Consider the following 144,179-nt stretch of genomic DNA (forward strand, 5'->3'; position numbering starts at 1 on the left):
CAGACTTTGCATGCTGGTCAAGATTTCATTTATTATTTTAATCAAATAAACATCTTCATGTGCCAGCTATAGTTTTATTTGCTGTATGTATGTACTCGTTAACAAACAAAACAAGAAAGCATTGGAGACTGAGCCCCACTCTTATGGTTTTAGCAAGCACGCTGTTGCTAGGACTCTACTGTGTCGTGTGAGCTGAGTTTGGAGTGGGTTTGGACTCAGGTGTGGACTAGTCGTCTTGTTTTGAAGTGCGCCCCCAACCGATAGATAGGTTGAGTCGTCGACGTCACATATTCACTTGTTAAACAGCGTCAACAGCATGTGAGCATCATGGCGGACTCAGAGGTAAGCTATCGATATCATAATGTCACTTTATGTTATCGTGTAGTCGATGGAGCATGTAGCTATTTTGAGTTTCGCCAGATTTTGTGTCAGAAATAAGCTTGGTAGTGTTGTTTTCGATTTCCAAAGTCGACGGTTATTATAGAGCTTTGGACGAAGTCGTGCCTGGCCGTGTAGTCGATCGTAATAGTGGGCGAACAGTGAACACAACCGTCTGTACGCCATGCATACGTAAACAGCGTTCCATGGACTAGGCTCACACTCAGCAAAGAAGCAAATCTTTATGGATTCTCGACGTTTTGATACACACCAGTCACCTTTATCAGTCCGGTGCTCTTGCGACTCATTGCAAGCAGTGCGTTTTCATGAAATGATGAAAGATGGTGAAGTTGATAAGCTGAACGTGAATGCTTTAATTTGCATAATTTATTCTGCTTGTGGCCGACTCTATTCCCTTTCTAACCTCCATGATTGTCAATAGTGGTAGTTGTATATATATAATTTTACCGCTAGGGAGAGTTTGAAGGTATTGGAAAGGCTATTTTGCACCAATTCTTTTCTCAGAGTTAATGTCAAGTTTCAAGTGTTAGAATCAAGATATTTAGTTTTCAGATAACTCCCTTAGTTAATATTATCTCCAAAGAATATAAAAATTGTATATTTGCAGCCATGATTTTGAAATATGACACCAGTAAATATTAAAATTTAATTTTTCATATTTTTTTTACATATTTGAATTTAATAATAATTGGATAGTATTAATATTACCAAATTAGTTATAAATATGTTGACACTATATATTGTAAGATTTGTACGGCAGGATTTGTAATAAAATTTGTTTTTATGATTTTACATGGGTTTATATATCAAAAATTATTAAAATTCTTTCAAATTTCAAAATGTGATTTTTCAAAAAGTACTTCAAATACAGGAAAATTGTGCCGTACAAATCTTATCTGTAACCTTGTTAATAGGCTGTAAAAATTCCATGTCCATATCTCATTTCAAAGTTGGATTAATTGGTATACAATTATGTAGGAAAACTGTTATTCTGTCAAAATGTTGAAAACAAGCCTATTTGCACCCCTCTTTTGAAGTCATAGAGCAGTTTTTTTGGTTAATCTCACTTTTGACACCTCTTTGACACTCAAAGAATCTAAAAATGCATTTACAATAGCAGTCACTCACTCTGAATGCTAGCACCACCCTTGTCAAACTTTCCTGAAAAACAGCAAATAATGACTTTCCCTTTTCAAACATTTTATTAACAGCTAGGGGACCTCTACCATAGTTAATACACTAAGGACTCCCCAACTTCTTCTTATTTGGTCAGTTTTTCAGAAGTTTTAACAGGCTATAACTCTGCAATGCCTTTGTGCCCAAATGTCTAGTTTTTTTTATTCCACAGAGAATGTTGACTACTTTTATATTTTAATAGTTTTGTTGAAATTTATACTGACGCTCTAGCCTTTCCAACCACCTTAATCAATCATGCCATTGAGTTACCGCAGTGACACTAGTCATTGACCTTAGTGGACCTCGTTGTACTACTGGTGGTTGAGAATTTCTCAATAGTGCCGATTACTTCTTTGCTGATTGTCATATTCCCAGAAGTAAACCATAGGCCCTCGAGGGTCTATGAGTAAACATTAAATTTTATTTGTAGCTCTGTGTATGTGCATGCTTCGTACGGTGCATCGTGACCCTCATCACCAGATCAAAGTCCCTCCATACACATGGGAGGGACTGCCGAGCCCGCTTGTATCATCACACAATCTACAAATGACACAACACCACTGCAACAGCAATAATAACAACAATGGCAGGAACCATAATATCCCATAAGGCACAGTGAAAGAGGATAACTGGTCGACCTGACCCTGCGTCAACTTGGTCTCTTTCAACGTGGAGGTTACCTTGTCTTCCATATTTCAAAAGGACCCTATGCCCCATCTATAAAACTGGAAGGCACCCCACACCCTTACAACTAGATCCATAAATATTTTTTTGCCAAGGGACTGCAGTATGATTAATTTTACTCAAGAGGTTTGCTTCTTGTGGTGATATTGTGGGACATCATACTTAAATTCTGGAAACATGGTAGAATGTGCTTTGTACTTACAAGGAGTTATCAAATATTGTGTAACTTTTGTGGAGTATTCATATTGGATGGTTGTACAGACTTGTGTATACATGATAGGGTGATTCAGTAACTGGTGCCAGTGCCTAGAAAAGCCAAGCGACTGGGCCAGTCTTTGAAGGTCTGTTTCTAAGAAGAACGGAATACCAACAACAAGTTGATATAAATCACAAATGATAATGAAAGGTAAATCTGTCTTGGGGTAAAGTTTTTATCAAGGATAAAGGTTGAGATGATGTGGGTAGAGTTGATGTAGGGTTCAGTCGACTGACGTCCAGTTGGATCAGGGTTGTGTTGTCCAGAAACCCATGAAAGAATGTCATTTGAAAGCCAGTTTCATCATGATTTTGGAAAGATTTGCAGTGTTGTCCACTGCTTGGAAAAACAGAGATGTAGCCAATTAACATAATAATTCATAATTTGCATACTCCATTGTGTGGAAAATGTTTTTTGTATATTCATGAACATATTGATTAGACTGCTCCAAACACAGTGGTGGTTCATCCCTAAATATCCCCTGGTGAAGAACCCTGATTTGCTTAGGCTCCTGAGTCCTCCCCTCATACTATAGATGTTTAGATGGACTAAATCCCTCTCTTGGTTGGTTTTGATATGATTCATGTGATATAATGTAGTGTAATCGGATTATCCTATATTAAAATCTCATTCCTATTTCATTTTTAATTCAATTTGTGTTGATGTATGTCACACCCAATGTTTTAATTTCACTTGATGTTGAAGGGAAAGAAACAAGAGAGTTTGAAGGACAGTGAAAAAGAAAAAGCAGAAAATAAAAAGGATGATAGTGAGGTTGATGGCCATGAAGACAGTGAAAATAAAGATGATGGAAAGAAGCAGAGTTGTAAACAATCAATGGATGAGAAATACTCTGTACGAGATAGAAAGGATAGTGGTAACAAGAACAGGAACAAAACCATGCTCCGACCTGGAATTAACTTCAAAGTCGGAACAAAGATTGAAGCAATGGATTATCTGAAAAAATGGTGAGAATATTTTGTTAGTGTTCTCAAGATGAACTACTGCTCCACCAAAGTGTTTCATTTCTTATAAGAAACACTTGTGAGATATTGTATCTGATCATTTGGTGTCTTCATAACTACCTCACAAATTTGTAGTAACACACTCATAATCCATCAAAGATATACCATACCCCCTTTGCCTGCCAAGCCTGTCCTCCCCATCTGCCAAATCTGTAAAAAACTGTATTTAGTCATACCTACATATCTTTTCACCTATTGGGCATATATGTCATAGTGGGTAAAGTCTGCAAAAAAATCAGAGTTACTTACACTCTGCATTTTTCCAAGGGCCTTCAAATGTTCAAGTCATGGTCATGACCATTGATTCATTTTCGCAATGGTTTTTGTTTATTGTCTCTAAAACTGGGGTCCAGGCTCGAAATTAGCGGTGGTCTTGCGTCAAATGACCACATTTTCCACGCTTGACCTCCAAATTCTGTAACTGATGGTCATTTTGACCACCATGAAAAGAATGTAGTATTTCAGCGCTTGCCGGTTTGTCTGATGGCTTGCCTACCACTCGCGCAAATCAATTCCGCTAGAGCGATTAGCCACTCGGCGGCGCCACGGCTGGGACCCAAGTTTTTGAGACCAAAGGCACACGTCACGTTGTATCCAAAATGTAACATACTCTAATCTCCTCCGATCGACGCCCGAGGCACAGTGTAGCGAATAAAATTATGCTTTCAATATTCAGTTCATTTAACATGAATTACGTTCTCGGCAAGCAATGGATTGATTTAGTGCAACAATGTGATACAGTATTACAATAGCACTGTACTTGTCTAGCGATAGCGTATCGGCATCGGGCCTGTACACTTCAATAGCACCACTACGGTTCGGAATTTACACGTATACAAACAAATGTACAAAGTACAGCCCTTCATTCTTACAAATTCAAACCAACTCCGTTTTCTTGGCTGCTATATTCTTTCTTAGTGTTCAAAACATAAACGGTTATCCTGCTGCAGCAAGATTTCATAGGAAAAATATTACGCTATCGAGATCGAACGTGGAGAAAATGTCTATGACATGATGAATGGCATTACACGTCGCAACTCGCGGAAACAAACGCGTAATCTCTGATTAAAGGGAAGTTCACCAAGGATGATTTTTACATATGTGGTAGCTCTGTGGTCATTTACCCCAGAAAAGCTATTTTCACCATTTATAACTCGCCCGATTTTCTACGAAAATGATAAAAATAGTACAGGAAAATGCCCATGTAATTTGAATCATGGGAAAAAGCCCCAAGCTTGGAGCTTGCATCATGTGATATGGAAGGGACCATCTTCGGATGGGTATGGCCCCCACATTGTCCACTCACAGTAATACAGTAGTAAACAGCAACAAAAATCTGACAGTGGACAGTTTATTATAAGTGATTCACCGTTTATGCAAGGATACTCAGTATAAACAAAAGTTATACGCACAGCCTGGTTTAAGCATGGGTGAGTGGACAATGCCATACCCATTGGAAAATGGTGCCTTCCATATCACATGATGCAAGCTCCAAGCTTGGCGCTTTTTTCCCATGATTCAAATTACATGGGCAACTTCCTGTACTATTTCTATCGGTTTCTGTAAAAATCGTGCAAGTTATAAATGGCGAAAATAGCTTTTCCGGGTTAAGTGACCACAAAGCTGGCACATATGTAAAAATCATCCTTGGTGAACTTCCCCTTTAAACAGTTTAGCCTGAGCGACTGCTAGGTCTCTTGGTCCTTTGAAAGCTTAAAATAATTAAATTGACTCTGAAAAGTTGGACAGATACCCGATAATTCTGAAAAAAAGATCGCGAAACGATCATGAGTTCATTCTACCGTAAAACTTTGAAAGACGTAAATTTTTGCGACATTTTGGCGCACAGTGCATAGGAGTTCTGTGTGACTGTCGTAAAATGGTACCTATTGAAACAAATGGCAGCCCTCGGCCCTCTTCGCCTTCGAGTGTACACACCACGGATCGTGTACCTCGACGTGCCGATAAATTCGTCTTGTTTTGTGGAATGTAAACTTGTGATCACTTCGATATATCGCGGTAACAATCGGCCAAGTTAACTTTGGTTGAAGACCAACGAGCATGCAGGATGTTTCAGCGGGCCGCAAACGTAAACAAATGAAATATAACTTGACTGTGGACTGCTGGTAGCACGATTCAGTGTAAAATCTAGTTCTGTACGCGTACTCGGCGTAGTTCAAACTATGGAGGTAAAAAAATACCTCCATGTTCAAAACCAAACATGTTTAATGACAGCACTGTTGTCTTGGTAGGTTTTTGTCTTAATGCCAATATATCTAATGTGCATACCATAAGTCTTATAGTATTTTTAAAAGGCTTGTAAGCTTATGAAAAAAATCATGAAAAAGTTACACGTCCTTTTAAAAAGTAGAACTTCATCTATTTGTCCGTGAATGCAACAGAGGCCACATTTCTGCATATTTATTGTTCGAAAAATGTTCAAAGTTAGCCAATATGCTATGAACATTTGGGTGGGAGAAAACTGCTTATCCCATTTAATAGGTATATTTTTTTTTATCCACTGTACAGACATGTACATTTTGGGTACAGCTACAGGGTTTTACATGACGCGCATTTCTGCGTCCTTTACGCATAAAACCGGACCCAGGACCCCTCAAAACTAACTACGCGTCCCTTCGGACGCAGAAATATCTGTTGCTGTGTATATCTCGCGAAGCTGCTGAACACGAAAACACATCCCAGTAAACCTTACCGACCCATACTTTAATAGAATGCTCCGTAGTGCATTGGCCTCCACTGTTTGATGACCAATGGTACCCGCGGAAACAAATTTTACTACTTTCAAATGTAAACTGATTCTTAATTGGTCGATTTCTTGTTTGCAGCGATCAATACATGTTTTATGCATCATGGCGGGTCGTGTCAAATACCCAAAACAAGCCGATCTGCGAAAGTTTTTCGACGGCTGCAGCAACCAGCACGATGTAGGTTCGGTCGAGGCCGAAACAGCAGCTACGCCATGCGATACTGATACATCAGATCCCCCGGCCAAGTCAGCAAAATTACGAACATTCAACAGAAGTTGGCTCGATAGATTTAATTTGCTTCGATATTCTGAAGAGCGAAACGTCATGGAATGCGATGTATGTTTGAAATCGAATGTTACATGCCCGTTCACGGAAGGTTGTTCTAATTTTCAACATTCAACTCTCACTCGTCATCAGGACTCGAAAAGTCATCTCACAAGTGTTAAAATCATAAGCTTGCGGCCGCAATTTACTACTGCTCGCAAATCTGCAGAGGACCGGCAGGTGCAGGGTATGAGTAACGAACTCGAGGCGTACGCTGCACAATTACGTACTGTTTATCTGATTGCTAAACGTGACCTTCCATGCGATGTATTCACTGACATCATGCATCTACAGAATCTGAACGGCTTAGACATTGAATATTACAAACGTCCGCAGATAGTAATGGAGTTTGAAGAGTGTATTCAACGTGTGATCGAGAAGTCCCCGATTGATAGCATAAATGCAAGTGATTTCATCGGTATAATGTTGGATGAGACTTGTGACATAACCGTTCATAAGAAACTTGCCATATATGTTCGATATATTCAGAATGGCGAGGCGAATGTTTCTTTCCTCGGTCACCAGCAAATTGCCACTGCTTCAGGGATCGAAAACGCCTTGATTGAATTTTTGACTAGGAAAGAAATCTGTGACGCGGCCGTAGACAAAATATATGGACTGGGAACAGACGGGGCGGCCGTAATGACCGGTCGTTTGAACGGGTTGGGTGCAAAATTAAAAGCCAGAAATCCCAACCTTGTTCAAGTGCATTGTGTTGCACATCGATTGAATCTTGCTGCTTCTCAAGCAGGCAGAGATATTGAATATTGCAAAGAATATCAAAATATAATCCATTCATTGTATAAATACTTTAATGACTCTTGTGTGAGATACATGTATGACAAACTTAGAGAAATTCAAACTCTGTTGAATGGGCAGGCAAAACAAATTACTGAGCCTACATCTGTTTGCTGGTTGTCGGTTGAATCAGCTGTCAAGATGATTTTCATCAGTTTTGAGCCAATTGCCTTGGCACTTACAAGTGAAAAAAAGGGGAAAGGCTGATGGGCTGTTGAAATTTGTCTCCAATTCATTGTTTCTGCTATTCACTGCCTTATTGATTGATGTCCTTACTGTGATTGGAATTTTGAGCCTTACATTTCAGAAAGATTCTGTCAACCTATCCCATATCAAAAAAGTGTTCAGTCTACTAGGGACACATTGAATACAATGACTAATGATTCACACACTGTCAGAGAAGTCTTTAATGATTTGGGTGATGTTCCTGGCAATGGTCAGAAAAACACATACAAAAACATTCAAATCACTTACAATCAGCCACTCAGACAGAGCTTCTGTAGTGTACGAGAAAATTATATCAACAAACTACTGCAGAATTTAGATTGCAGATTTCCAGATGATGAGATGAATATTCTGGAATGTTTTGATGTAATTCTAAACCCACACAGATATCCTGAAAATTTGGCCAACCTACCTGACTAGGGGTCAACCAGCTTGATCAACTGTTGAATCATCATAACAATACACCAGGTATTGATGCTGATAGAGCTAGGGCACACTTTCTTGTTTAAAAACACTTCACAAGATCTCATAGGGACGCACTGAATTTTGATATGTATATCAAGCTGTTGCTAACTGATTTTACAGAGGAGTATCCTGATCTTGCCATTCTTGCTAAAATTGCTCTTGTCATACCAGTGTCTTCTGCCCCATGTGAAAGGGGCTTTTCAGTACAAAATGCCATCAAACAGAGGGCACGAAATAGACTCAATCCTCAAAGGCTTGATAGACTAATGTTCATCAACTGGTTGGCCCCATCACAGATGATTTTGACTTCATAAACAATGCTAGGTTATTGCTGAAGGAGCTGCTGGCAGAGTGTGAACTCAACCTACTGGACTTGCTGGGTGAATGCCATTTCAGAGTATGAAATTACTTACCTTCTTGTCAATTTGACAAATTTGAATACTTGTTCAAATTTCACAACTTTATGAACTTGTCATTAAAGTTATGAGATCATTTCAATTATGAATAGTGTTCTTTGAATTGATCAATGAGGGACCTCAGTATGAACTAGAATTTTCATGTAAGAATAATTTTAAGAAATGCGCAACCATTTGACGTGTGTTTATAACACTAATTGAACACAGTGAAGACCATGGCATGGATAAACAATAAAATATTCTTTTGAAATAAATTGGGACCCCCATATTTTGATGTAGGACTCCCATTTTCTAACACCAGGGGTCCCAGGGACTCTCAAAAGTAAAAAGTGATGTAAAACCCTGCAACTATGTTCAAAGACTCCCACCATAACATTGACCTCTCTTTTCATGAATACAAAAAGCCTGATAATATGATTCAGTTAAAAAAATATTGACTACCAATGACCACCAAATTTAAAATGTGGTGGTCAAAATGACTACCAGGATAAAATTTAATTTCGAGCCCTGGGGTCGAATATATGCATGGTCACCCTTTCATTCAGTATCTTTCAACATGTCAAACAATATAAGTAGTATCTCGTATCAAACAAAATTCATGAAAATGGCAGACTTTGTCTCTTTAAATGTGCCATATGAGACATGGTATGATTCACTTGTGTATACCAACTTGACTTGATAGTGACATGTGAACTTGGCAGGATTACAGACATACTCAAGTTGATTGTAATTAGTTCCAGAGACCGCTCTGGAACTGTTAGTTTTTGCTCCCTTCCTCTCTTTCTTTTTTTTTTTTTTTTCTTTCTTTCTTTCTTTCTCTATTTCCGGTATTACTATCATAGAACATGCTATACACAAATTTTACCTTAATTACCCAGAATGCATTGTGACACGCTTATGACGTCATCGCTCAGCTCGGACGGGTTTTACGGGCATTTCTTGTGTGTTTATTTATTTATTTTTTATTCTGCATTGCTCGACTATCATATTGCGTTCAGCTATTAATAATTCTAGCTTTCTTTCGCTTTGTTTTTTGTTGCTTTTTGATTTTATTTTTCTCTAAATACTCGCCGTACGTGGCGCTATACTGTTTCGCCCGAATGTAACAATGGCGGCGCATAAGATGGCTTCGCTCGCATAGAGAGAGAAAATTAGGCTTTCCCTAAGTTTACAAGCGCGGCTGGGTACATCGTGTACCTAGGCGAGGTGGGTGTGCTCGAAAACGAAGGTCAATGCAAAATTTGGATTCAAAATCGGCTGTTTTGGCGGAGAAACTGCCCGCCGTATTTCTGAGGAGCCACCAGCGGTTTTTCCTATATCAGTCTGCGAGGCCGTTTAACGCCGGTAACACACAGCCCTGTCACCGCACCGGCGCCGGCATGCGTTGGCTGCACGTTAAAGCAGCTCAACTTTCCAAGATCAAACGGTCAGTATCTCATGAAAACAGCGACATTGCAATGAAAATTGTTTTAGTCTGTGCTTTTAATCAAATGAAAATGCATGTGGCCTCGGTTTTCAATTTCAACGGCCTAGGTCCGATGTTTCCTCTCGTCTGATCATCGTCGTAAACCACGCGCCTCTTTACGGCAACAACTCAGTGCTACCCGTCAAGCGATTGATTTTTGCGTAGGTCAGCGGAGCAAAAATTATTGCTCTGGCTCGCGAGAATGTCGTCTGATGTACATTTCCGTGCGTTGTCGCCCCCGTATGTATCTGTTTCGTTTTTACCGTACATGTAGGCATTTGTAATCTGTGGACTGCCTTGCTTTTAGTTGTATATCATCGTGTTTACTGCTAGCAGCCCTATAGGTACGTGCTTGAATATTAAAATCCAAAGCACTCTTTCATTCTGCACCTATCTTTGTCACACATTCTCTTGTTTCTTCCGCTGCTCTGGTCTCTGGAACTTCGCTTTTGCTTGCAAATGCTTTCTAGTTAGTTCCAGAGACCAGCTCTGGAACTGTTAGTTTTTGCTCACTTTCCTTCTTTCTTTCTTTCTTTCTTTCTTTCTTTCTTACTTTCTTTCTTTCTTTCTTTCTCTATTTCCGGTATTACTACCATAGAACATGCTATACACAAATTTTACCTTAATTACCCAGAATGCATTGCGACACGCTTATGACGTCATCGCTCAACTCGGACGGGTTTTACGGGCATTTCTTGTTTATTTATTTATTTATTTTTATTCTGCATTGCTAGACTATCATATTGCATTCAGCTATTAATAATTCTAGCTTTTTTTCGCTTTGTTTTTTGTTGCTTTTTGATTTTATTTTTCTCTAAATACTCGCCGTACGTGGCGCTATACTGTTTCGCCCGAATGTAACAATGGCGTCACATAAGATGGCTTCGCTCGCATAGACAGAGAAAATTAAGCTTTCCCTAAATTTACAAGCGCGGCTGGGTACATCGTGTACCTAGGCGAGGTGGGTGTGCTCGAAAACGAAGGTCAATGCAAAATTTGGATTCAAAATCGGCTGTTTTGGCGGAGAAACTGCCCGCCGTATTTCTGAGGAGCCACCAGCGGTTTTTCCCCGGTTTTTCCTATATCAGTCTGCGAGGCCGTTAACGCACAGGCCGGTAACACACAGCCGTCACCGCATCGGCGCCGGCATGCGTTGGCTGCACGTTAAAGCAGCTCAACTTTCCAAGATCAAAAGGTCAGTATCTCGTGAAAACAGCGACATTGCAATGAAAATTGTTTTAGTCTGTGCTTTTAATCAAATGAAAATGCATGTGCCTCGGTTTTCAATTTCAACGGCCTAGGTCCGATATGCGCGATGTTTCCTCTCGTCTGATCATCGTCGTAAACCACGCACCTCTTTACGGCAACAACTCAGCGCTACCCGTCAAGCGATTGATTTTTGCGTAGGTCAGGGGAGCAAAAATTATTGCTCTGGCTCGCGAGAATGTTGTCTGATATACATTTCCGTGCGTTGTCGCCCCCGTATGTATCTGTTTCGTTTTTACCGTACATGTAGGCATTTGTAATCTGTGGACTGCCTTGCTTTTAGTTGTATATCATTGTGTTTGCTGCTAGCAGCCCTATAGGTACGTGCTTGAATATTAAAATCCAAAGCACTCTTTCATTCTGCACCTATCTTTGTCACACATTCTCTTGTTTCTTCCGCTGCTCTGGTCTCTGGAACTTCGCTTTTGCTTGCAAATGCTTTCTAGTTTGTGTTTGTTTCTTTATTGATTTGTTAGACTAAGTTTGAACTTGAAGCAAGATCATTCCAGCTGACATGTGACCATTCATGTTTGACACATTGGATTTCAGAGTCTTTTGCATTTACTTATGTTACTGTTTTGGTATGATGTCATTTATTCTGTAAGTCAGCCATCATGTCTTGTCATGACAGGTATCCATCTAAAATTGTATGTGTTGATGAGGAAGATGGACAAGTGTTAATCCACTTTGAAGGCTGGAACCAGCGCTATGATGATGATGTCAATTTGACAAATTTGAATACTTGTTCAAATTTCACAACTTTATGAACTTGTCATTAAAGTTATGAGATCATTTCAATTATGAATAGTGTTCTTTGAATTGATCAATGAGGGACCTCAGTATGAACTAGAATTTTCATGTAAGAATAATTTTAAGAAATGCGCAACCATTTGACGTGTGTTATAACACTAATTGAACACAGTGAAGACCATGGCATGGATAAACAATAAAATATTCTTTTGAAATAAATTGGGACCCCCATATTTTGATGTAGGACTCCCATTTTCTAACACCAGGGGTCCCAGGGACTCTCAAAAGTAAAAAGTGATGTAAAACCCTGCAACTATGTTCAAAGACTCCCACCATAACATTGACCTCTCTTTTCATGAATACAAAAAGCCTGATAATATGATTCAGTTAAAAAAATATTGACTACCAATGACCACCAAATTTAAAATGTGGTGGTCAAAATGACTACCAGGATAAAATGTTAATTTCGAGCCCTGGGGTCGAATATATGCATGGTCACCCTTTCATTCAGTATCTTTCAACATGTCAAACATATAAGTAGTATCTCGTATCAAACAAAATTCATGAAAAATGGCAGACTTTGTCTCTTTAAAATGTGCCATATGAGACATGGTATGATTCACTTGTGTATACCAACTTGACTTGATAGTGACATGTGAACTTGGCAGGATTACAGACATACTCAAGTTGATTGTAATTAGTTCCAGAGACCAGCTCTGGAACTGTTAGTTTTTGCTCACTTTCCTTCTTTCTTTCTTTCTTTCTTTCTTTCTTTCTTTCTCTATTTCCGGTATTACTATCATAGAACATGCTATACACAAATTTTACCTTAATTACCCAGAATGCATTGTGACACGCTTATGACGTCATCGCTCAGCTCGGACGGGTTTTACGGGCATTTCTTGTGTGTTTATTTATTTATTTTTTATTCTGCATTGCTCGACTATCATATTGCGTTCAGCTATTAATAATTCTAGCTTTCTTTCGCTTTGTTTTTTGTTGCTTTTTGATTTTATTTTTCTCTAAATACTCGCCGTACGTGGCGCTATACTGTTTCGCCCGAATGTAACAATGGCGGCGCATAAGATGGCTTCGCTCGCATAGAGAGAGAAAATTAGGCTTTCCCTAAGTTTACAAGCGCGGCTGGGTACATCGTGTACCTAGGCGAGGTGGGTGTGCTCGAAAACGAAGGTCAATGCAAAATTTGGATTCAAAATCGGCTGTTTTGGCGGAGAAACTGCCCGCCGTATTTCTGAGGAGCCACCAGCAGTTTTTCCTATATCAGTCTGCGAGGCCGTTTAACGCCGGTAACACACAGCCCTGTCACCGCACCGGCGCCGGCATGCGTTGGCTGCACGTTAAAGCAGCTCAACTTTCCAAGATCAAAAGGTCAGTATCTCGTGAAAACAGCGACATTGCAATGAAAAATTGTTTTAGTCTGTGCTTTTAATCAAATGAAAATGCATGTGGCCTCGGTTTTCAATTTCAACGGCCTAGGTCCGATGTTTCCTCTCGTCTGATCATCGTCGTAAACCACACGCCTCTTTAACGGCAACAACTCAGTGCTACCCGTCAAGCGATTGATTTTTGCGTAGGTCAGGGGAGCCAAAATTATTGCTCTGGCTCGCGAGAATGTCGTCTGATATACATTTCCGTGCGTTGTCGCCCCCGTATGTATCTGTTGCGTTTTTACCGTACATGTAGGCATTTGTAATCTGTGGACTGCCTTGCTTTTAGTTGTATTATGGTTTTTACTGCTATCAACCCTAACTATAGGTACGTGCTTGAATATTAAAATCCAAAGCACTCTTTCATTCTGCACCTATCTTTGTCACACATTATCTTGTTTCTTCTGCTGCTCTGGTCTCTGGAACTTCGCTTTTGCTTGCAAATGCTTTCTAGTTAGTTCCAGAGACCAGCTCTGGAACTGTTAGTTTTTGCTCACTTTCCTTCTTTCTTTCTTTCTTTCTTTCTTTCTTTCTTTCTTTCTTTCTTTCTCTATTTCCGGTATTACTATCATAGAACATGCTATACACAAATTTTACCTTAATTACCCAGAATGCATTGCGACACGCTTATGACGTCATCGCTCAACTCGGACGGGTTTTACGGGCATTTCTTGTGTGTTTATTTATTTATTTTTTATTCTGCATTGCTCGACTATCATATTGCGTTCAGCTATTAATAATTCTAGCTTTTTTTCGCTTTGTTTTTTGTTGCTTTTTGATTTTATTTTTCTCTAAATACTCGCCGTACGTGGCGCTATACTGTTTCGCCCGAATGTAACAATGGCGTCACATAAGATGGCTTCGCTCGCATAGACAGAGAAAATTAAGCTTTCCCTAAATTTACAAGCGCGGCTGGGTACATCGTGTACCTAGGCGAGGTGGGTGTGCTCGAAAACGAAGGTCAATGCAAAATTTGGATTCAAAATCGGCTGTTTTGGCGGAGAAACTGCCCGCCGTATTTCTGAGGAGCCACCAGCGGTTTTTCCCCGGTTTTTCCTATATCAGTCTGCGAGGCCGTTAACGCACAGGCCGGTAACACACAGCCGTCACCGCACCGGCGCCGGCATGCGTTGGCTGCACGTTAAAGCAGCTCAACTTTCCAAGATCAAAAGGTCAGTATCTCATGAAAACAGCGACATTGCAATGAAAATTGTTTTAGTCTGTGCTTTTAATCAAATGAAAATGCATGTGCCTCGGTTTTCAATTTCAACGGCCTAGGTCCGATATGCGCGATGTTTCCTCTCGTCTGATCATCGTCGTAAACCACGCACCTCTTTACGGCAACAACTCAGCGCTACCCGTCAAGCGATTGATTTTTGCGTAGGTCAGGGGAGCAAAAATTATTGCTCTGGCTCGCGAGAATGTTGTCTGATATACATTTCCGTGCGTTGTCGCCCCCGTATGTATCTGTTTCGTTTTTACCGTACATGTAGGCATTTGTAATCTGTGGACTGCCTTGCTTTTAGTTGTATATCATTGTGTTTGCTGCTAGCAGCCCTATAGGTACGTGCTTGAATATTAAAATCCAAAGCACTCTTTCATTCTGCACCTATCTTTGTCACACATTCTCTTGTTTCTTCCGCTGCTCTGGTCTCTGGAACTTCGCTTTTGCTTGCAAATGCTTTCTAGTTTGTGTTTGTTTCTTTATTGGTTTGCTAACTAAATTTGAACTTGAAGCAAGATCATTCCAGCTGAAATGTGACCATTCATGTTTGACACATTGGATTTCAAAGAGTCTTTTGCATTTATTTATGTTACTGTGTTTTGGTATGGTGTCATTTATTCTATAAGTCAGCCATCATGTCTTGTCATGACAGGTATCCATCTAAAATTGTATGTGTTGATGAGGAAGACGGACAAGTGTTAATCCACTTTGAAGGCTGGAACCAGCGCTATGATGAGTGGGTACCATTCGACAGTGATCGTATACGACCCATTGTGCGTACATCGGCACGCAAGGAGAAATCAAAAGCAACACCTGTATTGGTATGTCAGTTTTACACACCATACTTTTGTAATTTTCTATATTCTGTATTAAATAGTGTTCGTGATACTCTCTTATTTATTGAAACCTTTGAAATTTAATTGTTAGTATACTATCTAGGTGTATTGCCAGAACCATATTTTCAAGGTGTCAATCTAAATGTAGATACTATAAGGAAGTTAATTTCAGTGTAATAATCTGCTAATGATTCTGGCTGGATCAGCTGAATCCTGTATTTGGTAGATTTTGAATCTGGTTTTCACAGCCGGTGGTGTAGGGTGATGGGATGAATGGCAATGGATACATTATGGCTTTTTTCACTCAAAGTACTTCCATAGGGTAACAAATGGAGTTGAACTCTTGGTATTTAAAGACATCAACACAACCTGCTCTGTGAATGAACTCACTACTCAGAACTCTACAAAACATCAGACAGTGGAGTACCATAAATATTAATTTGAACCATGGTCTGATAACCATAAATATTAATTTGAATCATGGTCTCATAAACATAAATATTTTTCATTTGTTGGTGTGACAACATGCATATTAGTACATACTACAATACAAAAAGGGAAAAGTAAAAGATAAAGTACGATAACATCAGAAAAAAATTAGGAATAATATTTGTGTCATTCTTTTTCTTGTGTTTTGTAATTACAGAAATACAAAGCTGGTGAAGAAGTGTATGCGAGGTGGACAGATTGTAAATATTATCCAGCTAAAGTATTGTCAGCAAATGCAAATGGCAGTTATGATGTGTACTTCTATGATGGTTTTAAGAAAACTGTACAACCTTCCAATTTGAAAGATCTCCCTGAACACCTTAAATCTCAGGTAGGCTTCTTCAGGTTTCATTTCCTTCTGTGAATTATAGATCTCTCAGAATGTTCCATTGTTAGACCCCTCTCACAGCCCTGGCTGGCCATGCATTATGGGTGATGTGGCCTGACTCAACACAACAGTCCGGGCCAGTGTAGCCAGCTTAGCGAGCTGGCACAGGGACTCTAGAGATGCTAGTTGTTATGTATACAGATAACCAGTCAACAAAATTGGTAGACAGCAGTAGTAGACTGGAAGATCTGTTGCTTGAGCAAGGACTGTCTTGAGCAACATATCCCTCTGTCTAATGGTAGTAGCTACACCACACACACTACATGTACACCTGTCAATAGCTATGTAATATTTTCATCTTTATCACATAGAACCCATTATTCCCATGGTATGATATTATGCTACAGTGATGTAGTTAGGTTTTCTATGTTGCCTTACTTCTGATGTCACAAGTACAGGAGTCAGTAATTTGACATGAAACTAATCCTAATAATCAAAGGTTACAAAGTTTCTGGGTCCTTGATACAGAAAGGTGGTACTTCAAAGTAAAGGTGGACCATCTTAAATTATACATAAATAACATATTTTGGTACTAGGTGCCCAGAATTGTACAAGGGAACCCTGCTAGCATGCAGCATATGTCAAGTTTGCCTAGATTGACAAAATCAATGATAAAGCCAAAAGCGACTGGACTTTTGTGGGAAGTCATAGTCAGGAATACTTTCACACTTCATTTGTGTGACAAAAGTTTAGTATTGAGAATTAAAAGTTTCCATATCTTCTATGGATGTTATAACTAGGTACCATAGATAACCACTGTCCTATTATGGACTCATACAGAGATATGTCAGTTGTACCATGTACACAAGACCACCGTGCACAAGCATATGTGTGTTTACTTTGTTTTTGATGTATACAGGAACTATTCAGTGATATGCCAATAGAAATTGAAAGTGAAATTGAAAGACCAAGAAGTGGCACTCCAAAGAAAAGACTTGGCAGCAAAGACTTCAATCAGGGTAAAAAATCCAAATTGTCTCCACCAGGTATTGTATACCAAATTCTAATGATATTGCTCACTACACAAAGCTAGGTTTGATTATTTTATTTTTTTTATTTTGTTGTTTCGTGTGCTTTTTTGTAGACATGTATAAGGCCTTAAATATATATTTTGTTTTATGGTTTGATAATTGCATAGCTGAGTGAGTTGTGCAGGCAGAAGGATGTGTGTGATAAATTCTGTGTAGTTACCGTAATAAACCTTATCCTGCCAAGTATTTATTTCACCATCAGGTCAGGTTGACTAAAACCAGTGAAGTACAACATCTTCCATTTAGTGCATTTTAACAAAAAAAAATTGAACATTTGAATGCCTCTGAAACCAGATACAGCAAAGATGATTAGCACAGACTAAAGTTGCTATAACAGACCAAGCTAAGTGGGTGAAAATACATATAGTTTTGCTCAATACTGCTTGTAACTGACTTGGCAGATGGGGAAGTGATACTGTCTGGCAAGTAAAAGGTTAGACCTGGTTCTCTACACCAAAAAAAACGTGCTTAGTCGTCAGAGGTAAAAAAATCTACTAAGCTGTCAGTAATGTCTGTAACTCTGCACATTGTACTCTTTGTAACTGAAAGATTTCATATTAGGATGCTGATGAAAAGACATATTCAGAATGTCGAAATATAATTTTTTTGTGTCAAGTTACCATGGTAACACAATGGACAGTATAGGGATAGCTGTCTGGTGTCTGTTGTCTGTATATTTGTATATCGTTCTGTCTATCCTTGTAGTTCTTATGGAAATAGTTGCACCTTATAAATAAAACATTCGGTGAACACATGTAATTTTGGTAAAGGATAAAATTCTTAGGTCTTAAATGTCGTTGCTCTAAATTATGCAATTGAGTTGAATGAATTCAAAAATGATAAAAAACCTTCACCACCAAAACTTTACAATTAATAAAGTAATGACCCTAGGAATTGGTTGAGAATTTTTTGTTTTCAACTTGGTTGGAGTATTTCTGGTTTGATGCAAATTTGAGATTATTGAAATCAAATTTATAAGATGAGTAATATGCAAGTGAGCAAAATAAATCATGAAAAGAGTTGAAATAGTCCAAATTCTACACTCAGACAGTTCTCACTGTTTGACTTCAGTGTTTGCTAAAGATGCCAATAATCTACAAGTTTGTAAAAACAAAGTTTCAGGAATGACTGATATGCAAATGAGCAAACAGATGGTCAAACAGTACAACCTCATGAACTAATTAATGGCCATACTACTAGCACTGTCAGAATGTTCTAATTCAAAGCTTTCCAAGGGTAGTACGCAGTGAAAATTTATGGAATTTCTCCTGAATATTTGTGGTACTTTCACCCATCGTTCAACTGGAAGCACACTGCCAGTAGTGGCGGTATTTTTAATACGTGTAAGCATTGACACATACAAAACTATTTACCTTGTAAATTAAACTTAGGATCTTTTCTTCATACATCAAAAACAATTCAACCTTGTTAAGAGACAAGTGTCTACATTTGATTGCTGATGTTCCTCATTTAACTTGATGTAATTTTGATGTACTTTCTTCCTTGTACTATGAATAGAACCAAAACAGGAGGTTGAAAGTCGTAAACGAGGTGCTGCACCAGTATCCTTCCAGGCTAAGAAAGCCAGGCTTGATCAGATTACTGGAAAGTTAGCTTCTAAAATGTCAACAACAACATCATCGTCATCGTCAGCATCGTCGTCATCACCACCATCAACACCGTCATCCGCGACGTCTCTTTCAACGAGTTCACCGCCAGCGCAGAAAAGTGAAAACAAAACGGCGTTTAAGAACAAGAGTGAAAGACTGGATCACATCACTGGAAAACTCGCACACAAAGTAAGTTCATTTTGTCGTTGTGTTGTTTATGTTTTGAGTTTTGCAGTGTTTTACTTAACCAATTGAAAAATATGCCAGAAATTGCAAAATATCAACCAGTGTGAGAATATACATTTAAATGTATAAACAGGTTTCTTTTTGAAAATTGTAAGCGCATCCAGCTCAAGAACATCTTCTATGGATCAGTCGGTTCCTAAATATGGCATCCAAGTGTATGATTCTAAAAGTCATCATAGGACGTGTAAATGTCTTTGCTCAGAAAAGCGATGTACTCATTGTTTGATAAACTTTGTGAGCCATATGTGATAGCAAGTGTGTGTGTGTGTGTGTGTGTGTGTGTGTGTGTGTGTGTGTGCGTGTGTGCGTGTGTGAGTGCATGTGTGTGTATGCTTTGCTCTGGGAACTCGGGGTTTACATTCAGAAAAATTGTAACAACGATAGCTCGGTTATTGAACCACTTTCAAAGGGTGGGGATTTGGCTGAGCTGTTTTGACTGTGATGTCTTCACTCAGTGACTGGGTGCCATACGCTGTGACTTCAAATCCGATACAGATTTGCTGAACCGTACCTGCTAAAATGTGTGCATGGATAAGATAAGGCATTCTTGTTACTATTGTTGGCTTAGAAGTTTGCAACAGCTTTCTGTTGAGAGCATTTACCTTGAAGAGTGTGTACCAGATTTACCATTGAGCATCTGCTGGATTTGTTCAACCTAGCATCCATAAGTATCAGAATGTACTCTTTACACTGCAGGCTCAAGCCCAAGCCAAGCACACAGTACAAGAGGAAAAGTCAACAAGATCAGATAAGCAGTCAAAACTTGATAAACAAACAAAATCAGATAAGGTGGCGAAACCGGAGAAACCATCTAAGACAAGCAAAGTGGCAAAGACAACTGAAAAGCCAGAAACACAGGAAAAGATGGAAAATCAGGACACACATATATTCCGAGAGCAACCACCATATTGTGAGAACAGTCAACCACTGCTTCACCGTCTTTACCAAGAACAACAACAACAACAACAACAATACCAGCAGCAGCTTCATAGTCCAAAACACTCATCTGTTATAGCATCCCTTCTCACACAACGAACATATCCTCCCTCCTCTACGTCATCGTCAGTCAGTGGGGAAGGTTTGTACCCTCCAACACTCCCTCCTCTTCTACCAACACACCCTCCATACCATATTCCACATCCACCAGGGATGTATGGTCCACTAACGTCCACTGGTAGTATGTGTTTACAGTCTCCGCCACATTCCCCATACAGCTCACATTATCCAATGACACAGCCTTTATCACCGACTTCTAGTCTGGCTGGATATCACCATCATCTTCCCCCAGCAGGTATGATAAATTTTGTTTTGTTTTGATTTATTTCAGTTTCTTTTAATTTTTTTGTTATTTTGTTATTGTTGCCGTTTCTTTTCTTTATTGGTGTTCTGTTGAGTTTTCATCAGCGTAAAATCATGTGAACACTTTGAGATTCTAAAAGCTCTCTTTATTAGCCGGGACTCAAATAATAGAAGGGCATTGTAGACAAATCCCTTAATCGGCAACTATTAGACACAGCTGACATGAATGGTTGTCTGTCTGATTCTACAGGTGCAGGCTTCATTGACTACATTGCCAAGAATATTAACTTAATTTAATTAACATAATACTGTTATTTAAACATTTGAAGACTTCCTGAAGTGATGTGAGAATTCACAAACAAAAAAATAAGTCCACTTCCCCCCCCCCCCCCCCCACTCCCATTGTTAATTTTTAATATGAAAAATAATGCAGAGCTGTGTTAGCCGAGTTTGCTGTTTAACTTGTCATTTATTTGGTTTTATTCAATGCAGATAGTCTGGTATATTCTACAGAGAGTTTACCCCTGGCCCTCAAGAAATCTAGTACCATAACCCCATGCAACCTCTAAACTTAATTAAAAAAACAGTGATTACATTTCCCAACATCATTTCACGTAAGGGCTTTTAAAAGAGACAAGTGTGTTGGATGATTAGACTTCTGTTTGGAGCTTATTCTACTCAACAGCACCTTGTATCAACCATGAATCTTAAAAACATCAAGTTTGGCTCTGATGACATCTGACATCTAACTTATTTTAGAACTAGCTTTAGTCACATGGTCATGATGCTCATTAAAAAGTTGAAACATTTTTGTCATATATGTCCATCATAACATGCACGGCATGTTTAAATTTGCACTAGTTCCCCATGCCCTACAATAACAGTGCAAATGAGGAAGTATGCAGGCATTATAATATGCCCTCTAGTGCTCAATGCTTTACATGCCAAAGTAACACAATATGTGAATTTACCAGCTATGGCAGCTATTTTGAATTTCTGATATTGGTAAATCTTTGGTAATTTGTTTCTCTAGTACCAACATTTGCATGTTGACTCCCAATTTTTATTCGTGATTTTGAAAGAGGATAGCTGGAAGATTCATTGAGAAAAGTTTGAGCAAATGTTTAAGTGTTTCATTTCCAAGGCACTTACTACCTTAATATCATCATAGTCCAACCTAAAATACACTTCTCATTGACAAACAGGGGCTTCATAGAATCATTAAGTTGTTTTGGCCAACCCTGAGGTGCAATTTTCAATGATAACCAGATATTAAAAATTCAAGGTCAAACACAAATATTTGATGGGCTTAATAGTGATGTGTCTTAGATATGAAATGTTACAGCTTTAGAAACTCACCGAGAGCAAATCATGGCTCCTTCTTTTTCCACTTTCCCACAACTGTACTGAGTGACATCATCAGGAGCTCAGAAAACAACAACCTGTCTGCTCTCATGGAAATCAGTGATCAGAATGGAATACTTTCTTTCCCAATACTGCTGTTTGTAGTAGAATCTTCCAGTAACAAGTCTCCCAGTCCCTGCATTCATTGCCTTTCGTTTCTGATGCCATTGAAACCAGTTCTCCTGAGTTGTTTCAGTTCATGGGTGATATTTGAGGTGGATAGTCATTACAAGTTGTTGTGATATACAGTGAAAGCTGTCTAGTAAGGACACCTTCAGAAACAGAAAAAGCCTCCTTAACAGAGAGGTATCCCTGATAAACAGGTAAATTTCTGTTCAAAGTGTAACTTTTGGCCTGATACAGTAAATCTGTCCTAGTAAAGAGGTGTCTGTAAGGACAGGTTTCATTGTAGTTTGTTTTACACATGTTTGAACAGAGGCCTTCATGTACAGGTTTAGTTGACACTGTGTTTGTGATCTTGTAAAGATCTAGATTGTCAGTATTGGTTGATAGTCAAGGAACAACAGGTATTTGGTGAGAATTCTGACATGTTATCTTGGTTTAGCTCCATGAGCAGTATAGATCATTTTTTGTATCAGTCCATCATCCAACAGGCATTAGCCCAATTACAGGATAAGTAAAGGTACCCACTAACCCCCAATGGAGCAATGAGGAGTAAAGTGCCTTGCTCAAGGGCACAAATACCATGCTAGAGTCTTGAACTCACAGTCCCCTGACAGTGAATTTGTTAATCTAGCTCTACCGAGTCATTAACCGGGTCTATAACTCACCATCCTCTGATAGTGAGTCTGTTACCCTAACGTCTGGTCCATGGTGCCTCCACCATTGCAGTGCTCAGCCAAACACTGAGATATGGTGTAGTTAATGATGGATTGCCTGATGAGACATTGAGAAACCAAACACAACTGATGTGAGGCATCTCGGCAATTGTTTTATTTTTCATGTCATAATGGTCTGATCCACAGTCCCTCCACAAAACGGTCAAGAAACGCTAAGCTTTTTTTTGTTGTAGTGCGTGTTTCGCCAAATACGAATGTTTATTTTCCCGATTAGGATTATCACCGTTCTACTAACAGTTACGTTTACACATCGTCCGAAATTAGCATATGTAATGACGTCATTTCTCCCAGAATACTTTGTGTTTTCCTTCTACGCATGCTCAATGACACGGTCACTGAAAATTTCCACCGTGTTTATAAACAACGTCGTCCCCGTGTGAAGGACTTCAGCGACCCGTTCAGCGATCACCCCGGTAGAGTTAGTTGTTTTGGGGCGATGTCAAACTCAAACGATGTTGATTTTCTCGATTTTGATGATTCTGACATTGATTGGGATTCAATCATGGAGGAAGGTGGCATGGAACCCGAGAAGAGATCGGCGCAAGCAGTACAGCAAGTACCCCTCACAAACGAGCACTATCAAGCCAGCTGCTCATAGCTACGCGTGTTCCCTCTGTTCGAAGAAATATAAAAGTGTCAGTGGTTTTAGAGGTCACATGAAGAATGTGCACGAGATGCGAAACGTGAAAGGTAATTTCATATTTTATGTAATGTCTTTTTCGTTGTGGCTTCATGCGTTTTAGAGCAAGTTGTACATCTGGCGCCTTGAGCAGTCCACTATGAGTGATCGTCGATTCTGTCATGTCGAGCATCGAGATTCAAGTTCAACGAAAAATAGATTCGTAACATTGAGAATTTCTCTGTACGTTTTTAAAGCAAACTTCGGAGTATGTTTTTAATTCCATTTCTAAAGCAAACTTCGGAGTATGTTTTTAATTCCATTTCAAAAGGCGATTTCAGTTAAAAAGTAGGATACAAAACGGACTGTGCCAAGGTCACACGGATGTGTGTCAGCTGTCGACTGTCGCCTAATCACAGTGCCATTGTCAATGAATTCTGTGAATGGCAACAACTAAAATACATGTTTTGTTTCAGTTTCTCAATACAGGCAGCCGTTGGAAGAAGACTGTTCTTCATCAGGAAGCATTTCAAAACGTGGGTATTTCCCTGTGTTGTGAACAGATTCATTTCTGCTTTTAAACTTTTAATCTTTGCATAAACGTTTAACTTTTTATGACATGAGATTTATTACAAAACCCTTAAATTTTCGTCCTCGTGTGTGACACATCTGCTTTTACAAAACTATCAAGATGACATGTAATAATTGACAATCATTACTTTGTTCTTTGCATAAACTCTTCATGAAATTTTTTAGAAACATTACAAAATCTCTCTCTTCTCCTGTGCAAATAGTGTGTGACATTCATTCACTTTTTTCCATGTTTTGCTTTCTATTTTTGTCCGAGAAAGCTGAGCATGAAATCACGAGTGTGATTTTTGTTTTGAGGAGATTCATTCAATTTATGACAAGGTGGCCACATGTAGTTATTTACAATTCTTACTTTATTCTGTCAAACTTTTCAGACACTCCAGGGGATGGTCAAACAGTTTCCAGTGACCAGATTACTGCAGTTTCACATAAAAGAAAGCAACCAGGTGGGTTTTTAAACTTACTTCACCTCCATCGTTCATTTTTTTCAAGAACATGTAGACACAGTCACTCCACAAGACACAGTCACTCCACAAAAGTGACTGTGATGTTGATAACAATAATGCTGAACATGTGTAATGTAATCTTCAACTTGAGTAAAGTGTGGAGTTTCACTTTATAACTGTTGTCAAATTGATGCAACATTGAAATGAATGAAATATGATACTGATATAAAGCACTCCTTTCAAAAGAGCACGTCATCAATGGACCAACAGAGTCCACCACATTTTAACAGCTGATTATTTTCACAGTTGAGTAACAAACAGATGGTCCCAAACAGCCATTTTCTCAGAATTCTCACAGGTGATAATTGAACCAGTCACTTTTGTAGGACTGTGATTGAACAGATGGGCTCAGAATATTTTTTCTTTTCTTTAAAATGTTATCACAATTTAAATAGTGTAATCAGTGTATAACTAAAACCAGGGAGTTTAAAAAAAAGTAAGGCCCACACATTCTTGCAGATAATATACATATGTTGAATTTAATGTATTTTAGGTTAATTTTACCAAATCAGGCGATTTCAGACCCCAAAACAAAAATTCACTTTCGATGGTAGAAAGAAATAGAACTCATAGAAAAGGCTTTCTAGTAGTATACATGTCTTTGGTTTCAATGTACTATTTGTGAAGTTTTTGTGTAAAATTATGTTGTCACAAACCTATCATGCCACCTTGAGCAGTCACTCCATACAAGAAAACTACAGAAATAGTAACTGACAGCAAATATTTTATTCTTTATAGGCTCTTTCACCCGTCACATGAAGTACAGCAATCTAGAGGAGAAAATGCTAACGTATGTAACCAACGCATGTGAAGGGGTTGGACAAGACCCCAACCTGGCTTTTGAAGGCAGTGTCTTTGGCAATGAAATTGCAGCAATAGGGAATGTGATTGCAGCAAAATTGAAGGGTGACAAATTCATGGACAACTGCATTATGGAACTGCTGTGTCAGCAACTATGGAAGACGGCGACTGCTGGGGAAAGCATGAAACTATTTTCCAGCCATATGGAAGAGGTGTGGCACACATTTTTCAACTTCTGGGTGGATGAAGACATCACACAGCAACTTTCAAAGTACTTCAAGACATTCATCGATGGGAAATATGATGAAAAAAGCATATTTCTCTTTACCAGAATGTTTTTATTCAAACTTATGGCCATTGTTAAGACCGGACTTTGTGCATTTGACGGGTCCCAAACAACACATACGAAAGGCACGCATCTGACAGATGAAGAGAAGAAAGCACTCCGTTATTTTGCGGGTTACATCCCATACAAGTTGAAGCGTCGCTTGAAAAAGAAAACCACTGACTGTGATTACATTTCAGTACTAGATGATATGCAGGAAGAAGAGTCTTGTGGCAGTAGTGAAGATATGTCAAAGTCTAAGGAATGGTTGAATAAACAGGACCGCGGTGGACTTTTCCACGTCACTGATTTGGCTTTTACTTTTTTCGTAGAAGTTGAACTAATATGCAAACACCATCTCAATACTGACAACATTAGTCGTTCATCCCAGTACAAGAACATTTGTCAACCGGTAATCGATGACGTTCTCTCAGACACAAAAGTAAATTCACTATGGTCTAGCATTGCTAGAAATGCTGAAAGTGATGATGTATCAGCTTCACTTGTCACAATGCTGGTACACCTTTATGTGCAAGTTAGGTGCTTTTCTTTTAGTAGGAGCATTGTTGAGGTGTTTAAGTCAAAGAAAAAGATGCATATCAAGGGTTCTAAAGGATTGAGACAATCTTTGAAGTAGTCTCAATGCAACCTAGTTGAGTGATTGTCTGAGATGATTAGTGTGATTCATTTCTGCCAAGCAATCTATGTACACAGTCATATTCAGATAGGAAATTTCTTCTGGAAATAACTAATTGTATGCTTAAGTGTATCTCAAATGGTTTCTCTGCTTGATGGAAAAATAAAATGCTCAGAGGGGATATTTACAACTCATTGCGACATGACATTACATTTACAAGTAATTTTCTGCAGCTCTTACAACTCATTGCAACATTACATTTACAAGTAATTTTCTGCAGTTCCTACAGCTATAGTAAAGACAGCTTTACTACCATTTTCAACAAGCATCATTTACACTACATGAATGTACATATTTGTAAGTTATTTCAGTTTGTTTGTAAGTTATTTCAATGTTTTCAATAAATTACTATGATTTGAACTGTTGAAATGAAACATTCTGTCTATTCCTTTCTTTGGATATGTGGTCTTTCATTGATTACTTGTTCTCGGTCTCTTTGGTAGTGGTGTGTTGTCAATCACTTCCTCTCTCTGCCGCCTATAACGTCCAGTATTGCCAGTGATGCTCTGCAGATGATGTGATCGTTGTAACCGTATCGCATTTTCCTGGTACCCAAATGCCTGAACTGTGGGGTCATTATTGGCTCCGCCACGATGTCTGTGCTTACTGAAGTGGGCTTCCCATGGATCCCGGAGTTTCTCACTCAGCACATACTCAACTCCATGCCTTAGTAGATATTTCGTTATTTCAACAAAGGAATTTACTGCAAGAGAGAGAGAGAGAATGTAAAAAATTCAATAATGAGCCAAGTGTCAACCACCATTTCTCTTCTGTTGTCTGCAAAATATAGTGACTCAAATTTCCTGTTGAAGGTTGCCACAGACACTGCAATTCTGTAAAAGTGTGAGAATTTATACAGGAAGACATCCATTTGTGTACTTGACTCATAGTATATTGTGTTTGTAACTGACTGGGCTATTTTATAATGAGTTTTGAAATACCAATTGATATGCTTGTCAACACAGTCAGTGTATATAATAATGGTCTTTTCAGTGGAGTAACAATTGCAAAGTATGGAATTGCTGTTCACAACACAAGTCTTGTAAGACATGTCAATTGTAAGAAAATTACACATGCTAAATATTGTTGGCAAGCTGAATGATTGGTATTCCAATATGATTTTAAGGTGTGGAACAGCAGCCTAGTCAGTATAAATGTGCATATCAAACTAAATGTTTGAAGTTATAGAAGCTGTACATACCTGTCATCCTTAAACCTTCCAAAGTTTGCCAACTGAGCATCATTCGATCTCTCTGTGATTTGGTGTATTCTCCCGGCCTTGTCCTAACAGCTGCTTCCCAATTCGCAAAATAACCTAAAAAGTCATTTTGCAACCACTGTAATTAAAAAAGGGGGAGAGTTTGTTAGATGAAGGAACCAAAAAAAGTGATAATTTATCACACTGTCATTTACGCTAAAAACTAAACACACTACCAGAAAAGACACACTCCAATTTTAGACAAACTGAAGACAATGACTGTTGCTGTCCAGTAACAAAATCAACTTTCTTCTTATGACTTCTGTTGTGAATTGTACATGGTACAGTCAAACTTGAGAACAGTGAACCACGGTACACTAAATTTAACCATGATACATGGAGGTGGCCTTACAATTTCTATCAGGGTTGGTGTGACATTACTTATCGGATCAGCAAAACCAGAGGGGATCAGTGCACCAATAGACATCACAATTCTTTTACATCTTTCTAATGAAAACTTATATTCATAACTCACCTCAAGTCTTGGATCATTCACATCAGTGTAGGGTGCAAGGTTTGGCTTCCGTTTCTGTACATGTTCTCCCCTGTTCCGCACATTCAAGCAATCAAAAAATTTGTCCATATACCGAACAAATTTGGCAGTTTCTGTGGCTTCAGGGGGACCAAAGGCTTCAATAGCATTTGCCACAGTTTCACTCAAAACCTGCAATTTTAATAAAAGTAGAAATGTTACCAACAGCATGATGCAGATCTGTTTTACTGCCTTCCTGTTTCCACTATTGAGTCCATTGTCCAACATTGTATTGTGAAATACAACTGAGTTCATAAGTCACTATTAATGATGTTGTACAGTCACTCCACATTTTTGTGGAGTGACTGTGTGTTGCATTACAAATATTTCACATGGTAAGTAGTAAGTTCTGTTCCTATCAATTTTCCATACGTAACAGCACATCAACATGAAACATACCTGTGCAGCTAGGTTTACTCTCATAACTGAGAATGAAGTCAGGCTGATATGTTCGTATCCAAGTTTATGGAGTAAATGTATATCCCTGGCTCTGTCTTCCACCACCAAGTTAGTCAAATGTCTCCACAGGATCGGGTTACCATTCTAGTACAGAAACAAAAAAAATACATTAGTTGAAAATACAATCAGTAAACAGCGTAATGATCAATAAAAACACAAAACAATTAAAGTCATGAAATTGGTTAATACCAAGGATGTAAATGAATGTACACTAGGTACACATAAGCCAACATACACACAAAAACATTACAAGCACAATATATTTGTATGCATTGTACTGCAACCAACTGTTGGCAAAAGTATGGTTGGATTTGTATGCTCCACAGATTCTTTTCCTAACTAATATAATTGTTTTCTATTTGAATCCATTGCTGTTTTAAGAGAGTATAAGGATCCGTGATTTTTTTTACAAAGTATCAGCAAACTGTACAACAAAGATAATAAATCTTACCCATAAACTTCTTGTTTGCCTATGTGCTTCAGAGTGTGCCCAGCAGTTTCTGGCTGTTTTAACTAGGTGGGGAACGTCAGAGATGAAATAAATAAATCTCTCGTCTGCGCTGGCTGCATTTTTGGTCTTGAACACTAGGGTGTCTCTTGGTGCTCCATATACCCTGTGCATTCTGTAGAATTTGCGATTCCATGATGCACCATCGCTAGTTGATGCTAGGACCTTCAAACCGCATGACATCTCAAGATAGGCAATTGCACTCCAAATGATGGGGAAAAGGTGGTCTGATCTGCATCCATCAGTAGGAAAGTAGCATAAACTGCTCTCCAGTTTAAAAGCTAACCCTCTCACCATAAGAACAAGTATATGACTGGCAATGTCTGACGTTGTGTCATCAGTTCCGTTGCATCGCTTTTCAAGCTGTACAAGTTCTTCATTGATATCACCCAGGTTTATAAAACCAATAAGCTGCCCTGTATACTTATCATAAACCAGATCACGTTTTATTTTTATCTCATCATGCAGGAGGACTACATATCGCCTATCATCTGGAACACCTTGAGCATTTATTTCAGCAGTAATCTCTTTCATAACTGCATGGGTTATACCTGGTTGTGGCTTGATGTAGTTGGAATAATCGCAAAGTGTTCTCTGGCTGGGAAGTTTGATGAATCCAGATTCTCTCAGGGCATCATAGCCAGCAGAGGATTTAAATTTTAGAAACAAGCACCAACGTATGATTGTGGGGTGCCAGCGCATTTGTCTTGGATTGTCAGCACATCTCGCATATTTTAGTTGTTCTTCCCAGAACAATCTCTGGAAGCTGTCCTCGCCGTATCTTTTTGTCACTTCTTCTGCATTGTCTTCCATAAGATATTGTATGTCTCGTTCCAATTCTTTGTCAACCTTAATCCCATCTTCCACAATTGCACGTCTTGCCATCCTAGAGAGTGAGAGTTTAGTGGAAACCAACTCATTGTGTAAGTTTTTGGCCCTCTGTTGTAGTTGCTGGTTGGTGAGGTATCTGAGATTGGTCCTGCTGCTTGAGTGTGTTTTATTTTCATCTCCAAGATTGTCACTTTTTCGTCTGGATACGAGTGATCGCAGATTGTTCCGGTACTTGCAGCATTCAGTACATCTGTTTTTGTCTGTGATCAGGGAACACTTGCTTGTCCGGACTGTGTGGTGATATGAAGTTCCGTCAAGTGATGTAGCATTGAAGTCACCCTCAAGATATGCAGAAACTTCTTTTTCACCAGCGAATGATATTGCTTTGACAATTTCTCCACCCTTGCTTTGCAGTAACTCTACAAACGTTTGTTCAGGATTTCCACAGCATATGTTGCAATCACTTATTAAAGCCAACAGTTTCTCCAGCATTTCAAAGGAATCAATCACTGTTGAAGTATCATTAAAAGCTGGATGTGTGTTTGGAATGTCATGTCCGTGTATCTTGACCTTCCAATGCAAATCATCACTGATTGTCACAGTTCTTGATACTTTCATGTCTTCATCTGTACACTCAAGTTGGCTTATCATAAGCCTAGCTGGTGATGTACGGGGAGTCCAGCCTGAAGGCAGCTTTACTTGGCTTATATTCTGTTGCAGGTGGGCAAATGTGAAGTCTCCGTCATCAGCAATAGCCACATCAGTAACCTTTTTATGCAATACACACAAAAAAAATATTTTTCAGTACTTGATTGAAACGTATTATGATTTCAAAAAACCTGCTTGGTATTTTTTCTGAGAAATACAGTTTGCAAAAGTTCTGCAAAAGTTCTGCACTTAGACTTGGTTGCTGTTGGCTGACAAAATTGAAAAATAAAATGACAATTGAAAAAATTGCATATCATTCAAAATACAATGAAAGTCACTTTAGCTATAAGCTGGATACAAAGAATCAAACCACTATTAATTTATTTTAGCTGAACAGAAGAATTAAACAATTCCCTTTAATGTCAATTTTCATGAAATCAAGAAGTTCACTGGAATTTTATTACAGTATAGAGAGGAATCAGTGAAAATAGTAAAAAATTACGAACTAAAAATATATATATTTGATGCGGGTTGTGTGAATGACATAATGACAAAAAACACAAAGAAGGGTTCAATTATTACCAAAGAATTGTATATCTACATATATTTTTTTTATGTATCTGTAATATATCTTTACAAATTTGTCCATGTATATATACTTCTGTATAACCTTACCTGATTGCTGTCACTTCTTTCACTACAGACATTTAAAGCCGTATGACCTTGACGCTGCTTTTGCTTTTCTTTGGCCAAATTTTCACGATACCCCTTTGGTCGAAACCATTTATTCATGCGGTATGGCATAATGAATCAGCGTATTGTACCAACACCTGTAAGTCATTAATACATAAAAATGATCAGTAAAATGTGTGATCAAAACAAAACACACAAAAAGTATTTTTCCTATCTCGCCATGTTACAGAAATTGTCAATAAAGGGCATAATGAAATGAAATTGAACCCCTTCAAATGCCATCTACTCTCATAGACTGTCACAGAAAGTTATCAATTATTACAGACATGACGGTAACAGCTCTCTGTAATTGTTTTTTTTCCTTTTCCACGAGGGCTGCATTCAATTAAATATCCAGAGAAATCGTTCTGTATCCGCCGTTCTCACACTTGGAAGGGTATCCCCTGACGTGACTCTTTACCGTTTACAATCAGCTGTAGGGTGGTGAGAGCTGACATTCAAAGGTCAAAGGTCGGAGATCGTGTTGAAATCAAAACATAAAGTTTCGGCGTAAAAAATCTCAAATAAATGAGAAAATATAAGAAAACCAATGAAATTGCAAGTTTTTTACAATATCAACCTTGCAAGTGACACAAAGAATGCGACTTAAAAGCGGCTAGAAAGATTGGAAAAAGGTTCGGTAAGATAGGTCCCAACATAACGTCACGCCACATAAAATGCCGCTACTCGCCGTCAATCTGAATTTATTCACCGGTACGGTCATCACACAAATCCAGCGATTTTCCTGGTATACACGCGACTGGTGTCATATCTAACATTGCTTTAGATTTTTCAACACATTGCAACTATTTTACTATGATCATGTCGATGACAGAACAAAAAAACAATGCACAATTTCGATCTAATTTTCCAATACAGCGGAAGAACGCTCCACATTTACGACGCCATTTTGTTTGCGATCAAAAATTCTGACTCAGTAAAAAGAGGTCGATCTGCTGTCGATTTTGAAACCAAAAACCGTAAATAAGCAAAGTCACATATTTTTCAGCTCTCTATCTTGCAATAAATGTTATTGTCTCAAAACAGCTCAGGTAAAAATGTCTGATTCGGGGGTCGGTAAAAATCGAGACGCACCCGAAATAAAAGAAAGACGACACAACGGCGAGGCATGAGATGACTCCCGTGAGAAAAAAAGAGTTTTCACTAAAATGAATAAGGTAATTGATGAAAAACTGGTGTACTCACCTTCTATCGGAAACACAGAATTGTCCTAGTGTACAATAGATTCGACAACTTGCGGATGGAATGACGAAAATCAATAAAATTGCCAGCGTAATGGAGCGAGGGAGCTCACGAACTAGGGGGACGCTAACTGCTGTGACGTCATCAACTCCCAAGCGTTCCCGAAACTCGGATTATGCTAACGGAACCGGTGATTGACACCTTTTAACAACAGCGTTTCTTGACCGTTTTGTGGAGGGACTGTGTCTGATCCTGGCATATCTGATCACATTTCACAGTCTATCCGCAAAAGGGATCACTTCCATTTGTACCTAGAGATGCAGGATTTTAATGTTTAAAACAAATCATTCCATGATCTTTACTTATTGTAATTAATATAATTAGTTTCTGTAAATTTCTTCTTCCCATTTCCAACGCACATGGGGTGTTTGGTTTGGCTGTTCCATCAAAGTCTCAGATGGGGTGCTTGATTTGGCTGTTCCATCAACACACATTGACAGTTTCATCAGCACACATGGGGTGCTTGGTTTGGCTGTTCCATCAAAGTCTCAGATATACTCCAATACTCTCAATTCATTTGCAAGTTGCATAATCTGTGTCCCAGCATTTTGTATCTTGTTGAAGCAAGTTTTTCTTTCACTCAACAATCACTATGGTATTTATGAACATCCAAATATTAGATTGTTCATTCCACTTCCCATAGCAAATACTTTACAGTCTTCTTAGAGTGGATAGAGAGAGGCCTCACTTTTCAAAGCTTGCCAAGCTTGTTCAGCTAATGCTCCTTATGTAACAAATCAAAGATGTGAATTATAACAACTTATATCCATTGGTTCTGTTGTGAGTAAGTTGTTTGGTGATGGCGTCTATATTGTTGCACTTGTGTTTTTCTTGCTGGATGCTAGCTGTTTGAAGGCTTCTGTCCTCAATTAGAAAACTTTTGAAACTGAAAGTAGAAAATATTTGGTTTGTTTGGACATAACCATGTGAGGAAATCTTCATACATGTCCTAGATCTGTCTTAACAGCTGTTGAAAAATGTCTTATAATGTGAGATAAAATAGGTCAATAATAAAAATGGTGAGATGTAGACACCCAGTCACTGTTCAGGCATTCCATTCCATGTGCAAGCTCTTAGATTTTAATAAAGATCTTGTCATTGTGTAAATTCTTAGCACATTCACCTGACTCAAACGAAAATATCAGTAGTTGCTTATTTGCATGTAATCTTATGGTACATCAAAGACATTATGAAGTACATGTTATTAATTCAACATGATACTCCTAGATTTTACTTAGTGTAGGTCTGACCGTGTCTGAATCTGTGGCATTTGAAATAATTTTATTTAATTTGCAAATTAATGAGTTTCATTCATACCTTTTTTGGCATGTTATGAACAATGATACAGTAATATCACCACATCAGATCTCACCAATCCCACATCACATGGCGTTAGCTGTAGGACCACACCATTTCACCACAGGGATAGCAGGTAAGGTCAGATGGGTGTCTTAACACAGTGTGACATACAACTCTGTACCCCCATTATGATTAGATTTCCGTCTAACATTGTCATTTGCCAACTTTATAAGTGATGTGTGCTCAATTTGTGAATATCTCAATCCTAAAATACTTAGCTAACTTTCAAATTGGAAATAAAACTTCAGCATTCTTTTACTTCCTGGTTTTACAAGGCTGATTGGTGACTAGAATTCTGATATTAAATTGGTACTCTTTATCATGAACAATGAAAAGACCATGTGAATTTTAGACTTCCTTCTTGAGTGACAGAATTTGTAGGTTTAGTTTCTAAAAGAATCAGAATCAGAAAGGGGTCAAATGTTAAGTTTTGTGAGATTGCAGGCTTATTCAGCTTGTATTTTGAGTATTTTCTCTTATTTGCAATTATTGTCAATGTAATACTGTTTTGCACCATAGTTTATGTTGATTGAAAATTTCATTGGACTCTGTCATTTTCAAGTGAGACTGCTGCCAGCTGTTTGGCACTTAGATTGATGGGGGGTTTAGCATTCTATTGAATTTCAAAGGTAGAATAAAATTGTGCATGTAAATCTGTAAATGCAGTGACAGGTTACATGTCATTATGTCAAGGTTCGTACACTCTTGGAAAGTCGTTGAATTTTAAAGGCTCCTCGAAAGTCCTGGAAAAGTCCTTGAAAATGAAATTGAGTCCTGGAAAGTCTTTAAAAATTTATTATGCACCCTTTATTTACAAAATGACAAGACGATAAGTCATGACATAAAAATGACAAGCAAAATACATGTATTATAGAAAAGTGATGTATGCTAAAAATGATTCCTTGAAAATGGTATTTTGGGTCTTTGAAAATTGCATATTGGCTGTGAGTGTATGGGCCTTGTCATGTGCTGTGAGTGTATGGGCCTTGTCATGTGCTGTGAGTGTATGGGCCTTTTTATGTGCTGTGAGTGTATGGGCCTTGTCATGTGTTGTGAGTGTATGGGCCTTGTCATGTGCTGTGAGTGTATGGGCCTTGTCATGTGTTGTGAGTGTATGGGCCTTGTCATGTGCTGTGAGTGTATGGGCCTTGTCATGTGCTGTGAGTGTATGGGTGTGAGTGTATGGGCCTTGTCATGTGCTGTGAGTGTATGGGCCTTGTCATGTGTTGTGAGTGTATGGGCCTTGTCATGTGTTGTGAGTGTATGGGCCTTGTCATGTGTTGTGAGTGTATGGGCCTTGTCATGTGTTGTGAGTGTATGGGCCTTGTCATGTGCTGTGAGTGTATGGGCCTTGTCATGTGCTGTGAGTGTATGGGCCTTGTCATGTGCTGTGAGTGTATGGGCCTTGTCATGTGCTGTGAGTGTATGGGCCTTGTCATGTGCTGTGAGTGTATGGGCCTTGTCATGTGCTGTGAGTGTATGGGCCTTGTCATGTGCTGTGAGTGTATGGGCCTTGTCATGTGCTGTGAGTGTATGGGCCTTGTCATGTGCTTGAAAGTACATGAAAGTTACAGAATAAAGAGATCAAGTTGTACAAGCAACATACATTACCGGTAATCATCGTTGTTTTAGTCATTTTACTGTATTCAGTCGTAGCTTATTATGAAGATGAATTGTTTGACCTTGGATTCAGGAAGTCTTGGTATTGAAAGATACATAAATGAACTTGCTATTACTCGGCTCTTGTAAGCTTTGTTAAAAGCATCCTCATAGAGTAAATACTGTATATACCATGCAGAATCAGAGTTCATTGTGATTCAAAGCAAGGGTGTGTGGAGACAATAATTCTCTTGAATTGAAATTCATATACGGTCCTTGTTCTTGGTCATCCGGTATGTCTGCGTAGATGTTGGTACATAGAATTCATAAGGACTTAGCTCAACTTGATTGCAATTGGACAGTTTGTCGTGAAAGTTGAAAGGGACATGTCAGGGTCTTGGCGATTACTATCGATACTTGTAGACACTGTCCGGGTTTCCCAGTACTCTCCAGGGTTTCCCAGTGCTTTCCAAGGTTTCCCATTACATTCCAGGGTTTCTCAGTGTTGTCCAGGGTTTCCTCATTCACCCAGACATGGCTTTACCATCAACTTGTACTCTTATTTGACTGTTTTACAAAGTTTGCTTGTAGCATTATCCCTTATTTACTTGGCAAGGTTTTCCAGTTCACAGGTTCTTGTGAAATGATGATTTACCCACATATCCACATCCTGGTGAACTATCCCATGATAAACTTGAAGAAGAGTTTTAATGCTTTGATATCTTCTGGTTAAACTTAAATAATTGTATTCTAGTGTAACAAACTCATGTTGAATTTTTTCCACTGTTCATATGTTTCAGAATATCAACTCTTAAAAACAAGAGGCATTATATTGTTGCCATGTTTCTGTGATAGTGTTCTATGCATGTCAGAGAAATACCTGTTCTGTCACTCTGTGTCAGAGAAATACTGGCAGTGTCACTCTGATAGCAGAATAAATGTAACTGAATGTATTTAAAATGTTTGATAAATTTCTTTCAAATATTAAAATTTTGATGAAATCTGTGACTTTCTGCACAGGAATAATAAAACTGCTCATCTTTATTATGCCTGTATGATAAAAAAATTACGACATTGTACCATTTTGATCTTGTTTCTTATTTTGCCCATTCTCAAAATTTTGGTCAATGAATGATGCAATTTTTATGATTTCAGAATATGATGGTGCATAGATTATGTCATGAAAATTCTTAATTTGCACAAGAAATGCAATTTTTTAAACTCTTGTTGGTACACAGTATGTATGTTTCATCATACACTATATGAAATAATAACTTAGCGTTTTCATCCAAAGAAGTGGAGCAATATTTCTCCAGAGTTACTTTAAAAAATCCGGAAATGTTTCTATGTGTGCCAAGTGTTTTGAGAGTATTTTCTTTCACTGGATTACTATTTTTCAAGCCATATGTCTCTCCTGAAATCTAACTCTGCTGCAGAATAGATCATTGCATAGCAACCAGTGCATGTAAAATCCTACTTATGCGATGATTTGATGTTCCATGTTCACTTTCCTCTATTGATGTAAAGTGTACCTTTAGGACAGTAGACATCTTTTTCAAACAGTCCATATTTTACTACAGTTCCTTGTCTGCTGCTTGTATTGACTGACTTTAGAAACCTTGGACTATAAACTTTATAAAGTGTTCACTTTTTGCTTTGTCAAAAATTGAAAAATTCTCCACAGAGTTGATATTAGGTACTACTTGAAATTTCAAATAGCTGTAAATTTTAGGTAATTTGTTTCATGCAAAACTTTGCACAGTGTCCTGTGATTGTTTATAGTTGATTATTAGCAATAATTACTGTGAGCAGAATAATGTAGATGTTTATCACAAGCAAAGTAAGCAAAATATTCAAAAGTAAATCTCTCTCAATAAAATCTTTTCAATTCAGAAAACTTCATATCATCTTTTGAAAACAGATTGCAGAGCCAGAGATTTCAGAGCTACGTGATGCTAGATCGACTCATTTTCGTTGTAGATTTGCTTTGTAGATGAATGTTCCATCTAGTACAGCCAAGATATGTACAACTGATGTGGTCCTGCTATGGATGTATGGATCATTGACAAGGAAGTGTTGTTTACTGTTTGTTCACAGGAATGCATGATACTCCACCAGACACGCCGCAATATCAGAGTGCATTGATGCGTATGTTAAAAGCTACAAGTTCAAGTCACTCATCTACAACTAGCAGTGTCGGAGTACCAACACAGTCCCCTACCAAGTCTGACAGTGAGTGACAGAGTCTTGTCGAAATTGTCTTAGGCACAGGATTTTATTGCGCTAATCTCAAGTTTAATGTCTTTACTGTTTACATTATCTATCATACCCATGGTGCAAAATTTTCCTCTAATCAGTAAAGCCTTCATAGCTTGGCATTTGACTGATGACATGTGAACTTGGCAGTGATATTGTTATAAGAAGAAATACAGGCCAACGACATGGCTGCATGCTTTCCACATGGGCAACGTTCTTCTTTGTATTCTACACTATTGAATGACTTGTTTCTTCATGATGCTAGGATTTATCATACGCTGAACACGATGGTCGCCATTATTTCATGATAAGATTGACTTTGAATCCTGTGACTTGTCACAGACAAAATTTAATCATACGCTGATAAGGGGACATCTTTTCCCCCCAGATTTGTTGACAACATCACAAGCAGAAGCTGCAGCCAGCGCTGTGCCTTTACTTCCAATGACAAGGCCAACAAAGAGTGGACGTCAGAGATCAGCGTCGGCTTCACAGCTTCATGTTGCTGCAGAATTAGCATTGGAATTAGCAGAAGGCAGAATACGATCCAGGGACAAAGCTAAAGTGATTGCACACAAAGAAACAAGTTAGTATGCATGAAACTACTGGCAGTCTTTCCTCTTTATTTTGAATGTGAATTTTTACATATGATATACAAATAGTCAAAGAGTCACTGGCAGACAACCAAACAATTGATCAAATTGTGTATTTTTTGTGTAGTTCATTAATTTTGCTGTTTTCTATTACTGTACGTGACTGTACAGCATTACACAGTCCTTTTGACTGCTGATATTTGCATGGAGTTGAATGCAATTTGTAGCAAAATTGATTTTAAATCTAATCAATTGTCTGTGACTTGTATCAAACTAGTCTAAGATTTACATCAAATCAGATGTCTGTTGCATGTATCAAAATCAGTCATCTGGTGTTTGTGTCAAATCAGTCATCTGGTGTTTATGTCCAATTAGTTGTCTGTGATTTACATCAAATCAGATGTCTGTCACATGAATCAAATCAGACATCTGTGATCTGTATCAAATCTGTGATTTGTGTCAAATCAGATGTCTGTTGCTTGTACCAGTCATCTATGATATCTTGTCTGTGATTTGTATCAGATCAGTTATATGTCAACATGTATTACTACTTTCATGTCTAACATCAGATAAACTCTAGTAAGTTTCCATATTTCTGTTTGTTTCTATCATAGCCATTGCACCCAAAGAGTTAGTGATTGACCTTGACCATAAGAAGTTCAAGTGTGACATTCAAGGGTGTGACAAAGCGTTCCGAAAACAAAGCGGACTTGAGTATCATAAGAAGTATTACCACTCTAGCAAATCCAAAGCCAGACACCAGACTAGCAACGTAGTCAGTTCTAATCGACAGAGCCAACCCAGTAATAAGAACAGTAGAAGACTTTCAAAGACCAAGAAGAGATTACTGTCATGTAAGTTGCATCATTTGAGATCATTAGGGTGGAAATGGTTAAACTGGGTGAACTGTGGTGTTTACACTGCTGTCTATGCATGTAATCAGCCGTGAGTCAATTTACCACAGACTTGTCAAATTGGCACAAATTATGTTGATATTCAGTGGTATTATGACATCGAGACCAGGCCTTGCAAAACGTTGTCATTGCAGTGTTTTGTCGTCCTTTTATCACAACAAAGTTACCAGTTTTTCTTACAACTGTCTGTAATGGTATATGATGTATAGAATAGGCCAAACCCGGAATTCGAATCGACCACGGTACAAACAAAGCCATGTGCGCAAACGCGCTTAGACGTACATGTATTTCCATACGCGTTAGTACACATGTGGGCTTGTTTGTACCGGCATCACGTGATTATTTGGGCGTACTGAGTCTGTAGAACGCATCGTGTCCTTTTTATTCCGGAGTAGAACCATTCACACTGTATGAGCCATGGACGTCAGTCACACCACCAATATGTTCTGCTCATTTGCATAAATTGCTCCTGAAAAATCGGGGACATTTGTGCAGATTCAACCAGGCTGTTGTTTTATGATTGCGTCGCACACATGCTTGGTCAGGTGAAAGTGTATCTTGGATCTCCTGTCTTCAGTAAACTTGAACACTTTACCATAGATTCTTAGATGTTCATGAAACTGTATATTAAGACAAGCAGGTCACTTTGACAGCCTTTATGTTTACTGTACATATAACTTTCAAAATCAAACTAAAGTAACTCAGCTTGTCTGGTTTTGTTTACTGTTTATTAAATGTACAACTTACCACAGCTTGAGTGAGGTTCATCTTTTTTGACAAACCTCTGCCAGTCACTTTTAATTGGAAAAGATAAAGCTTATGGTTGTAATATGGCGCGTAATGCATGCCAAAATTAACATCCGTTTTCTTACACCACTGACCGAATTTTTCCACTAGTCATCCACATTCGGCTTGCCGATTTCTGAACCCACTCACTGAATTATTCAAGTGGTTAGCGATTTCTGAACCCACTTACTGCATCCTTCACGTGGTCAGCGATTTCTGAACCCACTCACTTACATTCAAGTGGTTAGCGATTTCTGAACCCACTCGCTGAATTCTTCATGTGGTCAGCGTTTTCTGAACCCACTCACTGAATTCTTCATGTGGTCAGCGTTTTCTGAACCCACTCACTGAATTCTTCATGTGGTCAGCGTTTTCTGAACCCACTCACTGAATTCTTCATGTGGTCAGCGTTTTCTGAACCCACTCACTGAATTCTTCATGTGGTCAGCGTTTTCTGAACCCACTCACTGAATCCTTCAACTGGTTAGCGATTTCTGAACCCACTCACTGAATCCTTCAACTAGTCAGCGATTTCTGAACCCACTCACTGAATCCTCCAAGTGGTTAGCGATTTCTGAACCCACTCGCTGAATTCTTCATGTGGTCAGCGATTTCTGAACCCACTCACTGAATTCTTCATGTGGTCAGCGTTTTCTGAACCCACTCACTGAATCCTTCAACTGGTTAGCGATTTCTGAACCCACTCACTGACATTCAAGTGGTTAGCGATTTCTGAACCCACTCGCTGAATCCTTTAACTAGTTAGCGATTTCTGAACCCACTGACCGAATCCTTCAAGTGGTCAGCGATTGCTGAACCAACTCACCGAATCCTTTGACTACTTGCCTACATTCCGCTAGGCACCCCAGCAGACTTGATATTTTTTTCTATCATAATCCGGTCACTCAAAAAGAGACCCGTCAAATTCACTCACGGATTCTGAAGGTGGCTGACCATTACGCTAGGGGGTCTTTATCAAAGCTTGTAAGATGTGACCCGGAAATGAATCTTTACTGAGTAAGTAGCCTAATAGATACTGAATCGCGTGGTTCGCATGCCCAGCCCGCCTCACAAACGTGTACAATGAACAGTAAAGGAGTGAAAAATGACTTCTTGTCCGGACCAGAAGTCAGGCTTTCTTGACACACAAGACGAAACGTAATGACACCACCGTCAATCTACCCAAGCACAGTCCCTCTATGGATAGAGGGACTGTGACGCAAGTTTTGTTTTACTGTGGCGTCCATAGAAACCTATGCTCTTCGAAAAGGTCTGGTCAATCGAAACTGGAGACTCAGCCAAAGACGCGCAAAAGTTCGGCGAAATACTGGAAAGATATAAATATGTAAGTGTTAACAGATTTTCCGACTATAATGAGCCGTGCAAACAAACGTCTTGAACAGCTAAAGTAACGTTGGAGGCAGTCGATTGTAAGCTTCATGCAAGGCATTGCACGTTGTGACCGACGGTACGGAGATCAAGTTTGCTGAATGAATTGAGAGAGAAAAACATATATAAATAAAAATTCAATATTTCACCATCGTAATCATTGAACTAGTCGTTTCTTCCATTATGCAGTATTATGAAAATTTCGTTGAAAATAAATGACGGCACTGCTTCTGCTCTGTCTACTCAAACGAAGTTTGGTGTACGGCCGGCGGGCTACGCTGTATGTACAGGATAGGCAATACATCTAGGCCTACAGCCCATCAACTTCGCATATCGTTGCCGTAATTGAAAATGCATAGAAAGGAACAAATTATATCTTAAATACAGTATAAAAGTCTTACTTAGTAAATTTAAAAGTATTTCCAAATAATATCAAACGTAACGGGTATCTAATCCTCATAAGGACTACCGTAGTACAATTACCGGCTAGATGCGAGCACAACATTAATGGCGCTCCAGGCATGGTAGAAGTTCGAACACAAGAGAGATTCCGGCCGACCTCACTGCAAAGTCGTCCCCGTGCACACCCGGCCCAACAGCAAACTAACCTCTTGGTTTGATTCTGTTGTTTACTTATTTTTTAAAGAATTCATGACACATATATCTGCACAATTTGCTTAGGCTGACATGTAGTCTAGAGACGTTCGGAGTGAGCTATGGCATACCGCTAAGCATGAACGTAGCCTAATGAGAGCCTGATGAGAGCCTCTTATTATACGACACTTAACTATTCTAAGGTCTTAAAATACGTTAAGAACATTTCCTTTTATCGTTTCCTAGGAACGTTCCTTGTTTAACTTAGTTATACCACTCTCCGCCTCGTGCCCATTGTTCTAACCATGCTTTCTAATTTCCATAACCGAATATTTTATTATTACCACCTGGCTTTCTTTTGTTTAAAAAATGTCCGATTTACAAGTTCTTTTGTTTAAAAGTGTCCGATTTGCTAATAAATCGGACAGTTCTTTTGTTAAAAACTGCGGCTGACTCGCAGCGTGTTTGCAAGGTTATATCTGATTGGTCGATTGTCACTATTCACAGCAACTTAGGGAGTTTATTTGTATTGTTTTAATTATATTGGTAAGATTCAGCCAACCAATAGGATAACAGCTTCGAAATCGCTGCAAGTCGCCCCAAAAACTGTCCGGTTTACTAGTAAATCGGACACTTTTAAACAAAAGAACTTGTAAAATGGACACTTTTTCAACAAAAGAAAGTCACGTGGCGACGAGTTAAAAAAAACAAATGCGAGACATTATACCAGAAGAAATTTATTTCACCATCAAGTACAGAGTAAAGACACTTTAAAAGAATCACCGGACTGAATTAATTTTGCACGACTGTACATCTCAAAATCAATAGGCCAAACCCGGAATTCGAATCGACCACGGTACAAACAAAGCCATGTGCGCAAACGCGCACAGACGTACGTGTATTTCCATACGCGTTCAGTACACATGTGGGTTTGTTTGTACCGGCATCACGTGATTATTTGGGCGTACTGAGTATGTAGAACGGCGTACGCATCGCGTCCTTTTTATTCCGGAGTAGAACCATTACAGGTCACCGTGAAATAACGGTATTGATTGCAAATATCACTTCTGTGTTAAGGCTATTGTCATCACGATCATTCGAAGCTGAAATTTAAGACTTCAAAGTCAGTTATCAACACTGAATGTAGAGGTTTCTGTCGCCTTTGGTAAAGTTAAATCTAGCTACAGGCAGTTAAATTACGATATTCAATTACCATATTGTCGTTTTTCTGAAACCGTACGATGACGAGAGCTGTACTTCCATGCGAGCGATCCTTCCTGCGAGGCATGCTGCAAGACGTATACATGTGCGTGTCAACAAACCCGCGCGGCAATCCAACTCGATCGGGCAGTATTTAGCGTTTGTATGTCACTATATACAGAAGCACAAATTTGGCTTATTTCTTCACTGAACAAGATTTCAAGATGGATGAAAGGGAATAACATGTAATTTCGAACAAAAAAGGATAAAAGTTAAAAAACAATGGGGCTTTAAGAAAAAATAAAATAAAAATAATCCACTGACAGAGTGTGTTAGTTGACGTAAACGCACTTGTTGTCGACGTAAAACTCAGAGGTCAAAGTAAATTTCGACCCCTTAGCATTCTAGTAAAAATTGACACCACAATTTTTGTGACGACATTTGACGTAGGCATGACGCTGTGTGACGTAGGGGTCTTGTTTCGTGTCATAAGTAGAAACTAATGAAGTTGAGCTTAGGGAGTTCAGTACTTGAAGAATTCAGTGACTTGGTTCAGAAATCGCTAACCAGTTGAAGGATTCAGTGAGTGGGTTCAGAAATCGCTGACCACATGAAGAATTCAGCGAGTGGGTTCAGAAATCGCTAACCACTTGGAGGATTCAGTGAGTGGGTTCAGAAATCGCTGACTAGTTGAAGGATTCAGTGAGTGGGTTCAGAAATCGCTAACCAGTTGAAGGATTCAGTGAGTGGGTTCAGAAAACGCTGACCACATGAAGAATTCAGTGAGTGGGTTCAGAAAACGCTGACCACATGAAGAATTCAGTGAGTGGGTTCAGAAAACGCTGACCACATGAAGAATTCAGTGAGTGGGTTCAGAAAACGCTGACCACATGAAGAATTCAGTGAGTGGGTTCAGAAAACGCTGACCACATGAAGAATTCAGCGAGTGGGTTCAGAAATCGCTAACCACTTGAATGTAAGTGAGTGGGTTCAGAAATCGCTGACCACGTGAAGGATGCAGTAAGTGGGTTCAGAAATCGCTAACCACTTGAATAATTCAGTGAGTGGGTTCAGAAATCGGCAAGCCGAATGTGGATGACTAGTGGAAAAATTCGGTCAGTGGTGTAAGAAAACGGATGTTAATTTTGGCATGCATTACGCGCCATAGTTGTAATCTTGATTATTTTCCAAGTTCCTAATTTGTACGACTCATGGAAGAGGTATATCAATTTCCTACATGAGTTCAATGAAACAAGTATGTTTGCGTTCATCGTATCATTGACTGCTGAAAGAATGAGTGTGATTTCTACTATGGTAAAGTTCAGAAAGCAAAATTCATAAGTTGTTAAAATCAATCTATTTTAATATATGGTGTTTTTAATCAGGTTCAAACTCACAACATACGGCATCAAGTCACCTAGTAGAGAAGCAACAGACAGAACCGCTCGGTTAAATCCCCATTCTCAAAAAAGAGTGGTTCAATAACCGTGCTAATGTTACAAAATGATATAACCCACATTAAGTATCGTGCTACAATAGAAGTGTACACTACATTAATAGACAGAATATGAAGTTTCTGTGCTGCTCTTGATGGCAAACAGCTCATAGTGCTTTCAGAGAAATTTTTCAAAATCCATCTTCAACAAAAAGGTAGATAGATATTGAAAGAAGTTTATTGTAATTGGGGTAAAGATTAGTTTAGCATTGCTTACAAAGTTTTTAAGTGATCTGTAGAACTTGAAAAGGACAACTACCAGATGTTGTAAGTGAACTATAAAAATTGTCCACAATCATATTTTGGAAATCTTTTGCTTGAGTGTTATATTTCGATAAGTAATATCATCATAATTATTGCTTCATCAATGAAAGTAAGCAATTATGTCAACACTTTTCATGAAATGACAAAATGTTGTGCATATACATTTGTACTTTCTGAATACTTGTTACGATGATAATATTTTCAGACAGACTTTCAGTTTTGCTGATCAGGATGTCTGATGTCAACATCAGACAAAAAACCCAGGGTATTGCCACTGTACCAAACCCAAAACTGGACAAATTTCTTTAAAATGCTTTTCCTATTAGGCAAAATTGCCTTGTTTATTTTCCTGCATCTATTTTCAGAACTGTGAGAAACTGCTAAAATTTACCAAAAATAAATGATGATTACCTTTGTGTAAATACAGTTTATAATTCTGTTTGATCTGTGTGATCATAAAACTATCTTCTCCACCGACAATCTTGTCTTTAAAGTTGGCCATTCTTTCCTGTGGATGCTGTCCTGCAGATCACATCAGAATTGTTGAGGGTGTGCCAAGTCTTTTGAATATTGAAATCCATTCAGAACAAGATGAACAGGAAGACAGATATCATGACAGGGTCCCTTGGTCTCTGGTTTCTATATGTATAATTGATTTGCCAGATCTGTCCGTAATGAATTTAGTGTTACATTAAAAATGATAAAGCAGGGTAAATAGGATGATGACGTCTGTTCTCAAAGGTTTTCAAAGAGAAATATTCAATGATAATATCTACCACCTCTCGAAGGTTTTTATCAATTCATACAAATGTGTAGGTACAGTGCATCTAGAGGGCAGATATTAAGACTTTCAAATTTCTATCATTATTTCTTTCTACTTTGTGCCTACTATTGCTGGGGGCTCTTATATATTGGAGCTCTTTGATTGATTAAGTTTTTGCCAGCTTAATTTTGTGAAAGTAAAACATTTCATTTTTCTCGATAGAATTAAGAAGGGATGGCAGCCATTTTGAGTTTCAATATCAGTAATGTAATTTGTTTCTGTAGTGCAAAACTGCATGGTAAGCCCCTGATTTTCATTCTTGAGTTGCTAAGAGGATGGTTTATTAAAATTTCATTGAGGAAAGTTTGAGCATCATTTGTAAGTCTTTCAATTTCAAGGTATGTACTACCCTAAAATAATTGTAATACATAGAGACGGAAAAACACAGGTATTCTGTATCAGTCAGTTAGTGACTACCTTCAGTGTACTAATATTCCTCATTTGTTTCTATCAACAGCATCTGTATCTTCCAAACCATCAAGTTCCTCTTCTATTCCTTCTTCTCCATCTGTTACCACAACAACCGATACTGTTTCTATAGCAACAGCTACTACTACTACTATTTCAGCTGCCGCTTTAATTTCCACTGCTACAGACACTGTTCCCACAACTACTCTTAGCAGCAAATCAGGTAATTTGAAAAATGAAAGCAATAATTCAATTGTTTAAGAATGCTGTTGCAGTTTATATCATGTCTGTGCGCTTTAAAGTTCCAAAGCATCAAATAGTTCTGGTATGTGAAGGAGCTATCCGTTCTCTTTCAATCTAGACAATTATTTAATTTTAAAGTAAATTCCATCGTTTGAACTGCTGAATGTAATAAATATCAGTGTACACTGATTAATGAATGGCGAGTCATTGTGCCTATAAAATCTAATCAGTGTTCTTAACAGAAATTTTATATTTAGCATATTGGCTAATTTGCATAAATTCCATGAACTATAACCATGACAACAATAAAGTCAAAAGAGTTCACAAAAAATTAAACTATATGTTTTAAAAACACATTTTCTTTTAATACAATCTGGTAAAAACAGTATACAGTTATAAGTCAAACCTGTGTATAGTGGTCACCAAAGGGACATTGAAGGGACCATTGTTTGGAGGTGGCCTTTTTATAGAGGATGGGTTTGGCATTACCGGTACTTTTAGTGTAGGTGGTGTGCTGAGTGGTGAATTTAGGAACAGATAACAGCAGTAATAAAGTTCAATGTTAAAATCTCTTGTGAGACTTGTGAGCCGTATCAGGGCTATATCTATTGTACTGCAGTATCAGGGCTGTACTGCAGTATCAGGGTCATATCCATTATACTGCATACTGCAGTACGAGGGCCCTATCCATTGAACTGCAGTATCAGGGCCATATTGTACTGCAGTATCAGGGTCATAGCCATTGTCCTGCAGTATTAGGGTCATGTCAATTGTATTGCAGTATCAGGGTCATATCATTGTACTGCAGTATGAGGGCCCTATCCACTGAACTGCAGTATCAGGTTTATATCTATTGTACTGCAGTATCAGGGTCATACCCATTGTACTGCAGTATCAGGGTCATATCTATTGTACTGCAGTATCAGGGCCATATCAATTATACTGCAGTATCAGAGCCATATCAATTGTACTGCAGTATCAGGGCCATATCTATTGTACTGCAGTGTCTGGGCCATATCCATTGTACTCCAGTACGAGGATCATATCCATTGTACTGCAGTATCAGGGCCATAGCCATTGTCCTGCAGTATTAGGGTCATGTCAATTGTATTGCAGTATCAGGGTCATACTATAGTCACTGAACTTCAGTATCAGAGCAATATCAATTGTACTGTAGTATCAGGTCATATCCATTGTTCTGCAGTATCAGAGAAATATCAATTGTACTGCAGTATTAGGGCAATATCAATTGTACTGCAGTACCAGGGCCATATCAATTATACTGCAGTATCAGAGCCATATCAATTGTACTGCAGTATCAGGGCCATATCAATTGTACTGCAGTATCAGGGCCATATCCATTGTTCTGCAGTACAAGGACCCTATCTATCGTACTGCAGTATCAGGGTCATAGCCATTGTCCTGCAGTATTAGGGTCATGTCAATTGTATTGCAGTATCAGGGTCATAGTCACTGAACTTCAGTATCAGAGCAATATCCATTGTTCTGCAGTACAAGGGCCCTATCCATTGTTCTGCAGTACAAGGGTCCTATCTATCGTACTGCAGTATCAGGGCCATATCAATTGTACTGCAGTATCAGGGCCATATCCATTGTACTGCAGTATCAGGGCCATATCCATTGTACTGCAGTATCAGGGCCATATCTATTGTACTGCAGTATCAGGGCCCTATCCATTGTACTGCAGTACCAGGGCCATATCTATTGTACTGCAGTATCAGGGTCATAGCCATTGTCCTGCAGTATTAGGGTCATGTCAATTGTATTGCAGTATCAGGGTCATAGTCACTGAACTTCAGTATCAGAGCAATTCAGAGCCATTGTTCTGCAGTACAAGGGCCCTATCCATTGTTCTGCAGTACAAGGGTCCTATCTATCGTACTGCAGTATCAGGGCCATATCAATTGTACTGTAGTATCAGGGCCACATCCATTGTTCAGCAGTATCAGAGCAATATCAATTGTACTGCAGTATCAGGGCCATATCAATTGTACTGCAGTATCAGGGCCATATCAATTGTACTGCAGTATCAGGGCCATATCAATTGTACTGCAGTATTAGGGCAATATCAATTGTACTGCAGTATCAGGTCACATCCATTGTACTGCAGTATCTGAGCAATATCAATTACACTGCAGTATTAGGGCAATATCAATTGTGCTGCAGTATTAGGGCCATATCAATTGTACTGCAATATCAGGGCCATATCTATTGAACTGCAGTTTTCAGGGCCATATCAATTGTACTGCAGTATTATGGTCATATCCATTGTATTGCAGTATCTGGGTCATAGCCATTGATCTTCAGCATCAGAGCAATATCAATTAAACTGCAGTATTAGGGCCATATCAATTGTACTGCAGTATCAGGGCCATATCAATTGTACTGCAGTATCAGGGCCATATCAATTGTACTGCAGTATCAGGGTCATAGCCATTGTACTGCAGTATCAGGGTCATAGCCATTGTACTGCAGTATCAGGGCCATAGCCAATGTTCTGCAGTACGTATTAGGGCAGTGGACATTACAGTGCAGGATCAGAGCCATAGCCATTCTTGCTGGTGATAAGAAAAAAAATTAATGGTTAAGTAACCTGTATGAAAAAGAAGAGGTTAGTCCTACATATGTCACGACTTTTGAAATTGTTTTCTCTGTTTACTATTTTTTTGTTTTTGAACTATGTGTGTACCCACAAGTCTTTGAATAGGAATGAGTTCTATGTGTCTTTGCTCACTACATATTGTGATGAGTCTGAGATGACAATTGATGTCATTGAATTCTTTCTTTGCAGCGTCGTTGTCCAGTAAGAGCACACATCACAAACCAAGCAGAATTGACCGAAAGAAACGCAGTTCAGCTCCAGCCAGTCTGCCTGCTGCCCAGGATCAAATCATCAAAACACCTGTCTCAGCTCAACCACCTGATATAGTGGACATTATTCCAGAAGGTGACATCATCAAAGATTTTATCATATTTTCCATTCACAAAACAAAATTTATGGCAATGTTTCTGCTGAATTTTTTTGTAGTGGGAACAATGCACATGCTGAATTTATTGTATTCTGCTACTTCATAGCTATACCTCCGTCAATTCAACTATTGGGAAATTCCATTGCATCCAGCTTTATACACCAATAGTTGAATTGACGTATGTACAGCTATTCGTGCAGAAATTAGTTTAGGTATGAACTTCAACTCTAGCTGTAAGGATTTTAACTGGCATTGAGAAGTTTTACATGAAATATTCATATACAGGTGTTTATGTAGACTTCTTGTAAATTTCATGGTGGTTTTAACCACTATTAGACTTTGCAATTAACTTGTGTATGCTTCGTGCTAAATGCTGTATTATCAAATTCACAGGAACTGTTCTATTACTGAAACACGTTCATGAAATTTCAAGTATAGTTCACCAGCTGGTTATATCAAATGCATTTCATCTTACAAAATGTTCTAATTTTTAGCTCATATTTGATTTTATATTTACAATATTCTGAAGTATGTATTTGAGAAAAGCTTTTGAAAAAAGGTTTTTATTTGAATCCTGTTGGATCTTTTCCTGCAGAATTTCAGTCCTTACTGATCCACAGAAATGATTTGTTCAATCCCTGTAGATACTGCAAAGGCTTGGTAGCATTGTTTTCATGCTAGTAGTGAGATGATGTTGTGTTGTATTGCAGTGATTTTGAATTTTTAAGTGTTTTAGGATTTTGCAACAAAGATGGCCAATGCTTTCTTTAAATTTGTGAGTTGCACATCAGAATCAAATTGAAAGAGATGTTACTTTGTAATGAGACACTTGCAGTTGGCACTAGTAGGCTATGTGGTACTAGCAACAACTTGTTAACTTTGTGTCTTTGTAACTGTTTGACAGTGAATGAAGGACAGGAAGACAAGAAAGAAGAAATGAAAGAAGAAATTGAGAAGGAAGAGACAACCTCCACTGCTGTAGCCGTGGCAACAGTGGTATCAACTGTCCAAGAAGAAGTGAAAACTGAAGCTGATGTTTCCATGGAAACCTTTGAAGATGCTGTTTCACGAGAAGAAATTGTACATTGTGTTTGTAACAATGATGAAGAAGATGGTTTTATGATTCAGGTAAGACATTCATATGATTATTGACCTGTCCATTATCAAGGCCCTTAGTACATGGATACGTCTTCAATACAAAGATTTGTAATTTGATTTTTGTCTGTCAACTCTCATTAAGTGATTTCCTTTAAACTTGACAGGAAAGAAAATATTGCATTTTGACCATTTATTTACTTCAGTTTGTTTCAAGCCACAATCCAATATAACTGCCTTTCCAATGCACAGCACAGACTGGAAGGAAGCCACTTTGTTCTGGTTATTTTAATTTCAGTGGAAAGTTTTCTTTTTTTTGTACTGCACACAGATATTGTTTTAATCCTACAGCCTTCCTCTTGATTTGATGGGACTTGAGCTCATTGATGTTTTTGACAACTTCATTTAATTTATTTAGAATTGAGGATGGCTATTATCTTTCAAATCAGTTCAGTAAATCTAGTTACACAGATAAGTGACAATCTATTAACTTTTTCCACAGTGTGAGACCTGTCTGTGTTGGCAGCATAGTACTTGTGTTGGTCTCACTGAGAATACAGTACCAAAGAAATACATTTGCCATTACTGTAAGAACCCAGCAGGTATGTAAGTCTTTGTGGTATCCACCTTCCAATACTCCATGGAATAGTAAGCTATTTTGTTAAACATAACCAGAATTCTGGAATATTGTATGGCATAAGCAATGCATTATACATCTAAGTTTTGACGTTCAATCAGACCTTCATTTGATGATGCCAACATTGTGGATGTAAGCATAATCTGCGGTAATGTTAAACTGTAATCAGTCCTTTATTCAGTTATCTGCGGTAGTGTTAAACTGTCAATCAGTCCTTTATTTAGTGATCTGCGGTAGTGTTAAACTGTCAATCAGTCCTTTATTTAGTGATCTGCGGTAGTGTTAAACTGTCAATCAGTCCGTTATTTAGTGATCTGCGGTAATGTTAAACTGTCAATCAGTCCTTTATTTAGTTATCTGCGGTAGTGTTAAACTGTCAATCAGTCCTTTATTTAGTGATCTGCGGTAACGTTAAACTGCAATCAGTCCTTATTTAGTGATCTGCGGTAATGTTAAACTGCAATCAGTCCTTTATTTAGTGATCTGCGGTAGTGTTAAACTGTCAATCAGTCCTTTATTTAGTGATCTGCGGTAGTGTTAAACTGTCAATCAGTCCTTTATTTAGTGATCTGCGGTAACGTTAAACTGCAATCAGTCCTTTATTTAGTGATCTGCGGTAGTGTTAAACTGTCAATCAGTCCTTTATTTAGTGATCTGCGGTAGTGTTAAACTGTCAATCAGTCCTTTATTTAGTGATCTGCGGTAATGTTAAACTGCAATCAGTCCTTTATTTAGTGATCTGCGGTAGTGTTAAACTGTCAATCAGACCTTCATTTGATGATGCCAACATTGTGGATGTAAGCATAATCTGCGGTAGTGTTAAACTACACTATTTATGCACATTGTTGAAAAGAATCAAGCTGACTTTGTAAAAACCATTAGGTCATGTCAATCATATATCAATTTTATTTACAGCTTCAAATTTTTGTCTGTTGTAGGATAGGTGCCCATCCCTAAACTTGTCTAAATTATCTTTCATTGGATGGTAGTATGTACATGAGTGTTAGCCATATTTGTACCATCACAGATCCGTTTAATGCTCACTCTTGTTTGTTCAGTTTTTGTAAGGTTAAAAGGTAGTGTAGAATGACGTGTACAACTGGTTCAGATTTGCAGTGTACATCAGCAAACTTTTAACATATAGGTTGTTTGTCACAGATGGCAATGCAATTTTTTGTGAGTTTCTATAGACAATAGTCTATAGAAGCTATTGGGATGGGTATCCGTCCGGCGTCCGTCGTCAGTCTGTATGTATGTATGTATGTATGTATGTATGTATGTATGTATGTATGTCCGTTTGTGAGGCGTCCGTCCACTCAAATATCTTGAGAACCGCAGTACTTACTGATTTGATATTTGTTGTGTAGATGAAAAATATGATTTTGAGAAACTATTTTTTTTATTTTTTGATATTGTTGAAAATAGGCAAATTAATGCCAAAAAAGGTGTTTTTGGTAAAAAATCTTCTTCTTCATAACCGCTGGTCAGACAGCTTTGTTATTTGGTATACAGGTCCCTAGGGATAACCCAACTTAGATTTGTTCAAATTGTGATGAAAAATGCAAATGTGTATTTTTAAGGAATTTTTTTGTCATTTTTGGTCAAAATTTGACTTACATTGTATGTATTCTTGTACTGTAAAAACCCTATCAATTCACCCAGAAAAAAATAATTAATATGTTTTTAAATAATTGAATTAATTAGGAATCATCAAAGCCAAAATAATTTTAGTGTGGAATTATCAGAAAGTTAAACTTTTTTGACAGTTCATAGTGAATTGAGGATTAAAACATGTAAAGGCAACTTTCCTGAATCCCAACTTTGATATATTCTGAACCACCATTTATGTTATCTAAAAGAAATTGCTCATAATAGTTTGTCATGATAGGGTGTTAAACAAATAGAGATAGAGAAAGTTCTAATTTCTATACATGGTTGACTTGGTAAGGATAAAATAAGATTACTTTTGGAGCAAAAAAATAGAGTGGTCAATTAAAAGAGTGGTCAAAGTGATAGGGTTTTTATGGTAAAGCTGGGCTGTAAGATTCCTCATGTGCTATTTATAGCAATTATGCAATCTGTGTAAACAGTGCAATGAAAGTGTAACATGATTCCTTATAATGCTTTTGATGACCTTGAACTTCTTAAGTTTCAAACATTTGTCTCTTAGTGTGCTTTCTCTGAGTACGTACAGTCTCAACTTATTCAACAGAACTTACTTACAATGTTAATTTGAAAGTTAAAATGTGCTTGGTTTATAGGATGAAAGTACTGATATTAAAAGATAACCAGCTCGAGATTCTTTATAACCTGACAGATATGCTGTTTTTTTATGACGTAAATCTTGATTTAAGCAAGTCTTGTTTACTTTAATTAGAATGTAATTAACTCTCGTTTATTTGCTATTGTAGACTAATATAGTCTGATGAAATATGCAAATCTGTATTTTTACGGAATTTTTTTCCATTTTTGGTCAGGCCATCCTGAAATGAGCTATCAAAGATGTCCACCTTCATCAATACATGTGTCACAAAAGGTTATTCTCTACATAACACAGCAGAGCTCTGTCAACTGTTGAGTCGCTTGTTAGTCCCCACGGACACCGTCCGGGGGACTTATAGGTTTGGTCATGTCCGTCCGTGTGTGCGTGCGTCCGTCCGTCCGTCCGTCCGTCCGTCCGTTCACGCAGATATCTCAGAGATGCCTGGAGCGATTTCATTCAAACTTGGTACAAGGATTACTTCATATGTCATACAGATGCACGTTGATTTGTTTTGTGATACGATCCAATATGGCTGCCAGGCGGCCATTTTATTACGATTTTTTCATGTACAGAGCCATAATTCAGGCATGTTTCAACTGATTTTATTCAAAGTTGGTACAAGGACATTGACCTATGTCATACATATGCACATCAATTTGTTTTGTGATACGATCCAATATGGCTGCCAGGCGGCCATTTTATTACGATTTTTTCATGTACAGAGCCATAACTCAGGCATGTTTCTACAGATTTTATTCAAAGTTGGTACAAGGATATTGACCAATGTCATAGCTATGCACATCAATTTGTTTTGTGATACGATCCAATATGGCCGCCAGGCGGCCATTTTGTTACGATTTTTTCATGTACAGAGCCATAACTCAGGCATATCTCAACCAATTTCATTCAAAATTGGTACAAGGACATTGACCCATGTCATACATATGCACGTCAATTTGTTTTGTGATACGATCCAATATGGCCGCCAGGCGGCCATTTTATTACGATTTTTTCATGTACAGAGCCATAACTCAGGCATGTTTCTACAGATTTTATTCAAAGTTGGTACAAGGACATTGACCAATGTCATAGCTATGCACATCAATTTGTTTTGTGATACGATCCAATATGGCCGCCAGGCGGCCATTTTGTTACGATTGTTTCATGTACAGAGCCATAACTCAGGCATATCTCAACCAATTTCATTCAAAATGGTACAAGGACATTGACCTATGTCATACATATGCACATTGATTTGTTTTGTGATACGATCTAATATGGCCGCCAGCAGGCGGCCATTTTATTACGATTTTTTCATGTACAGAGTCATAACTCAGGCATGTTTCTACAGATTTTATTCAAAGTTGGTACAAGGACATTGACCAATGTCATAGCTATACACATCAATTTGTTTTGTGATACGATCCAATATGGCCGCCATGCGGCCATTTTGTTACGATTTTTTCATGTACAGAGCCATAACTCAGGCATATCTCAACCAATTTTATTCAAACTTGGTACAAGGACATTGACCTATGTCATACATATGCACATTGATTTGTTTTGTGATTCGATCCAATATGGCCACCATGTGGCCATTTTATTACGATTTTTTCATCTCCTGAACTACAACTCAGACATGTATCAAGCGAATTTATTCAAAAGTATTTTTATCACAGACCTAATGAAGAGGACTCTATCCTCTCTGAGGACCTGTAATCAAAGCACCCATTAACAAGTGGGGACTGTGTCATCAACGATGACTTGTTTTTCAAAACCGCTGGTCAGACAGCTTTAATATTTGGTTTACAAGTCCCTAGGATGACCTTAGTGAGATAATTTCATACAGTTAGGAAATACTTAATTTTGTATCCATGTCTATAGTAGCTTCAGGGACTTTGGCCCTATGTTTTATGATTTTCTATAAACTCTACAAAATTTTCCTGAATCATGCAAATTTATAAAATTATCTCAATCTTGATGTGTTTATTACAGGTCAGAGAAGCCATGCCAAATACAAGTATGACCAGGAGTGGTTCAAGACTGGAGAGCTTCCAGGTTTCAACTGTGTACCTGAAAATTATTCCAAATCAATGGCTGCATCCATGCTTGCAACGAATGACTTAGTTGGTGATATGCATGTTATAACAGATATACTGCATGGTCTTCAACAAAAAATTCACATTTTACGGTGAGTACCTTATTTTAATGACAATCAGATTTGCAGCTTTATCTGTGATTGATACTAGCTCAGTGCCGTGATAAATAAGAAATTTTATACTTAATCATTGTTTCATGTATTCTAGCAAGTGCTAACTGGCATCTGCTCTCTAATGCTTTCAAGTCAAAGTAATTTGAACTTTAAACAGTGTTTGAGTTTCATTATTCAACTACTGTCTTCGGTCTCTTCCTCAGAGAGTGTTAAAATACTCAATATTCTATAAGTCAACAAAGCCCGCACATGATTAAATAATTTGGTTGTTATTGTTCAGAGAATCCATGCAAAGTACAAATGTTAAATATAACAACAAGGGCCACATTTCACTAGGCTCTGTTGAAATGCTGAGATCTACCATTTCAGTTGATGTTTTTTCCAAGTGTATTCATTTGTGCAGCTGTTGAATTTGTGAGTGTTTGCTGCAGTTTTATAATACACTGTTGAATTTGTGAGTGTTTGCTGCAGTTTTATAATACACTGTTGAATTTGTGAGTGTTTGCTGCAGTTTTATCATACACTGTTGAATTAGTGAGTGTTTGCTGCAGTTTTATAATACACTGTTGAATTTGTGAGTGTTTGCTGCAGTTTTATCATACACTGTTGAATTTTTGAGTGTTTGCTGCAGTTTTATCATACACTGTTGAATTTTGAGTGTTTGCTGCAGTTTTTATCATACACTGTTGAATTTTTGAGTGTTTGCTGCAGTTTTATCATACACTGTTGAATTTTTGAGTGTTTGCTGCAGTTTTATCATACACTGTTGAATTTTTGAGTGTTTGCTGCAGTTTTATCATACACTGTTGAATTAGTGAGTGTTTGCTGCAGTTTTATCATACACTGTTGAATTTGTGAGTGTTTGCTGCAGTTTTATCATACTCTGTTGAATTTGTGAGTGTTTGCTGCAGTTTTATCATACACTGTTGCATACCTTCTCTCAGAGCTTTACTTATGCAATATCTCATAATTGTTCCATGGAAACAACAGATATCAGCCCATAACCCCCAAGCACTTCCCACGTGTCAATTTATTCCATGGATAAAACAGATATCAGCCCATAACTGCCAGCACTTCCCAAGTGTCAATTTATTCCATGGATACAACAGATATCAGTCCATAACCGCCAGCACTTCCTAAGTGTCAATTTATTCCATGGATACAATAGATATCAGCCATTACCAAGGCTATTCCCAAGGGTCTGATGGATAAATGTTCACCGGATAACTGTCACATCTGGATTTTCAAATAGGATGTAATTTTATGAAGGAGGATAACCTTTGTTAAGTTTCATTTACATGAAAAAATGAATGCCGCTGACTGTCAGCTCCAACCTATTCAATCAATCAATCAATCAGAAACATTTGTATAGCGCCAGTATCTGTAACAGTGTCACACTCAAAGGCGCTTGCTCTCGATGGTCCACACTATATGCATTCAAAAAGATGAGTCTGGAGTCTTTTCTTAAAGATGCCCAGACTTGGAGCTTGCCGAATGTCTAATGGCGGAGAGTTCCAGCATTTGGGTGAAGTATCAGAGAATTCTCGGCCACCATATGATGATCGTTTGTTTCCTTGTGAACAAGTCTTTGTAAACAAGTCTTATGATTACCATTGATGCAGGACCAAACTATGATGATGAAAGGCTTTAACTTCACCTTTTCAGATAATGATACTTTGAAGTCCATTGATGTCAATTCTGTTTTTCATTTCTACAGGACACCCAATCATCCTGCATTGCACAAATGGCTAAAACCGTGGAACAAGAATGAAGAAATCACAACTACAAATACTGAAAACAACAATATTGATATCAATGAAAGTGAAGTTGGCAAAGTGTCATCTCAAATGGAAGATGTTAAAAATAAAGAGTTACCTGGGAAAGCTGATGACAGTGATGTTAAGAGTAGTGATGCAGCAGAGAAGACAAGTACTGACTGTGTCAGAGAGAGCGATACCAATCAAAGTGAACATCAACAGGATGAAACTGGTGATGTGACTAGTGACAGTGCTAGACAAGGAAAAATGGACATTGAAAACAGTGATAATGTGACAGGTGACAGTGTTAGACATGATGCTTTCAACACGGGGCCCAAAACTGACGTGGATTCTCTTAATAGAGGTGAAACAGAAACGGGTTGTCATGACAACATAGACAAAGAGACCCCGAGTCAAACTAGTGATTTGAAAGTCACTGATAGCAAGGAGAATGAAAACATTGGTCTTTCTAGTGTCAAATCATGTGACCAAGACAGCATGGATAAGACAGAAGAAAAGAATGAACAAAGCAATGATATCCAGGAGTATGCCAAAGGACAAACAGACTTTCCGTGTGCCAGTGAGGGAATAGAATCATGTACAGATAACACAGAGAAGCAATTAAAGCTGAATCAAGGAAAGGATGTACTTGACAATGAATCTGAAGGTGGGATGGTAAAGAACACAGAAGAGGAGGTGAAAGATGATGTTGTCATGGAAACAAAGACTAAAGAGGAAGAGGATCTGGAGGACATGGAGGTTGATGTTGTAAATGATGACACTACAGAGGACCCTGGGAAGAATGACTCTGCAAGCGACAAGACTGCAATAATGGAATCTACAAGTGTAACAGATTTTGATTCAAAACAAAAAATTAGTGAGAGTTCTGTCACAGAAGAAAATGTGAAAAAGGAACCCAAGTCTGAAGAAGTTTCTGACTGTGCAATGGAGGAAGGTGTTGAATCAAAGGATTGTGTACAAAAGGAAGAGTCTGAGAATGTCAACAAGTCACTGCCCGTATCTACTACAACACAAGGAACTGAAACTAGTGCCCAGAAGTCAGAAAATATTGAACATAGAGTTAGTGACACTGAAAGTGTGTCTGGCCAGAATCAAAACCAAAGTACTGGTAAAAATGAGAATGTAGACTCGAGTGAGAGGAAAGAGCCATTAGATGGTGAAAGGACTGAGCAAAAGACCAGTGAGGATAAAAACAGTGCGAGTATTGAAAGTGGAAAAGTTGAAGGAAATGAACAAGCTGATCTTAAAGCAAATGTTGGAAACAAAGAAGTGTTATCGAGTGAAGAGAGGAAAGACTGTGGAGGCAGTGGTGGTTACCATAACAAGATAACTCCAAGTACAGTCAAACTTACTGGTAGTAGTGTGTGGACACAAGTTGGTAGGGCTAAGGTGAGAATATCCCCACCAGATAACATCCAGGGGACAAATGGTTGTGGGTTTTTTTAATCAAGAGGCAACAATCACTCTCTTACAAAACGAAAATTTTGATCTTTACTTCACAGTTGTGGCAGTTGGTCATGGATCCTAATTGTATCATATGTCTTGTAACTGATCAATTAGAGGCAAAAGTCTCAATACTTTATTTTATTTTGATATCCACAGATTGAATTTCAAGTAGCAAGTTTTTGATTGAGTCACTTGCTGACTCATAAAGTGTTCAATATCTATTCACAGGGAAGTCACAGGAGAAGAACTGAGTCCATGAGATCTGAAAGATCTGAGATATCAGAAGCTGATGTCATAGAGTCAGTGGAACCTCTTCCACCATTGGTCTGTGAATGGAATCTTATCCAACATGTGTCTGAGTTAGAATCTGAACTTGACAAAAGAATGGATTTGATTGAACAGGAGATTGTAGGTAGGTTGTGCAAGATTTTCCAGTTATTTGTCGTAATTTCAGTGCAGAATTCAAAAAAAAAAGTCATTGCAAACCTCAAACAAACATTTTTAGTAGCAAATCATAGAATGTCATTCAATCTTGACTGTGATTTTGATTTGACCAGTGGATTTGTTGTAATTCTTGTTCTACACTTTTGAGTTGAGTATTGAACTGTTTACAATACCATCAGAAACTGGGTGTCTAGATTCCTGGACTTGTCTTTATGTGTTAAAGGCTGGTAGCTGTAACTGTTGATGATCTTATTTCACTAATTCTATCTTGTACGTGAGTTGCAAGTTCTTGTTCTACTTCACAAAATCTCACCATTTAGACTGTCAACCCAGCATCTATTCATTTAAATGCACTTTCATCGTGTGCATTGTAATTCTAGTCCTGATCAGAATTCAAATGTCAACAACAATGTAGTTTACACATGTACAGGCTGAATAAGCTGAATGCTTTATATCTCAATATGCTTTGGGGAGCAGACCAAGAAACTATAGTTGACATTAAAAAAAGATAGTGAAAAAATCATCAAAAGTGACAGCTGCTGGCCCTTTGATGGAATACAGTGAAGACTGTAGTTGAGTGACGACAAGTGGGATGAGACATAATTTAGCTAGAGAATAAAAACATGCTACTAGATGGTACTGCTTCTGTCGTGTGTTTTCTAGGGACTAATTCAAGCCAGGTTCCCTTGCCTACTGTAAAAATTTACTGCAGAAAATGCTCACAGTAAATCTAACATGATTAGGAAATTTTGCATTTCGTTTTGAGATGTTAGAGTAAAAGAAATATTTACTCTGAAAAAATAACATTCCATTGCTGAGGAAAAATGAGATATTAATATTAATTATTTTGATTTCTTTGCAGCATTGGAAGCAAGCTATGGTTGTCCAGTCAGCAGCCCTGATGTCTCTGCAGATTTACCTCACTTAAAGCGGAATATGAGAAGATTACTTCATGATCTTAATAAAATACAAGAGTTAGTCACTAGATGAGTACTTGAAGTGCAGTATTAGCTTAGGTCTGCCATGTGTTTATCTTTCATCTTTTTGGTAATTAATGCCAAATGAAATATGAGTGGATTGCTACAATAGGAATAGGTTGATTGCTACAATATCAGTAGATTGCTACAATAGGAGTAGATTGATTGCTAGGATAGGAGTAGATTGCAACAGTATCAGTAGATTGCTACAACAGGAGTAGATTGATTGCTACAATAGGAGTAGATTGCAACAGTATCAGTAGATTGCTACAATATCAGCAACATTGCTACAATAGGAAGTGAAACATTCAGTTGAGTTTGTTTTTTAGACTGGGCTCAAGACTCAAAACATTAGTTATGTTTTCACCACTAGCGTAAATTCAGAAAACTTTGTGCAGATAGAACAATTATAAAGTAGATAGTAATTACTGCAAAACTGAATGAAGCATTGACCTATAACCTTTTGAAATCTGATATTTCAGTCAGATGGCCTTCACTCTTCGGTTTTCATGGATTGATAACCAATCCTATATCAGCAGATCACAATTTCTTGTGATATGAATCATGTACTAAATATTATATATTAAATATAATGTACTGAGTAAAATATTATGATCTTAATTTAATGCACTGAGTACAGTCAAACCTGATAGTGGTCACCCAAGTGTCCAAGAAAAAGTTACAGCTATTTTGAGTTGGCCTAGATGCAGCAATATGTTTTTAATAGAGTCTGTGCTACACATGATGAATGTGAGATAAGACAAGTGTCTTGTGAAAACTTGATATCAAAAGATGGTAACAATCACATTTTGCTTTGTGAAAAAATTTACAAAAGGCAAAATAAAAGTGACTTTTTGGGGTATATCAAATATATTCCTTGTCAATCACATAGCATCGACTGCTATACTCTGGTATGCACTGACTTCATAAGAGGTATGATGTAAATTGCTCACAGGACTTCCTTGAAGTGACCACTATGAAGAGGTGACCACTCTGTGAGGGGGAAAATTCTGACAGGGTTTGACTGTATCATGTACTAAAATATATCTGGATTCATGTTTCATGAGTTGTAATAGATTTATAACAGTTGTTATAGTTTTATGTCTAGAACTGACAGTTTAATGGTTTTTTTTCCATTTGTTTCTTTTAAGACTTTAGAATAAAAGTTTATTTTATTGCATCTTGAATATTTTGTATTATAGACAGTTTATTCCCTCTTGTTGTCAGCTTTTGATGACTTGTTTGCTGAAGGATGTGTTGTCTTAAGTTCTGAGTGGTTCCACGACTTGGTAAGCATAAAGAATAGCGGACAGGGAAAGCATTTTACACAAATCACTAGTGACCTAGGGACTCCTTAGGATTGGGGATAATGACAGAGTACTACAGAAAGGACCCCCAGAAAACCTGCTTTAACTCATATCTAAATGTTTGGGTCCTTTTATCTTGACACACAGGTCAACAATTTTATTAGTCCCCATGGAAGAAATCCAGGGGACTATTAGATTGGTACCCTGCATGTATCTTTGTGTCGACGGAGATATCTCAGACATGCTCAGGTTCATTTCTCTGAAAGTTGGTACACGGATAATACACCATGGTGTATATGCACGTTGATTTGTTTTGTGATACTATCAAATATGGCCACCAGACTGAAATTTTGTTTCCACTTTTAATGTGTACAGCCATTATGTAAAAGTACCTTGTCATTCAAACTTAGCAAAAGGACAACACACTATAATTTCAATAAGAATGTAAAATAATTTCAGGATTCAACCCAATATGGCTCCCACACGGCCATTTTGTTCTTACATTTTTACATTTTTACTCAAACATTCCTTGACAGATTTCTTTTAAAATTGACACAAGGACAACACACTGTGACTTACATATGTATGTGAAATTATTGTATGATATCGACCAATGTGTGTGAGAAGTTCGGTGAATTAGGTGATGAATCTTCCCTAATCTGTACACGAATCTGAATCCATTTTTGTAAATCAATACAAATCACAATGCAAGACCATGTGTACCCTTGAGCTTTTAATACTATTGTTTTTTCAGTCTCTTTGACAAAAATCATCATCAGAATAATGCTGTCAGAATGTTGATATATGGACTAAACTGTTCTGTATACAGAAGAAATTTGTTTCTGTTTTGAACCAGTAAGTGATCTCAATGTGTACAGATCAAGGGGAATTGTTGGTAGCATTACTTACTGTGTATTTTTGTGTTTTTATGTCTATTGTATGTGTGTGAGAATGACGTAAGCTTCAGATATGGTCATGTCATTGCACGGGTCACTGATTTGTTTATTCAAGAATGAAAACTTGTCCCAGAAGATTCATAAAAATCTGTATAACATTCATCAAATAAATTTTTGTTAAAATTTTACATTGGAAATTCACTGTAGGTTAAAAACAGTTTAAAAACCTGTTAGCTTTATCTGAAAGGTGTTATTAATAGCATCTTTTCTGAGATCTATGATTTAGCCATTAAAATTTGCAGAACATTTTTAGAATTTAAAAATTTACAATTTTGTATTGGAATTACCAAACATCTCATATCTAGACATGTACTTGGTCCAGTCAGTCACTTGTAAATATAAACAGTCGGCCTCTGTATCTGTTAAAGTTTGAATTGCCTAATATTAGATAGTCATACTAAGAAATGGAAAGAAATTACAGGGTGGTTCCTATCTGTCCTGTGTTGAGAATTGGAAGTCTCTTTTCTATCTGTGCTGAGAAATACAATATTGATAAATGTAGGTTATAAGGGATTCTGTCGGGAACAGGCAGAAATGAATGGCATATTGAGTATTGGCAGTTGTAAGTTTTCAAAATTTGGATGTTACTCCCTGGAAACTTAAAAAATTGTCAATGGACAGTTTGAATCTAATAATTATCTGTTGTATCAGACACATGTCGTTCCAATGGAATAACAAACACACACAAATACTGTACATTCAATAAATACATCTCATAGATTGGCTTCATGTTGGATACACAAAGGCCAACCTGTGTGAACGCAAAGTTCCTCCATGGGTTGAGGGACTGTGGTGAACTATGATACATTCAGTACCACAGACTTCGAAGACATTGTTGATATTTAAACTGACATTGTATGGAAACTCTCTTGAATTGATGTTGAAGTGAAAATAACATTACAGTGTGTGGTAACATAGACTTACTGATCAGTCATTGAGGATGCACAGTGGAATTGATTTAACCCTTTGAGTGCTGTAATTGTCCCATAAAATTTTGGTGAAACATTTTTAACAGTTTTTACAAATTTTTCTGTCATTTTTTGATAATTATGGATCAAATATACATCATATTTCATTGGCTACACTTTCTAATCAAAATTTTGACAAAAATCTACAAAAATTGACTGGATCATGTTTTCTAAAGGTGACAAAAGTTGACTTTGGCATTCAAAGGGTAAATTTCCCTGAGTGATGCAAAACCCAGCTATACAACAATAAAAGTATCAATTTAAGGAAACATGATTGATAAATCTGTGTTCACAAGAAATTCTATTATTTGACATAAACATCATGTGTATCCACTGTGGTTGTACACATCTTCAATCAGAATCAGAATGTGATCCATATTGAATGTGTTCAGGATGTTCAACATCAGAATCAGATTCTACAGTTTTTAAAGGTTTGTATTTCCCCCGTCCGCTAGAGTCTGAATTATTCCAAGGTTGTTCTTCTCCAGTACCACATATCAGAAATGTGACAAAACCCTGTAAGTATACTGCTGCACAAATAAAAAATACTATCCGCCATTGACCTCGTGTTTGCTGAAAGGAAAGTATGAAATGCAGGGTTGAATAACAGGAAAATATCCTACAAATATAACAGCATGGAACATTAAATTTCATAGGAAACACCATACCCATTACTTTTCTCCTCAATCGTGACTTTCTGTCTGTTGCTTCATGTGCTTTGCTCACTCGCTGACCCCCTTCAGTGACCCCCTCACTCACCTGGTGATCCCCAATTATAAACCATCATGGGTCACTGTGTCCCACCTTTTCAAATCCTTGGCAAAACACTGTATGACACATCATAAATGATTTGCTTATTTACATATTGAACAGCTTTCCATAGTCAGACCATATGTAAAAAGCTGAATTGGACTTGAAAGGCATATTAGTCATGTTTTGATTAAGTCAGGCTGAAAGTTTGTGAATTTGTTTTGCTTCTACAGCATGTTTCTAATGTATTCCCTGTGCAGAACGGTGTCCATCTTAGTCTTTGATTATTCTTGGTTTCAAAAGGGTGTGATTTAAAATTCTCATCACACACTATAGTGATCAAAATAGAAGACAGAAATCACTGCATCAATGCAGTGATAGTCTATCTTACCTGATTGTTTGTGAGTTGTCCAACAATGGCTGGTCCTACAAATCCTGGAATTGTTGCAAACATGTTGGTTATGCCCATCAGCACACCTGAGTACCGTGGTGCGATGTCCAGATGATTGACGTTAAAACCAGACATGCAGAATCCCCCACTACCAACAGCCAATGTTAAAAATACCACAGCAAGAATTTTGTTGCATCCAACATATCCAGTTGATATTAGAAATGTGGCAGGCAGCAACAAACCTGTTATTAAGATTAACATATGAATGTGACACTACAGTCATCAATTTTTCTAGTATGTAGTGACTTTGAAGTTTAGTGTGCAGATTCAAAGCGATTTTCACATTTGTCTGAATAATTTGATCAAATTTTTGATCTTATTTACCTTTATTGTAACTTTGAACAAAATGCAGAGTATGATTATGCCCTAATGGAACATCATTGTGTCTTAGTGATGTCTAGACTTACTCCACTCACAGAGCTGTGGGCTCTCAAATAAGGCTGTTTGTGGTTGTAGGTTTTGTTTGTTCATGGTCCGTGGGTGGAGAGACCAATTTGTTTGTTACAAGTTCCTCATTCCACTCACATAGTTGTAGATTGATTCTCTCAAAATAGGGCCGGCTGTTCACGGTTGTAGGTTTGTTACTAAATATAGCTCTTAACTCCACTCACAGAGCTGTAGATTCTCTCACAACAGTGTGCTGTTCACGGTTATAGGTTCGTTACTAAATATAGCTCCATGCATCCAATAAGGGACAGTGCTGATAGAAACACTGGACAAATTTTGTTAGACTCTAACAGAGTTGCATGCACAGCGGTTGTCACAGCTTGTAATCTGCCAGTTGCAAATGTTTTTTTCTATGTATTCATCAAACACAGGCAGTCATCTTCAGTTTTTTTGTCCTTCTTGCATCATGGTGACCGTGCTTGCATGCATGATTTCCAAAAATGTAATCTAGATGTTATTCTTGCATATTAATGAAAACACAATTATGTCATTTTAAAACAGCCTCATTGACTAAAATACAAACATTGCCTTTATATACATAATGTTTTGGTGCGTTTAGTTTAGAAAAAATACTACTTCATTGAAAAGTAAAGGAAAAGGCTTCTGAAAAAACCCATTAATATGGATTTTACCAGGGACGCAAGTTGAGACATTGAGACAAGAGAATAACAATTACATAAGACTTGCCTAAGGAATTCATGAGTTTTCTGGTTGTGGTAGTGGATAGTATTTGTCGTTCACGAAGGAAATCTGCAAATCTGCCTCCAATAGTTTGTATCAACCAAAGTAAAAGATATGGAATTGCTGATATGAAGCCATTCTGTGGACAAAGTTTACAAAAGCTGAATAATTGTTCATACAATGAAAGTGCAAATTTTTCACAAAATTTAAAAAATTGCAAAGACAATGACTGTTTCAGTGTTAACATCAAAGACAATTATCTGGCTAAGATCATTTGGTTTACTTCAATTTTTACTCTATGTCTGACAACAACTTTGATAAACATTATACATAACAACTACCATATACCAGGGAGAGACAGAAGGATTCCATTATCTTGTTACATGGATATTTTCATCACCTTTGTTCAGATAAACCAATTGTATACATTTCAAACTGTCTAATATTCCTCTTTGTTATTGTTCCTTCGTGTCTGTAAATTTTACTTTACAGATTCGACTGACGTCATTTCTTGTAGAGTAGAGTATAATTTGTGATTTATTGACATTAAGGTAATATGCACATAGAAATTTGAAAGACTTAAAATTTTCCTCAAACTTTCCTCAAGGAGACTTTCTGCCTTTCTCTTTCAAAATCAAGAATAAAAATCAGGTCACCATGCAAAGTTCAGTTACTATGGAAACAAATGCCTTCAATTCATCAATATTTGAATTTCAAAATGGCTGTGTCAACTTGATGGAGGAAATTAAATTTTCAATTTTTATAAACATGAAATACATAAGAACCATGCAATATTTACTTCAGAGCATATTGTTCTTACCTGTGATAAGTCAAATTTTAAAATCTGTTTCATGTAAGTTGGTAGACAGGTCAGTAATGTGTAAAATCCCCAGTTGTTTGCCACGTGTGACAGGACAATTGCCCAAACACGTATTGATGACGCAATAGATAGCCAGGGAACATAGAGGCTCTGAAATGTGAGAAAAGATTCAATATTTTTATGATTCGTCTTGTTCGAAATATTGACAAACATGCATATATACCAAATGATTTATAGATAAACATATAATTTTACCATAATGATATCAATAATGTTTTATTGCTCCATACCAACTTTAAATTTTTGTTCAAGAAATAAATTTTTGGAAAGTGACTAGTCACCTAATATAAGTCAAAAATGCTCCATGCAGATTAGCTATAAATATAACCTGATTCAATCTGGTATTACATAATCACCAAATCACCAAACACTAGCCAATGTAAAGTTAACAGCTGCCAATTTCATCACACTTTCGAAAAAAATTGGTATTTCTTACCCCATATAAAGGGCATTCAACAACTAGTGTAAAGATTGTTACATGTAAAATAATTTCTGAAGGGGAATTTGTAGTGTTTATCTGGTGTGAATTTTTTGTCAAGAGTTGTACTACCATTAATCAACTTTATAATTATGTTAAAAAAACTTTTCTCAATGTCAGAATGAATTCATATAAGAATCAACTTCTTCACACACACCTTGCTGTTAATTTCTTCTCCTAGTGACTTCTCAATGTATTCTCTTTCTTCTTGTGATATTCTTGGATGACTAGACGGAGTTTCATAAACCAATATCATCCAAATAATAAACCACAGACACCCACTTATTCCTACAAATAACAAAACATTTAGGATTTTCTATCTATCTTTCAGTTTTAATTTGTTGATTTTGATATTGTCAGTCAAGCTAATCGTCTTGTAGAACATTCAACAATATCGCCAGTAATAAAGAAAACTGTGGTCTTAGTAATAAGTATTTTTATGGAAACAATCAGTATTCCTCGGGGGACTCTCATACCATTGCAAAACAACCTAGGATAATGATAATTTTTAATCTAGCTACAGTAATCTTCAATCTTACCAACAAGTTTCACAATTAGAATACAACACCATGCACCGGTAAGAACAGAAATTGTTAAAACTACCTGTTATGATCATTTTACACTTTTCTGCAATTTCTTATTTTACTCTGACAGGCCTGTTGGGATACACAGTATTCAGCTTGTCAACTCAGCCTGTACATGTGTAGACTGCATTGTTATTGTTGACAAGTGAATTCCGGTCCTGACTAGAATTCAAATGTTGACAATTACAATTACAGAGCATTTTACACGTATAGGTGCTAGGTTGACAGGCTACATTGTTGATAAATATCCTTTGTTGAACAGAATGAAGACTTTCAATTGACATAGAAACAAAATTGTGAAAACATCAAAAGTCTGTAACTATTGGCCCTTTCATGTCATGGTAACATGCAACCAAGGAAATGTGAAAATATCAATCCACAGATCTCATGTGAATGAATGAATTAAAAACATGTGAAAACAGTTTCAAAAATATTTCAGGACAAAACAAACTGGCATATATTTGAAAGAAAACTAAGATTGTTGCCAGCTCAAATGAACTACATCAATAATTTGACTAGTCCTTACCAAAAACATAAAAGACAGATGGCCAGCCCCATTTTGAGTCACACAGTAATCCTGAAATTGGTAGAGCCACCACTGTACCAAACTGGGCACCTTAAATTCAGAAAAAAAGAACAGATTAAATATTTTTTAAATTTTCTGATCGGAGAAAACAATTAGAGCAAGTTAGATGAGAACTATGAAAAATATATTAATTACCAAACACATTGACTTAAATAAGGCTTTTGAAATACATTTTAAATGAAAACATGCAATCCTTTCGAATTAAAAATATCAGATGAATGGAATCAAATCCACAACATAGAATATGAAAGAAGAGCTGAAACCATGAAAAGAACAACATTCTTCTGCCAGGACTTTTTTCCAAAGTTTTAAGAACAGCAACATACTGTAGTTTCATTGAAAAACATATTTGACCCTACTGCATAAAAACTTATTTGAAATGACTTGTAACAGACCATTCTTATCAGACAATGTTGAATGTATTTAATGTGATAGTTCAACTCTGTCCTTGCTTGGTGTTTGTGACAGCTAGTAAAACTAAAAGAGATTATCGCCATCACATCTGAGCATGTGTAGTTGGTATACATAAATGTTATCTTTTCCTCAAGATTTAGATGAGCAAATACTATAATACCGTTACATGAACAGAGAGATTCAAAGTTGATGGACACTGAGTGATTGTTCAATGAAAGTTCACAAGATTTCAATATACTACAATACCTGCATATGTGAACGCTGCTAAGCGACTTCTTTCATAGGGAGGTGCCCATTTGCCCCATAATGCATGCATAGCTGGAAATGTAACACCCTAGTATAGAAAATTGATCAATATAAGACTAATGGATCACTTGAAAGTTTTAACAGCAAAGTTAAAAAGAAGTTTGCTCCACACCACAATTTGGGAAGCTAAGTGAGACTTACACAAAGTGGCCTAAACTTTATTGTATAGAAATCATCTGGATATCAGCCCCCAAAACTCTCACCCCTAAAATAATGCATTGCCCCATTTTGAATGTAATCTTTGACCTCATTGCCACAGGTAATCACTTAAATTTGATGTAATCAGTGCTTGACTATCACTTCTTGCCCTGCATTTATCAAGAAAATCACTGCAACAACCAAATTGGCAATGCACACCAATGTTGTAACACCAAACAGCATGTCACATTTGACAGGAGGTGTGTACATCCAAGTATACTAGTACTACTATGCATCCCTTGACCTAACGTAAATGTTCACACAAGAACACTTAATCAAGTCCCAGTTGCTATTTATTGTTCACTATTTTTGTTTTGTATGTCAATTGCAGTTTCTTGTTCTACACTGTAATGCATGTTGAAGAACATAGTATTCCGCTCGTCATCTCAACCTGTACATGTTTACCATAAGATGTGATTCTGACATGCTGAAAATTGTGCTGCAACCTGAAAGAGAGCTTGTAACATGTGACCATTGAAGTTCTATGAACATTAAGTATTGAAAAGAATGCAAGAATAAACAAAAACTCACTTCTCCGATGCCTTCTACAACGCGTACTGCAATTAGCAATGCAAAACTAGTCTTGGCTGCAATTGGAGTCACTAATGTTAACAATGATGTACACAGCACACCAAATCCAAATAATTTCTTGGCTGAAAACCTGGAGCCGAGCCATCCACCTGGAATTTGAGTTACTATGTATCCGTAAAAGAAGGACCCTAAGATGATGCCTTGTGTTTTTTCATCCCAGTCAAAGTCTCCTTCCTTTCAAAAAGAAATTACAAAACAAAACAAACATTAGAAATGACAAAAGAAGATCATATCATAGAAAAAATTGGAGATTAATCTGCCCTTTTGACTTAGCTTTCACATTGTCAGATTTTCTTTTTCTCAGAAACATGGTGAACATTTCACATCTGTTCAATAGTTCAGGTGGCATTCCACATAACAGATCACAATTTGTTCCAAATCACTTTTTTGTAAAGATTCATTCAGTTTTCATTAATTTATCAACCACAAATTAAAATATTGGTTGGGTTTACCTCTTAGTGTAACAGACAGTTGTAAGTCAGCTGAGCAGGAGCCCTAAAATATTCAAATTTATGCAAATCACCTAATTTCCTGGCTTCTTTTTCTCTCCAATTTTCAACATTTAACTCCATTCTGGCTGGGTTAAAGTTTGTGATTTTCATATTATGTTCTTTAAATACTATAAAACAAAATGACAATTTTGTCTGGTAAAAACTTTCTGATATTTTGAATAAGAGTCATTTCAATTCGCTTATCATGATTTTTCTTCATTATTTTTGAATGTTAGTCTTTCATACCCTGCCACTGAAAAAAGAGAATACATAATGCAAAACAAAATTGCCATTTTATTTTTACATACACTCTGATTTGAAATGTGATAATAAACTTTAAAAAGTAGTATCAAGTTTTTGACTTAAATCAATTTTTATCATTAATACCAAAATTGAATTTTTCTACCCTATATATGTACCTCCTTCGTCTTTCAAGTAAACTGTAGATACCTTAAACTTTATATTCTCTACTTTTTGAAAAATATAGTAGGGAGTTTTCATGTCATGTTTGATAAGAAATATTGCTTTGAAAAAAGTGTGTTGGCTGAGTGCAATGCCACCCTAAATGACTATGAAGCATCAGTGCAAGCAGAGATGAAGCTAAGACTGAAATAAATGAAGTGTAAAAAGCTACCTGTTGTTTGCTTGTTACATTAGATGGGCATTCATCTGATTGGTTGACGTTGCTGTTTGCTGTATTTGCCATGGCAACCATTGCAACACTGAGGTTTACTCGAAGGCAGTAGACATTTACAAAACCAAGGAACCCAAGAAAGGCAAGAACCTGGCGGCATGACAAACATCCTGAAAAACAAACATCAATTACAGATTTAGTCTGATAACACATTTGGATGCCTGGCTTGTCAAGAGTGTATGTCACTGGTGATCGTGTATAAAAGTCAATTCAATTCTTTGATGATGAACAGATTGGTTTGTGTATAAGATTGGCAGTCAGGGTTAAACATATATCATTTGTTTATTGATTTGTGTTCATAATTGGAAATAAGAACTTAAAAAACTTAAAAAAGCACTGTTAAACTGTATAAGTGACTAATAACATTAGAAACTTAAAAGTCTTGAAGTTGAAGTCACATTAGCAGATGTGTGTGCTCAGAAAAATATTATACAAATGATTACATCCCATCAAGACATATCAAGAATTCTATTGAAATAAAGTTGTGTAAGAACTTATGCAGATTCATGCACAATAATAATATACGATGAATGAAACAATGTCATGATAATAAATATTTAGTAATTTTTTTTCCTGTGATGCCTAGAGAAAATTTTGCATTTGTGCGTGCATGTTTCATTAATGGACAATAAAGTAATTTGAATTGAAGTGAATAGAATTGGTGTATATATTCTGACACGTCTTGATACATTTTTGTTACAATAAACTTCAGCTGGATGTGCTTGATCTTAAACTCTAATTTTTCAAAACTGCCAATTATGTATAATGCCACATGTATTGACAGATGGTAGGTACCTTTGGCCAGATCACGGTCCCTCCACAGGACCGTGGCCAGATATATGTCTGGTCACTTCTGAAAAGTGCATATTTCAGCATTTTGCATTGGCCATTTTGGATTCATGTGTATGCTTTTGAAGGTGACAGCTGTTTATTTCTAGAAATCCATCATCAGTAACGAATATCAACATGTAATTGGGAAATTATTCAATGTTCTCACACTTGGATAAAGTAAAATTCAAGAGATAGTTTTTTCAGTTTTTTGATGAAAATTTCACTCAATGACCTTTGCTCAATCTACATTTTTCTCAAGGACGTGGCGTGTTCCAGTCTGTTTAATCTGGCTCAATTGTTACCATTTGATGTTTTCCTTTCAATAAACACATCAAGAAGCATCCCTGATGTGGTGCTGGATGTTTCACGGACACTGATCGATCGAATCAATCTCTCATATCGGCATTGAAGGCAACGGCCAGGTCCGGAATACCAAAACGGATATAAACTTTCACTTTGTCGTTTAGGTCCAGGCAATCATGGAGCTACCAATTATAGTAAAGACTCAATGGTCCGAGTGACCGCCATGCTTTGTATGATCGAAACTATAGTATATGGCATTATATGCGCGTTACCTTACAGCCACAGTCGTTCGTGGTTCGACACGGCAAAGCGAAGGCAGCTGGAAGCATAGTGAATTTTATTACAGCGGCCTTCGCCGTGTATGGAAACATGGAGGTAGTACCTCCATGATGGAAACAACCACTGTGGGCACACCCACTGTCTCCTTCTATAGATCTCCTGTTACTACTGAGTAGTGAAATCGTTGAAATATGGGGGAAATGTGGCATTGTTGTTGTTGTTGTTGTGATGGAAATTCCTCCTTCGCTATAGGAGCACCCTCTCTTGAGGTCTTGAGGTCATTATGATTTAGGCTCTGAGTGCAATTCAGACGATCACGTCTAATAGACTCGGTACGACAAAACAATCGAACTACCTGAAGTCCTGTCTCCTGAAACATGGAGGTATTATCTCCATGGTTGAAGCAAGAACGCGGCAATCATCCCAGCTATGGCTCCCATTCCCAAGATTGTGTTAAGAGGAAGGCAACCTTGATAGTGGGGCCATGAACACAAATTCGCTCAGGTGACGTTGTTGTCGGCCGTGATATTTAGACAGGCAGAAGACGACGGCAGGTTCTTGATCGAATCGGCTGCACTTGATATTTTGATAATACATGAACTAAAAAACAGAACGAAAGGCGGAATTCAATGTCATCAGAATTAAGAGTTATCGTACTCGCCAATACATGTACTGAATAATTAAGATAGACCGATGTAAAATTACCTTTCTGTTTATCAACCAAAACAACATCGTTCGTTCCTGTTTTGATCAAAGGGTCAGTTTTTTCGCCGTATTCTGGACGATCCATCGCGCTGTTCAATAAAAGCCGCCCGACTTTTCTCTTAAGGTACAGTTGGCGTTAACAAAGCGGTAGACATTTGGAACAAAAACCCTGTCCTTGTGTGTCAATCCATGAATAAGTCAGGTGACTCGAGGGGCGTGTTGTAAAGGTCATTGGCGGACATACACTATGCACTATGGACATTGTATGCGTAGGCGGCCTTCATGTGGAAGCTTAGGGATAGATCAATTTTACCGACGGGGTGTTCCTGCCTGGTAGGTGTCATAAGACTATATAGTGAAGTTGGAGAGCCATCTTGAAATTATTGTCACAAATGGTGGTCACGTTGAGAAAAACACATATTAAAAAATCACACTGATAATTTCTCACTACGTTTTCTGTTGTAATCAAACAAAAGTCCCGATTGCACCATACACCAAATCTCAAATCATGGTTTTAGCAAGGTTACTATACAGAGTAACCGTGCAAAAACCGTGGTTTTAGGGAGCCATACCATACAATTTGCAGTTTAAAAATGCAGATTACAAAGTTATAACACAACAACAAAGAAACTACTCTAAAAGGTATTATAAACTGCAGTCTTGCTTTCTGGATATTCCTAAAAATAAACCCCAATTATAGGGCCTATATCTAGACATCTTGTAATTTGCAATGTGGCGTAGTACAATAAGCCCTACATTTTAACATTTTATTAGTACTCAGAGTGTTGTAAGCTACAATACTCTTAGTACAAAGTGGGGAAGTTACATAATTACATAACTGAATTGCGTCTGTAAATGCAATGAATGCAATATAATGAACATTTAATGAATAATGAATAATGAGCCTACGATGGCTAAAGTATCCGGCTTTAGCTACGTCGGACACTCTCGCCATACTCGTGGGGCTATATTTTCTTATCATTCTTTTCAAGCTTATTTCTTATTACCATCCTTATTTTTGTACCATACTGTATCCACAAACGATATATTTTGTAAATATATTGGCCAGGGGCTTGAGGATTGTGTTGGGGGTGGGGGCTCAGAAATAATGAGAAGTATCATGAGGAACCGAATATGGCAATTGAAAAAGGAAGTATGAAATCAAGAACAAGAATTCTGCAACGCATATCACTAAAGTTATAATAAATCTTTAATTATAATGTTTGATTAACAAAACATACAAATTTAGCTATAGAGATATAATTTTGGTTTCTTTACCGTAAATAAAATTCAACGTCTTCAGCTTATGTTGTTCATCACTGGTGACTCTGAGAACACCCTTAGCCCAACCTAATAAGTATTTAACATGATTCTATCTGTTCAAGGACTCTCTAAATCATGTTAGTTGGACATTTGGTAAAATGTGATGGGTGTATAAATTTCATCACACAACATGTTATAGATCAATATCTTATAAAGGGACTGTAAAGGTCGTATCTTTTGATACTATTAAAATTTGTTACTTTTTAAATGAGTAAAATTCGTGTTTCGTTGCATGTTAATACACTCTACTAGTATTTCTACTGACAGAGTGTTACAGAGGGTAGAGTGTGTGCTTTTCAGGCTTCCAATTTCCATTTAATGTTTTATTTGTTGCTTTATTTCAAACAACGAGTCATAGTCATATTTCAGTCACATTTTTATTTGCTCTACATACCTATGTATTCATAAACAAACGAATAAATAAACAAACAAACAAACAAACAAACAACGAGAAGACTTCGGTGACCGAACCATCTGAGGTTTGTAATCCGGTACGTACACACCAAAGTACTAGTCTTTTGAACCTGGTTAAAATGCTTCAGTCTAAGTATTCTCTTGTAGCTCCATGGTCTGGGAGGATCTGTAATGCAGGCAAATCACGAACTCTATAACAAAAGATCAGTGACTTTTGCATCATTCTTCGATTAAGGAAAAAATGGTTGCCATATAAATAATGTTCCGTTTTTCAAAGAAACAACCGAGGGTAAGAACTCTGCTTCATATCTTGATCTGTTCCTACAAGTAGGTACTAATGGGCTAAACACTAAGCTGTATGACAAAAGTGATGATTTCGATTTTGAAATCATAAATTATCCCCACTTGTCACCTGCTTATGGTGTGTACGTGTCTCAACTTCTCAGATATTGTAGGGCTTGTAATCCCTATACGCTGATTTTCAACGGAGACACAGCTCATTGGCATCAAAACTAGACAGGGATTATATACATCAAAAAGACTCGTTAGGACTTTCAAAAAGTTCTACAGTCGATATGACGACATTGTGGCCAAATATGACACCAAGGTCACTCAAATGATTAGCGACAGCATTATAAGCTTTGACTTATCGCAGTGATTCATATACTGTATCATTTCATAGAATGTTTAGACAATTTTTGGACCAATCCTAACGGGTGTAGCATGCTAGCAGGGTACGCTTACCCATTCCGGACACCTGGTACCACCACTAACTATCAGTGTTTCAGGACGGAATGGAGGAATCGCTATTGAAATCTTATTTTTTCAGATTCCCCCTCAATACTCAAAAAAAATTCAACCCCCCTCCCTCTATATGATCAATTTTTTTCAAGTCCCCCTCAAACTATCACAAGCCTATCAGTAAAGGATGTGCACGCAAAAAAAATAAACACATATCGCGCCGTTCCGCTCGCAGGTGTTCAAGACTACCTGTTATTAGCTGTTTGTAAAGTCATATTCCTAAGGCAAGTTCTTAAATTGATTCATTTTTAAACGTATCAGTAAACTTTTTGGATTTATCAGTCTAAGTCAGGTTGTGTTAATTCAACTCTGGCCAGGTCAATTGCTACTGCCGAGAGCACACAAGATGACGATCATGTGAGAGTGGGCAAATCGTGAATTCTGGCAATTGTCATATTGTAAAAAACTTTTCACAGTGACCGGTACCTACCAAATATTTGTTTCAAAAGTACAAGACATATATGAATTAGATACTACTCAAAGTTGACAATACTGGAAGGTTAAAATATTCCATCAAAATAAATGTTTTAATCTTTGAAATTATGGGTGTAATAAATGTAATAAAAAATAAATATTTCTATTTAGTCATATTTTTCATTTAGTCTTTACTGTTCAAAGTTTTGCTTTATATTATTTTATGATGAGAATGTGAAAATTTAGAAAATCAAGCACGGTGACCCTATCATTCTCATATGCCAGAATTCCAAAATCCCCGATAACTTTTAAAGTCTCCTCGTCTTGCATGTGTTGCTCTCTGGCCTGATCTTGTGTACAAATATGTTTAACTGTCATGAGCGTCACTTGACACAAACTTTTCTTCAACAACCATGTATATCACAGTCAGAGCTATCACTGCTCAGGTACGCAGTGGCAGTGACACTGCAGTAGCGTGGCGGTACCAAGCTGTGGGTCCATAACTGTGGTGTTTTCAGACGGGATTCCTGCCTTTTACGGGCTGGTTTTGACCAAAAGGCAGGAATCCCGTCTGAAAACACGACAGCTATGGACGCACAGCTAGGCGGTACATGATAGTGACACTGCCTTCAGGGAGTAGCTGTATTAACTTTGATAATGTTGACAATATTTTTGTTCAGTTTATACAACTGTGTTCTTGTTCTACTCCCTACATCATTTAGAACTGTCCAGTATTCAGCTTGCCGACACAGCCTGTGTATGTGTACCATGCATTTGTATCACTGACAACTGACTGTCGGTCTGGACTCTAATTAAATTATCACCTAATACATATTTGAATATGCAGGCTTTTGTCCACAAACTGAATATTGTGTGTTTGAGGATGCTGTAAGCTTAGGGAAACAGCAAGAAACTGTAGTTGATACATCGCACAGAAATATTGCAGAAATCATTAACAGTTTTGCAGCTTCTGCCCTGTTACTAGGCTCAAGTTTGTTTTTTTTACGACAAACCATGTTCAGATTTTTTCAAGATAAGGGAGCGTTCGGTTATTATGGCCGGGGTGGGCCGGCAAAATCCAGGGGGGTCACCTCAAATTTGAAAACTGCAAAGGGGGGGGGGTCACGTATTTTTCAAACAGCTCAGAGGGGAGTCACTTAATTTTCATAAGTATCCGTCCCATCAAAAAGCAGTTTCAGTGTTCAGAAATATTCTGGGAGATAAAAATGATTCGTTGCATGATTTCATTCTCTGAAGTTACTAAACTGTAAATCTGAACAAAAGTATAATTATCTGTCACATTGACATCTTGACTTGACAACTCTGAGGGTTGCCTTATTGTAAATCAAGCTCACTGCACTGAGGGCAATGAACAATTCCTATTACTTACATATTAGAGATATAGCAAATTTTGTCAGGGAAATTATTTAACAGTTACCTGTACTGAGACTACTAGTACCATGAAAAGTTAAATAATACTTTTAGGTGAAATTCCGATATCATAATTGTTATCAACTTCTGGACTTTTAAATATCCTTTTTGAATCAAGTACATTTGTATCAATTATCAAACACCTATAAAAGCACAAATTAATTTAGTTTAGCATCGTAAAAAATTATTCTTAGTTTTCTCATGGACTCCAATGTATAGTGAATCAACATTTTGGTGAAATTCCAAAATCCAATTTCTTGCACACATATCAACCTTTAACCATCCTAGGCTAACTAAGTACTTTAAAATGAATTATCAAATTTCTTTAATACACAGATTTTGATAGTTTTGTATTGGAAAAAAATTATTCATATTTTCCTCATAATGACTCCCATGTACAGTGAATCTACATTTTGGTATAATTCCAAAATCCAATTTCTGGCGAACACATCCATTTGTTACCACCCTAATCTATTCAAGTACATTAATACCAATATCAATAATTGAGAGTACATAAATACACGGGTTTACCTATTTTTGTATTGGAAAAAAATTATTCATACTTTCCTCATAGACTCCCATGTATAATGGATGAACATTTTCAGTGAAATTCCATAATCAGATTTCTTGTACACATAATATGCACCTTTAACCATCATATTCTAATCAAGTACAATTATGTTAATTTTTGAACGTCTGTATATGCACAAGTAAACCAAGTTTTTTATTGGAAAAAAAATTATTCACAATTTTATCATTGACTCCCATGTATAGTGGATGAACATTTTTGGTGAAATTCTAAGGTCAAACTTTTTGTCCACATGCCAGTTGTAACAACCCTATTTCATTTAAGTACATTTATGTAAATTATCAAATATCTATAAATGCATAGATATAGTTTTGCATTGAAAAAGTTTTACGTAGTTTTCTCATACATTACCATGCACAGTGAATCAACATTATCAACAGCTGATTTTTAATTAAATCCAAATATCAAAATTTGTACACACACGCTTGCGCAAAAATATTGCGATCCACAAGTAATTTCTGTCCAACCCCTTTGAGGGGTAATTTCAAAATTATAGCAAGTCAGAAGGGGAACTCTGAGCATTAACACCTTGTGAGTTTGTAAGGAAGGTCATTTGAAAAAATCTAAGCTCTTTTTTTTTGGATTCTATCACTCCATAACCCCCCCCCCCCCGAGGAGTTTCTGTGTGCAGCTTTACTCAAGCAATTGGGGGGTCATGAAATTTTTGTCATCTTGAAAGGGCGGTCATCAATTTTTTGGTACAATAGGTAGGGGGGTTCACTTATTTTGACTGATGTGCAGGAAGAATTTGCCGACCCATCCCCGGCCATAATAACTGAACGCTCCCTAAAAGTCATGAAATATGACAAAATTATTACAAACATAACAGCAATTGGATGACATAAAAATGGTATTCATTTTTCAATGAATTACCTACAAAGACTTGGAAATGGAAAATGTAAAACGTAAAAGGGAACAAAATAAATTTCAAGTCCCCCCCCCCTTACAGGCAGAGCAAAATTTTCAAGTCCCCCCTCTACTACCCGCAAATTTTTCAAATTCCCCCCGAATTCCTCCTCCCCCCCCCCCTCTCACCTTTTTTGTGAACGCAGCCTAATGTATTACCTTGAATGGAAATGATTATTGGACCAGTTTAATGTCATATTATTCGTGACCCCCCACTTGTGATATATTCTCTTCCTCTGTATGTGACCCCCAGTGTAATATTCACTCAAAAATGCTGCTTCCCTTTTTTCTATGCACAAGGACACTGCTTCATTTTGAAAATTGAAAGTGATTGGAATGACCGGTCCCTTGCACATACCCATTCCTGAGCTGATATCGAAAGCACGCTGAGAACCCCCTTGTCATGAACGTTTTGTAATCTAAGACTAGGCTTTCTTGACATTGTGGATATTTATCCCCTATTTTTTGTACGAAATACCCCCCCCCCCCCCCGCCCTCCACCGTAATTTTAGCTGGCAACAAAGACGGCAGCCTTAGGTTGACGTCATGCATTACATTTACCAAATATGGTAACTGTCTTATTCTCGGACAAGGTCTCGTAACTTCACGTGAGATGAACAGTCACATCAGGCGATATGAGTCATGTGATGAGCACATACCCTCACCTTTACCCCTCAGTCGCTGGCGTAAGCTACACGCCCGTCATATCCTCTCGCTAACCGAGCTGTGTTTCCTTTGGATCTTAGATCTCGACAACGTCTGTAAAATTTAGAGAAACAATTCATCGTCACTGTATAGCGGCAACTTTCTGACCAGTTAAAAACGTACGTTTTCCACGATGGTAGAGACGTCTGTCGTAGGTCGATTTCACCTGACGACCGGTGCCGTTCTCGTGATGGGCTTGTTTGCCATCTTTTCACAGGTATGTGCTTTCTATTTAGGTCGATATTTTCTTGGGATATTTGAATCGAATCCCAATAAACCAAACGAATGATGTATGTCTTTGTGTGAAGATATTTAAACAAAATTATCGAAGTATGTTGAACGCTGGGCCCAGCCAATGTCATGAGCCGGGCTGAAACACTCTATTACAAACGCGATGCATGGTGGCTAAAAAACATAATTCATGATCGGCTGATATTTCTTGATTAAACTTTCTTTATTTATTCAGTGATCGGAGTGAAGCCCGGATGGGCACTTACGTCACCATTGACTCGACTACAATTTATGGCTCATTTGAAAAAAATGTATTGCTGATTGTAACAACAATTAACAATGTCAGTTGTAAATTTTGCCGCATAGACGTCAAACTTTGAAGTTATTTACCTGTACACTCTCCCACATACAATAATTGAATTATGAACGTATGCCACGAGGTATTATGTGGTACATTTGTCAGTTTTGTCTTGAAATCCAACACTCACCACACATTACAATTCCCTGTGTACAAAGTGCCTGCTCTCTGTCACATATACCATAGTCCTGTAAAAGTGTAAACTAGTCAAATCCATCATCCGAGGTCTGTGCATTGGAGCATTGTAGTACATCCATGATTGGAGGTAGCACAGTGTTACACACTGTGTGCTACCTCCATGGCATGGATTGACACACACAACTGCCTATTGTAATACCACATGTGCAATTTGTTAGGGGAGAAAGATTGGTAACATTTGTGTAGCTGATGGTGGGTTGCAGACTAAGAATATGCTCACATAGATACATGCAAATGTCAGATAACAATATGGAAAATTTTAAAGCTTAGACTACATGAACATTTGTGGCTTAGAATAGGAAAAAAATAAGATGCTATTGTGTCAAAAATTGTAACTATGTCCTTAAAAAGTCCTGTGTCTGTGTGTATGGTAGATGGTCTGAAATAAACTTTGTGGGCTAATATTTGTTGAGAACCCATATTGAATCATGAATGTGTACCACTTTTCAAATTACAGCAACCAAAATGTTACAACAACAGAATACAGCCAATAGTCACTTTGAAATCATAACAATTTATTATCATATAACATCCCCAGTTTATCCCTTTATTATGATTTTTTATTTTTCAATTTTTCTCTTCCCTGCTATACGGGTGTATTTGTTTTAAGGTCCCTCCAAGAATTCATTTTTCCACAATATACCATATTTTTCTGTGTAATTAGGTACTTGATCAGTGGAACGCTCAGAAAGGGAAGTACAATTTTAAGGAAATGAGTAAATTGTGATACATGTAATATCACTGTGGTTTCCATTAATACTGAACTTTATCCTTTTCTGCTAGTGTGTGTGTGTATGGTCTATAAATAAAGATTGGTTGATCTGTGTTACATCATTAAGTTTTGCAAAGTAATGATAGATTCCTAACAGCTCTTTGAATTGTCAGTCATTGGGTTGGTGGTTGTCAGTCCAAATACACTGACAGAAAATGACAACATTTTGCTACAAGATTACTGTGAGCAGACATTAAAATGAATGTAACTTTGTGATATTGGTAACTCACTTACAACGTTTGCCCCTTGCCTTATTGGTAAGCTAATGAACTCTTTATCTATGTTTCCCCCAAATCTTAGCTACTCTAGATTTTGAAAATTCTTGATTCGAAAACTCTGGATACTGTTAAAACATGACAGTTATTCAAATTGTGTTGGTGTGTGTGATCAAGATGGAAAGCACATGTGTGCCGTGGAAGTTCAGTATATATAAAATAGGATTGAAAATAGTATTTACCCTTTACCTGCCAGACACTCTCTCTTCCCCATCAGCCAACTCAGAGAAAAGCGGCATTATGCCAAAACCATACGTACCGTACATTCACTTATTTTCACCCATTTGGCTTTAGTCTATAAAATGAAAATCGTGTTTACAGTATCTGTGATTTCAGGGGCCTTCAAATGTTCAATTAATTGGACATATTGTGCTTCACTACTTTTAACAAACATTTTATTGAACTTGGCAGGAAAAGGATTAATGATATCAGGTAAACAACACTTTCTGAGGTATTTTCCAATCTAATTGGGCTAGAACAGTTGATTGTACAAGACACTTTATTAGAAAAGGTGAATACTGAACATTGTGTAGTTAGAAGTTCAGTGATGTCACTCACTGACTCACTCAAAACTTCAATTCCGTGGTAAAAATTGTGCTGACCCTTAGTACCATCAAGAAAAACAAACAACAGTAAATAAAAACAAACAGCATACAACATCATGATACACACAACAAGGTCATAATAGCTTAATACACAACAAGGTCATACTCATGAAGGGTAGATAACTGACCCCCTCGAGACAACACGTCAACACTTACATGGAAATGAATGCCCTTTTTAGACTGTACACATTTGTAGGAAGTAAATCAGCTGCCATATATTTTAATTAAGCCTTGAAAAGTCTTTACACTCCTGGACAGTTAGTCTAGTGAGTAGTTAGGGTTTCCTCTCGGGTGATTCGCAAAACATCTCAATTTTATCTTTAAAAAAATCAACAGACTAATGTGTTTATTTTTGTGTAATTGCCTTTTGTTGAGGTCATGATGTGTTGGAAAATATGACATAGTCAAAATAATTGTCATTAGTAATAGTAATTTTGATTCAAAAATAGACGACCATTTTTTCTCTTATTAAAGGGCATTGAACAGATTATCTTGGTACTTATCAATTCAAATTAATCTTGCCTGAAGTTCTGTTGAAGAAATTAGTGTACTTTATAGCGGAGTTCAGTCTGTCCATTGTGAACAGAATGCCCTTGGAGACAAGGGTTAAGTATTGCAATAGCATTGAGGAACATATCAGATTTGACTATAAAATTCAACATGAATTTTTTACTCTGACATATACCTCTTTTCAGTCATTGAAAAGATAAGCATTTTTGAAAAGTTTTGAAAACTGTCATTGTATTTAAATCCTGTTGAGTGACATGCCTTGATTGTCCTAATTGAGCACTTTGCTAGAATTGCCAACTGTTCAAGTGCCTTTTTTATCAGCACCATCACACCCGCATACCCATATACTACCACAATAGAAATGACATACATGTAACTTCCATTATTAAACCACCCACAAGTCATTGAAACAACATAGGCAATAAAACTGTTTAAAGTATTTCAATCAAAGGCATTAACAACTGTGAAATGCTGGCATGGTGGTTTTGAAAAGAAATCAGTATGATTCGTATCATGCGATGCTATGTGAGCAAAGCAAAATTGTCATCACTTTGTATCCCTTTTCACATACATGTATGCAAATGTTTGATTATTACTTTTGCTAAGTTAGTGTTAAACCAGACTTTCAATTTGCCAAAACCACGTACATAAATGTGAACAGAAATACATGTATTACCATCAATCTGATTAAAATCAGATGTAGAGTACGGCGACGTCTCTGTACTTGCGCGGTTTTCTCTTGTAGTGAGAGGCGACAGCAAGAGAAAACCGCGCAAGTACAGAGACGTCGCCGTACTCTACATCTGATTTTAATCAGACATGTATTACCATATGCATTTGACCACATGGGTTTGTTTGTACCACCATCATGTGATCTGAGTCTACTGAGTCTGAAGAACACATTGTGTCCTTTTTGTTTCGGATTAGAACCATTTGAGTTAAAACAGAGAATCTTACAGGATGGGATAGGAATTTAGTCATCTTCTCCAGTGTAAACTAAAAGATAAATACTAGTACATGCTGAGCCAATGATGTTTTGTTGTATTTTTGTATAAAATTTATCGCTACAAACTGTGTCTATTAAACATATAATGTTTTGTAAATTTATGTCATGCAACACTGAATTGTGACAAACAACTTACAACGCCTACATCCCCTGAGAATTGGCCTCCTTCAAACATTCTCAATATCACAATGATCCAAGCTGTCTGATACTGAAAATAGAAAGTCTATGCACCAAACAAAGAACAATAAGCACATGTGACTGAGTGTCACATGACAGTGCCCTCGGTGTTGCATGGATTTAAATATATACATTGTGCAGGGAATTGATTCAAAATGTGTGAATACATGTATGTGAAAGTCACACAAGCTTACATGTCTTTTAACATGTGTCGTTAGTTTGTGTCTGGACTAATATCAGTGATATGTCATTGACAGTTCATGCTGACATCACAGCATTCTATTGACCTTTGCTTGTAACTGTTATAGCCTGTTCACCCCTTTTATGTAAACAGGTCCAAACTCATCATTGATAACAATGGGTTTGGGCAAAACCACTTAGGTAAAAGGGTTCATAGATATACATCATGGAGATGTGTACAAATGAAATTGATGGTTTTAGAGTAGTGATGTATTTCATTGAAAATCAGTGTGATCAGTGATTTGTTTTCACGATTTTACAACAATTTTCATCACCTTGGCTCATGTTGTCGCATCTTCATTTACTCTTGTTTCAGGCATCTTCAAAATTGGTGCACAAAGAAGGATACTGTATTTGGTATGATGTATGCAGTGAAAACCATGTCAATGGAAAAGCATTAAACTGCCTTTACAATGGTCCTGCAAAGCCAATGTCAAAACCTGAAGATATTGCTCTTCTGAAAGAAGTGTGTCCGCATCTTGTTCCAGATGAGGGACCTCCCCTGACATGCTGTAGTCCAAGTCAGCTACACAATTTGAAATCCGGTCTACAAGTTCCAGACCAAACATTCTCCAGATGTCCATCATGCCTTCATAACTTCTACAAGCTGTACTGTGAATTCACATGCAGCCCTGATCAAAGTGTGTTCCTCAATGTCACTAAGATTTCTACAGATTTTGCACCATTCAATAAAACCCACAATGATAGTTCATCAGCAATGGAGACAGTCAGTGGCGCAGACTCTGCATTTAGACCCAGACAAGCAGATACAACTCCAGTTCTTGAAGACTCGGCTCACAAAAATGGTTCTAGCTATGTCCTAAGTGTACAAGAAATTGATTATTACTTAACTGACACTTTTGCTGGAGGCATTTATAATTCTTGTGCCTATGTGTTGTTTCCAAGTTCAAATTCAAGAGCTATCTCAATGTATTGTGGTGGTTACACAGCTGATCAGTGCTCTCCAAAACATTTTCTTGATTTCATGGGGGATGCAAACAACGGTCAAACACCTTTCCAGATTAACTTCCATATAACCAATAACAAAACCAAGCCATTGCCCGGGAATATGACATCTTTGAATGCGTCCTATGTAGCCTGCAGCCAAGCTGTAACCAATGATACAGATCCATGTAGCTGTCAAGATTGTCCTGCAATGTGTCCTCCTCAACCAGATGTACCCCCTCCTCCCCCTGAATGGACCATTTTAGGCCTCTATGGTCCTCTCTTCATTTCCATATGTGTCTTCTGTGGGTTTTTGGTCGTCTTTGTGATGTCTTTGGCGTTGTATTATGGATGTCGCAGAAAGAATGAGCTCAGAACTTCTGTGAACATCAATGGCGATACTCATCCAAGCTCCAACAGATATGTTACACCAAATGACATAAGCTGTATTGAAAAAATTGGTGAATTCTTTGAGCGGAAGTTGCAGCAACTCTTCTTGATGTGGGGCAGGCTTTGTGCAAACAACCCAATCAAAGTAATTGTTGTTTGTATAGTGTTAGTTGCTGCTGCATGTGTTGGTGTTATGTATCTGGAGATAACCACCAACCCTGTAGAACTCTGGTCAGCACCTACAAGTCAAGCCCGTCTAGAGAAAAACTACTTCGATGAGAAATTTGGTCCATTTTATCGCACGGAGCAGCTGATCATCACATCTCCAAACCATAACTGGACAACATATAGTACTTATCCATATGGTGATGTCATACCATTTGGACCAGTCTTGTCAAAGGATATTCTTCATCAGGTAAGTTTTTCTGTTACTTGTTTGTCCCTTTGGATTTGGGAATTCATGGCATCAGATGGAGTCAGCTTTTTAAAAGAAATTAATTGAAAGAAAAACAATGTCTTATCAATTTTGATGTAAAACGACTGCTATGTGTACCATGTGATTTGATCCTTATCATTAGTGACAACTCAAAATGTATTTCTGAAATGTAAAAGTTATATATGTACTTCGTACTATTTTACTTTTGTGTTATAATCAAGTGAATTGTATTTATCACATCAAGTATATTAGTCCTTTGGACTGAAGTCCAAAAAACTAATGCCATTGTTTTTTGTACACCGTATGCCATAGACACAGTTATGTCAAAAAATATTCAGTAAATTTTTCTGAAACTTGGCATTATAGTCACTTTAGCAGATATCCCCAGACATATTTCAGTCATTTTTGTCATTTAATCATTTTAAAGTCCTGTATTAAGGATTTTAGTCAAAATTTGCATTTTCAACTTTGCCTCAAAACAATTTTATGTGATCATTTTTATGGTTGGCATGTGAGTTCCTTGAGCTGAACAGAATTGCTCATGTAATTAAATAATGGTTGTATCCATTGTTAGTCTTGTTGTAACATGGTCAGGCCAAAACAATAATTGATGTGAGTAACCAGTAGCTCAGTGAGGCAAAAAAATATACTTGACAGATATGTGACAAAATAACTGATCAGTGTGCATACCAAAACTGAACTGACTGATAACAAACTTTTGAGATGAACTTTAACCTTTCACCACGTATAAGTCCAAAGGACTTCATTGCCCCCTGACCCCGTGTTTTATAATTTGACATGTCTTGACATGGCATTCATAGCAGCTGTTAAGATACGGGCATAGATAGAAAGAAATCACTTTGATGAAGGGACGGAACATTTCAGATCTTGTCTATTCATGCATCTTAACTTTTTCTGTGACTTTTTTCAGGTTCTTGATCTCCAGTTACAAATTGAACACATGAAGGTGTGGTTTGAGGCAGAGAAGCGACACATCACATTGAAAGACATCTGCTTTAAGCCTCTGAGTCCAGATAATGATAACTGCACCATTGAGAGTGTGGTACAGTACTTCCAAAATAGCCATGAACAGATTGACAGGGAGGCGTTTGATTCATCTGGACTTTGGAAAGTGGCAGATTACCATGATCATTTTATCTATTGCTCTATGTGAGTATTATCTGCAGTGTACTTGTAGATTGTATGAAATACTTCATGTATTGAAGATCACAGGATCATTACATTCAACATTGATTTAGCAATGACTTTACCCACTGATAGGAACACAAGAAATTTGGATACAATATACAGTGTGACTTACATGGTAGTATGAACCAGCAATGGAGTGCTTCCCATGTAGGGAGGGTTATATACATTGTATCAAATTGCACTTCTTATCATTTATAGTCAGAGTTGTTTTCTCCGTAGTTTTGATCACTAAAAAGCAAACAGTCTCAAAATTGTGCTAGTGTCATTGATTACATGTATTTCTGTGAAGTTAGAAGTCCAAACCATGTTACAAACTCATGCCAGCAAGACATTGACACATTTTGTCTTTATTTCACTAGGTCCCCAGCATCATTGAATGATACAACTCAGCTACATGATCCATGCTTGTCTACATATGGTGCTCCTGTGTTTCCATGGGTGGTCCTAGGTGGATACGATGGTAAGTTTGACTTTGAGAAAATGTTTTAAGTGTTCAGTGTTGACATTAAATAGGACCTTAAATTTGATTTGACTAGATCTTCAACCCTAGTAAACTTGGAAACTTGTATCTATTACACTCATCTTCAGTTTTGCCATGCTTTTTTATGCCATTCTGTATCTCCAAGCCCCATTTTTTTCTTATAACATTTTTTCAACCTCTTCTGACAAGAGCAAGTTCACGCACACAAACAAAAGATCAGACAGTTTCAACATAGAGGGAGTACTTCAAAAACATTCCACTGAGTGATGATGACAAGTTCAACTTTATCCGAAAGGCACATACATGCACTGGTAGTTTTTGCCATTTTGGGAACCCAAGTTAATCCTCTTTCTCCCAAGTGGTATTTTTTATTTGGTTTGTCTGTGGAGCCTGGTAGAAAGAGGATTAAATTACGAGTCATTTGAATATTCTACTGAACATCAGTAACTTGGCTTCAGGGAGAAGGAGCCCTGATACTGTGTCAAACAATAGATGGTGAGCTTGAATATAACAAATGGGGGCATCTCAAATGAAAAATTTTCAATAATTATCATTAAACCATTTATAGAGACAACTCATTTTCTGTGAAGTCAATTTTATTGGAATATTTTGAAATGTGTTATATAATTAATTTGCTTGCATAGCATATATCCATGTAGCAACAGACAAGAACAGTTTTTCTGTGTTAATGAAATTTTCCAAATAAGTAGATAAGAAAAAGACATCCTATATCTTCTGTTTGTTTTTCTCTTGTTCCCAACAGGTCAGAATTACGCCAACTCGACGGCCCTAGTTATAACATTTGTTGTGAACAATTACTTACCAGGGGAAGCTAACAGTTCTGCAAGTAGAAAACTTGACATGGCAACAACATGGGAGAAAGCTTTCCTTGAGTTTATTTCAAACAATTATACAAACAAAAATTTGTCAATATCTCATTCCGCAGAGGTGAGCTTTTACTGTAGTTTTAAATGTTTTTCAAATTATAACATAATCCATGAAACAGCAAAAGCTGAGTATACTTATTCCATTGATACTGCAGATATCAAACAGATACCAGAATTTGTTATAAGATGTGATCCAATATGGTATGCTGTAATGTTCCAAGTTAAATCTTGCTGTCCATGGTTCTTATCTTAATACTAATCATTGTTCTTCATTCGCCAACTTTATCAATTTATGTGCTATGAAAATGTTAAACACTGTTTAGAACACATGCCATAGTGTGTTTTATATGTTTCCTGAATCTTCATAGTTGGAGCATGTTTTTTTGTCCCTGTGATAATGGGAGTAGATGTTTTTAGGACTAGAATGGTGCATGGCTACATTGAAAACAGATTGTTTCAGTTGAAGGAAAGGCTATCAAGCTAGCTCCAACATCCAAGAACCTTATTTATTTACAAGAAAAGATACTTCACAATAAGGATACCGTAGACACCCTCTTTGAATCTCAGCAGAACTGCTCAAAGTCAGTAATTACTATGAAGTTAAACATATTTGATGCCAAGAAAATTGCAAGTGTTGCAAATGAAAGGAGACCATTTTACTCAATGCAGTGGATATATTTATCATAATATCAGAGAAGACCGTTCAACTCAGTGTATACCTTACAAAGTATATTACAGTGTGAAATGAGTTCAGTCACAATGAAAGGAACCTGTAGTTATTGATAGGTTATAAGTTTTACTCCAACACATGTATTGATGCAAACTTTTGAACATTGATTCATTTTCTCAACAAGACTTCTTTTCTAATGTATCATGCATGTGTTCCTGTTTTCAGCGTTCTGTTGAGGATGAAATTGAAAGAGAAAGCTACGGTGATGTCATCACTATTCTTATCAGTTATCTTCTCATGTTTGCGTACGTTGCCATAACATTGGGAAAAATCACTCGGTGTAACAGATTACTGGTAAGTGATTTTAGTACACCTTGCCATAACATTGGGAAAAATCACTCGGTGTAACAGATTACTGGTAAGTGATTTTAGTACACCTTGCCATAACATTGGGAAAAATCACTCGGTGTAACAGATTACTGGTAAGTGAATTTAGTACACCTTGCCATAACATTGGGAAAAATCACTCGGTGTAACAGATTACTGGTAAGTGAATTTAGTACACCTTGCCATAACATTGGGAAAAATCACTCGGTGTAACAGATTACTGGTAAGTGAATTTAGTACACCTTGCTCATGATTCTCGTGGTTGTTATTGAAATAATTTTCTATTATCACAAAGGGTATTGCTCAATATCAAGTGCCCCTTTCTGGCAGTGAGTGTCATTTTAGCCAAGCCAGACAAAGTACAAAATTTCAGAAATGTCAGATGATGTAAAGCATGTCAGTAAATTTGTCATTGCTATTTCGTGTAAATGCACGGTAGTTTGCATTTAAAAAGCTCACAATTTACAAGGTTGATAAATTCTTGTCGTACTCCAACAGTATGTTGAAACAACCACTTTTCAACTTGTCATCACAGTGTCTATAAGTGTAAAATGCACCTTCATTACGTGTGCATTGTAATTCTTGTCAACAAAAGCAACACAGTCTATACATGTACAGGTTGAGTTGACAAGCTATATACTCTGTATCTCTACATGTTTAGGGAGTAGAACAGGATACTCATTAACATGCAAAACAAAAATAGTAAAAAAATCAAAAGTTTTAGCTGTTTGCCCTCAATAAAATGCTGAATGTGTCTTTCATTTCTTGTTGACAGATTGACTCCAAGATAACACTAGGACTGAGTGGTGTGCTTATTGTACTGTGTTCAGTTGGTGCTTCCCTTGGTCTGCTGGCATACTGTGGTGTAGCAACTACCTTGATTGTCATTGAAGTCATGCCATTCTTAGTCCTGGCAGTCGGCGTTGATAATATCTTTATATTGGTGCAACGATATCAGGTACAGCAACACAGATACAGCATTTCAAGACACAGATCATCATCAATAATACTGTTATGTCTTGTTGCAAAACAAATTATTGCTGTAGATCTGTAACACACTGAAGCAGGATGAATGATCAAGGAACTGCTATTTATGTTTATAGATTTACACATTGTGGCAAATTCTCACGGAAAGAGTTCTGCATTATTCAGGACCATTAAGTTGTGAATATCAACAGATAACCACTGTAATCTTACATTAGGCATCAGTCAGTGATTATCACCGTACATGAGTACAACTTACTTAGCTGTAAAAATCTGCCAATTTAAAAAGTTCTGTTTGTGAGATGAGGGATCACTTAGTGATACCACAACTCTGTGTTTCTGTGTTGCAATGACCATCTACTCTTTGAACTCTAAAATAAGCTTGTTATGATTAACAATGTGAATTGTAAGTAATCGTTACGCTTTTGTTTCTGTTCTGTAGAGAGATGTTCGTATGGCATATGAAGACAGATCAGATCAGATAGGCCGAGTGGTTGGAGAAGTTGGACCCAGTATGCTACTGACAAGCTTGTCGGAATCAATAGCATTCTTTCTCGGTATGTCAAAAGTTCATAATGTTTTACATAGTTTTGAGAAATGGTAGGGATGTGATGTTGCATGTTATAAATGCCCCTACCCATTTCAGACCAAACATCTTGTTAATTAAGGAGCTTTCCGCCTTTGCGACGACCTATTTTCAAACGTGAATTTTGCCATCAAAATGTGTACTTTTACCCAAGTATTATATATCACCTGAAAGCTATTTCTATGAATTTTTTTGTTTTATTGAGAAAATTAGTGTGCGATGATTTTTTTGAAGATCTTAGTGAAAGTGTAAAGAAAATGGGTGGTCTCACGTAAAAAAGTTTAAGTCTGAGCGGAGAGGGGCTATTGTTTAGGTGTTAACGGGCAATTGGTCTTCAGAATACTGGCTAAAAAACCTTTATCTCAGATTTTTGAAAAAGGCCTTAGTTTTTTCACATCGTTGAGTCAAAGTTTCTCCACCGATTAGTCTTACAATGCCGCCTAATTAAGCAGCAATAACTCGACTTTAAAAATCTTCATAAAAAAACTGAGACACAGTTTTGGAGACAACCTACTTGACAAACGTCTGTGAAAATCTGGTGAACTTCCGTTCACGCATTCTCGAGTTAAACTCTTTTGAACGAGCTGCAATGTGACATAATGCCGAACTGAGAAAAAGGCGATTTAGTAAATTGGTTCGGGTTTTTCCTTTTGAATGGCAATAAACAATGTACTCAACCGACAAAACACTAAAACCAGATAGTGAAATCAAAGTGTTCAACTTCAACAGTATATTCACTCATTGAAATCAGTGTCAACGGTCGAAATGAGGCTAAAAAGGGTGAATTTTGGGAGCGTTGTACTCTTTTTAGAGCGCAATCTACACAGTAGCTGATGAGTAAATAAACTTGGGAGTGCCAGGGAAGGGATTATGCATAATCTGTTGACTGATTAGTTGTAAGGTTTAAATAGAGTATTAACTGTTCGACCTAACTGTCGGAACTGCTACGGCATCTCGATGCCGTCTACACGAGCGCTTGGACTTATTACCTCCATGACAAGCGTACACTATAGTGTAAGTTTATGGCAGCATTCGATTCGACCTCGGAAACGACTTGAAGCCCATGCAATTTGTTTCCACCTTGTATTTTCTAATCCCAAGTAGTTCAAGTGCCGCGTTTTCTGATATTTCATTTTTATTCATAAATCGTTCAACTCACTCAGTATTCTCATCGAACGGACAATGTCGGGTTTCTAGACCTTTTGGCGCAAAGTCGTTTCGGCCGCACAATTTCCGACGCCAAGACGTTTAGGCAACGCGACCAAAGACGTTTCGGCACTACCTGTTTGGGGAACTGTGCCAAATGTTACAAATCAAAACACTGAGAAGTATAGTGTCAGCATTCACATGCTTTAAAGTTTGTGAGAACATGGTGAAAACCGTGAGAAAAGAGTTTCATATCATTTTCAATAGCAATAGCCGCCGACACTGTCAAAGTTTGAAAAGCGGCGCCTAAACGGCACTGTAAAAGTCATACTGGTCAGAACGCAAAGGTCACGCTTATGAATATGACTGGTCTGTCAGTTACTTATAAGTTTGAAGGGAAAAAAATAAATCGTAACGGGGTGTCGAAATGTCTTGGGGCCAAAAGAAGCCGAAACTTCGGCCGAAAGAGGCCGAATGTTGCTTGAATGTTGAAGATGTGAAGGGTGTCTGTTGCTGTATTCAAGTGTTCCCGCTGTCACTGAGGCCGTCAGTGGAACGTACCGTTTATGTATACGGGACAGCCTCTTCAAAGATGTTTAACATTACGAAACGTATCCACCACTCCTGGTGCTTTTACAAAAGCACAAAAATGTCCCAGATAAAACATTTAGTGTGTGGGCCATTTTTGTAATCTGAAATTGTACCGTCAACAATGTCATAAGTCTGACCTTGTCCGATTGTGTCGATAAATTATGATCTTTTGGGAGCGGCCACCCCTATGAGAAAAACGGTAAGACCCACCTTTCGCCAGGTACATTCTATGGTCTTGACCCACGCAGTGAACGTAGGTGTTAATGGGATTTTCACAGCGGATGTTGTCTAAGTGCATGTGAATACTGTGACGCTGCTTGCTTAGCGTAATCCCTTGTCAATCAAGACTTAACGGTAGTCTCAAATGCCAAAATGTACACCTGTGCCTCTCGGGAACTTCACGACCAAGATATTCTACACACAAGGAAGATCAATATTATAGGAATACTTTTCAGGGATAAAAGAAAAATCGTGTTTTTATCTCAAAATACCAAAACAAAGGCGGAAAGCTACCTTAAGGAGCCCCCATTTCAAACTTCTTTGACGTTTGACCCAGTCAAAAGTCACATGGTTGAAATTCCCAAAAGCTAAATAAGCAAATACACATTTGTGCAAAATAAATGCCTGACACAAATCCATAGTTGCCAGTCAAGTCAAAGTTTACTTTAAACAGTAATGGAAAAGTCTTTTGTGAACTCTTTACTTCACTTCAAGTTTGAAATCATGCCCGATGTTGGACTTTGATTACACTGAAATTTATCATATCTATTTTAGACCATGTTGCAGAAAAATACACCCAGAGGGCCAAGGGCGGCACATGTACCTATAACAAATAATGGAAGTGCACCCTTTGGGATTTTGTTTACAGTATTATAATAATAATAATAATAATGGGTTTTATATAGCACACATATCCACAAGTACTTGTGCCCAAGGTGTTTTACAATTATTATTTGTCTGAATGTCATCTGCTTATGAAATCAAATTCATTGCATGTAGTTTGACAAACTTGAAATAATTTAAATGGAGTTGTTTTCACCGGAACAGTTGTCAGACTTAAAGGTACACAGTCACCTGTAATCTAAATATGTCCATATATGGTCAGAGGGGCATTCCTTGATATTCAAAATGCCCATGTGAGGGCACTGTTTTTAAAAAGCGGCCATCCGCTTAAAATCTGTGATTGGTTAGATTTTCTCTATCCATGGTAACTGTGGCAAAATGGGAACAGGTGACAGTATACCTTTAATTCTGATTTTGATAGTACAGTCTTTGTAGTGAGAGTATGTTAATGAAGTACAGCTGAATGCATTCAGTTAAATCAATAACAGTGCAAAGCTGATATGATATTTTATTGTTTATTTTAGGTGCCTTATCATCAATGCCAGCTGTCAGAGCATTCTCTCTCTATGCTGCCACTGCTGTGTTCATAGACTTCTTGCTCCAAATCACTGCGTTTGTTGCATTGCTCTCCCTTGATTCCAAACGACAAGAATCAGGTCGTCTTGATGTATGTTGCTGCGTTCCAACAGCCAAGAAGGAACCTGTTCCCAAGGAGGATGGAATTCTGTACTCTTTCATGACCAAGTACTATGCTCCATTTCTTATGAAGAACTGGCTACGTCCAATTGTGGTAAGTACAATACAGTTACCGGTAGTTGCAGAAGGCTTCCAGAGGGCGCCCTTTGTAAGGGTTTATATCATAGTCAGTGATAGTAACACACAACCAGACAGACAATCAGTGCTTACAAGAGAGAAATGGTTTACACTACGATGACAAAAATTAATGATTGCAGAATTTACTGTTAACTGAGAATTTTAAAATTTCTAACACTCTTCTCTTTTTTTAACAGACGATAATTTTTGTGTTTATGTTCTGTGGAAGTGCAGTCCTTATGACCAAGGTGGAGGTTGGACTTGATCAGAAGCTATCCATGCCAGAGGTAAGAGTTAAAATGGCCTTCCAAATGCAGATTGTTAATAAACATGACAAGTTTGTATCTATAAATTTTTGAGGACTACAAAATTTATTGTTTGTTTCTCTGAGTTCCTATGGACCATTGCAATTGGTCAAAGAAAGTACGTAATCCATATAAGACGAAAGTTTCAATGATGTCACATTATTACATTCACAGGAAGTAAAAATGTGATTTTAATTAAGGTTGTTGACAAGATAGGGATGATATCTTTTTTGTGATGTCATTATCAGGATTCTCTTATCAGAGACAAAGTGAGGAAAAGTACATATCATGTAACAAGTAAGGTAGTATGCACCTTGAAAGTGGAAGACTTAAACTTTTGCTCAAACTCTCCTCAACGAAACTTTCAACCATTCTCTTACCAAAGCATGAATAATAATTAGAGACAAATTACTTGAGATTTCCCGATATTTGAAATTCAAAATGGCTGCTTTCCCTGGGCTAACTCTATGGAAAAAATAAAATTTTGGATTTTCGAATAACCAAGATGGTGAAAACTTTTCTTACACCAAGAGCTTTAAAATGAGACCCCACAAGTGGTAGATCAGATGAGAATTGATAAAATTTGAAAGCCCAAATTTCTGTCCCCAGGACGTGTTAAAAAAAATAATTGGCATATTTTCTATATGTACTTACATGTCAAGAAGAATTCTGAATTGTATGGTATTATATTGTATTGTAGTATCATTATTTTTTGACATATTTACCAGTTACTATAGTTACTATGATGAATTGTGCAAGTAATCCCAAATCAAGCATGCTTCCTTTGTCGAAAGCCAGATAGTTAATGTGCAAAATGGTTAATTATTATGCTGTCTATCAACATTTTAGGTTTGCTCTGATAAAGTTATAAACATAGAGCGTGAAACAACAATCTTTCTTGACTCCACAATCATCATGTCAAAAGTAAATTTTATGGGTTTTTTCCAGGATTCTTACATGATTGACTATTTCAACAATCTCAGTGAATATCTAAGTATTGGTTCACCAGTATACTTTGTTACAAAAGATGGCTACAATTTCACAAGTGAAGTCGAACAAGATAAAATCTGTGGAGGTTCCGGATGTAATGATGATTCGTTAACATCACAAGTCTACCACGCATCACAAATCAGTAACTAGTAAGTATTTTACTGTCTACCACGCATCACAAATCAGTAACTAGTAAGTATTTTACTGTCTACCATGCATCACAACTCAGTAACTAGTAAGTATTTTACTGTCTACCACGCATCACAACTCAGTAACTAGTAAGTATTTTACTGTCTACCATGCATCACAACTCAGTAACTAGTAAGTACTTTACAGTCTACCATGCATCACAACTCAGTAACTAGTAAGTATTTTACTGTCTACCATGCATCACAACTCAGTAACTAGTAAGTACTTTACAGTCTACCACGCATCACAAATCAGTAACTAGTAAGTATTTTACTGTCTACCACGCATCACAACTCAGTAACTAGTAAGTATTTTACTGTCTACCATGCATCACAACTCAGTAACTAGTAAGTATTTTACAGTCTACCATGCATCACAACTCAGTAACTAGTAAGTTCTTAACAGTCTACCACGCATCACAACTCAGTAACTAGTAAGTATTTTACTGTCTACCATGCATCACAACTCAGTAACTAGTAAGTACTTTACAGTCTACCACGCATCACAACTCAGTAACTAGTAAGTATTTTACTGTCTACCATGCATCACAACTCAGTAACTAGTAAGTACTTTACTGTCTACCACGCATCACAACTCAGTAACTAGTAAGTATTTTACTGTCTACCATGCATCACAACTCAGTAACTAGTAAGTATTTTACAGTCTACCATGCATCACAACTCAGTAACTAGTAAGTATTTTACTGTCTACCATGCATCACAACTCAGTAACTAGTAAATACTTTACAGTCTACCATGCATCACAACTCAGTAACTAGTAAGTATTTTACTGTCTACCACGCATCACAACTCAGTAACTAGTAAATACTTTACAGTCTACCATGCATCACAACTCAGTAACTAGTAAATACTTTACAGTCTACCATGCATCACAACTCAGTAACTAGTAAGTACTTTACAGTCTACCACGCATCACAACTCAGTAACTAGTAAATACTTTACAGTCTACCACGCATCACAACTCAGTAACTAGTAAATACTTTACAGTCTACCATGCATCACAACTCAGTAACTAGTAAGTACTTTACAGTCTACCACGCATCACAACTCAGTAACTAGTAAATACTTTACAGTCTACCATGCATCACAACTCAGTAACTAGTAAGTACTTTACTGTCTACCATGCATCACAACTCAGTAACTAGTAAGTATTTTACAGTCTACCATGCATCACAAATCAGTAACTAGTAAGTATTTTACTGTCTACCATGCATCACAACTCAGTAACTAGTAAGTATTTTACTGTCTACCATGCATCACAACTCAGTAACTAGTAAATACTTTACAGTCTACCATGCATCACAACTCAGTAACTAGTAAGTACTTTACAGTCTACCATGCATCACAACTCAGTAACTAGTAAGTACTTTACTGTCTACCATGCATCACAACTCAGTAACTAGTAAGTATTTTACAGTCTACCACGCATCACAACTCAGTAACTAGTAATACTTTACAGTCTACCATGCATCACAACTCAGTAACTAGTAAGTACTTTACAGTCTACCATGCATCACAACTCAGTAACTAGTAAATACTTACTGTCTACCATGCATCACAACTCAGTAACTAGTAAATACTTTACAGTCTACCATGCATCACAACTCAGTAACTAGTAAGTACTTTACAGTCTACCACGCATCACAAATCAGTAACTAGTAAGTATTTTACTGTCTACCATGCATCACAACTCAGTAACTAGTAAATATTTTACTGTCTACCATGCATCACAACTCAGTAACTAGTAAGTATTTTACAGTCTACCATGCATCACAACTCAGTAACTAGTAATACTTTACTGTCTACCACGCATCACAACTCAGTAACTAGTAAGTATTTTACTGTCTACCATGCATCACAACTCAGTAACTAGTAAATACTTTACAGTCTACCACGCATCACAACTCAGTAACTAGTAAGTATTTTACTGTCTACCATGCATCACAACTCAGTAACTAGTAAATACTTTACAGTGTACTATGCATCACAACTCAGTAACTAGTAAATACTTTACAGTGTAACATCTCTCCCAGGCATAACTGAAAACTATGAAGTAAAAACTGAAAACTGATGAGTCTTTTTGATTGCGATAAATGTTGGATTATGATAGCAAATCAAAAAATAAATAGAAAATATAAAGTATCAGTATACTGCTAAGTTCATTTTGTAAATCATTCACAATGTCACAAACATTTTATGTTTTGTTCACACAGCACTAGAATAGCTCACCCAGCAAGTTCCTGGCTAGATGATTTTTTTGATTGGTTGAATGCTGGTGGTGCCATTCCATGTTGCCGTTACTACAACCAATCAGGGCAACCCTTTTGTCCAGCCACAGGTATGTGTATGATTCATATGAAATAATTGTAGTTTTAACAGGTCATTTTCTTTGAATGTCAGTTCAAATCAACTTTCTTTGACTGCATTCTCTTGGTGATTAATTCAGTATTCCTCGTACTTGACTTAATTAACTGAGGATACCATTAGAGCACTCGAGGATTGAATCCAACAATTAGGAACGGAGATACCGGGTAGACCCATCACAAAACCAATCCACTCACAGTCTTGAACTTCATTTGCCATACAACAAATGAAGAATTACCTTTCTCTGTGTTATTTTTCTTCAGTTGGTGCAAACAAGACATGTATCACATGCCATAGTGGATCAGAAAAAGGTCGCAGACCAACAACAAAAGAATTCAATAAATATTTACCATATTTCTTAGAAGATAACCCAGGGACAGAGTGTGCCAAAGGGTTTGTACTCACAACATTCTCATTCAGAATAGTTCGGTTTTCAGGTGACGCTGAACCACTAGCTGGACTTGTGATGATTTTTTTTGGCTTTTTTGTTGTTTTTAATGTCAACTACAGTTTCTTGTTCAACTCCTAATAGCATGTTAGGTACACAGTATTCTTCTGTATGTCAACTCAGCCTGTACTCATGCAGACTGTATTATTTACCTTTGATGTGTGAATTCTGGTCTTGACTAGAATTGCAATGTAAACAATGACAGTGTGTAAAGACACTTGACAAACTGATTATTTGGTACTTCAACATGCTTTAGGGAGTTGAACAAGAACTTGCAAGAAACAACAAAAGTTGAAAAAAATTAAAGTTACAGATACTGGTCGTTTAAGAGAAATATAAGAAGAATAAAAAATCTGTCTTTGAAAAGCTTAGATGTTTATAAAGGATTGTTAAGATTGAAAACAGTTTTCTTTTGGAATTGTTGAATCTTGAAGGATTGCAAATGGATTTATTTTTATTTCTAGAAAGGTTTAAACTGTTGCCACAGCTGAAATGAAAAGCAGAGATAAGGAAACAGTCATTTTCAAATTTAATTACCCTTGAACCCTCTTACCGCCATGGTTTGATCCAACCCCATTGTTTTCAATGCCGATTGTAGACCTGTTTATAGGGAGTGGGGGTGAACAGATTAAATAAAATCCTTCCAAAATTTATGATTCATTATCTTCATGTTGAAAAATAATTTCCACCCTGGGCCATTTAACAGCTACCCTACATGGCAAATGAAGCGGAGTCTTATTTCATGTTTCAACATGTATAGTATAGCAATGTTTGTGGCATCTAAGCCATGTCATTGATTACATGTGTTTATGTCATTGAATGCATGTGCTTATATTATTTCATTTCAGTGGCCATGCAGCCTATGGAAGTGCAGTCACCTTTGAAGACGGTCGAGTTGGAGGTAAAATAGTTCCATGTTGTAGCTACCCATAATGCATTGCCCTCACTTCAAAGATAATGTTTCAAAGTTTTGTGAGACACATATGAATATTCGTAACGTATGTTGTGATGGCCAAAGATTTACTGACATGTTGGATGTGTTTGGTCTGGGATTGTCAGTGTATAGTGGTCTGCTGCTTTTCTGGTCTATACAGTGCAAGATGTGAGGCACATGAATATTCCACATTGATAAAGAATCATTTGCATAAATTTTAATACAAAAAAAAATGCCCAATAATATAATTTGCATAATCGAATACTAATATACCCCACATCTTGCACTGGTGGAAGTCAGTGAACAATACCATCATTGCAATTTATTTAGATCACAGTGGGCAATTATTTATATCACAGTGGGCAATGGTTCTACTCCGGAATAAAAAGGACGCGATGCATTCTACACACTCAGTACGCTCAAATAATCCTGTGATGCCGGTACAAACAAGCCCACATGTATACTAACGCGTATGGAAATACACGTACGTCTATGCGCGTTTGCGCACATGGCTTTGCTTGTACCGCGGTCGATTCGAATTCCGGGTTTGGCCTATTATTAAGATCACAGTGGGCAATTATTTAGGCAAATTAACACTATGTTGCAAGTTTGCTTCATTGCACTTGACCCCTCATGCCAGTCAACTGGTTTTATAGCACGGATAGCCATCATGTACCCTAAGAATGTTACAAAAATTACATTAGGATATACTATTTTTCACTCACAAAGTTTAAAAAATGGACTGTAATGCCTTCTGAGAGTCTGACAGTAAGAATTTTTGGCTTCAGTGCAAATACATCTTTCAAGAGTACATGATTCAAATCATCAATTTAATAAACTTCCTTTCCTTTGCTTTTTCCTTTCCAGCTACTTATTTCATGACGTACCACACAACTTTGAAGACCTCATCAGATTTTATAGAAAGTTTGAAACATGCCAGAAACATAAGTGCCAATATAACATCAATGCTGGCTGTTGATTATCCAGGTTTTGAAGTTTATCCATACAGGTAAGAGGATGGATTCAAGTGTAAATTCTAAGTTCTGTATTCAGAAGATTGATTCCACTGAAAAAACAGAGAATAGAAGCATAGCAAGTTTTGGTGGATAAGAAGAGCTCAGAGACACAAATCGACCTGATAGCCATATTCACAGGACATGACAATTTTGAAGGCCATGTTGGGCAATGTGGAAGCCATCACTCATAATCTTACTGTGTGATTTCCATTCCAAGGAGAAGTTTTTTCATTCAGTCTGGTGCAGAGATTCTTATGTGAGATATTCTTAAACTTCTTTCTAAAAATATATTACAGTTGTTTAGCAATTTGCAATATTGATTTGCAATCTGGATATAAATTTGCTATCTGTTGTTGGATGAAGTCTCGTCTTTTGTGCTAGAAAGGACATAGATGTGTAAGAGTCTTTAATTTAAAGCTATTGTTGTAAAGAAATACTTCAATATATTTCTGACCAGAGAAATTCTGAGATAAATACGGTAATTTTGAACTACATTCTGCTTGGAATTTGTATAAATAAAAAAACAAACATACCATGTGTTATGTAATTAAGTTAAGTATTCATTTGAAATAATTTTGATTTATTTCAGTGTTTTCTACGTGTACTATGAGCAGTACTTATCAATCAAGGATGACGCCCTGTTCAATCTTGGCATTTCACTGGCAGCCATCTTTCTAGTAACCTTCACTTTGCTTGGACTGGCTTTCTACTCAGCCCTGATAATTTGCATAACAATAATTATGATATTGGTGAATATCATGGCAGTGATGTATCTGTGGAATATCTCTTTGAATGCAGTGTCATTGGTCAATCTTGTCATGGTAAGTCCAACACGTCAAGTGTACATCATTGTTTATTTGAATCTGATATTGTGACAAGTAATATCATCAGCCTTCTGGACTTTTTGTAATTGAATGAGTGTGAATGGGCAAGTGAACATACAAAAATTATATGCAACAACAACATGCATAGAAATACATGTATTTCCATATACCGGTATGTTTGTCCCTGTGGGTTTTGCCTGTACCATTATTATGTGATAGGGTGTAGTTGGCCCAACACCGTACATCCATTGTATTCTTGGGTAGAGCCATTAGCAAGCATGGCTATGAAATAAAGGATCTTGCTTGTCGTTGCTGTTGTACTAGTCAGTTGTGAGACCATAGTGTGAAAACAGAATTGCATAGTTTTATTACATCATTTGATAGCAGTGCTCACATCAGCTGACTTCCTCATGAGACACTAAGAGTAATGCCAGACTAGTTGTGTATGCATGTTTTCTTTGCTGTATGTATTCACATGTTCAACCAGACACTCTGGATAGGCGACCTTAACTGCCTTCACAAATTTACTTCTGATGCATACAAATAATCTTTAAGGATTATAACAAGTCTCTTCTGCTGTGATATTGACATGTAGAAATACTAAGGAATGTCCTAATTTCAATGTGAATTTTTTGTATCAAGAACATGAACATACATGTATACATGTCATGTACTTTGTGTAGGGACAGAAATGCAGCAATGGCAATGTATCATATCTATTTGTACATTTTTTCAGGCTATTGGTATATCTGTTGAGTTCTGTTCTCACATAGTGAGAGCCTTTGCTGTCAATACAAGTCTTACAAGAAAGAAGAGGGCAGAGTTTGCTCTGGGTCACATGGGAAGTTCAGTAAGTCATCAAGTCCAGAGGTGTAAAAGCTCTGTACTCTGCTACAGTTGTGTGTATATCTGGTGTCTGTAGAGAACCAGACCCCAGTGATAACTTGAAATTGTTCTCAGCCAAATTGCTTTCACACTTAGCTTGTCAAGGAAAAACATGACCAGATTATATTATAATGAATGCCTTGACTTTGTATTGAACTTGCTGGAAATATTGATCATAATGGTGCACACTGCTCATCTCAGATATTTCTCAGTTAATTGATGACGTGGTCATACTTTGAACATATGAAATACTTGAAACGAGGCAATATATCTGAAATTCTATCAGAACACATGCACTCAGGATCTCAGCATTGTCAGGGGGAGATACCTGTATAAACCTCTCCAGTCATCGTTGATATTTGTATGTAAACTAGTGAAAGCTTGCATATTTAATGAGCTTTCATAATTTGGCAAGACCTACGAAAACATAGAGTGAATTATCAATGATGTCATTATACAGAACTTCAGGGATAACGTTGACACTGTGAAGGATTTTAATGAGTTTATTTTATCAGCATCATCCTTGGGAGTTGGGTCATAAGTCATGCCATATGTCACAGTCACCAAATTGATTCAATTGTGAAAAGCAGTGAAAGAGTTTAGAAAAGATGACTGATTGGCCTGATGTCTGTGATATTTTATCACAGTTGTAGTGAACAAAAGGATCGACAATTTTTAAATTAATTGACCCTCTAAAGATATGTGAACGGGGCTCAGTCAATGCGAAGTAACTTTATTCCGTCAAGGATAAATAAGTTGACCCAAGGAAGATACTTAAACAGGGCCAGTCAATGAGAAGTAAGTTTATTCAATCAAGGCTAAGTAAATTGACCCAGTCAAGAATTTAGTGTACTGACACAACCATACCAAGGCAAGGATAAGTAAACTGATAAATCTATACAGTAAATTATAATTGAAGTGACTTGGTCAAGGAAAAGATGACTGATTCAGTACAGGGATAGTTCAGTAACCCACTCCAGGATAAGTAAAATTACCAAATCAAACTTACCCAGTCAACAATCATTACACCTACCTAGTCAAGAATGAGTATTAAAAGTAGCCCAATCAGATATCAGTAAACTGATCGAGTCAAGGATAATATGGCAACTTAGGATAAGTATAGCAATGTAGTTTTTATCAGTCAAAGATAAGTAGGCTACAATGTCAAAGATGAGTAAATCCAAAGTTGAAAGGTTGAGAGGCACTCATGTTGTTTGTCTGGAAAAATGAATCAGCTGTTCTTATGATATGGCATAGCTGTGCAATGGTTAGATGATAAGATTATGACAAGGCAATTATACAAGACATCTGAATTGTTATGGATCACATGCAACCAGCAATCTCAGCATGTTGAAATAGTATTGACTATCAGTGACAGAAAATATCAACCATACTTTGAGTAATTCATTTTCTTTCTGTTTAAATTTCCAGGTACTGAGTGGAATAACCTTGACAAAGTTTGTTGGAATCATCGTCCTTGCATTTGCCAAATCACAGATCTTCAAAGTGTTTTACTTCAGGATGTATCTGTGTATTGTTGTGTTTGGAGCTGCCCATGGCTTGATATTCCTCCCGGTCTTCCTAAGCTATGCTGGTAAGTCATGTGTAAATTACAAAATACCAAATACATCAAACATTACAACAGTAAATATTATGAACAGTGAGTTTCTAAAGAAGCAAGTGCAGATACAAAATACCTTTCATAGGTTTTCATCCTCTTTTTCACTATTATGCATGAATTGATATTCTACAGTTTTGTTAACACAGACTGAAGTCCCAGTTGTTCATCTTCTTCTAATTTGATGTAAGAGGGAAATTAGAAACCATCGGTCACCAAACACTCTGTTCTGATTTCCTCTTGCAAACAACTAACACACTTCACTACTGTTACTGTACATATATACACTACCATGCAGATGCAACAATAACCATGAGTAAGCTTTATTGCAACACTCAGTGTTATTGGCATTATACTTCAAATGATGGTGATAATGATGATGATTACAATGATGATGATGATGATGATGATGATGATGATGATGATGATGATTACTGTAAGGTATTAGTGTTGTAGTCATATTTCAATTATTGTATTTCTTTATCATTTCTCTGAGTTTGAGTGACAGTGCCATCTCATCATCGTGTTGGGAATTGTAAAACTTCTTTACCTGTGGTGATTGTCGATTGTTCTGTGTTCATGTGTCTTGAGTTGAGCAATGTGAAATAAGTATTGCTTTTTCAATGGGTCATTCAAAATAATCAGACCAACAGATTCTACACCATTGCTTTCCATCACAGTCATTATTGACAGCAACTGTCTGTGATGTTGGTATTGGTAAGGTAAAAGACACTGGTTCATTATTGTAAGTGGAAAATGTTGGAATTAAAATTAATTTTTAAACCCCATTGTAGGTCCGTCTGTCAACAAGGCAAAGCTGTACAACGAACAATTGCAAGACAAACCAGTGGCAAGGTCATCATCAATTAATGAGAAATCACCTCTACTTCGACATCGCAATGAATTGCCTACTGGAGAATATTACACGTAATGGTACACATAGAAAATGTCAGAAATGGAAACTCAAAAACATCCCACAAAACACAAACAATGCAAAGAAGACTTCAAAAAGACAAATCATGAAACCAAGTTGATGTTCAGATGTGATCATGAATTGCAGACATCTATGCCTTCAATGCGATACATTGGAATCCAAGCTTTGTGCTGATGCTGATATTTATTGGTTTCATGTGACACTTTATGCCTGATCTTTACAATTTTGTTGCTAGTAGAGATTTTTACACATTTCAATGAACTTTCAAGACATGATGTAAATAAAAATGAAACAAAACCTTGCTGCATTTTGGTTAACATTTAGTCCAACACAAGTTATGTATCAATTTAGCCTGACATTAGTTTACAACTATTTAGCCCTCTAGTAGTTCTGGTATGTAGCCGTTTAGCCAATCAGTAGTCCAAATATGTAGCTATTTAGCCCAGCATTTGTTGATGTAGCTATTTGGCCCAATTTAAGTCGAGTAGCTATTTAGCCCGATGGAAGTTGAGTAGCTATTTAGCCCGATGGAAGTTGAGTAGCTATTTAGCTTGATGGAAGTTGAGTAGCTATTTAGCTCGGTGGAAGTTGAGTAGCTATTAAGCTTGGTAGGGATCTTAATTGTCTATTGACAACCTCAAAGTGTCACATTTTGATTGTATATAGCGATTTCAAATCAGTCATTGATTTTAATAAAATGCTGCAATTTGAAGCAACCTTGGTACAAAACATGTAAATGAGACTCAACATTTCTAGAAAGAGAGACTTGTAAACAAAGTAGGCAATATTTTTTACAGGGTATCCTAGTTTGAAGAAATTAAGGGGTAGATCAGTGTGATGTTTTTGAAATTGAAATCAGTGTAGACAACAAGATGTCATTGCCAAAATTTGCTTGCTGCATTGTAAATCAAGGAAAGAATCTTTGTTGATTTGCACCTAGAAGAAATCATTGTGTTTATTTACTGAATGGTACAAGTCCCAAAGCTGGTTTTGTCAGCATTTCGTTTGAAATCAATACTTTTATAATTGTTTACCTTCATCTTGTGCAGCATAGTTGCAAAACCAAATCATGATTTTTAACTTTGTCCGTGTCAAACTACCAACAATGCAATGTGCATGGATTTTGTCTATGCATAAGTATATATACAAATGTTTTGAGAGTGTTTGACAAATATCAGGTATTAATATGAACTGCTGGTGTACAGCATTTTATTGCAAATTGTTTTGTGTCTTAACTTTCATTAAATATCTTATTTAGCTTGTGAGGGCTGATTTATGAGAGGTATGGACTGCATGGAAAGTGGCTGGAACTGCTCTGTCTTCATTTGTGAAAATTTGAACAATGTATCATGCTGTCTTTGACGCAACACTTTGGTGTAACACTTTGGTGTAACACTTTGGTGTAACACTTTGGTGTAACTCTTTGGTGTAACACTTTGGTGTAACTCTTTGGTGTAACACTTTGGTGTAACACTTTGGTGTAACACTTTGACTCAACCTAATGTTTATTTTCATGTGTATTTTGGTAATAAGGGACAATTCTTTAATGATCAAAGTTTTAAGATTCCTAACCCAGTGTGTATGTCTTAATTCTCTAAATGTTTCTATCGACTCAGACCAATAATTCATGACAATGTCAAGTTAGTTCAAGTTGCAGAGAAGTCACTAGGTTGAATTTTGAGTCAATGTTATCCAAGGATGTGATGTGAATGGTCTCAGCTGTTTCTTGGCAAACTGCCAAATTGGTCGTTGCCGTCTTTACTGATGAATCATTGTGTAGTTTGAATTGAGACAGTTTAGTGTTTTCAACACTGCTTTCACAGTTTAGTGTTTTCAACACTGCTTTCAAAGTTTAGTGTTTTCAACACTGCTTTCACAGTCTAGTGTTTTCAACACTGCTTTCACAGTTGTTGGTTGGTGTCATGTGTTGTTGAGACTTCTTCCAGCTTTAAATGCTGGAATCTTTCCTATTTCTCCTCTTACTGGTTTGCAATATCAAATAGCGGTAATATCAGTAACTGAAATTTGAGCATATTGTAGCTGTTCTTGTCTTCAGCATACAGCAAATCACATTAAGAGCTGTGTGAGTAGGGATGGTGTTACCACCGCTTTGTTGGTATGTCTGTGGTTCTGTGTATGTTGACATTTCTTTGTTAATGTTATATCTGTTCACAAGCACCCAAAACTCTAGAACATGATTTATGATCTGTAGATGCGATGTTTTAGTTGATGCCAGTATCCAGTATATTTCATGCATACCGAATACTGGATATATATGTATTTTATTCATATTACTGGTTTTTCTGTGTGATATCAATGCAATCCTGTATTTGGACAACAAAAACGATACCAGGGTTTCCACACCACTCACCTATGTAACTTTACCTCAGTGTCATAACAGTGTAAACTTTCCTGCCCTCTTTAGTCTCCACAGAAATAAAAAAGGTTATGTTTTACTGGACTGCAGGGATTTGAGTTTTTGGTCGTTTTGTGTCGACATTGTGAATAGATAATATGAAAGAGGATATGTTCTATGTAGGGATTTTATTTTATTATTTTTCAATGTCATTGTATGAATTTGACTAGCCAGGGTACTGTGTTATTTATGACAGCATAAAGAAAAATGTGTTGCGATAGAGAAAGACAAGTCGAATAATAAAAGATTTTAGTTGATTCAAAACCCAGAATTTATGATGATTTTACCTCTGAATGATATCTTCAAGATGAAACAGAAAATTCTGTGATGATTATAATTTGAGAGAACGAAGATGGAAGGAGGTCGTAACACAGCTATGTAGAGAAATAACCAGCAAACATATTTATGTTTACATTGAGTCAAGATTTCAGTGAATGGAAATATTATTTTGTATTCTTAATTTATCCAGTTGTTTGGTCAAAATGCAATGCTGTATCACTTAGAACTAATTTTTAAGGCAGTAAGGTAGTATAGGCAACAAAACTGAAAGTTTTCACCTTTTACTCATGTTTTGCTCAAGGAAACTTTTGAACCATTGTCATTCATAACCAATAAAAATAACCATACCCAGTTAAAAATCTGGGGTTGCCATGCAAATATTGGATTAGAGAAACAAAATATGTACATGATTGGCCTTACTTTTGTGAATTAAGAGTTTTGGTGTTTTTAGTTTACACATTTACATTTTTACCATCTTCAGTTTTAGTTCTTTTTAAAACTTTGTGGTAAATGATTTTCCGTGAGAGTGAAGACTGATTTGTCCTGTCAAGTTGATCTCTTAAATCGTTACTTTATAGAATGTGTGAGTTGTATCTTCTTAGTGTACTCAGTTTCAGAGGTCAAAGGTCATCTGTGGTCATGCATTTATGTAATCAGATACTTTTCCATATAAATATCTGCTTTATCGCACAATTGTAATTTCCAGTTGTATTCATAGTTGTTGTCATTAGTGTCAAGCTATACATTTCTGCTAGCTTAAAGGAAAACACAGATGTACCTCAGTTTTGAACTCCCCAAAGAAAATGTCTGCTTTTTTCATTTTGCAATATTTTTTGGGAGTTTTAATTTTTCAATTTTGTAGAAGAATTGTGTGATAAATAAAATGTGTCATGATTCATACTCAGAAGTTTGGATGTTTTTATACCAATAGACCAGGGTAAGTAAATTATGTCTTTTGTGCATCCATACACAGGTTTTTGTATTTTTTGGGGAAAAAACCAAACAGTTCTTGCAGAATTTTCCATTATTGATTACATTGTGTCACAAAATGATTATTTGAAATCGATTACTTTTATGTTGTGACATAAAACTTCCAGTAAAGTGGTAATATTACAACCATTGAACCAAATAGTGCTGTAAAATTGTACCCTCTAGAAGCATTTAGTTACAGGAATGAGCTGGATGTATGAGAAATCTGCTAAATACTAAATAGAGGCATATTGATTCTAAATGCAATTTAGGGAGTGTTCAGTTTTTACGGCCTGGGGGGGGGGGCGGCAAAATCTTGTCGCCGGTGTTCAAAAAAATATAGACTCCCCTGCATTTTTTGTGAAAAAAAGATGACCCCCCCTTTGTCAGACGAAAAAAATTGATGACCCCCCCCCTGAAAAATAACCAAAACCCATATGTCAAATTTACCGGCATGGTTTGGATTTGAACTCCGGTATGCGGCACACTTTATTCGATGCCAGTTTACAAACTTCTCAGCCACATCCATTGAAACGTCTGTTAATTAGGACGACTGTAAGGCAATTTTTAACTTCATTTCCATAGACAACTCATGTCCATGGACATTGTATAAAGTAAACTTCCTCCGGTTAAGAGGGTCAGGGCCATTACGTAAAGTCAACTTTATTCTAGTGGGCCACCAAAGGTGGCACGCCGGTAAAGAGGGTCGATCATGGCTATTGCATAAAGTAGACTTTACTGGACAGGGCCGCTGAAGGCGCGCGGCCATTACCATTATTCAGTGCGTGATCCCAGGGGTCCCTCAAAAATGTTTCTAATACAAGCCGCAGCTTCAATTGGGAATTTTACGGTAAGATTGCCGTGGGGTATTACATAAAGTCAATTTATTGTAGTGGGCCGCCGAAGGCGGCCCGCCGGTAAAGAGGGTCGATCATGGCCATGGCATAAAGTAAACCTAATTGGAGTGGGCCGCCAAAGGCGTCTGCCCGTTAAGAGGGTCATGGGTAATACATAATGTATATTTATTGTAGTGGGCCGCCGAAGGCGGCCCGCCGGTAAAGAGGGTCGATCATGGCCATGGCATAAAGTGAACTTTATTGTTGGTATTATGTTTTTGAAAATGTGGTGACCCCCCCCCCCCTTTCCTACCAGTGAAAAAGCGATGACCCCCCCTTTGCGGATTCCAAAATTATGATGACCCCCCCCTGGATTTTGGCGGCCCCCCGGCCGTAAAAACTGAACGGTACCTTAATTGTGTTTTTCAGTAACTTATTCCCCAGCTGTTCAGAATTTTCAGTAGATGCAAAACAAAGAATTTACTTACTCCAGCCCTAGCAATGGTTTATCACCAATATGTTGACTCGATGTGAACCATGACATAACCACAGGTGTGATTTCATTGATCATGGCTTCATATAATTTATAATTTCATATAATTTATAATTTTCATATAATTTATAATTTCATACCTGGAAACTTTCCCAATGAAAGTTTCAACCATTCTCTTACCAAATAAACAATTAAAAATTGGGGTCAAACAAGTGACCTATCATTTTGCAATATTTGAAATTCAAAATGGCTGCCTGTTCCATGGGAAAAATTAAATTTTTGATTTTCGAAAAAATAAGACTGTAAAAGTTTTTCTTTTTGCAAGAGCTTTAAAATGAGCCCCAAAAAGTAGATCAGAAAAGAATTGTAAAAATTTGAGTCCAACTGTCTGTCCCCGAGGTCTACCTTAACAACAAAGTGTCACTAGGAGGAAGGACAACAGGAACATTTCACATCTTCATCTCAAGTAAAACAAGCATCGCTGCAGGTCAGAAAACTGAAACCCAGATACTACATTTCTTACAGATTATCTTCATCAGTAACGAAAGCACTTGGCAATTCAGTGAACACATCTGCAGAAAGGTTCTATCGACATTGAAAAGAGTGTATAAAGGCCCCAACAAACTATACACAATGTGGATTGACATAGGGTTAAACTTTTGAGTGTTGTAATTTTTCCTACCAAAAGTTTTATGCAACATTTTACCAATTTTAATGGTTTTTTTTGATAATTTAGGACCACTCGCCAGCTTAATTTTCCCTTCTATTGGAGCAAAAGTTGTTTGTAAAACACACACACACACACAAACGTCTCAAGTGCTGGATAACTTAAGGTCCATTAGGGTCATCTAACTAACGAGTTCAATGGAGTAGAACAGTGTCACGCATGCCCAGTGGTTGGCTGTTTTTGATCCAAACTATTAAAGTTCGGGAAAGTATGAAGCTGGTACTCGACTGTTTCGTGGCTAAATGTCTTTTTATTATAATATAACATTGTAAGTTTTTGATTGGATTAAAGTGTACCTTTGTGTGGATGTTTTTCTTCAAAATGTTGACCGACTTAGGCTGCATTCACAAAAAAAGTGGGGGGGGGGACTCGAAAAGTTTGGGGGCAGAAGAGGGAGGACTTGAAAGTTTTGCTCTGTCTATTTGAGGGGGGGGCTGAAAATTTTTTGGTTTCCTTTAAGTTTTTACATTTTCCGATTCCAAGGTTTGAAAGCTTGAGCAAAAGTTTGAGTCTTTTATTGTGGCGCATACTACCTTAAAGTTTACCTGCCTCTTTAGGCTTCTTACCCAATAATTGACCTGCTGGGTGGCTGTATGTTGAGAAAAGATCGATTCCATGCTTGAAGTACGGCTTGACCTTCAAAGCGAGTTTATTTCTTTGAAATTCAAGATAAAAAACCCGTGAAAATTCGGCCGATTTTGGCAACTTTGACCGCTCCGGAGGATCTTTTTTCTTGGCTGGGTGCCCAAAAACGCTCCGACACGGCCGAGAACTCGACTCAGCTACCTCGACGGGACACCATTTTCTGAAGCTATCTCCTAACCTGAATTTGCACATCCCAAGACTAAAAAAGTGGTTTTTTCCCAAGTATCTTTCACATCTTAATGTAAACTTCAACAAGCATGGCTGCATGTAGGAAAACTCAAACTCCATTGTTTAAATACTACACTTAGGGATATGTAAATTGGAATGGTTTTGCATCATAAATAACTACTTTGTTATAACCTGAGACAACTCCATATGAAATGTTACACTAAAAATTATATAATTTTATTTGCAACTTTAGGTGCTCGCATCTGATTCATTGAGCGATGCAAAATTTTCTGACGCTTACTCCTCACCTCACTGTACACATCTAAAGGAGTATGAAAGGTTTTTATCACGTATCTTTCACATATGATGAAGTTAAAGAAGAATTGGCTGCATGTCGGAAAACTCAAAGTCAGGTAGTGATTTCCTTACAGACAATGGATAACTAAAGTATTCCGCATGACATTGAACTAACTAGTCTCCACATACTTTCCTCCGGCATTGAATAATATATTTGAAGCTAAAACCGATTTCTCACGAACCTTTCAAATCTGAAGCTCAAGTTAGGCAAGCATTGCTCAGCTTAGAAAACTCGAAGTCAGGTACTACTTTCTTTACGGACTATCTTCGTGAGTAAGCAAAGCACTCTTCATGACAGTCAACTAACTCATCTCCACAAAAGATCCACCGACATCGGAAAAAGTTCAGACCGGCAACAAAAACAAAGCAACAAAACCTAGCACTCTTACTTTTCTGACTGGATTAAAACTTGCATACCTGTGGATGCTTTTCATGTAAAATTTGAGCTGATAGGTGGCTATATGTCGAAAAAAGGCCAATTACATGATTGAATATAGCTAATCTTCAAATCAACTTATGTACTTCAATTTCGAGAGAAGGAACGGGAAAATTTGTCCATTTTGGGAACTTTTGTCCGCTCCGGCGGATATTTTTTTGCCTGGAGGTACCCCGAAAACGCCCTCACATGGCTATATACTCGCCTCTGCTTAAATATAATGAAACCTATTTTTAAACCTTTTTGGTTAAAATATGTCTATAATGGGATCGTTTTGCATTAGCTTTGAGCTTGAGATATGGATGATTCGTGGAAAAACAGTTTCCTGCCTGATGGATTTTTAGTGAGACGACGAGTGAGCGTGGAAAAAGTGACCTTTTTCCCGGGAGGAGACTCAAGGACCCGGTCGTGTGCGGGCCCTCCAATTAGATGTGGACCTTAAACTGCCACCGGAGCGCAAGAGCGATCTTATACGGCTGTCTCTTTCTGTCTTCTTCCGGGAAATCCTAATAAATAAACTTGTTTTGCAGACCTAGCTTACAAACAATCATACAAGTTATCTTTTCCGACGATACAGCCGTCTAGCGGGTCATCTTTTCGACGAAAACCTCCATAGGGCGACATTAATTTGAAAAAAAAAACAGTAGTAGCCATGAATCAATCGAAAAAAGTTTTTTTTTTATGTTTTCACAAAATCATTCGGCAAGTCATGATAGACTGAAAATGTTATACTCCAGTGAACTTGTAAGGTCGGTGACCCTGGTTGACACCATGTCAACCCAACGCAGACACGATGGTTGCAGTACAGTAGTGGTCTTATTAGTCATGATGCTTTACATCATTGTCAATATTTTCATGTCAATTATCCAAGTCATTTGTTAGATCATTGCATGATTTTTGAGTTGTGTAGGAAAACTTTTTACCAATATTCTGAATAACAGACTTAACAGTTTTATACAAAGTAAATATTTGCTCAGTTGCGAACTAATCGGTTTTCAAAAACGACGCACGACCACAGTTTCGTTTTAAAGTCTTTGATTAATCATTACAAGCATCAAGGTAGCTCCAAGCATTTGTTTACATGCTTTGTAGGGTTGTTTTGTAAATTTTCAAACTAGGCTTTAATTGAAGGTTTCTGAATATTGTACAGTGCATGTATGATAATGTCAAGCCATGTATTAAGTTATCAGCTGCCTACACCATTTGATGTCACGTGCACTCACATGTTGGTACCAGGCAAGGTTGTAATCTCAGTCACACTTTATTTAATTTATTTTTAAAAGATTTGCTAACTTTGCTTCATAACAAATGTATTGATGCTTCTGTTTTGCTTGATAGAAAACTGCCAATTCTTAAGTTTGCAGATGATATTGTGTTACTATCAACCTCACAGCTGGTTTGCAGCACTCACTCAGGTTGCTTGAATCCTTTTGTAATAAGTGGCGTTATCAATAAGTCTCAAGAATACAAAGATTATGATCTTCAATGCAAACTTTAATCTGCATAAATATAATGTCTACATTTACGGTAAGAGACTAGATATTGTTTCCTCTTATACATCTTATACATACCTAGGTATCACTTAAAAAACAAGGCTTTCTCTAAAAAAACAAAGCATTGCGTTCTCTATTTGCTTTTATAAAAACCTTTAACTCTCAAAATGGGACACCAGTGATGGTACAGAACTGCGTCTTTTTGACTGTCTTGTCAAACCAGTGTTATTGTATGGATCAGAGGTTTGGGGGAGTTAAGCTTACTTGTTTAGAAAAGCAAATTTAAAAAGGTTTAGTGATTACTTTCTGAAACCTAATGGTTAATTTGAGATTGTTCAGATGAAGGCATGCGGACACATTCTTGGTGTCAATAAAAGTGCATGCATCCATGCATGTTTGGTGGAACTTGGCGTCTTCCACTTCTACTGTGTATTATCGTTAATGTGATAAAATATTGAGGTAGTTTAGAAAGCCTTAAAAATAATAGTCTCCTAGCTGCAGCGTTTGAAATTGAAAACAAATTGTGTGTTCAAACCATCGAAAGGCCTGCTATTGTAAAATAGCGTAGTGTAGAGGTATTTCAGGATTGCATATAGGGGGCCTACGTACCGCCAAACTCAAAAAGTAGGACGGGAACCCGCTTTTTCTGTTTGTTTTTATTTTCATAATTAATCAGAGTATAAGTTAAGTAAAAATCAGATTAATAATGAAACTTTTCGATTTTGAGCAGACTTTCATTCTGCCTAAACCGTACTTGAGTCCAACACGGCTTCTTATACACCGCAAGTGAAGTCTGGATTATGGTAGGTTTAGTGAACACAGCAACTCATTGAGCGAAGCCAAGACGACTGAAACAGAGAACATATTGAGTTGAGATAACAGATAACGAACAAACAGCATTTAAAATTCCAAGATGGCGTACCCAGGTTACGGCGCTCCGGTAAGAAATTATGCTAGAAGTGTGGCTTATTAATCACTAACTTGGCCATCAAAGAATGCTCTGTGATATTTTATCGTTGTTGAGTAATCGTCGGTTGTGATTCTGTGAAAAATCAACGCCTGAACGCCCTTTTTGATGTTTTTGAGCAATATCTCGTCGATCAGAAAGTGATAACCTTTTGCCACTCGACTTTGACAAAAGTATGCCCGTTTCCTGGTTAATTAATTAACCACGCATGTAGAGTAGTCGTGATTTAACCGATGATGTGCCCGTCATGTCGAGTGTCGTCTTCTATCTCTAGTTGAAATGGTCACAATGTGTTTTATACTAATTTGTCCCACACAAAAACTATTACAATAAAAGTTGTCGAAATCGAATGGTTTTGTTGTTATCAAGCAGGGAGGTTATCCTGGTCAACAACAACCCTACGGACAGCCTACAGGTTACGGTACACAACAACCAGGTGGTTACGCTCAACCAGGATATGCACCTCAACAACCTGGCTATGGTGCACCCGGTGGCTATCCTCCTCCACAGCAACCCGGCTACCCAGGATATGGACCACCACCTGGTCAACAAGGCAAGTAATCTGAACCATCAACTGTCGTTTGAACACAATAAGGCTGTTTGCAAACGTTGCAAATCTATCTGAAGGAGGCGGCATGGAACTTGAAGAAAATTTAGGGAATGTACAGTGAATGGAGACTTGGAATAAAAAAATAATGCGCATAATTTTAAGTTATAACGCACCAGTGTTGAACAAAAAACTCACACAAATTCCAGTTGTCTTTCAGACTGTACAGTGTTAGCCATGGTTTTGTGGAGAGACCGTGTGTTAGCATACACTTATAAAGATTAGCACTAGTAACACAAAACTGTTCATCTATTGGTAATCCTTATTTGAGACTCAAGGAATCAGCCAATCAAGAATGACTCTACTGTGATCATCCAATTCAATAAGTTTAAAGTCAATTATGTTGCCCAACCAGGGCTTCCATTACTGTCATCTATAGCAGTGTTTGTATCTTTAACAGGGCCTGAAAATTATGCTGGTCCGAGGTCCTGGACCAGTGATTTTTTTATCCCGGACCAGTATAAAATTACCCCTAAAAAGTCCGCAGACCAGTACAAACAGCAGCCAATTTATTTCACAAGGGAATTTCTGGTGTTTTTCCCAGATTGTGTTCTGGTGTCTTTTGACGCAAAATTAGTATTTTGCAGTACATTTCTCTGGAAGGAGTCTCATGACTTTCCTATCGTCCGTAGTAAGCAAGCTTCAGAATTTCAAAGGTCACCATGCTGAATTCCTTATATAGTCAAGACTGCCTAGCTTGATTGTTGTAGTTGACCTGAACAAGAACCGCCTAGCTTGTCAAAACAGCATTATGGCAATTTGCTATTGCTATCAAAGGAAAAAGAAGTTCCTCTCAGATAATTGGTATTTTCAACCTATATTTTGCAATTTAAATAGAAAAGAATCAACCGCTGGACAATTATAAAAATGAAGTGAACTTTATAGCAATAGTAAAAAAACTATATTAAGTGCGTGTACAAGAACTTGAGAAATCTACCAGGTAAATGTTTATGCAATGTGTCTGTATTACAAAGATTGAGTTTTTAGCTGTATGTAAATCCCAAGCAAATCTGATAGAAATGCATGAGTACGAGAAAATGAATCATTCTCGTATTGTTATGCAAATTTTGTAGGACCAGTGGATTTTACCTTGGGACCAGTGAAAAAAAAAGGACACTGGTCCTGGGACCAGTGGGAAAAAAGGGAAATTTTCAGGCCCTGCTTAAAGTGAAACAGGTCCTCTTGTCACATGCTGTGTTTTAACAAGGAATAAAAAACACCTCAAGAAATGGCAATTTTTTTTAAATCACCAGATCCACCCAGTAATGTTTTTCTAGGCCTAAACTACTTTGGTGATTTTACCTGTTAACAATAAGTTGCTCGTTAGACAATTCACAGAAATGGTATGCAAAATATTTGGATGGAAGTTTTATTTATTTATTTCTTATTTATTTATGTATTTATTCATTTATTGGGAAAGCCTACGGGATCTTGTCCCATTTACAGGTTCCACAAAATAAGCTCAAAATGCAAAACTACAATTACAGATAAATAGAGTCACAGAACAAGTCACATAGGGAGGTATATTTTCTTTGGAGATTACATCGATGCAAAGAATGCAAACGTGTTCATCTTAGTTTATTTTACAAAGATTGGCAACATAGAAACCTCCTCCTTCTGTTTGACTCAGAGAATTAAGTTATGAAGACACTGGCCAATGTTGTATATTGGTCTGATATACTTAAAATTGATGTCTTTCAATTCACAATTTGTATTGCTAAAAAAATTATTGAAAGCACTTCAATCATTGATCTTGACCTCTTTGTGGAAATTTGTGAATTTTCACAGACTAAAAATTGTCATAGATATTCAACGAAGTGCACAGCTGGTGCTGGACTTATCAGTATCCAGGTCACCAGTTCTGAGTGCTGGTTTGGGCCGACCACTGACCAGGGTGGTGAGATCCTTGCTATAGTAACACTTCCCTATCTTATCAGTGGTAAATGAATACACCAAGTTCTATGAAATGCATAGCATTTTCATCATTACAAAGACTCTATATCACCGTTATTTGATTTCAGCAGGCTGTCCACCTGGTGTTGATCCCAGCATCTGGCAATGGTTCTGTTCTGTTGATTCTGATAAATCTGGTAAAATAACATCCCAAGAATTGCAACAAGCCCTCACCAATAATGACTGGAGCCATTTTAACCCGGAGACATGTCGTCTCATGATTGGTATGTGACAATATTATGTATTGTAGTTCCTATCATGCCTATTTTAAGTTCATCAATGATGATGTCTTACAAAATATATGAGTAGAATGGTTTACAGAAGAATTTGCTCTAGTTTTATGTACATCTGTGTTCTTACTGGTACTGATATCTTGAACCTTTCAACTCAACTAATTTTGATGCTAATCAGTAGTTTTTCATATAGTTTTGAAAACTGCAGATGAAGTTATTAAGGTAGAATGGGCTTGTATATTGAAGAGATTCAAACTTTTGCTCAAATTTTCTAAAATCAATGAATACAAATAACAGGTTACTGTACAAAATTTGGAACCAGAGAAACAAAATTACCTAATATTTACTGAACTTTAACGTCAACATGGCACATGGCCACCATCCCTTTGTTAAAGGATGGTAGTCGTCGGAACGGCGCTCAAAGGTCGCTACAGACCCCTACGACTGATATAAACACTGTATCTAAGCTACGTTGGTGATTGATGAAAGTTAAAGCATGTTGGTCTTAATGTACATCGTAAAATTTAAATGTTGCAGCTATTTTGACATGATGCATCTATATACAGTGCATGAAATACATTGTTTGTAAACAAGAAAGTTGCACGTGCGCAGTTCCGACAACCACTTCCATTTAACCCTATGAGGAAAAAAATAATTTTTTTTCGTTCGCAAAATTTTAATTACCCCATGATCTTTAAAAGGAATCCTGACAAATGGTAGACCAGAAAACAACTGTTAAAGTTTTTGAAGCCAAATGTCTGTACAGGAGGTGCTTTCCACCTCAATATTGCTGTGTACTTGAAATACTCCTAACAAACAGTATGTGTTCTCAACTGTGTGTGTACAGGTATGTTTGATAAGGATCAATCCGGCAAAATTGACATCCATGAATTTTCTGCACTGTGGCATTACATCCAGCAGTGGAGACAGGTGTATCAACAGTTCGACAGAGACAACTCAGGAAGGATTGATTCAAATGAACTGCACAGTGGTAAGTAGATTATCTTACACTTCATGTATGTTTAGTTCAGTACAAATTCTCTGCCAATCTTACATGGAGTATAAATACTAAAGAAGATGGTGAGTGACACACTGATTAAAGACGTGTAAAAACCATAGAATACATTAACAAATTAAATTAAATTTGGTACAATTTCTTTTCAAGTTTAACAGCTTTCCTAGGAAAGTTTCAGACTGCCAACTCTACTGGACATTTGGTGAAGATAAACTGGGAATTTTTTTCATCAGATGGGTTATCATTAATGATATATAGTACCTTGTTCTCGTATCATCATTTAGTAAGCAAATGAACACAAAATGCAATTTATTTTCTGCAAGGCCAACATCTTTAATAAACTTACAATGCATTTTGTATTCTTAGTCGTGGTGTTTTTTGAAATGTTGTCCTTTGTATTCAGCATGTGACTTGAACAGAAAAAATTTGCACAAACAATTTTATGAATACACATTGGATAGTTCACATAGTTGTCAGGCACAAACAATGATATCAATTTACTGTATAGACTTTGTTATGTGAATTTATAATTTCATAATGACATTCTTACTGATAACAATCATTGTTTAATGTTTTATGATCATCACAGTGTGAAAGAATTCTATTACCAATTTGCAGTTCTATCCAAACCCCCCTCCAAGCTGTATCTGAAAAGAGAATTATTTATGTAAATACCTAAGTCATTCTGCTTGCTTGATCTGACCTGTTCAACACAGTATATCATGCTTTGGTAACCCATTGTCTCTTTGTCCAAAACTTTGATCCATTACATAATACATCTTTTACGATAAATACAACAGAGAGCTATATTCTTCCATGCGCTCAAAGAATAGCATGAGTATTGGCATAAGGCCAGAGTAATTATTATTTTATTTGTTTTGACATCCACTCAGAATGTTGCAGTGTTTTTGCTAAGGTTGGGCAATATTGGTAAATGATTTGGGACCCTGGTAACATTGCTGCTGTCCCCTTATTCTATTGCACTGATTCTAAGGGGAACCCCGGTAACATTTACCTGTTCACCACCCTTAGCAAAAACACTCTGTTGAAAGGTTGGCAGATAAGCAGTTTAAGAACACAGACAGAATTTTGCTTATTCAAGTTTTATGTTGAGTGTCATTCAAAAATCACAGCAAAAAGCAAAAAGCTCCTTCTTAATCTCCAAACTTTGCAATAGTTTGACTTTCCTTGTATATTCCGGTCCATCATCTTGTCTTTATGTTATGGACCCAGCTTAGTTCCTATAATTTGATGATATTTTGGGCTGCTTCATCAAACTTCTACTGCTCCAAATCAATTAAGAGCATATTGTATATTAGAGTTCCTCTTTTACCATCTACCATCACTTTGTACATGTAAGGTGCCAGCTTTTTACATCTCTCATTTATTAGCATATTTCCTACCTTTCCTCACACTCTCCCCAGTCTACCAGTTTTCTTGTATTCCCTGCAAGATAAGGTTATCCTTACTACTATGTCCTTGGACGTTATCAAAACTCAATTTTGCATGGTCCAATCTTTGTCAAAGTGCTTTGTTTTAAGGTTCTGATAATTTGTTCCTGAGTGCAGATAATGAGTCATTGATGTTGCTACATTGTCAGTTCCTTGGTGGATGACACATCATTTGCTCAATCAGTGCCAAAGAAAAATGGCAATATTTTCTTTTTATGTCAGTTTTCTGTGAATTTCACTTTGGGTTGCTGTGCAGTGACTCTGTTATTTTTGTTGTCATAAAAACTAATGATGGAAATGTATTGGCAGCCAGGTCACTTATTCATGTCTATTCACGTCTACAACTTTGGTTTTCATCCTCTAAACCTACAATTTCATTTGTTTGAAGCAATTATTTTTTCATCTGTGATGATGACTATTATGTGTTTCACTGCTTTGTTGTTGTTTTCACAAGATGCTGACCGATTGATATTGGAAAGTTGAGTTGCTTTTACATGCAGGCAATGCACAAACCAGTTCACAGTTCACACTATGCTGTTGATCAGCAGCATACATGAAGTCTTTATTTCAAGATATGATTCAAGTCTTTATTTCAAGATATGATTCAAGTCTTTATTTCAAGATATGATTCAAGTCTTTATTTCAAGAGATGATTCAAGTGAGAATTTTACCAAATTGTCATGTCCTTTATCCAGGGATTGTGTAATCAGTTTGACTTGAAATGGTGATGTGAAATACTCTGTCAGTTAGGCTTGGAAATTGTTGTTGAAGTCACGTCAATGTGAAGTCAATGTGATCGTGCCATGCCAGTTCATGACATCATGAGAATACTCAATCAAATCTTTGCTGTATATTTTCTTTTGATGTCAATATTTTTGAATGGGTTTTATGTGATTGAAAGTTCAAGTGGTTTTCAGTAATCCTGCATGAATTAACCCTAGCTTTGGCAGGGATTGCATTTCAGTTTGGTTCTTTACATTGCATTTTAGTAGAGTTCTTTATATGACAATTTACAGAATAAGATGCTCTTCATGCCAGGGTAAATTTATGTCTTGAACGTTTCATCATGTAATTGTCATGCTAGGCTGTCAAGCAACTGTGTGATGAGTCTTTGACAGACAATATGTAACTTGCCAAGTTGCCATGGTATCAACTCATGCAATCATACAGCCTTTGTGTCTGTAACTTATCTCTTGCATTACATCACTGATCAGAATGACAAAAGACTAAGCAATTTGAAAAGTTCTGAAAATCATTTTTTAGTTTGTTGTGTGTTATAAAAATAATGATCATAAATGTCATTGTGTCTCTTCGCAGCATTCAACCAGATGGGTTTTCGATTGTCACCACAGTTTGCACAGCTTGTAGTCACCAAGTATGACAGGCAGGGCAGAAGACAGCTGAAGTTTGACGAGTTCATCCAGTGTTCTGTGTTACTGAAATCATTAACAGAAACATTTAAACAGAAAGACACCAATATGAGTGGCAGCATCAGCGTCAGTTATGAAGAATTTATGTCAATGGTATTATTAAATCTTATTGTTTAATATGTATCAGTAACAATTCTTGGTGTTTTTCACTCAGTCTTTGAATATGTGCTTTTCTCATGTAATGCTTATCTTCATGTTCACCTTGTATATTGAAGGGACAATACATGTACGCAGTGGTAATATAATCTTTATTGGCTCATATTATAAAAATTAGGTTTTTTGTCTTTCCAAGACACATAACATTGCTTACAATACTTTGCTATTGTTGATGAAGGAAATTTAGTCTAGAATAGTATTCATTTTAATGTGAGACTTTGCACACAACAAAAATACTGTAAATTATCTTTAGTAGAGTTTTAGATTCACAATATATGTCTTTTTTTTTACACATGTCACTCATAATTATGTCAAAATCTTCTTTCCTCAAAATCACCACATTGTTGTTCAAGTTACACATAGCAACAAGTATGATTGTTAGCTGTATTGTAGAAGTCCAAGGAAACGATAACATCTTCTGTATCACATGGTTATTCCCCACTGAAAAAGAATTTTTACCAAATGTGAATAACAGTAAAGAAAGAAATCTAGTCAAGATCATTATTTATTGTCTTGCAATGAAATGTGTTAATTAATAATAATTAATAATAATGCATAACAAATCAGCTGGGTGTTTTTATGGATAACAAATCATGTCTATAGTTGAATGCAATTGTTCATAACCATATTTTTCATTGAACACAATCTGGAAACTTTTTCCCATGTATTTTAAGAATGCTGCCAATTATTTTTAGAGAGCTGACTATCTAAAAAAATCTTTTCTGCTTCAGTATTTTACTCAACACTGAATGCGAATAGAATTGTGGCCAAATCTCATTGCTGATATCAAGACTTGAAAAAAGTTATTAAAGTTCCCATGAAATTGTCTTTCTTTTTGTCTTTGTTTGCATTGGAATAAGCCAGTTGGAGGTACAGGTGAATCCCAGATGGTATTTTGTTCACGTTGCCAGCAAATTCTGTGAATTTTACAATGACACTTCAGATAGACAATTTTTGTTGCGATGCCTCCAGCTGGTGGTAGAGGACCATAGAGGACCACGCAACAGGAGGCAGTGTTTCCTATTCATATTCAAAGTAGCAAGAGTGGGCCTAAAGTCTGGTTCCCTGACCCATTTCTACCACTGGCTGCGCTGCTCACAAAAATAGGGACAGGTATGGACTATTGTAAACATGGCTGTCATTTGTCAATAGTACAAGGACAGAAGTCTGGAAATGAAAATTTAAGATGCAAATAACATTGACATAATCCACAGAAGATTCAGTCTGATAAAAATTTTTAACTTGAATCCGTTTGCCTGGCCAATAGTTTGTCGTTTATCAAGGTGATACAGTGATAAATGGAGGTCCACGGAACCCCATGTGATTGAGTCTGTCGCCTGTTTCTTGCGATACTTGTGATCATACGATAAAACTGATGAAGTCGTAAAAGAGTGTGCGTAATCTCCGATATTAATTGTGTGATCGAGGTACAGTAATGTGTCCTTCGTGGACATGCCGCAGTTAATCAGTGTCTTTAAGATTCGGGCGTTGGCTGATATCCACTGAGGAGGGGAAACTTGGTCAGGTTTCGGTCTACGCTTGGTGGTCCGCATAATTAGCTTCATGTCTCCTTCAGCTGCTAGCTCCGTCTCGTCGGTAGAGTCCAGCGAAGCAGTCTTTGTGGTTATATAGTCTGGAATCAGTAATGGTTTATGCTCGTCCTTCGTTAGATTCGGGGATGTGATGCGCTGGTCCGATACGATGTCTTTTAGCACATCGTTGCTGAAAGCTTCGAGGAGTTTGTTCAGTTCTGCATCTTTGGCAAGGGACTTTGTAGTCACCCCCGATGTTTCTGTTCCATATGCAGGTTGGTCTTGAGGTGCCTGTTGTTTTGCCGGTTTTGCGTCTAAGTCATTCCATGCCCAGAGAAGCCGTCCGCGTTGGCCTATAGGCAGGTTAACTCCGATGATGTCTTGGTTGTTGAGGCACTTCAGGACATCGGTTGATGGGATGCCTTGTGTAGTTAGCACGTCGTGTGTATCCTCCGTTAGGCCTGCTGTCTCACCCAGTTCGCGGAAATTTTGTGCTTTGTCTGACATTGTTGCTATTCATTTGCGTGAACAATAGCTTTGTTGACAAAGGTTATCCAAATGTGAACGCTCTGAGGTCGAAGCCAATACTGATTAACTATTAGGTGGCCTCTTCCGGAGACCGTCCCACTCACAGCCTCGAACCCGGCCCATTTAAACTACAATAAAACAAGTATTATTGTTCACAAAAACACTAATCTGTAGCTAAGAAGTGTCATTTGATTTAATATTTTGCTGCTAAATATGCTGATTGGATTATTGGAGAAAATGGCATATGTATCTTTCTTGAGGTGGATACCAATGTGAAAAACTCAAATAAAACAATTCTTAATTCTTTCATTTGTAAATAAGTGTGTCTCATGGCATCACAGAAAGGTTACAGATGTAAAATTACAGATTCCTAATGTGAAGGATACAAAAACAAAACAACTTGCATCAATAAACTTTTTGGAGAAAAGATGGAAAAACTGCAGTAGACTTGCAGTAAAGTTATTGTAGCTGAGTACCATGCCACAGTTCTTTTTTCCTTTCATTATAATGCAACAATAACTGCATTTATTCTGCTGTAATTTATCTTCTAGAGTCCATGATTGACAATTACTCGATATTTCTGACACAAGAAAGGAATATTTGGTTGTACTTAATCATGCTTATGATTGACCAGTGCACTGTCATGAAGCACACTTATTGATTGATAATTGAGAATGATGATTTTGAGCGATACTTGCTGATCTTTATTAAGAATGGAGTCTTTGAGGTTACAAGCATACATGTACTATTCACATTTTAATAGATCATCATTTCACTTTTTCAGTATTTCCTCTTGCCTATTCAAAGCTATTTAGCATTGTGGAAAAGATACACTCTCTAGGTTCTCCCATTTCACATGTTATCATATTTTCAAATGAAAGAATTGGAAAGGCAGTGCTGTGTATTTGTAATAGCACCAGACCTAAAACGTTTTAACACCAACAATTGCTGGGCCGCTACTGCTCTTGGCAGTTCAGTAAATTTATTGTTGACCTAACTTTGCTATGGTTGTACATGTTTATCAATGTTCTTACAATACTGTCAATATTCATTTTACTGTCTTCTCTAAAAAGCAGTGCATTATCCTTGTGTTAATAATTGCAATATTAGCAGAGTTTTCAAGTAGACAGTGAGTGGCATTGAAATATTTATCTGCAACTGACAGTTCATGCTGCATGCATTTTTGACAAATATATATATTTTAACATTTGAAGTCTTCATTTCCAACTGTACAATGTGACTCGATGAAATTGTGATGTTCAACATACAGAAATTTGAAATGATTTGAAAAACTGATCGCTTTTTGTGAAAATATATCATTGTGAAATTGGTCCCCCTGTGGCCAAGGCACACTAGAGGGCCAATGTCATCACTCTGTCAGTCTGTGTGTGTCAGTTTTATTTATAACACACCTCGTCTGCAGTCTAATTCGTCAATTGATAGTCACGAGGGATGCCATCTTTTCGTGTTGATTCACATAAACGATGTCATCAGGCATCATTTGTCTCAACTGTTGCCTGCCAGGCATCATTTGTCTCAACTGTTGCCTGCCAGGCATCAGTTCTGAAAGCTTATGCCCACTGAATTCATAAACAACATGCACAAACTGGAATGATGTAAACAAACATGTTGTCTGCGGCCGAGTGAAACGATAGTCGAGAAATTCCTTGGTTTATCCTACTTTCTGAAGAAGAACTGAATGCTCTGGTTTCCGACAAGAACTCAAACAGATGAAAACGATAAAAGTGCTTTGAACGTTTTGCAGAAATATTGCGACACTGTCAGGAAAAACTTTTTTTTGCCGCACTCCGACATTACATGCAACAAGTTTTGTGTATGTTACTTTCTTATGCATGACTGCAGATGAGGTGTGTTATAAAACACATATTGATTGGCCATGAGGGCAACAGCATATGTCTATAATGCTTTGGGCCTGTGAGTCATCCCAAAAAACAGACTGTTTCCCTCAGTTTTCGGCTTCGGGAAGCAGTCTGTTTTGAGGGTAACTTACAGGCCCTCTGAGTACAGATGTATGCTGTTGCCCTCATGACCAGTCAATAAGAGTATACCGTTCCTCTGTACACCAATTTTCTGGAGCTCATAATTCAGAAGTTATTACATCAAGTTTGAAAAACTTTAGTATGTTGAATGTTAGAATGACTATCTACAACTAAGTTAAATCTCATAGATGTAGGTTGTACAATTAAATATGATTTTTCATAAATTTCAAAAATTTCCATTGAAAACATTATTACTTTGATATTTGGTACAAATGTTGATAGGAGCCATATATTTGATAGTTGTTCAATTAGCATATAACATTTGCATTTTTTTAGGAGTTTTTAATTTTTTTGACAAAAATCTTTCGTTTGAGAATGACTTGTCTTCTAAGGTCACAAATTTGGATTGTAGGTTTTTTCCGAATGTTCTGATTATCAGTAACTGTGTCCAAATGATGATGAAATTTGGAAATGTAAAAATTATGGCAAAATGTGTAATAGCTTTCAATGGTTATTGATTGGTTCATAAAGAGACTTAAAATTTGATTTGTGTAAAATCTTCTGAAATTTATTGATGTAAATTTCTAAGGCCATGTTCTCAATTTATATTTGTCAAAACATATTTTCATAAAGTGACAGCCCATCAGCCCTTAAATCTAATTTACAGGTTATAGGCCTGGCTGCTTTCTGTTTTGTGGAAATGATGATGAAATTTGCAGTTTAAAAAGTCAAGATATCTGTTTCGGTTATATCCTTATTTGATTTTTTTTGTGCCATGGGCTGGTTAAAGGCCGGTGTGGACTTAATCCAAAAATGTAGCAACATATTTATATAACGATTACAATTTCAAAGGGAAACAAAAGACCTCATAATCTTCTTAACACCATTGTTAATTCTGATCCCAAGCCTTTTTGAACCGTGGTTTGAGTTCGGGTAACAATATTGTTAATTGTATCCTTTTTTCCATCATCACAGACAACACAGGGACACAAAAGTCTTATTGTGATGAATAACAATGCAGAAAGCATACAAAAGAATGAGAGAATCCAAACACAGCCTTTACATAAATGGAAATTCATGTTTATCCTCTGTGTTAATATTTTTAGTATCTGTACAACTTCAATTTTTATTTGTAATTTGAGAATATGTCTTTGTACAACAATGTCCTTAAAATAAGATAATGTGATTTTATGACATGCTAATGATACTGGAATAGAACAGCCATTGGTTGAAAGCAAGATGACTTGTGGATAATACATTGGACTATGACAAAATATTGCAGAGTTTTGTCTTTATTATATCATAGAATCACCAGTGAGAAATGCAATATGACAAAATAGCATATTTCATCATCATATGAAATGACCCAATATACCAAATAGCGCTGATCGCAAATGACGTCACTGTTCTCCCTCATTAATATGCATAAATAAATATTTGTAAGCATTTTCCGCATAAACGATGAAAATAAATTCTGCTAGCGTTTACAATGGTTACTAAACGTTACACTAGTTCGTAGTATTTTATGGCTCAGAGTACAAGCTGCAATAACAGCCGCGCATGCTACAACAAAGTTTGTCCGAATTTTAGGCGGTGTTGTCCGAAAGTCGAGCACGTGCAGCTATATTTAGTAACAAACTTGAAATCAAGATCAATGCTATTCTTGTACAGGAAATATCACATTTCTCTGAAATTTGTCAGCAAGTTAAAGTACCCTAGCTGTTCACATTTTATTAGTTCAAAGGTATAAACAATGGCAGTGGTGGGTAGCTTGTCCCCTCAGGTCTTGTTTTATGCTACTATAGACTATAGTCTATAGAAGCTATTGGGATGGGTATCCGTTCGGCGTCCGTCGTCTCTCTGTATGTATGTATGTGTGTATGTATGTATGTCCGTTTGTGAGGCATCTGTCCACTCAAATATCTTGAGAACCGCATACTTACTGATTTGATATTTGCTGTGTAGATGCAAAATATGATTATGAGACAGTACATTTTTTTATTTTTTGATATTGTTGAAAATATTCAAATCAGCGCCAAAAGGCGTTTTTTGTAAAAAATCTTCTTCATAACCATATGTCAGACGGCTTTGGTATTTGGTATACAGGTCCCTAGGGATAACCCAACTTAGATTTGTTCAAATTGTGATGAAATATGCAAATCTGTATTTTTAAGGAATTTTTTGTCATTTTGGTCAAAAATTATTTATTTCATGAAAACCGCTTGTCTGACAGCTGTGATATTTGGTATACAGGTTCATAGGGATGATTAAAATATGATATATTCAAATTATGATGAAATCTTCAATTTTGTATTTTTGGGGCAATTTTTGCCATTTATGGTCAAAAAATTTGTTTCTCAAAACTAGCTGTCTGGTACCTCTGATATTTGGTATACAGGTCCCTTGGGGTTGTCCTAGTGTGATATATTGAAAATTGATGACGTCTCAAATTTTTGTATTTCTGGGTCAATTTTTGCCATTTTTGGTCAAAATCTTTGTTTCTCAAATGTTACTCATCTGATAGCTTTGATATTTGGTATGCAGTTTCCAAGGGTTTACATCTTAATGTAAATATTGAAATTATGATGAAATCTTCAATTTTGTATTTTTGCAGCTAATTTTGCCATTTTTGGTCAGGCCATCCTGAAATGAGCTATCAAAGATATCCACCTTCGTCATCAACACATGTGTCACAAAAAGTTATTCTCTGCATAACACAGCGGAGCTCTGTCGACTGTTAGGTCGCTTGTTTTTACAAAACCGCTGGTCAGACAGCTTTAATATTTGGTATACAGGTCCCTAGGATGACCTTAGTGAGATAATTTCTTACAATCGTTTTTTTATTTTATTTTATTTGCTCATCAACAGCGCCATCAGGCAGCCACTTACAGACAAGAAAATGAAAAAAAGGATAAAATACACTAAAATTTAAACAAACAAAAAAGTACTCTAAAAATCAAACAATGACAAAAACAAATTAACATGTCTTTTAAAAGTTGAATGAGATTCTTCAAAAACATCGACATCGCAAACCTTATCAATCAGATCATTAAACTCTACAGTAAGGGATGTGTAATAGAGGTCTATGTCTAGCAGAGTATCTAGGTACGCATAGGCCATAAAACCTGTACAATCTGTAGAGTCATAAGAAGATAAAAGGCATTTACGCACAAACATACAATCAAATAGTTTCCTACGTAAGAACAAAGGTTGAATTTTAAATAAATTACAGAGCAATTTATAGTCACAATTACACCAAGATGAAGAGTCACTGTGACATCCCTGCTTATGATGTAAATATCTAAGAAAACGTTTCTGAATTGACTCAATACGGTTTGCCTGACTGTCAGAAATTGAATTGAAAATGACTGTATTATATTCTAAAATTGGACGCACCATAGTAATAAACAGGTGTCGAAGGACAGCAACTTGAGTGATCAAATTAAAATTGCGTTTAATGAGACCAATTATGCGATTGGCTTTACCTACAATAGAGTCAATGTGATGAACAAAAGTGAGTTTTGAATAAAAAAATGATATCCAAATCCTTAATCCAGTCAGGAAATACTTAATTTTGTATCCATGTCTACAGTAGCTTCAGGGACATTGGCCCTATTTTTATTCACACTAAAACTGAAGGAAACAGTGAAATAAAAATGTGCTAAAATTGTGAATAAAATCACTATATCTGAAATGAAGAATCTAACGACAATTTCTAGGTTATCTGAGAAGAGGCATTTTTATACGGCTATAGCCTATGGCTTCATCATTTTGTAGGGAAATCATTTAGACCCTTCATGGGGAACACAGACAAAACAAGTGTTCAGGACGGAGTTCTGTGACAAATAATTTAGTGTCCATCAGAAGACAGACTATCTTCACAGTACATGTATCAATCTCTAAGGTATTCCATATTACATGTTATGAGATTACAGAAATACAGCAAAGGATGTCGGTGTAAATCTTACGACGACATTATTCCATTTAGTATCCAGGTGCATCCTTTTTGATATTGTCATACATAACATATTATTGCACATCTTGCATTCTTGACTTCATCTCATGGACCTAATGAGTAACCATTTTGTGCAAGGTCTCAGTGCAGAGTGCGAAATTCACGCTAACCCGATGGTCCTGGACCAGCAGTCTTCATGCCGGACCAGTGACTCTTGAAAGATGTCCTGCTATTCCTAAAGACGCGGGCCAGTAAATTTCCCTATATGTACAGAAGTTTACCAGAATTAATGTTTTGCTAAATTTGCAAAATTATTCAAAGGTACGAAATTCACTCTTTCAAGAGATTTGCAAAACGTGAAATTTGCAAATAAAAAGGGAACAGACTGATCGGAACTGCATCAAAGCGAAAGACCTTACCGTACGTTTTCTCGTGGCGCTATTCAATATTCTTTCCAGGTTCGAGGTCTCGTTGTGGTCATGAAAGAGTTATTGTTTAGCGTATCGAGCGTGGCGCATGTGTAGAGGTAAACTGGGTTTCGAGGACACCTCAACAATGCACTTATGATATCGAATATTTACAGCTACTGGACAACACAGTGTCGAAAGTAGAATTGTTTGGTCAGATAAATTAGGTGGTAAAATCTCCGATATAAGATATTTACCCATAGTTTTAGACAAGTCTAGTATCGTATAATTGAAGTTAGAGTCGGACTACGGAAGTCGGGCTTGGCTAGACCGAGGGGCCAGATCTGTAAGGTGTATGGTGACTTCCTCGATGTACATCGAATATTTACCCGCGATTTGACAAGTATAGTATCGTCTAGTATCGAAGATAGAGCCGGATTGAGGAAGTCGGGCTTGGCAAGATCTGTGAGGTGGCAAAATCTCTGACATATATCGAACATTTGTCCCAAAATCGTCGATAAACATCGGTGATTTTACATAGAACCACTGAGACCAGACGTGCCCGAGACTGGGGCCCGAGACACAAGAAAAGTCATTCTAGTATCGATAAAAGAATCCCAATCGCCGATAAATATCAAGTAAATATCTGTGATTTCACAGATCCGTGCTGAGACGCAAGCAAGTCATTCTAGAATAAAGCACACCCAATAAAGCACACCCAGCGATGGTATACCACAAGATTTGACCAGTTCACGACATATATACACGAACGATAGTGAGTGCATATGTGAAGTGAACTGGTCAAAATCGAGTGGTATACCGTTGCTGGGTGTGATTTATTGCTATTATATCAACACAGTATATTGAAAGTCTGGTATGGAACGTCAAAAACGGGATTTTGCTCAAGCTGAGAGCTCGAGCGTATATGCCAGCCGTGGTGTATCGCCAATATACCACGGTTCTTTTCGCGTCTCGACCAATCAGATCGCTGTATTTGCGCCATCAATATACTGGTATGATATAATATCGATTATTATATAGAGTCCCAAAAATCGCTGATATGTATCTGCCTGAGGTAAAATATCGGCGTGCAGCGACAGAAGGCAATTCATTCTTGTATCGTCTAGTATCGATATTAGACCCGAATAAAAATTGTTATGTATGACGGAAATATGTTCTGACGTCAAACTTCGATACTAGACAGTAAATGACCGAGATTTAAACATTGTCTTCATTGTGATTTGACCTTGATGGCCACTTGCCTTGGTAACCTAACCCTAACCCTAATCCTAACAAACCCTAACCCTAACCCTAACACTTACACTAACCCTACCTACCTTTCACCTTCTTACTTACCTAGTTATACCTACCTATTTGGTATGTAGCTACCTAGCTAATTCATACCTACCTACCATAAAACTAAGTACCAGGATAACTTTCTATCAACACCTTCCTAGTTCTATCAACATACCCTCCTTACCCTAACCTTAACTCTATACCTACATGCTTGCTGCCACTGAACCTACCTACCGAATTGCAGCACTTCCTACCTACACCTACATGATTTCAAAATACCTACCTACCAAACCTAACCCTAGCCCTAACCCTAACCCTAACCCTTACCCTAACCCTTACACTAACCCTACCTACCTATTTACCTTCTTACTTACCTATGTATACCTATGTATTAGGTACGTAGCTACCTACCTTTATTCCTACCTACCCATCATAAACTTCCTACCGGGATAACTACCTACCAACACCTACCTAGTTCTATCTACCTACTGTCCTAACCCTAACCCTAACTCTAACCCTACCTACCTACCTACCTACCAAGCTACCTACCTACCTACCTGCCGACTTGCACAACTTCCTACGTACACCTAGCTGATTCCTAAACACCTACTTACCAAATCTAACTCTAACCCTAATTCTAACTAACCCTAACACTAATCCTAACAAACCCTAACCCTAACCCTAACCCTAACACTAACCCTACCCATTTACCTTTTTACGTACCAATGTATACCTACATATTAGGTACGTAGCTACCTAGCTAAATTCCTACCTACCTATCATAAACTACCTACCAGGATAACTAACTACCAACATCTACCTAGTTCTATCTACCTACAGTCCTAACCCTAACCAAAACTCTAACCCTACCTACCTACCTACCTACCTACCTACCTGCCGACTTTCACAACTTCCTACCTACACCTACCTGATTCCTAAACACCTACTTACAAACCCTAACACTTACCCTAACCCTAACCCTAACCCTTGACCTACTTACCTACTTACATACCTACCTACCATTAAATCTACACAACTTCCTACCTACACCTACCTGATTCCAAAATACCTACCTACAAAACCTAACTCTAACCCTAATCCTAAGTAACCCTACCCTAACCCTAACCCTAACACTAAACCTACCTACCTATTTACCTTCTTACTTACCTATGTATACCTACGTACTAGGTACGTAGCTACCTAGCTAAATTCCTACCTACCCATCATAAACTACCTACCAGGATAACTACCTACCAACACCTGCCTAGTTCTATCTACCTACTGTCCTAACCCTAACCCAAACTCTAACTCTACCTACCTACCTACCTACCTACCGAGTTGCACAACTTCCTACCTACACCTACCTGATTCCTAAACACTACTTACCAAACCTAACTCTAACCCTAATTCTAACTAACCCTAACCCTAATCCTAACTAACCCTAACCCTAACCCTAACCCTAACACTAACCCTACCCATTAACCTTTTTACGTACCAATGTACACCTACGTAATAGGTACCTACCTAGATAAATTCCTACCTAACTATCATAACTACCTACCAACACCTACCTAGTTCTATCTACCTACGTCCTAACCCTAACCCAAACTCTAACCCTACCTGCCTACCTACCTACCTGCCGACGTGCACAACTTCCTACCTACACCTACCTGATTCCTAAACACCTATCTACCAAAAATAAATCTAACCCTAATTCTAACTAACCCTAACACTAATCCTAACTAACCCTAACCCTAACCATAACACTAACACTAACCCTACCCATTTACCTTTTTACGTACCAATGTATACCTACATATTAGGTACGTAGCTACCTAGCTAAATTCCTACCTACCTATCATAAAACTACCTACCAGGATAACTAACTACCAACATCTACCTAGTTCTATCTACCTACCGTCCTAACCCTAACCAAAACTCTAACCCTACCTACCTACCTACCTACCTACCTACCTGCCGACTTTCACAACTTCCTACCTACACCTACCTGATTCCAAACACCTACTTACAAACCCTAACACTTACCCTAACCTAACCCTAACCCTTGACCTACTTACCTACTCACATACCTACCTACCATTAAATCCACACAACTTCCTACCTACACTTACCTGATTCCAAAATACCTACCTACAAAACCTAACTCTAACCCTAATCCTAACTAACCCTACCCTAACCCTAACCCTAACACTAAACCTACCTACCTATTACTTCTTACTTACCTATGTATACCTACGTATTAGGTACGTAGCTACCTAGCTATATTCCTACCTACCCATCATAAACTACCTACCAGGATAACTACCTACCAACACCTACCTAGTTCTATCTACCTACTGTCCTAACCCTAACCCAAACTCTAACTCTACCTACCTACCTACCTACCTACCTACCTACTGCCGACTTGCACAACTTCCTACCTACACCTACCTGATTCCTAAACACCTACTTACCAAACATAACTCTAACCTAATTCAAACTAACCCTAACCCTAATCCTAACTAACCCTAACCCTAACCCTAACCCTTACACTAACCCTACCCATTTACCTTTTTACGTACCTATGTACACCTACGTATTAGGTACGTAGCTACCTAGCTAAATTCCTACCTAACTATCATCAACTACCTACCAACACCTACCTTGTTCTATCTACCTACCGTCCTAACCCTAACCAAAGCTCTAACCCTACCTGCCCTACCTACTACCTGCCGACGTGCACAACTTCCTACCTACACCTACCTGATTCCTAAACACCTACCTTCCAAAAATAAATCTAACCCTAATCCTAACTAACCCTAACCCTAATCCTAACCCTAACCCTAATCCTAACCCTAACCCTAACCCTACCAATTTAACTTCTTACGTACCGATGTATAAATACGTATTAGGTACATAGCTACCTACCTAAATTTCTACCTACCCATCATAAACTACCTACCAGGATAACTACCTACCAACACCTACCGAGTTCTATCAACCTACTGTCCTAACCCTAACCCTAACTCTAACCCTACCTACCTACCTACCTACCTACCTACCTACCAACCTACCTGCCGACTTGCACAACTTCCTACCTACACCTAGCTGATTCCTAAACACCTACTTACCAAATCTAACTCTAACCCTAATTCTAACTAACCCTAACACTAATCCTAACTAACCCTAACCCTAACCCTAACCCTACCCATTTACCTTTTTACGTACCAATGTATACCTACATATTAGGTACGTAGCTACCTAGCTAAATTCCTACCTACCTATCATAAACTACCTACCAGGATAACTAACTACCACAACATCTACCTAGTTCTATCTAACTACCGTCCTAACCCTAACCCTAACTCTAACCCTACCTGCCTACCTACCTACCTGCCGACGGCACAACTTCCTACCTACACCTACCTGATTCCTAAACACCTACCTACCAAAAAAAAATCTAACCCTAATCCTAACTAACCCTAACCCTAACCATTTACCTTATTACGTACCAATGTATAAATACGTGTTAGGTACATAGCTACCTACCTAAATTCCTACCTACCCATCATAAACTTCCTACCGGGATAACTACCTACCACACCTGCCTACTTCTATCTACCTACTGTCCTAAACCCTAACCTAACTGTAACCCTATCTACCTACCCACCTACCAACATACCTAAATACCTACCTGCCGACTTGCAGAACTTCCTACCTACACCTAGCTGATTCCTAAACTTACCAAATCTAACTCTAACCCTAATTCTAACTAACTCTAACACTAATCCTAACTAAACCTAACCCTACCCAACCCTAACACTAACCCTACCCATTTACCTTTTACGTACCAATGTACACCTACGTATTAGGTACGTAGCTACCTAGCTAAATTCCTATCTACCTATCATAAACCTACCTACCAGGATAACTAACTACCAACATCTACCTAGTTCTATCTACCTACCGTCCTAACCCTAACCCAAACTCTAACCCTACCTACCTACCTACCTACCTACCTACCTACCTACCTACCTACCTACCTGCCGACTTTCACAACTTCCTACCTACACCTACCTGATTCCTAAACACCTACTTACAAACCCTAACACTTACCCTAACCCTAACCTTAACCCTAACCTACTTACCTACTCACATACCTACCTACCATTAAATCCACACAACTTCCTACCTACACCTACCTGATTCCAAAATACCCACCTACAAACCTAACTCTAACCCTAATCCTAACTAACCCTACCCTAACCCTAACCCTATCACTAAACCTACCTACCTATTTACCTTCTTACTTACCTATGTATACCTACGTATTAGGTACGTAGGTTCCTAGCTAAATTCCTACCTACCCATCATAAAACTACCTACCAGGATAACTACCTACCAACACCTACCTAGTCTATCTATCTACCTACTGTCCTAACCCTAACCCAAACTCTAACTCTACCTACCTACCTACCTACCTACCTACCTACCTACCTACCTACCTGCCGACTTGCACAACTTCCTACCTACACCTACCTGATTCCTAAACACCTACTTACCAAACCTAAGTCTAACCCTAATTCTAACTAACCCTAACCCTAATCCTAACAAACCCTAACCCTAACCCTAACCGTAACACTAACCCTACCCATTTACCTTTTTACGTACCAATGTACACCTACGTATAAGGTACGTAGCTACCTAGCTAAATTCCTACCTAACTATCATCAACTACCTACCAACACCTACCTAGTTCTATCTACCTACCGTCCTAACCCTAACCCTAACTCTAACCCTACCTGCCTACCTACCTACCCGCCGACGTGCACAACTTCCTACCTACACCTACCTGATTCCTAAACACCTACCTACCAAAAACAAATCTAACCCTAATCCTAATTAACCCTTACCCTAATCCTAACCCTAACCCTAACCCTAACCCTAACCCTAACCTTACCCATTTGCCTTCTTACGTACCAATGTATAAACACGTATTAGGTACATAGCTACCTACCTAAATTCCTACCTACCCATCATAAACTACCTACCGGGATAACAACCTACCAACACCTACCTAGTTCTATCTACCTACTGTCCTGACCCTAATCCTAACTCTAACCCTACCTACCTACCTACCTACCAACCTATCTACCTACCTACCTACCTGCCGACTTGAACAACTTCCTACATACACCTAGCCGATTCCTTAACACCTACTTACCAAATCTAACTCTAACCATAATTCTAACTTAAGCTAACCCTAATCCTAACTAACCCTAACCCTAACCCTAAACCTAACACTAACCCTACCCATTTACCTTTTTACGTACCAATGTATACCTACATATTGGGTACGTAGCTACCTAGCTAAATTCCTACCTACCTATCATAAACTACCTACCAGGATAACTAACTACCAACATCTACCTAGTTCTATCTACCTACCGTCCTAACCCTAACCCAAACTCTAACCCTACCTACCTACCTACCTACCTACCTACCTATCTGCCGACTTTCACAACTTCCTACCTACACCTACCTGATTCCTAAACACTACTTACAAACCTTAACACTTACCCTGACCCTAATCCTAACCCTTAACCTACTTACCTAATTACCTACCTACCTACCATTAAATCTACCTAACTTCCTACTAACACCTACCTGATTCCAAAATACCTACCTACAAAACCTAACTCTAACCCTAATCCTAACTAACCCTAACCCTAACCCTAACCCTAACCCTAACCCTAACCCTAATTCTAACTAACCCTAACCCTAATCCTATCTAACCCTAACCCTAACCCTAACCCTAACACTACCCTACCCATTTACCTTTTTACGTACCAATGTACACCTATGTATCATATACGTAGCTACCTAGCTAAATTCCTACCTAACTATCATCAACTACCTACCAACACCTACCTAGTTCTATCTAACTACCGTCCTAACCCTAACCCTAACTGTAACCCTACCTGTCTACCTACCTACCTGCCGATGTGCACAACTTTCTACCTACACCTACCTGATTCCTAAACACCTACTTACGAAACCTAACTCTAACCCTAATTCTAACTAACCCTAACCCTAACCCTAACTGACCCTAACACTAACCCTAACCCTAACACTAACCCTACCCATTTACCTTTTTACGTACCAATGTACACCTACGTATTAGGTACGTAGCTACCTAGCTAAATTCCTACCTAACTATCATAAACTGCCTACCAACCCCTACCTAGTTCTATATACCTACCGTCCTAACCCTACCTACCTACCTACCTACCTGCCGATGTGCACAACATCCTACCTACACCTACCTAATTCCTTAACACCTACTGACCAAAAATAAATCTAACCCTAATCGTAACTAACCCTAACCCTAACCCTAACACCTAACACCTACCTACCACCTACCCCTACCTACCTACCTACATACCACCTACCTACCTACCTACCTACCTCCCTACCTAACCACCTTACCTTCTTACGTACCAATGTATAAATACGTATTAGGTATATAGCTACCTACCTAAATTCCTACCTACCCATCATAAACTACCTACCGGGATAACTACCTACCAACACCTGCCTACTTCTATCTACCTACTGTCCTAACCCTAACCTAACTGTAACCCTATCTACCTACCCACCTACCAACATACCTAAATACCTACCTGCCGACTTGCAGAACTTCCTACCTACACCTAGCTGATTCCTAAACACCTACTTACCAAATCTAACTCTAACCCTAATTCTAACTAACCCTAACAATAATCCTAACTAAACCTAACCCTACCCTAACCCTAACACTAACCCTACCCATTTACCTTTGTACGTACCTATGTACACCTACGTATTAGGTACGAAGCTACCTAGCTAAATTCCTACCTACCTATCATAAAACTACCTACCAGGATAACTAACTACCAACATATACCAAGTTCTATCTACCTACCGTCCTAACCCTAACCCAAACTCTAACCCTACCTACCTACCTACCTACCTACCTACCTACCTACCTACCTACCTACCTACCTGCCGACTTTCACAACTTCCTACCTACACCTACCTGATTCCTAAACACCTACTTACAAACCCTAACACTTACCCTAACCCTAACCCTAACCCTTAACCTACTTACCTACTTACATACATACCTACCATTAAATCTACCTAACTTCCTACCAACACCTACCTGATTCAAAATACCTACCTACAAAACCTAACTCTAACCCTAATCCTAACTAACCCTAACCCTAACCCTAACCCTAACACTAAACCTACCTACCTATTTACCTTCTTACTTACCTATGTATACCTACGTATTAGGTACGTAGCTACCTAGCTAAATTCCTACCTAGCCATCATAAAACTACCTACCAGGATAACTACCTACCAACACTACCTAGTCCTATCTACCTACTGTCCTAACCCTAACCCAAACTCTAACTCTACCAACCTACCTACCTACCTGCCGACTTGCACAACTTCCTACCTACACCTACCGTGATTCCTAAACACCTACTTACCAAACCTAACTCTAACCCTAATTCTAACTACCCTAACCCTAATCCTAACTAACCCTAACGCTAACCCTAACCCTTACACTAACCCTACCCATTTACCTTTTTACATACCAATGTACACCTACGTAGTAGGTACCTAGCTAAATTCCTACCTAACTATCATCAACTACCTACCAACACCTACCTAGTTCTATCTACCTACCGTCCTAACCCTAACCATAACTCTAACCCTACCTGCCTACCTACCTACCTGCCAACATGTACAACTTCCTACCTACACCAACTTGATTCCTAAACACCTACCTACCAAAAATAAATCTAACCCTAATCCTAACTAACCCTAACCCTAACCCTAACAATAACCCTAATCCTAACCCTAACCCTAACCCTACCCATTTACCTTCTTACGTACCAATGTATAATACGTATTAGGTACATAGCTACCTAGCTAATTCCTACCTACCCATCATAAACTACCTACCGGGATAACTACCTACCAACACCTACCTAGTTCTATCTCCCTACTGTCCTAACCCTAACCCTAACTCTAACCCTACCTACCTACCTACCTACCAACCTACCTACGTACCTACCTGCCGACTTACACAACTTCCTACCTACACCTAGCTGATTCCTAAACAAATACTTACCAAATCTAACTCTAACCCTAATTCTAACTAACCCTATCACTAATCCTAACTAACCCTAACCCTAACCCTTACCCTAACACTAACCCTACCCATTTACCTTTTTACGTACCAATGTATACCTACATATTAGGTACGTAGCTACCTAGCTAAATTCCTACCTACCTATCATAAAACTACCTACCAGGATAACTAACTACCAACATCTACCTAGTTCTATCTACCTACCGTCCTAACCCTAACCCAAACTCTACCCTACCGTAACCCTAACCCTAACCCTAACCCAACCCAAACCCTACCTACCTACCTACCTGCCGACTTTCACAACTTCCTACCTACACCTACCTGATTCCTAAACACCTACTTACAAACCCTAACACTTACCCTAACCCTAACGCTAACCCTTAACCTACTTACCTACTCACATACCTACCTACCATTAAATCTACACAACTTCCTACCTACACCTACCTGATTCCAAAATACCCACCTACAAACCTAACTCTAACCCTAATCCTAACTAACCCTACCCTAACCCTAACCCTAACACTAAACCTACCTACCTATTTACCTTCTTACTTACCTATGTATACCTACGTATTAGGTACGTAGCTTCCTAGCTAAATTCCTACCTACCCATCATAAAACTACCTACCAGGATAACTACCTACCAACACCTACCTAGTTCCATCTACCTACTGTCCTAACCCTAACCCAAACTCTAACTCTACCTACCTACCTACCTACCTACCTACCTGCCGACTTGCACAACTTCCTACCTACACCTACCTGATTCCTAAACACCTACTTACCAAACCTAACTCTAACCCTAATTCTAACTAACCCTAACCCTAACCATAACACTAACCCTACCCATTTACCTTTTTACGTACCAATGTACACCTACGTATTAGGTACGTAGCTACCTAGCTAAATTCCTACCTAACTATCATCAACTACCTACCAACACCTACCTAGTTCTATCTACCTACCGTCCTAACCCTAACCCTAACTCTAACCCTACCTGCCTACCTACCTACCCGCCGACGTGCACAACTTCCTACCTACACCTACCTGATTCCTAAACACCTACCTACCAAAAACAAATCTAACCCTAATCCTAATTAACCCTTACCCTAATCCTAACCCTAACCCTAACCCTAACCCTAACCTTACCCATTTGCCTTCTTACGTACCAATGTATAAACACGTATTAGGTACATAGCTACCTACCTAAATTCCTACCTACCCATCATAAACTACCTACCGGGATAACAACCTACCAACACCTACCTAGTTCTATCTACCTACTGTCCTGACCCTAATCCTAACTCTAACCCTACCTACCTACCTACCTACCAACCTATCTACCTACCTACCTACCTGCCGACTTGAACAACTTCCTACATACACCTAGCCGATTCCTTAACACCTACTTACCAAATCTAACTCTAACCATAATTCTAACTAAGCTAACCCTAATCCTAACTAACCCTAACCCTAACCCTAACCCTAACACTAACCCTACCCATTTACCTTTTTACGCACCAATGTATACCTACATATTGGGTACGTAGCTACCTAGCTAAAGTCCTACCTACCTATCATAAACTACCTACCAGGATAACTAACTACCAACATCTACCTAGTTCTATCTACCTACCGTCCTAACCCTAACCCAAACTCTAACCCTACCTAACCTAACCCTAACCCTACCCTACCCAAACCCTACCTACCTACCTACCTGCCGACTTTCACAATTCCTACCTACACCTACCTGATTCCTAAACACCTACTTACAAACGCTAACACTTACCCTAACCCTAATCCTAACCCTTAACCTACTTACCTACTTACATACCTACCTACCATTAAATCTACCTAACTTCCGACTAACACCTACCTGATTCCAAAATACCTACCTACAAAACCTAACTCTAACCCTAATCCTAACTAACCCTAACCCTAACCCTAACCCTAACTCTAACCCTAATTCTAACTAACCCTAACCCTAATCCTAACTAACCCTAACCCTAACCCTAACCCTAACCCTAACCCTACCCATTTACCTTTTTACGTACCAATGTACACCTATGTATCAGGTACGTAGCTACCTAGCTAAATTCCTACCTAACTATCATCAACTACCTACCAACACCTACCTAGTTCTATCTACCTACCGTCCTAACCCTAACCCTAACTCAAACCCTACCTATCTACCTACCTACCTGCCGATGTGCAGAACTTCCTACCTACACCTACCTGATTCATAAACACCTACTTACCAAACCTAACTCTAACCCTAATTCTAACTAACCCTAACCCTAATCCTAACTAACCCTAACCCTAACCCTAACCCTAACACTAACCCTACCCATTTACCTTTTTACGCACCAATGTACACCTACGTGTTAGGTACGTAGCTACCTAGCTAAGTTCCTACCTAACTATCATAAACTACCTACCAACACCTACCTAGTTCTATCTACCTACCGTCCTAACCCTACCTACCTACCTACCTACCTGCCGACGTGCACAACTTCCTACCTACACCTACCTGATTCCTAAACACCTACCTACCAAAAATAAATCTAACCTTAATCCTAACTAACCCTAACCCTAACCCTAACCCTTACCCTAATCCTAACCCTAACCCTAACCCTACCCATTTACCTTCTTACGTACCAATGTATAAATACGTATTAGGTACATAGCTACCTAGCTAAATTACCAACTACCTATTATAAAACTACCTACAAGGATAACTTCCTACCAACACCTACCTAGTTCTATCTACCTACTGTCCTAACCCTAACCCTACCCATTTACCTTCTCACTTACCTATGTATACCTAAGTGTTATGTACGTAGCTACCTAGCTAAATTCCTACCTACCTATCATAAAACTACCTTCCAGGATAATTACCTACCAACACTTACCTAGTTCTAACTACCTACTCTACTAACCCTAACCTAACTCTAACCTACCTACCTACCTTGCTACCATTAAACCTACCTGCTGACTTGCAAAACTTCCTACCTACACCTACCCGATTCCTAACCACCTACCAACCAAACCTAACTCTAACCCTCATCCTAACTAACCCAAACCATAGGCCAAACACTAACCCTAACACTAACCCTACCTACCTATTTACCTTCTTACTTACCTATGCATACCTACGTATTATTTACGTAACTACCTAGCTAAATTCCTACCTACTTACCATAAAACTACCTACTGGGATAATTACCTACCAACACCTACCTAGTTCTATCTACCTACCATGCTAACCCTAACCATAACTCTAACCCTACTATACCTACCTACGTACCTACCTAGTCATGCATCTACACAGGTACCTAACTACCATTAAACCTACCTGCCGACACACTTACTAAACCTAACTCTAACCCTAATCCTAACTAACCCTAACCCTAGCCCTAACCCTAACCCTAACACTAACCCTACCTAACTACGTACCTTCTTACCTATCTACCTATACCTACCTACTTGGTACGGAGCTACCTAGCTAAATTCCTACCTACCTACCATAAAACTACCTACCAGGATAACTTCCTGCAACACCTACCTAGTTCAATCTACCAACCGTCCTAACCCTAACCCTAACCCTAACCCTAACCCTACCTACCTACCTTGGTACCATTAAACCTACCTGCCGACTTGCACAACTTCCTACCTACACCTACCTGATTCCTAAACACCTACCTAACAAACCCTAACCCTAACCCTAACACTAACCCTACCTACCTTTCCCCTTTCTTACTTACCTACTTATACCAACCTATTTGGTATGTAGTTACCTAGGTAGGTATATAGGTAGGTATGTCGGCAGGTTGATAGAAAGGTAGATACGAAGGTAGGTTATTTTAGCTGCGTGGATCAATGATGATAATTACCGCAGAAAATATCAATTTAACGGTACGCTGTACACCATTTTATCCTTAAAGTGTGAATAAAGCTTCAGGGAGGAAGGCAGGTAGCAAAATGAACCTCTAAGAATCACTGTTCTGTACCTTGAAAATTCTAACTATTAAATGTAAAAGGCAGGTAGGTAACTAGGTAAGTAGGTAGGTCTGTAGGCAAGTAGGTCGGCAGAGATGTAGGTAGGTAGGTAGGTAGGTAGGTAGGTAGAAAGGCAGGTTGGTAGCATGGTAAGTAGGTAGGCAGGTATGTAGTAGATCGAAAGTAGGCATGTATTGGTAGGTAGTTAGATAGGTAGTAGATAGGTAGGTGGGCGGGTAAGTATGTACGTATGCAGGTAGGTAGGTAGGTTGCAAAATAATCGCAATCATACCAATCCATAATCCAATGACAGTAGGTCGGAATTCGGAAGACAATAGTTGTAAACATAGACACAAAACAGCACAGAACAGACAGTAAATAGACGGTACACAAACAAAGTCACATTCATGAAAGAAAGATATATGGACCTCTGGCCAGAAGACCAAGAAGTGATGTCAGGTGTTTCGAAAATAGTAAGCGCATC

General features: G+C 37.6%; 5 protein-coding genes across 19 annotated transcripts; 4 read left to right on the forward strand and 1 right to left on the reverse strand.

Annotated features, from left to right (window-relative positions):
• Nucleotides 1–289: 289 nt before the first annotated feature.
• Nucleotides 290–61,575, forward strand: LOC139115104 (PHD finger protein 20-like protein 1). Of its 12 annotated transcripts, none has more exons than XR_011548044.1 (20): nucleotides 290–342; nucleotides 3,221–3,483; nucleotides 15,343–15,511; nucleotides 16,173–16,346; nucleotides 17,263–17,389; nucleotides 18,953–19,233; nucleotides 19,987–20,581; nucleotides 33,972–34,055; nucleotides 37,679–37,813; nucleotides 38,226–38,423; nucleotides 39,045–39,284; nucleotides 46,353–46,526; nucleotides 49,359–49,514; nucleotides 50,441–50,664; nucleotides 51,134–51,233; nucleotides 55,527–55,722; nucleotides 57,461–58,910; nucleotides 59,196–59,379; nucleotides 60,274–60,483; nucleotides 60,610–61,575. XR_011548044.1 is itself a non-coding variant. In XM_070676999.1 (19 exons), the coding sequence occupies exons 1-19, from the start codon at nucleotides 328–330 to the stop codon at nucleotides 60,399–60,401; spliced, it is 4,893 nt and encodes a 1,630-aa protein (XP_070533100.1). In that variant the 5' UTR covers nucleotides 296–327; the 3' UTR covers nucleotides 60,402–61,575. The 12 variants fall into 12 exon arrangements, 8 of the variants coding, with proteins under 8 accessions (XP_070533100.1, XP_070533101.1, XP_070533104.1 ...); XR_011548045.1 differs by having other exon boundaries at nucleotides 291–342; nucleotides 17,263–17,362; XR_011548047.1 differs by lacking the exon at nucleotides 46,353–46,526 and having other exon boundaries at nucleotides 296–342.
• Nucleotides 23,195–26,466, forward strand: LOC139115108 (uncharacterized). Its single transcript, XM_070677010.1, has 4 exons — nucleotides 23,195–23,543; nucleotides 23,949–24,008; nucleotides 24,438–24,509; nucleotides 25,308–26,466. The coding sequence occupies exons 1-4, from the start codon at nucleotides 23,306–23,308 to the stop codon at nucleotides 26,330–26,332; spliced, it is 1,395 nt and encodes a 464-aa protein (XP_070533111.1). The 5' UTR covers nucleotides 23,195–23,305; the 3' UTR covers nucleotides 26,333–26,466.
• Nucleotides 61,576–62,671: 1,096 nt separating the features above from the next.
• Nucleotides 62,672–73,593, reverse strand: LOC139115107 (sialin-like). Its single transcript, XM_070677009.1, has 10 exons — nucleotides 73,289–73,593; nucleotides 71,111–71,280; nucleotides 69,926–70,159; nucleotides 69,137–69,224; nucleotides 68,417–68,506; nucleotides 67,464–67,594; nucleotides 66,769–66,918; nucleotides 65,955–66,087; nucleotides 64,761–65,002; nucleotides 62,672–64,192 (listed from the first exon to the last, which is right to left on the reverse strand). Exons 1-10 carry the CDS (start codon nucleotides 73,371–73,373, stop codon nucleotides 63,971–63,973), a joined length of 1,545 nt encoding a protein of 514 aa, XP_070533110.1. The 5' UTR covers nucleotides 73,374–73,593; the 3' UTR covers nucleotides 62,672–63,970.
• Nucleotides 73,594–79,814: 6,221 nt separating this feature from the next.
• Nucleotides 79,815–106,406, forward strand: LOC139115110 (NPC intracellular cholesterol transporter 1-like). Its single transcript, XM_070677013.1, has 19 exons — nucleotides 79,815–80,088; nucleotides 84,560–85,993; nucleotides 86,946–87,184; nucleotides 87,583–87,683; nucleotides 88,468–88,652; nucleotides 89,487–89,615; nucleotides 90,424–90,606; nucleotides 91,075–91,189; nucleotides 94,323–94,588; nucleotides 94,809–94,898; nucleotides 95,865–96,055; nucleotides 98,329–98,453; nucleotides 98,743–98,872; nucleotides 99,776–99,828; nucleotides 100,729–100,870; nucleotides 101,467–101,698; nucleotides 102,438–102,551; nucleotides 104,018–104,180; nucleotides 104,999–106,406. Exons 1-19 carry the CDS (start codon nucleotides 80,005–80,007, stop codon nucleotides 105,133–105,135), a joined length of 4,113 nt encoding a protein of 1,370 aa, XP_070533114.1. The 5' UTR covers nucleotides 79,815–80,004; the 3' UTR covers nucleotides 105,136–106,406.
• An 8,383-nt stretch (nucleotides 106,407–114,789) lies between these two features.
• LOC139115111 (programmed cell death protein 6-like) lies at nucleotides 114,790–122,597 on the forward strand. Of its 4 annotated transcripts, none has more exons than XM_070677017.1 (5): nucleotides 114,790–114,897; nucleotides 115,297–115,477; nucleotides 117,553–117,708; nucleotides 118,565–118,708; nucleotides 121,501–122,597. In XM_070677017.1, exons 1-5 carry the CDS (start codon nucleotides 114,871–114,873, stop codon nucleotides 121,728–121,730), a joined length of 738 nt encoding a protein of 245 aa, XP_070533118.1. In that variant the 5' UTR covers nucleotides 114,790–114,870; the 3' UTR covers nucleotides 121,731–122,597. The 4 variants fall into 4 exon arrangements, with proteins under 4 accessions (XP_070533118.1, XP_070533119.1, XP_070533115.1 ...); XM_070677018.1 differs by having other exon boundaries at nucleotides 117,556–117,708; XM_070677014.1 differs by having other exon boundaries at nucleotides 114,833–114,897; nucleotides 115,294–115,477.
• Nucleotides 122,598–144,179: the final 21,582 nt, after the last annotated feature.

Source organism: Ptychodera flava, chromosome 17 (assembly GCF_041260155.1).
Source record: "Ptychodera flava strain L36383 chromosome 17, AS_Pfla_20210202, whole genome shotgun sequence".
NCBI lineage: Eukaryota > Metazoa > Hemichordata > Enteropneusta > Ptychoderidae > Ptychodera > Ptychodera flava.

What these genes read in the sequence shown, in the direction of transcription:
- LOC139115104 (XM_070676999.1), top strand. An exon ending in CTGAACACCTTAAATCTCAG is followed by an intron (nt 16,347 to 17,262) that starts GTAGGCTTCTTC and finishes TGATGTATACAG; the next exon opens with GAACTATTCAGTGATATGCC. An exon ending in GTCCCCTACCAAGTCTGACA is followed by an intron (nt 37,814 to 38,225) that starts GTGAGTGACAGA and finishes TTTTCCCCCCAG; the next exon opens with ATTTGTTGACAACATCACAA.
- LOC139115108 (XM_070677010.1), top strand. Translation starts at nt 23,306, where the DNA reads ATGTTGATTTTCTCGATTTTGATGATTCTGACATTGATTGGGATTCAA. An exon ending in ATCAGGAAGCATTTCAAAAC is followed by an intron (nt 24,009 to 24,437) that starts GTGGGTATTTCC and finishes CAAACTTTTCAG; the next exon opens with ACACTCCAGGGGATGGTCAA. An exon ending in ACATAAAAGAAAGCAACCAG is followed by an intron (nt 24,510 to 25,307) that starts GTGGGTTTTTAA and finishes TATTCTTTATAG; the next exon opens with GCTCTTTCACCCGTCACATG.
- LOC139115107 (XM_070677009.1), bottom strand. Translation starts at nt 73,373, where the DNA reads ATGGATCGTCCAGAATACGGCGAAAAAACTGACCCTTTGATCAAAACA. An exon ending in TTTGGTTGATAAACAGAAAG is followed by an intron (nt 71,281 to 73,288) that starts GTAATTTTACAT and finishes TTTGTTTTTCAG; the next exon opens with GATGTTTGTCATGCCGCCAG. An exon ending in ATCTGTCTTTTATGTTTTTG is followed by an intron (nt 67,595 to 68,416) that starts GTAAGGACTAGT and finishes TGTTATTTGTAG; the next exon opens with GAATAAGTGGGTGTCTGTGG.
- LOC139115110 (XM_070677013.1), top strand. Translation starts at nt 80,005, where the DNA reads ATGGTAGAGACGTCTGTCGTAGGTCGATTTCACCTGACGACCGGTGCC. An exon ending in ATCAATAGCATTCTTTCTCG is followed by an intron (nt 91,190 to 94,322) that starts GTATGTCAAAAG and finishes TGTTTATTTTAG; the next exon opens with GTGCCTTATCATCAATGCCA. An exon ending in TGGGTCACATGGGAAGTTCA is followed by an intron (nt 102,552 to 104,017) that starts GTAAGTCATCAA and finishes TTAAATTTCCAG; the next exon opens with GTACTGAGTGGAATAACCTT.
- LOC139115111 (XM_070677014.1), top strand. Translation starts at nt 114,871, where the DNA reads ATGGCGTACCCAGGTTACGGCGCTCCG. An exon ending in ACCACCACCTGGTCAACAAG is followed by an intron (nt 115,478 to 117,552) that starts GCAAGTAATCTG and finishes ATTTGATTTCAG; the next exon opens with CAGGCTGTCCACCTGGTGTT. An exon ending in TTCAAATGAACTGCACAGTG is followed by an intron (nt 118,709 to 121,500) that starts GTAAGTAGATTA and finishes GTCTCTTCGCAG; the next exon opens with CATTCAACCAGATGGGTTTT.